Genomic DNA, 144179 nt, shown 5'->3' with positions numbered 1-144179 from the left:
CTACCTCCTGTTAGTTCCATGACACACTTGTGGCATTATAGACTCGTAGAGTCGTAGAGTGATACAGTGTGGAAACAGGCCCTTCGGCCCCACTTGCCCACACCGGCCAACATGTCCCAGCGACACTAATCCCACCTGCCCACATTTGGTCCATATCCCTCCAAACCCCTCCTATCCATGTATCGTTGTAACATTCTTTGACCTCAGGTTAAGATCACTGTGGGCCATAACCTCTATGCATCGGCATCCTTCTAGGGTGCAGCTTTTCCGGCGGCAGGGTGATGCAGCGGTAGTATTGCTGCCCTATGACACCAGAAACCCGGGTTCGATCCTGACTACAGGTGTAATCTACACAGCGTTTGTACATTCTCCCTGTCACCGTGTGGGTTCCACCCGGGTGCTCTGGTTTCTTCCCACATTCCAAAGACGTGCAGGTTTGGCTGCTGTGAATTGTTGGATGGAACTAGTGTTCAGGTGATCGCTGGTTGGCATGGACTCAGCGGACAGAAGAGCCTGTTTCCACGCTGCATCTCCAAACCAAGAGCTGAATCCTCATTGACATCTCCCTATCTACCATGCTGTGCTCTGGCATCATCAGGACACAGTGGTCCTTAAGTGGAGCATCAATTCACAAGGAAAGGCAAAAACAGTACTGATCTTCCTACAACATAGAACATGGAACAATGCAGCACAGGAACAGGCCCTTTGGCCCACAATGTGATGCCACGACCAGCTCTTATCTTCCTGCACATCATCCATATCCCTCCATTCCCAGCATATACATGTGACAATCCAAAATTCTCTGAATGCATCTACCTCTACCTCCACCCCTGCAGCTCATTCCAGCTACTTGTCACCCTGGGAGTAAAACAAGACTTGCCCCCCCACACATCTCCTTCATTTATAATTACTTGGAAAATATAGTGCTGCTGACTATCTTGGCCACTTTCATCCCAGCAGAATTGAAAGCAGTTCCACTCCTTCCATAAGCAACCTGCTTGAAAATGGAGGCTATGGATTATCCAGGCCCATGGTCCTGTTCTGCCAACTATCCTGATTCACTAATTTTAAACCGATTACAGAAATGTATAGACACAAAGTGCTGGAGTAACTCAGCGGGTCAGGCAACATCTCCAGAGACCATGGAGAGGTGACGTTTCTGGTCAGGACCCTTCTTCAGAATGGTCTATCCATGTTAAACAATGGATCTATCACCTTGGGAACACAACCAAACACAATTTTCTGTAGAATAGACAGGAAAGAAATTTGAACTCTTGAATTCCCAATCCAAACTTTTCCATCTTCCTGAAGATAGACACAAAATGCCGGAGTAACTCGGGACAGGCAGCATCTCTGGATAGAAGGAATGTGTGATGTTTCAGGTCGAGACCCTTCTGCAGACTGAAAGTCAGGGGAGAGGGAAACGAGAGATATGGAAGGATGAAAACGAGAGATCAAAGAGGACAAAGTTCAAGGAAAATGTAGGATAGATCATGAGTAATAGATCAAAGTAAAATTCAATCAGGAGGACAGTCAAACTAGACAGAGAACTGGGATGGGGTGGGATGGAGAGAGAGGGAAAACCAAGGGTTACTTGAAGTTAGAGAAGTCAATATTCATATCTCTCTCCATCCCTCCCCCATTCCTTCTATACAGAGATGCTGCCTGTCCCGCTGAGTTACTCCGGCAATTCGTGTTTATCTTCAGTGTAAACCAGCATCTGCATTCCTTCCTACACTTCTCCATCTTCCTAACCCTTTCTCTTCTTAAGAGGTTGACCACAACATTTCTGTGGACTGCCTTGGGTTACTGATAGATGTTTACACTGATGCAGATTTGTAATTGCTATTGTGGCTCATCGACAAGTTCTTTCTCCAGTAGAAAGGTAGTGCTCTTACTGCAGCTGGTAATCACCTTGCGGCTGAAGGGCCTTTTTGGGCCCAGTGAGGCTTAGGAACTTAGCCACCCACAGTCACTTACCCTATTTGGCAGTGAGACATTGAAAAGACCAGTGGCAGAGTTGGATAGGAAATCTAAAATAAAAACAGGAGATGCTAGAAATATTCAGCAGGTTGAGACCTATCTCTGGGAAAGTTTGAAGTCGAGAACCTTCTATCAGAAGCCCTGCTTCTCTTCCCGCTAACGTGGTCAGACCTGATGAATATTCCGGTATTTCTTGTTTTTTTTATGTAGGATTTCCAGCATCTGCTGATTTTTTGGGGGAATTTTGACGAATGAATTGGCAAGGTAACTTGTTCTCCAGAGACACCACCACGGATGACAAGATGGTTCTCCTGTCTGATGGTCCTCCGGTTCTCCAGAGGCTGAAGAAGGTTCCGGCTCAAAACATGGTTCATAAAATGGAGGACCACAGTCTAGGGTACTTCCGCTGTTGGACATGGGGGGGGGGCGGGGTGTGGTCGAGACGCTCCTCAAAATAAGAGAAGGGATTCCACGCCAGTGGACCACATGAGTGGCAAGGATGGGGGGTAAAATTGTGATTTGGGGAAACTGTATTGTATGTATGTATAGCCTCCGAGAATGTCGGATGGAGTTTTGTGAGGATCATTATTTGTATATATCTATTTCTAGAATAAAGTCCATTTTTTAATTAAAAAAACCCCAAAACAAAACGTAAACAGCTGGAGTAACTCAACAAGTCAGGCAGCATCTCAGGAAGGGTGACATCCTGACCCAAAACGTTGTTTGCCCATTCCCTCCACAGTAGCTGCCTGACCCTCTGGGTTCTTCCAGCATTTTCCTCTACCTCTGTACTCTTATGATCGTGCCTGTAGCGGAGGAACTGCTGGAAACTGAAGTCCACACGGATCCCTGGGGTAGATAAGGAGTCCTTTGAGCTTCTAATCCAACCTTGTAAACTAACATGGCACCTGTCAGTGACTTTACTTTAGACTTAGACGTACAGTGTGGAAGCAGGCCCTTCGGCCCACCGAGTTTGCTCTGACCCCAAATCACTCCGTACACTAGGTCCATCCTACACTGCAGATAATTTGCAATTTACAGACGTCAATTGACCTACAAACCTCAACCTGTACGCACCCGGAGAAAACCCACGCGGTCACAGGGAGAAGGTACAAACTCCGTACAGACAGCGCCCGTAGTCAGGATCGAACCTGGGTCTCCGGCCTACAAGGCAGCAACTCTACTGTTGCGCCACCCAGTGGAGCCTTTGTTATGTTAAATGCTGCTGCAATATTCACAGAACTGAGCACAGCCACCAAGTTAAACATAATCGCTCCAAACTCTGCTTGTAATCCTAGCACCCGCTGGAATCAGGCCCTTTCCTGCCCTCAACCAGAGTGTACAAACCTGTTTTACTAAAACCAGGAAATTCTAGTTGGCGAGGTAAACATTGGTGAAGAAGGAATTTCAAGTTAAAGACTTTCCGTCTTGTCAGCTTGTTTAGTAGATTCATTATTTCCTGGTCCATGCTTATCAGCCTTCTTGGGGGACCAGACTCATAAAGTTGGCATCCGAGTCCTCCATTCCTGACAGGCTGGCACCTACAGCACACAAATGCCCACCCCCAAGCTGCTAAATCTTTGTGCGTGTGTTTCACCATGTGAAAATCATTCCTATCTCCTAATCCTAAAGATCTCATTGCTGGACTTGCGTTAGGTATGGAAGATTGTTTATATAGTGTAAAATATTTGGGGTGGTGAGAATTGCAACAGCAGAGTTACAGCATAGGGTGGCGACGGGTGATGCATAGAAACATAGAAAATAGGTGCATGAGTAGGCCATTCGAGCCATTCAATATGATCATGGCTGATCATCCACAATCAGTACCTCATTCCTGCTTTTCCCCATATCCCTTGATTCCGTTGGCCCCAAGAGCGATATCTAAGTCTCTTGAATATATATTATAGGGGGATGATCGGAAGATGGGGAGATGGGAGATTGTGAGAATCCCAGCTGGAAATGGTGCCAGACTGCTTGGGGGGCACAGTGGTGCAGCTGATTGAGCAGCTGCCTCACAGAGCCAGAGACCCCGGTTCGATCCTGAACTCGGGTGTTGTCTGTGTGCAGTTTGCACGTTCTTCCTGCGATTTCTTCCGGGTGCTCCGGTTTCCTCTCACGCCCCAGAGATGTTCGGGTTTGTGGGTTAAATTGTCCTCTGCAAATTGTCCTCAGTGTGTGGGGAGTGGATGCGAAAGTGGGATAGCATAGAAACACTGTGAACGAGTGATTGATGGTTGGCATGCACTTGATGGGCCGAAGGGCCTGTGTCCCTGCTGTATCTCTAAACTAAATTAAACTAAACTGCTGACAATCACTGCATCGTTGTTAACAGTGGGGTTTTAAAAAGAAAATCCAATGAAATGTAGCAATATTACCTCAATTATGCTCATGACGTGATTCTTTCAGTTCTGAAGTCTAAATTAGGACAGGGCCCTGCTGGAAATTACAGCAAGTGGCACAAGCTGTTGAGTTCCACCCCAGGGGTTTTAGAAACTAACTGGAAGAACAGGACCTGCACCTCTCCTGAACCGGAGCCAAAATACCTGTGGCTGGAAACCCCCAACATATCCCCTACACCTTCTCTAGTCTGGCTGGACTTACAAACGTCCTCCCTTCATGTTCACCAAGAGTGCAAGCTCCTTTCAGAGGTACCATCTGTCATTAAGTGGTGGTATGAGCCATCGAACTCCAGATTAATGTGCACCTTCGCAACCGTGAAATAGCTGTGAAATACAGATGCAGGTACAGATATAAACTTGGAAACAGGCCTTTAAGCCCACCGAGTCCATGCCGACCATCAATTACCTGTGCACTTGTTCTATGTAATTCACCTGCACATCCTACACACTAGGGGCAATTTACAGAAGCCAATTAACCTGGAAGTCTTCGGAATGTGAGAGGAAACTGGAGCACCCAGAGAGAACCCCACACGGTCACAGGGAGAACGCGCAAACTCCAAACAGACAGCGGGTATAATCAGGATTGAACCCGGGTCTCTGGTGCCGTGAGGCAGCAGCTCTACCCTTGTGCCACTGTGCCACCCGTTACTTGACCATGGCCTGCTTCACATTACCTGTTGCAGGCTTTCGTGACTTCACAGGTATTTGTTTTGTCGAGAGGCTGCACTACCCCAAAGGTCAATCTTATTTCCGAGTGTTAATTTAAAGTTTCCAAATATTTCCAGGTATTATTTATATATGGATGTAATCCTTGCAATTATGATGGTTATGGCCAGCTGCAGTTAGCTCCAGGATCACCCCACTAAATATCTCTCCCCTTCTCTTCCCTCATTAAATAAAAAAATTAGCTTAGTTTAGAGATGCAGCTCTGAAATGGGCCATTTGACCCACTGAGTCCATGCCGACCAGCGATCCCCATACATTAGCACTATCCCACACAGTAGGGACAATTAACCTGTACATCGTTGGAATGTGGGAGGAAACCGGAGACCCAGAGGAAACCCACACAGGTCATGGGGAGAACGTACAAAATCCGTGCAGACAGCACCCATAGCCAGGATTGAACCCGGGTCTCTGGCGCTGTAATTATGCACTCCTTAGGTCCTTTTGTGGTTCAGTACTTTTGTTTAATACCACTGCTGTGAAGCATCATAGGATATTCTATTACATTAAACACATGCAAATTATAATTCCAGTATTGCTACTCAATTACAGGGTGATGCAGCATTACAAGGAAGAATGTGAGCAAAAGCCTAATCTCAGCTCTCCAACTGATATTTACTGTAACCACACACAATAATAAAAGTGTGCGTGGACTTTGTCCTCCACAACCTGAAGAACCTTTTTCACTCAGAATGGGGTTGGTACATGGAACACGCTGCCAGAGGAGGTAGTTGTTGTAGGTACCATAAAAAGCATTTCAAAAGAGTACATTGAAAGGAAGGGTTTAGAGGGATATGGGCCAAACAAGGGCAAATGTGACTAGTGTAGCTGGGGCACCTTGGTCAGCATAAACGAGTTGGGCCAAATGGCCTGTTCTTGCGCTGTAATGACTCTAATGACGCGTGACATGTTCTTGTATTTTAGTTATCCCCGTTCAAAAGGCTCATCCATTTTAAAGAGTTCCACATTCTACCCCTGAGCTTTAGTCTATTTAATGGCATTTTTTCCGTATGATCCTACATGGTTTCACCACGCGGTTACTCACTCTGCTACTGAGCAACCTGAACATCAAGCCATTGGGTCTATTATTAAAGAGGAAATACGTCTTCCTCTGGACAGGCTGCCAACACAGTTGCTCAGCAGGCGGAACGCCACAAAGTCTCTCGTGTGTCTGTGCTGGATCTTCTAAAATGCCCTGTTAATGAAGTCAACAGAAGAGGGGTCGCTTACCTGAGGAATTCAGCTTAAACAATAAACGGCTGGCTTCTTTCTTGGTGTTGTTTTTGTCTCTCTGTAGGCGGGAGTGTCAATGATGTAGGTAGGTGTGCCACAGGGCAAAGGCTGCAGCTTTCTCCCGAAACTGTTTGCCGTGGTAGATCTCCACAAGTTGAATGTTGGCTAATCTTTAACCAAGCATTCGAACCGAACTTTGTTTCTGCCTTTCCAGTTCACCCATTAAGGTGGCAGTGAACTGCAAGTAGTAATTACGCACTGTATGTAATCGCACTCACCAGCAGTTTGAGAAGCTCTCCACCTGATAGCTGAGAATGTTGCAGGAAACAATGCTTATATTAAAATGTGAGCGGTGTGTGAGGTTTGGTTGTGTGTGTGTCTGCAGTGTGACAAGTTCTGACCTTCTCTACCTTGCCAACAACACTTCCTGTAAGTCTACCCATTCCAGCACGGCACAGCTTCAAGGCACAACACTAAACATCGAGGAGAAACAGTTGACGTTCACCAGGTGATTGTTGGGTAAGTATGGGTGGATCTTACATCGCTTCAGAGGAATGTTACTGCGGGACATTTCTCACTATTATCCGCAGTAAAGCAGCGAAATACTGCAAATGCAAAATTAACCATGAAGGTGCCACAGAATCAAGAGTCAGTTGTGTTTATTTTTCACTTATTCATCATCGTTGAAAACATCACTTATGATTCAGGGAAATTAAATCATAAGCTTCTTGTTGCAGCTTTAGGATAATGATATACGTACAATGTTATCAGTTACTTTAAAGAAATTAGACCATGATAGTGCAAAAAGCTAATCACGTAGGGCAAACAGAGTAGTGCAAAGTCTGTTTAAGAAATAACAGCAGATGTAGGAAAAATCGAAGGTAGACAAAAATGCTGGAGAAACTCAGCAGGTGAGGCAGCATCTATGTGACTGTGTATGTGACAAAGTCTGGTCATTCAGCGTGAATATAGGGTTGTGCAGCAGAATAGTTTAAGAACCAGTCTGAAGAAGGGTTTCGGCCCGAAACGTCGCCTATTTCCTTCGCTCCATAGATGCTGCTGCACCCGCTGAGTTTCCCCAGCAATTTTGTGTACCTTCGATATTCCAGCATCTGCAGTTCCCTTTTGAACGAATAGTTTAAGAACCTTGTTGGGTGGCACAGTGGCGCAGCAGTAGAGTTGCAGCCTCACAGCGCCAGAGATCCGGGTTCGATCCTGACTATGGGTGCTGTCGGTATGAAGTTTGTACGTTCGACCTGTGGCCACATGGGTTTTCTCTGGGTGCTCCAGTTTCCTGCCACATTCCAAAGGCGTATAGGTTCATTAAATTTGTAACTTGTCCTTAATGCGTAGGATGGTGCTAGTGTATGGGGTGATCGCTGGCCAGCACGGACCCGGTGGGCTGAAGGGTCTGTTTCCTTGCTGTATCTCGAAAGTCTAAAGGAAGCTGTTCTTGAACCTGGAGGTAATACTCCTGAGGATTATACCTTCTCACTGATGGTAGCAGTGAGAAGAGAGCGTGGCCAGGCCGGTGTGGGTCTGTGATGATAGTAGCTGCCTTTTTAGACAATAGATAATAGACAATAGGTGCAGGAGTAGGCCATTTGGCCCTTCGAGCCAGCACCACCTTTCAATGTGATCATGGCTGATCATCCCCAATCAGTACCCCGTTCCTGCCTTCTCCCCATATCCCCTGACTCCGCTATCTTCAAGATGCTCTCTCTTGAAAGCATCCAGAGAACCGGCCTCCACCGCCCTCTGTGGCAGAGAGCAGCATCTCTTGAGCTGCACCTCTTGAGACACCATCTCCTGAAAATAATGTTGGGGAGATCTGTACATGGGATAGACCGGCCGTGAGTGGCCATTGGATGATTAAGGTAAACAATTTTTCATTAGTTCATAAGGCATAGGAGCAGAAGTAGGCCATTCAGCCCATCGAGTCTACTCCGCCATTCAGTCATGGCTGATCTATCTTTCCCTCTCAACCTCATTCTTCTCCCGTAACCCTATTGTTTTATTGATGGTTATTGTTAATACTACAAACAACAGTTCCACGCTCATTCCTAGTGCCAGTCCAACAAAGTATTTAATTTGATGTCACTCAGGACTTTATGGCCTGTGCTCTCCATATAAGTGCTTCCTCCTCTCTTCCTTGTGGAGAGGAACTTGAAGCAAGAGAGCCAGGTATGCTCATATTCACGGCTGCCACTGGGCATTGTCCCCATCACCCCACCTCTATATCTGTAACCATAATATACCCTACAATCCATAATCAGGAAAACTGATAACATCATCTGGGTTAAAGAGACAATGCAGTGCATTTGAAAAATTTATTTTTTGTCAGATACGTTAAATTAAGGACCCATCTGAGATTAGAGTTTATAGATACTGTGTGGAAACAGGCCTTTTGGCCCACCGAGTCCATGCCAACCACTGACCACTGATTACCGTACACTAGGTCTGTGCTTCCTGCACACTGGATGATTGAAATGTATAAAATCATGAGAGAAATAGATCGGGTAGATGCACTGAGTCCCTTGCCCAGAGTAGGTGAATCGAGGATCAGAGGACATAGGTTTAAGGTGAAGGGGAAGAGATATAACAGGAATCTGAGGGGTAACTTTTTCACCCAAAGGGTGGTGGGTGTATGGAACAAGCTGCCAGAGGAGATAGTTGAGGCAGGGACTATCCCAACATTTAAGAAACAGTCAGACACGTACATGGATAGTAGACACAAAAGCTGGAGAAACTCAACGGGTGAGGCAGCATCTATGGAGAGAAGGAATGGGGTCTGAAGAAGGGTCTTGACCCGAAACGACATCTATTCCTTCTCTCCATAGATGCTGCCTCACCCGCTGAGTTTCTCCAGCTTTTGGGTCTACCTTTGATTTTATCCAGCAACTGCAGTTCTTTCTCACACAGGTACCTGGATAGGACAGGTTTGGAGGGATATGGACAAAACGTGGGCAGGTGGGACTAGTGTAGCTGGGACATGTTGGCTGGTGTGGGCAGGTTGGGCCGAAGAGTCTGTTTCCACGCTGTATCACTCTATGACTGTGACTCTATGACTAGGGGCAATTTACAGTAGCCAATTAACCTATAGACCCACGTCTTTGAAATGTGTGAGTAAAACCCACACAGCCACAGGGAGAACATGCAAACTTTGCACAAACATCACCCTTAATCAGGATTGAACCTGGGTCTCTGGCACTGTGAGGCCGCAGCTAAACCGTTGGTAAGTGTTAAAGACTTCATGACAATATCCGAAGAGCACAGAGGTCTGGTCAACCTTCCATCATCGACGGCCACCAATGGCCTCTGCCCCATGGTAATTCGTTCGACATGGAAATTATTTTGTTATGTTCGGGTTTTATGAAGAATAGTTCTAAATTATCCGATCAACACTTTTGAACGATATTCCACTCGTGACGTGGATGGGTCAGACAGCTGGTAAAATGTTGTGATGGAGTGTGACAGGTGGCGGAAGAGATGATTTTTTAAAAAGCCTTGTGATCCTTGCACAGATTAGACGGAACAGCGAGGATTGGGTGGGTGGTGTATTTCACATCTGTGTATTGATTTTAAAAAGCTATTAGCGCCAAACCTGGAGCTATGGGTTAACTAATAAATGTATTACCATTTCAGAATGTACAATGATTTATCATGGTGGACCAAAGGAGAACACTTACCTTACACTTTCCGGAAGATTTGAAAACAAACTAAGGAACAATAGATTCATTTCTTCTATAGCAAATTAATAATAATACAAATCCTCAATAGAAGATATTTAGCATCTGGCCTCAGAGGGTGATAGAGGCCTTTCGTAGAAATTAAAGAAACACACAGCACAGAAGCAGATCCACGTTCAGGTTAAGCAGAGGTTCACTTGCACCTCCTCCAACCTCATCTACTCTATCCATTGTTCAAGATGTGAACTCTTATACATCGGCGAGACCAAACATAGACTGGGCAATCGTTTCGCTGAACACTTTTTCTGAGTCCACCTAGACCTACCTGACCCCCCGGTTGCTAAACAGTTTAATTCCCCTTCCCATTCCAACGCTGACTTTTCTGTTCTAGGCCTCCTCCATTATCAGTGTGAGGCCAAATGCAAATTGGAGGAACAGCATCTCATATTTCGCTTGGGCAGCTTACAACCCAGTGGTATGAATATTGATTTGTCCAACTTCAAGTAACCCCTACATTCCCTCTCTCTCCATCCCTCCCTCCCCCACCCAAGTCACACCAGCTTCTCGTTCTCACCCAATTGTTTTATCATTGTTACTTTTTTTGCATATCTTTCATTCATTTGTTCTATATCTCGCTACAACAGCGACTATATCTCTCCTTTTCCTTTTCCGCGACTTTCAGTCTGAAGAAGGGTCTCGACCCGAAATGTCACCCATTCCTTCTCTCCAGAGATGCTGCCTGTCCCGCTGAGTTACTCCAGCATTTTGTGTCTATCTTTGGTTTAAACCAGCATCTGCAGTTCCTTCACCCACATTCTTCATGCTGACCTAATGCCTATCAATGCTAAACCTATATGCCTGCATTAGGCCCATATTCATCTCAACCTTTCCTGCACAATTACCCCTTCATATGTCTGTTGAATGCTGTAATTGTATCTGCCTTCACCACCTTCTCTTCAGCTTGTTCCAGACTTGCTAATTCAGGCATCTCCATACTCTTCATAGCATTGCCACACTCTTCCTGTGGTGTGGTGATCAGGCTACACAGAGTATTGTAGATGTGGCTTAGCCATGTTTTATCCAAAAAAAAAGCAAAAACAAAACTGTTATACAGGAAAAACTGAGCAGGTCAGGCAGCATCTGTGGAGGGAGAAACGTTCATCTCTGCTCTGCGACAAGGCCAACAACCTGAAACATTAACTCTGACTCTTTCGCCACACATGCTGCCCGACCTACTGAGTATTTTCAAAATTTTCTTTTTTTTCTTGTTTTATACAATAATGGCCCGATTTCGTTGAAGTGTTATTTTCCACCTGGGACAATAAAAATAGGATTTTAAATGCCATCCCAATCATCTTAGTTTTATCTTTCCTGCCGCCTTAAGGGATCGGCAGTCATGCACTCCAAGGTCTCCCTGCTACTCCACACTTAGTGTCCTCATGTCCACACTTTGCATTTTTTCGCGTGCAATCTCTCCCACAATCTCACCTCTCACCCACTCAGAATTACCTAAGGCCATTCCTAACTTGATCTCAGCCTTGCCCCCATTTAACCTCTCGAACCCATTCATAAACCTCCCAGTATTTCTCTACTATCAATCTCCCAGCATGGTGGTGCAGCAGTGGAGTTGTTGCCTTACAGCACCAGAGAACAGGGTTCGATCCTGACTCCGGGTACTGATTGTATGGAGTTTGTACATTCTCCCCATGACCTATGTGGGGGTTCTCCGGGATCTCCGGTTTTCTGCCACATTCCAAAGATGTGCGGGTTTGTAGGCTAATTGGCATTGGTAAAATTGGAAATGTTCCCTAGAGTGTGTATGATATTGTTAGTGTGCGGGCATCGCTGGTCGGCATGCACTCAGTAGGCCGAAGGACCCGTTTCCATGTTGTATCTCTAAACTGAACTCACAAGAGAGGTTTTATTTTGTCTTCTCAAAATGAAATGGAAATCCAAATACTTGGAATCTTTAAACTTGAATCACTGAATCCCCACAGCCAGGCCTAACATTTGGGCTTCAGGTCTGAGATTGTTTTCTGGGCAATAAAGTCAATTTCCGCAATCTAATCAAGCCAGGGCTGATTTACAGGGTTGGGAGGAAGCTCGATATGAGCTCAAAAACAATATTCAACGTCCTGCTGACTGGAATGATTATCGACCTCTGAACTTTGCTGTCAACACAGTCATGTGACCTGGCAGGCTAGAGTGGGAAAAGATAATGATATGAAATAGTTCTCCGGCCAGACAACGTTTCCTGTCATAAAATGCATTAAACTGGAAAGCAAAGCAATTTTTTTCCTTACTCTAATATCTCCTCCTTGTTACAGGAATTCCTGTTATGGAACCCAGCCCTTCAGTGCTACTTGGCACAGGGTTAGTAAGCAGCTCTATAAGCAGCGTGAGACAACAAGACAGTGATTGACTCACTCACTCCTGTTACACCTAGGTCAGTAATTAGTTCCAAGCTTCCAAAATGGCGCCCAACACAGGCGACTATTTGCGTGCTAGCCACAGAAGCAGATCTACAATCTCACATTACAATCGCTTCACACTCTGTAAATCTGTATCTATCCACTGTAAATCCCGTATTGTCTTTCTGCTTCTGTAGCAGGGAATTCCACAGGTTAGTAACCATCGCCATCAGTGCTGTGAGGGATTAGACAAAGAAAGGAGTAGGGTCTGATGTAAAATGATGGGGAATCTATTAAGCAATCTTTCTCCTGAACGACTAATATCACAGTTCTGGATCCTAATCACAAAGCAGGCATTAACTTAACAATAGACAATAGACAATAGGTGCTGGAGTAGGCCGTTCGGCTCTTTGAGCCAGCACCGGCATTCAATATGATCATGGCTGGTCATCCACAATCAGTACCCCGTTCCTGCCTTCTCGCCATATCCCCTGACTCCGCTATCTTGAAGAGCTCCATCTAACTCTCTCTTGAAAGCATCCAGAGAATTGGCCTCCACTGCCTTCTGAGGCAGAGAATTCCACAGATTCACAACCATCTGTGTGAAAAAGTTATTCCTCATCTCCGTTCTCAATGGCTTACCCCTGAGGTATGGATTCTCCCGAAGGACTTCTTCAACCCTGAAGAAGCCCTGAGATATTAAGGCTACACATTTCTTAAACAATTAGAGCAAACCGAGGCCATTGAGGGAAGTACAAGGACATATTCTGAAAGCTCAGCCTTGTAGTTGATGGCAGGAACACGTCAGGGTTCTGAGGTGTCATGTTCATAAGTTCATGAGTTACAGGAGCAGAATTAGACTGTTTGGATCATCAAGTCTACTCAGCCATTCAATCATGGCTGATCTATCTTTCCCACTCAACCCCATTCCCCTGCCTTCTCCCCAAAACTCTTGACACCCGTACTAATCAAGAAACTGTCTATCTCCGCCTTAAAAATCTCCCGTGACTTGGCCTCCACAGCCGTCTGTGGCAATAAATCCCACAGATTCATCATCCTCGGTCTAAAGAAATTCCTCCTCATTTTCTTTCTAAAGGTTCATCCTTTTATTCTGAGGCTATGGGCTCTGGTCTCTACTCTGTCAAAAAATCCAGCACCCAGTGGCCAGAGATTTCTCTTGGGGAAATGGGTATTGGTAAACTGCGGGCATTTCAGCAAATGGTTGTACTCGACTCTTATTCATGTACCCCCAATGAAGTTGAAGCAACTGGACGTGCAGAAAGGCAACTGTTACTTTAAGGCTTATGGGAAACTAAAGTTAAATATTCCCCAGCCCTCTCACCGCTCAATTTTCTTCCCCTCTTCCCCATCAGTAACATTTTTTTAAAAGTCTGCAAAACCTATCTTTTCGTAAATGATACCAGTCTTTGCTCTGTTTTGCCTTCTATTTTTGATACTCTGCACTGCTTTAGGGCATTTATCATGTGATGTACACTGTTATTCAATGTGGTGTTATTACTGTGAATCTGGACACCAAATGCCATTCACATTCAGGCAGTGTTAGACACTACTGTTCAGCTGTAATTAAAGTGTGAATTCAAAGGGCAAAATTCTCATGTTTGGATAAACTGTTGGTCATGAAACTGAATTTCCTTTGATCTAATCAAATCGGTTTTCACAGTGAAAGCGCATTTGGGCTGCTGTTGGAGGAAGTTCTCTTTTCCAAGATTCGTTCCAGGCCCTTTTATCTTGTCCCCTTCTCTGGGAGCATAGGGAGCAGTGGGCAGAGCACACTCGTTTCCTCACAGTGAAAGCTATGCTTTCATGAAAGACATTTAAACAATCACGCTGATATCTCAAGGATCTGGCTGCTTCCTCGTGGAAGAGAGAGACTTTTCAACTGTGCAGTGGTTTGCTGCTGCCAGTTAGCTACTGATTGAAGAGGTGACTGCTTTTAGTTGGCGTTCAAAGCTCAGATGTGGGGTTGGAAGGTTATATTCATATGCCATTTCCCAGTTGCATTGTGAAAAACGTCCCATTACCTTTGTTCCCATCTGTTGTCTGGCTGAAATCTTTGAATCTTTGGGGAAACTCTTTTAATCTCACCCTTCTTGATTAAACTTGTGCCATATATTTCAGTCAATTAGTCAATCTTTCAATATTTCTTACATAGAATCATACAGCGTTGAAAAAGGCCCTTCTGCTGACCAACATGCCCCATTTAGTTCAGTTCAGTTCAGTTTAGTTTATTGTCACGTGTACTGAGGTACAGTGAAAAGCTTCTGTCGCATGCTAACCAGTCAATGGAAAGACAATACATGGTTACAATCGAGCCATGATACATGATAAGGGAATAATGTTTTGTGCAAGGTAAAGCCAGTAAAGTCCGATCAAAGATAGTCCGAGGGACACCAATGAGGTAGATAATAGTTCTGTAGTAGCATTAGACAGCAGTAGTAGATAGTATCTACACTAGTCCCACCTGCCGGCTTTTGGTCATTATCCCTCTAGGCGGGGCTTAAATGGCCGCGGGACATTCGAACGCCCAACCAGGGGCTCCAACTTGTGACTTTTGGGCCTGGAGCGGGGCCGTACATCGCCCGGCGCGGCCTAAAATGGCCGTGGAAATTACCATCGCCCGCCTGGGGCTTCAACCGGGAGAAAAACGTGCAGGGGAGAGAAAGACTTTGCCTTCCATCACAGTGAGGAGGAGATTCACTGTGATGGATGTTTGTGTAAATTGAATTGTGTGTGTGTCTTGTAGGAATTGTCTCTGTTTGTATGGCTGTGGAAACTAAGTTTCGTTTGAACCTCACTGAGGTTCAAATGACATGAAATGTAATAATAAATATTAAACCTACCCTATCCATATACCTGCCTAAATGTCTCTTAAATATAGCGATAGTACCTGCCTCAACTACCTCTCCGGCACCTCGTTCCATACACCCGCCATCCTTTGTTGTTAAAAGTTTAGCCCTCAGGTTCCTATTAAATCATCCCACCCTCACACTAAACCTATGTCCTCTGGTTCTTGATTCCCTTACTCTGAGCAAAATAATCTGTACGTTTACCTAATCTATTTCTCTCACAATTTTGGACACCTCTTTTTGATCACTCCTCATCCTCCTGCGCTACAAGGAATAAACCTCCAGCCAGCTCAACCTTGACGACAGGTTGTAGCTCAGTCCCGACATTGTCCACTTAAGCTCCTCTCTTCGTATTCCATTTCTTGAATGACTCTTTCTCACCATATCATTTGCCACCCCCTTTAAGACCCAACTTCCATTTTCCTTAAGCGATTTATGACATGAATTTTAATGTTAAGTTATAGTGTTAATCAAAGTTGTTGCTATTGAAAACAACTAGCAATTTGAACTCTGACATAAATAAGTACAAGAGATTGGGGAATTTGCACTGAAACTGCTTGCAAAATTAGTAGTTAGTTATTATTGGTGGACAACTGAAATTTTATCAGCAAGAGTTATTTTTGCAAATGTAGCACTGAACTCCGCACAGCAATAAAATTGTAACAACTCTTCAATGTTCAGTTATCATTCCACCAAGACCAGGTTGTGACAGGGCTCATTGTAGCCATGGTTAGAACAGGAATAAAAGTCCTGATTTCTTGAGAATTATTGCTCTTGACATTGAGATAGAATTTGACCTGTTTAAGTTCCTTGGTGTCACACTCAGTCTTTCTAAAATAGAATGTGTTACCAAGGAGCCTATACCAAATTAATGACATTAATTATCTCCTGTATATCGGCAAGACCAAGCGCGGGCTCGGTGATCGTTTTGCTGAACACCTCCACTCCGTCTGCCTAAATCTACCTGATCTCCCGGTTGCTCAACACTTTAACTTCTCCTCCCATTCCCTCACTGACCTTTCTGTCCTGGGCCTCCTCCATTGTCAGAGTGAGGCCTAACGCAAACTGGAGGAACAGCATCTCATATTTTGCTTGGGCAGCTTACACCCCAGCGGTATGAACATTGACTTCTCTACCTTCAAGTAGCCCTTGCTTTCCTTCTCTCTCCATCCCCTCCCAGTTCTCCCACCAGTCTTCCTGTCTCCGACTACATTTTATCTCTGTATCGCCCACTCCCCTAACATCAGTCTGAAGAAGGGTCTCGACCCAAAACGTCACCCATTTCTTCTCTCCTGAGATGGTGCCTGTCTCGCTGAGTTACTCCAGCATTTTGTGTCTATCTTCCAAATTAATGGCAATTGGGTTCAAGGAGAACACTTTCTGGAGCAAACAACAGTAGTTTCACAAGAATATTATTATTGTTAACGGATGTTAAACATTTCAGCCTTTGGGACAACCCGACCATAGACCCTGATCCTCAGCCCAACTACTTTCAGTGGCTTCATCAAAAATCCTCCCGCCAACATAAGGATCAAAATCGGATGATTGCTGATCATCACACAATATTTAGCCCCACTTAATACTCCTTAAATGAATGGAGAAATAGCACATGGAGTCAATCCAAGCAAGTGCGAGGTGTTGCACTCTGGGAGGTCTAATGTGAGGGTAAAACATATAGTTAATGGCATGATCCTCAATAGCATTGATGTACAGAAGGACCGTGGGGCCCAAGTCCACAACTCCCTGAAAGTGGTAACACAATGAGTTAGAGTGGTAAAGAAAGCATATGTTATGCTTGCCTTCATAGGTTGGGGCATTAAGTATGTGAGCCAGCATGGCATGGTGCAGCTCTATGGGACTTTGGTTAGGCCACATTTGGAATAGTGCATGCATTCTGGTCGCCCCATTACAGGAAGGATATGGAAGCTTTGGAGAGGGGGCAGAGGAGGTTTACCAGAATGTTGCCTGGACCATGGGACATTAGCTATAGGGGAAAGGTTGGACAGATTTGGATTGTTTTCACTGGAACATTGAAGGTTGCAGGGAGACCTAATAAAAAGTATGTAAAATTATGAGAGGCACAGATAGTCAAGATGGAAAAAAATCATATACCAGTGGGCAGGAAAGAGGCAACGTTTAAATGAGATGTGCGGGGCAGCTTTATTTACACAGAAGATGGTGAGCGCCTGGAACATGCTGCTGGGGTTGGTAGTTGAGGCAGATACAATAGAAGCATTTAAGAGGCTTTTGGATAGGCATATGGATATGCAGGGAGTGGAGGGATATGGATTATGCGGAGGTAGATAAGAGATGGTCAGCACATGTTCGGCACGGACATTTTGGGCTGAAGGGCCTGTCCTTGTGTTGTGCTATTATATTTTCTATGACAAATCAGTCCATATAGTATCCAATAAAACTTGTACAAATTACAGTCTTAAGCTGAAAATTACCACGTAATATTCACACCACAAAATTGCCTCTCCTGCATGTGAATGCATAGTCATCCATCATTGAAAGTTAATCGCATTATCATTACTAAATCTCTATCAAGTCAAGAGTGTTTAATTGTCCTATATACCAACAATGAACAAGGAAAATCTTACTAGCAGTAGCTTAATCAACCTATAAAAATAATATTCATAGATAACATATAATAAATTAAAAATTGATAAATCACTAACACCAGTACTAGTGCAAAAAAATTTGACGTCCTTAGTGCAATCAAAAATAGCCCATAGCTCTTGTGTAGCGTTCAAGAGCCTGATGGTTGTTGGGAAGAAGCTATTTTTGAACGTATTGCTCACCTTCTTCCGGATGGTAGGAGTGTAATGAGGGCGCGGCCAGGGTGGTGTGGGTTTAAAAAAAAAAAAAATTTTAATAAATTTTTATTAGAGGCATCTGCGTATCATAATCCAAACCAGTACAGACTTTGTTTAACGGTTACATATTAAATATCCAGGTTACCAGGGACCCAGTTACCAAAGTGGCTGGGATCCTCCTTTATCGGTTACCTATTAACATTGCCTCTAATTATTTATTTATATTTATAGATAGAAAAAAAGAAAAAAAGAAATTAGAAAAATAGGATAAACTATCAATAATACAACTTGGGAGAAAGGTCTGTAGGTCAGAGAAGATAACTATTCATCTAGTCCTGGGTTCAGGCTTCAGTCCGGCCTCCGTGCCGGTCCAATCTACCCCTTCAAGTAATCTATAAATGGAGACCATATTCTAATGAATAATTCTGGTTTGTCAATTAAGACATATCTAATTTTTTCCAAATGTAAGATCTCCGACATCTCCATAATCCACATCTTGATTGTGTGGCTTGTTGGGTTTTTCCAAAATTTTAATATCAATTTTTTCCCAATTATTATACTGTAATCAAGGAAATTTCTTTGGTAGGGGTGGTGTGGGTTTTGACAATGCTGGCAGCCTTTTCGTGGCAGCACCTCCTGCAGATCCCTTCGATGGTGGGGAGGTCTGTACTTGTGATGGACCGTTAGCAACATCCAGGGGTTAACCACAGTGCCAAATAAAAGTGACAACATGAATACATGGGGCCACAAGAACAATTAAACACTGGATATGCTGCGGCGTGATCGCTTGATTTCCGCAACCTTTCCAAAATACACAGGATAAGTGTGATTGAATACTCTCCACTTAACTGGACTCTGTCAACACTGGCAAAGCCTGAAGTAAGTTGATAAGAGTGTGGGAAAGATAATCAGAATTAATGATTTGCGCCCCATTCTCCACTTCAACCATTCAATCCACCTACGATCTGAGCCACGTAGCAAAGCTTCTTCAATGATCTCTCAACCCTACCTGAGACAATGATGAAGACAGCAGGCATAAGTAACACCACCATATGACCAGTTCCTCTCCATGTCGCTCACCCTATAGACTTAGACATTTATCATTATTTCTTCATTGTCACTGGGTTAAGTCATGGAACTCCCTAACTGGTAGAACTCTTGGAACGGCAGCATAGTGGCGCAGCGGTAGAGTTGCTGCCTTAAAGGGCCAGAGACCCACGTTCGATCCTGACCACGGATGCTGTCTGTACGGGGTTTGTACATTTTCCCCGTGACCGTATGGGTTTTCCCTGGGTGTTCCGGTTTCCTTCCACATTCAAAAGACGTACAGATTTGTAAGTTAATTTGCTTTGGTAGTAAATTGTCCCTAGTGTGTAGGATAGAGCGAGCGTAAGGGGATCTGGACTTGGCGGGCCGAAGAGCCTGTTTCCAAGCTGTACCTCTAAACTAAACTAAACTAAAGATGGCTCACCACTACAATGCAAGGGACAATTCATCGTTGATGGGCCTGAATCATGGATTCCCTAAAGAGCAACACTCTGGGAGTGTCTTCACCTGAGGACAACAGTGGGTCTAGAACAGATGATAGTTCAACACCACTTTCTCAAGACCAGTCAGAGATGGGCAATAAATATTGGCATGCCAGCAATTCATCCGTAAATGAATAAACCATATGAAGACTACATTGTCAGCTTTTAGGGAAGGTGAGAAAATTATGGTCCAACAAGTTAATCCAGCTGGTTGAGTTAAATTAAGTTAATCCAGTTCAGTCAGAGGGTGGGGAATCTGTGGAATTTATTGCCACAGATGACCGTGGAGGCGAGGTCAATGGATATTTTTAAGGCGGAGATTGACAGATTTACAATACAATACAATACAATACAATTTTATTTGTCATTTGAACCCCAAGGGGTTCAAACGAAATTTTGTTTCTGCAGTCATACACACAAAAAAGAACCAAGACACAACACAATTTACACAAACATCTATCACAGCGCAACTCCTCCTCGCTGTGATGGAAGGCAAAAACTTATCTCTCCCCTGCACTTCCCATTCCCCTCCCGATGTCAGAGTCAAAGTCAAAGTCCCCGGTGGGCGATGGCAATTGTGCCGCGGCCATTAACGCCGCGCCGGGTGATGCAAGGCCACGCTCCGGGTCTTGGTGTTGGAGCCCCCGGGCAGGCGCTGGCAAAGTCCCGCAGCCATTCCAAGCCGCGCGGGGCGGTGCTGTAGGCCCCGCTCCAGGAACTCTTCAACCCCGCAACTCGGGCGGGTGAAGTCGCCGTTGGGGAAGCCCCGAAAAGCGGTCTCCCAGCAGGGATCCGCGGGCTCCCAGTGTTCCCGTCTGCCAGACCTGCGGTAAGCCTCCGAATCCCTGGGGTCGGGTCGCAGCAGCGCGCCACCACCGCTCCTCCCGCTCCCAACTCGGCCAGCTGCACGATGGTGAGTAGGTCCGCCGGCTCCGCGACTGGAGCCCCAGGTCGTTCCTGCTGGAGGCCGCTCCACGTTGCAGCCCCAACGACAACGGAGACCCGACAGTGAAAAGGTCGGGTTCTCCGTGCAGGGGATAGATTTTTTAAAGTTTCCCCCACATATACCCACACACATACACAAAAAATAAAAAAATAAAAACTACATTCAAGCGAGACAGAAAATAACAAAATACAGACGGACTGCAGAGGCCGCGGCAACGTGAGTTGCGCCGCCAACCAACCAAGTTTAGCAGGAGTGTCAGTGGTTATGGGGCAAAGGTAGGCGAATGGGATTGAGAGAGAAAGATGGATCAGCCATGATTGAATTGCGGAGTAGACTTGATGGGCCGAATGTCTCCTAGAACTTATGAACTTATGAATCTAAAGATCCCATAAATGTTAGTACGAACCCATTGTGAGGTAGTCTGGGACATGAAGGGATTATATAAATGCCAGTTTCATTTTTAACTGATGTTAGTTTGAAATTTATGGCAACAGGGGCAATGCCCAGAGTGAAGTTTGATCCTATCTCTTATTTCTTCTGTCCTTGATGTGACTTTAACAGTCTCCAGGAAACTTGTACATGGCTTGGACCAGTTTAAACACCATCATAGATGTCTCGAAACTTCAAACAATGCCAACACTTTCAATGTAAGCTGAAACAGACCACAAAGCCAACTGCTGGTTTGGTGTGTGTTGGTTCTTCTGAAAAGTCCATTTGAGTCAGAAAGAAGTAAATGTATCTTGTGAAAGGGTTTATTGTGGGAAGGACCGAGAATACATTTTCTTCATGTACATCTCCAATATGCACAGTGATGTTAACTAATGTTTATCGACTGCATATGTCATATAAATGCACTCTTGCTCAGTTTCATTAATATTTCAAGGTTTTCAATGCTTTTTTTCCCTCTGTTTTCTGAAGCAGCAGAAATAAGTGTCCTTTTAGTTTAGGTGGCCCACTCCCCTGACATCAGTCTGAAGAAGGGTCTTGACCTGAAACGACACCCATTCCTTCTCTCCAGAGATGCTGCCTGTCCCGCTGAGTTACTCCAGCATTTTGTGTCTGTCTATCATTTTGGTTTTGATTAGTTTAGAGACACAGCATCCACGCCGACCAACGCTAGGCTATCCTGCACGCTGGGGACAATTTACAGAAGCCAATTCCCTACAAACCTGCAGGTATTTGGGATGTGGGAGAAAACCGGAGCATCCGGAGAAAACACACACGGTCACAGGAGGAATGTACAAACTCCATACATATATCACCCGTGGTCAGGTTTGAACCTGGGTCTCCAGTGTTGTAATGCAACAACTGTACTGTGCCACCATTTGTAACACACCTGATTTCTGTTACCAGGTTTCCAATGGCAAGAGAGTTATTCCTTCAAAAGTTAAACCTTTGTGAGGATCTTAATCATTGCTTTGGATTTTACTTCGGAGTCACGTGAGTGACTATGTGAAGAACCCGCTCAGTGCGCAGGCGCGGCATTACGCCAGCAGTGCAAGGCGGACGAATTCGGGAGTATGCCAGGGGTGCAGGAACATGAAGAGCTGTTGGGTGTGATGGTCCGCTTGTAGCAACCCCACGGGCTGGAGCACCGCTGGAACCAAGAATGGCGGCCAGCATCAACCATTACTGGAAAAGGTGCTCGCTGAGGTGCTGAAACAACACAGCACCAGAAAACGGTGAGGCCCTCAAAGTAAAAAGTGTCAACAGCCAAATCTGGGGGCATGTGGGTCACACATCCAGACCCAAGAACTCCGGAGGGAAACATAAGACCTGCCCTCAATCCCAAATTTGCTGGCTTGTGTAAAGCCCCAGCTGCGGAGACGGACGCGCTGCCATTTGGGAAAGATTTCAATAAAAACTGAAGGAGATGCAGGAAGCATCAAAAACCTTCGGCCTAATGAGGGCAGGCCCCGGGACGAGCAAACCAAGACCTCCGATACCCAAGTGGCAGCACCCCACGGCATCCACCAGTCGACGTCCGCAATATGGGACTGGTGAACGCTTGGGGTCCGCACATTATCCCCAAAGATCTTTCAGATCAGGGCCCGCAGCGGACCCTCTGGAAAATGCGCCTCCCCCCAACATCGCCAGCACGTCAGAACAAAATCTTCAGGAAAATGAAGAAACAGAATCGCCAATAACCATGGAGGTTATTATAATCTCCCTAGTGGCGGCGCGGCTCTGGCTGCAGCGGCTCTCCGGCAGTCCTGTTTGTTTTGTGTTTTTTGGGTTGTTTATTTTCGTTTTGGTTAGTCTAGTTTTGGTTTTTAGTTTGTGTTTTGGGGGGAGGGGGGGTTGAAACGGGGCTTGCTGTCTCTCCCTGCGGGGGAATGCGACTTTTTTGTCGTATTCCCCTTCTCTGCCTCCGTCTGCGCTGAGGCCTAATGGCGGAGCTGGCGACCTCGAGGCTCAGGAGGCAGAGCCCGCCAGGACTCGCACTGAGCTCGCTCCCGTGAGGACGGCCCGGCTCGGGGCTGGAACAGGGCTTTCGTGAGGGGCTGTGACGGCCGGCCCGAGGAAGGAACGGTGCTCCCGTCGGAGTAGCCGAGCTCGGGGAGGTACGGCGTTCCCAGCCCGAGGGAGGAGCGGCGCCCAGTCGGGGCGGCCCAGCCTGAGGGAGGAGCGGTGCCCGGTCGGGGCGGCCTGGCGCGAGGGAGGAGCGGCGCCCGGTCGGGGCGGCCCAGCCCGAGGGAGGAGCGGCGGCCTGGCGCGAGGCTGAGACGGTGGCAGTACTCACGTGAGGGCGATCCGGCTCGGGGCTGGAACGATGCTCCGGGGGCTGGGACGGCAGTTCTGGTGGCGGTGGCCTGAGACCGGGGGTTCGGCCGCGGGCCAGCGGCTGCGTCAGCAGGTCTGGTGAGCGGCAGCTTCGACTACCCCGGGCCGTTTGAGCCGCGAGGACAGGTTTTAACATCGCCCGGGGGGTATCGCCTCAGCGCAGAAGGAGAAGAGGAGGGAAGAGACTGCAGCCCTAAGACTTTTGCCTCCATCACAGTGAGGAGATGTTGGGTGGACTCACTGTGGTGGATGTTAATATGTGTTTATTGTTGTTTTTTATTGTATTGTATTATATGTATGACTGCTTAAATTTCGTTCAGACTTCGGTCTGGATGACAATAAAAGGCTATTCTATTCTATTCTATTCTATTCTAGGTAGGTGGGTCTGGTCCCTACCAGCATATAGAGAATAAGGGTGCTTTATTAACAGGGGGGAGATTACACTTGTTTAAAGAAGCATGGGGTATGGTCACGAGTGACAAGTATATACTCAACAACATTACAGGATATAAAATACAATTCATGTCAGAAAAAACGCCGCCAGTTCAACAATGGCCCCAAAGGGTATTTCTCCCTCCGTCAAAGAGAAACGTGAGGGACAAGCTGAACTGGTGAGACTTATCACAAAGGGGGTCATCGAAAAGACCAAACATGAACCTTTGGAAATTGTATCGAATATATTCACTAAAACCAAAAAAGATGGTGTCTGTCGCATCATCATTGACTTAACATCACTAAACAAATTTGTTAAGTATATACATTTCAAAATGGAGACATATGTTACTGCCAAACAACTGAATTCCAAAGGACACTTCATGGCAAGCATTTATCTTAAAGATGCTTACTATCTAGTACCCATATACAAGGATCATCGCAGATACCTAAAATTTATCTGGATGGTACAAAGCATTGCCCTATGGGCGAACTTCAGCCCAAGATTATTCACCAAAATATTGAACCCAGCCATGGCAATACTAAGAAAACAAAAACATATTGTCATGGCATATCTGGAGAATATTCTCATAGTAGGGAAAACGATGGAATTGGCTGTGGCAGCAGTATCAGCTACAAAACAGCTCCTCGAAACTCTGGGGTTCGTCCTACATCCAGATAAATCTAAGTTGAAGCCATCCACTATCATGGACTACCTGGGCTTCACAATTAACTCAGTCCATATGACTGTTACCTTGCCAAAGGCAAAAATGGTTGAATTAGCACAATCATGCAACAAATTAATGGTCAACGAGCGACCAACTATTCGACAAGTAGCAAGAGTAATTGGGGAAATGGTAGCAGCATTTCCGGCTACACAATTCGGACCTTTGCACTATCAAAAATATTTACAGAGAGCAAAGGTATGGGCAATAAAACGACATACAGGTCACTATGATCGTGTCATGAACTTACCCACTGAAGCAATATCAGAGCTACAGTGGTGGGCAGAAAACGTTTGGCATAGTTTCAGCCCTATCTTTATCACTAACCCTACTTTAGTTATTCAAACAGATGCCAGTGCTCAAGGCTGGGGAGCGACTAACTCCATATCCAGCACAAGTGGTAGATGGACTAAACTAGAGTCATCATTACTACTTACACTGGGCATTAACTATCTAGAGATGTTGGGCGCCTTTTATGGTTTAAAAGCATATGTATCTAATATGCAGCACTTGCATGTTCGGTTACAAATTGATAAATACTACGGTGATGGCTTATATTAACCATATGGGTGGCATAAAATCATTATCATGCGACAAATTGGTCAACATGATTTGGCAATGGTATGTCGAAAAACATATTTGGCTATCAGCTACTTACCTACCAGGTAAGCTAAACACCCATGCCATGAGAAAATTAAACGCCAGGGTTGCAAGTTTGAACAGACCTTACCTGGAACTGGGATTGTCCAAACAAACCATCACCACCATGTCGGCATCCCTTCGAACATCCACCAAGAGGCAGTACTTAACCAGCATCAAAAAAGGGAGAAGTACTGCCAGGAAACATGGACAACATACGCAACAGCTACAGCCACCAACATACTGGAGTTCCTGGCCATCTACACCACGATGTAGGGATCAGCTACAGTGCCATCAACACAGCGCAGAGTGCTCTTTCTGCTTATCTCAAACCAGCGGCAGGACAACAGGCGATGGGATCCCATCCACTGGTGATAAAACTGATGAAGGGCATTTACAATATCAAGCCCTAAGCCCAGGTATACCCATATTTGGGATATCAGTGTGGTCCTGACATATCTCAGGGAATGGCCACCAGCCAGATCCCCCGGCCTCGAGCAAGCTACACTAAAGACGCTTAGGTTGATGGCACTTGTATCCGCTCAGAGGGTCCAGTCACTACACCTATTGCGACTGGACAACATGATCACAGCTCCAGACCAGATCTGTCGTTATCCAGCGACTGGTCAAACAGAGCAGACCAGGAACACCTAATCCAGTCGTGGCTTACCCACCAGAACCACGGTTATGTGCCATGACCTACCTACTATCCTACATAGACACAACCAGAATATTCGAGGGAGATGAAAAGCCTTGTGGGTCAGTCACAAAAACCTTATGGTGGGGTACGAGCCAAACCATTGCGAGATGGCTCAAGCAGGTGCTAGAAACTGCTGGGATAAACACTAACATGTACAAATTGTATTCCACCAGGGCAGCATCCATGTCGACGGCTAAAGAATGGACATGCCTATACACCACATCCTGGCTACAGCAGGATGGTGGGAAGGGAAAAGACCGTTCAGAAATTTTATAATAAGCCGTTGGCAAAACCTGGTTTATTTGCAGTAAAGATTTACGAACTGCAAATATTTAATTTAAGCCCAGGGGAGCAACTTAATTCTTTGTTGTTATTGTTTAAAAAATACCATTGTGTTTTTCTACAAATAGACTCATTGGTTCATTACGATAACACTTCCTCCCTCAAGAACTTCGGCAGTGAGTGAAATGAAACTGTTACACGGTTTGAAATCACAGAGCTTTGAAATCTTCACGTAGTCACTCACGTGACTCCGAAGTAAAATAGTAAGATTAAACGAGAACTTACCAGTTTGAAGTTTGATCTGTATTTTATGAGGAGTTACCATGAGGGATTACGTGCCCTCCGCTCCCACCCTCATTATATGGATCAAACTAATAAATTGATGTCTCCTTATCTTTACTATGTTTACTTCAAAATAACTGTGTCTATCTGTGATTCCACACCGCTGCTTGGAAGTATGCCGCGCCTGCGCACTGAGCGGGTTCTTCACGTAATCCCTCATCGTAACTCCTCATAAAATACAGATCAAACTTCAAACTGGTAAGTTCTCGTTTAATCTTACTATTTTAGAACATTCACCATGACCTCAGTGAGGAGAATTCGCTTCCTCAGCTTACATCCTCAATCAATGCATTGAAATGATTCATTCCTCCCAAAATATAATTGTAACCTTAGAAATTGGATTGATTTGTGCAAAAACCATTTCGAAAATCAATTTTACTCAGGCAAACATTTCCAGGTGAAACGGGTGCTCAGTAAGACATTGGACGTCTTTGCACTATTCATTTCAAGGGGTCTGATATTTCTCAAGCACCAGAAGATGCACCCAGGGCTCCAGAGACTAAAGGGAGAGGTTGGGCAGGCTGGTATGTTATTCCTTTTGAGCATAGGAGACATAGGAGATAATTTAGTATAGGAGACTGAGGAGATAATCTTATAAAAGTGAGTGTAATCAGAGAGGGCATAGATAGGATGAATGCACATAGACCTTTTCCAGGGTTTGACAATGAAGAAGAAGAGAGCAGATTTAAGGTAAATGGGGAAAGATACAGACGGCACAGGTGGCGTAGAGCCTTACAACGGCAGAGACCAGGGTTTAATCCTAACCACGTGTGCTGTCTGTACGGAGTTTGTACGTTCTGTCCGTGACATGCGTGGGTTTTCACCGAGATCTTCGGTTTCCTCCCACACTCCAAAAGAAATACAGGTTCGTAGGTTAATTGGCTTGGTATAAATGCAAATCATCCCTAGTGTGTGTAGGATAGTTTTAGTGTGCGGAGATCATTGGTCGGTGGGGACTCGGTGGGCCGAAGGGCCTGTTTCTGCGCTGTATCTCTAAACTAAACTAAAATTTAATAGGAAGATGAGGGGTAGCTTTTAGGATGGTACGTATATGAAATGAACTACCAGAGGAAGTGGTTGAGGCAGGTGAAATAGCACTATTTAAAGACATTTTAACAGTACGTAGATTGGAAAGGTTTAGAGGGATATGGGTCAAACAGGCAAATGGAATTAGCTTAGATGTTCACTTAATTAGCTTGGCAAAGTTGGGCCAAAGGGCTTGCTTCCATGCTGTAAGGCTCTATGATAATAATCCATTTGAGCAATGCCATTTATTTCCTTACCAATGCAAATTATAGCTCGAGAATGTAATCTTCAGCTGCCAATGAATGAACATTTTGGAATCAGGAGCATTTTGTACATTGTACATTGCCGAGCAGCTTTGTACAATGTCATTTAACGGAACACACTGTTGACAATGGTAGAATTGATAGGCCAGCTACTGAGATCACTGCGGACTGCTCGAATGCCCGCAAGATATGTTAAGACTATTGGGCCCGTCCCACTTAGGCGATTTCTTTCGGCGAATGCAGGCGACTGTCACAGTCATAGCAGGTCGCCGAAAAAGTGGCGACTGGACCCCCCCTACGACAATGTCTACAACAACCTACCACCTGGTCGAAGTCAAACTACGGCAAGCTACCAACAACCAGCGACCCAAACGTCGCGACTTAGGACGTCCACCTACGACCACACCTACGACAACCTACGACCACACAGGTGACAGCATACGACAACCAAAGTCAACCTACGTCCACCTACGACAAGCTACGACAAGCAATGACCTTGTTGGCGAAAACTGAAAACAACTGAAGACAATTCAGTCGTGAGTACCTGTCGCCGTTGATGTAGGTTGATGTAGATTGTCACCAATGGAATTCACCAAAGTCAGCTACGACAAGCAACGACCCTGTTGGCAACAACCAACGTCAACTGGCGACAACCTGCATCATCCTGGCAACAACCTATGACAGCACCTACGACAGGCTACGTCAAGCCCACAGTCGCCGAAAAGTTTTGAACATTTCAAAATCCAGCAGCGATCAGAAAAACGTTACGACTCTTTACACGACTTTAGCAGACTACTCACGACCATACAGGGGTCACCTCGCGACCATATGAAAACAGCTTAGTCGCCTGTAGTCGCCGAAAAAAATCGCCTAAGTGGGACAGGGGCATAACAGTGAAACGTTGCCTTCTCCAGTACTTAGCTATTGAAATGCTCACTCTTCAGGTGTCTCAGTAATGATATTGGTGATATCTGGCAGCGACCCTTTACTGGAGGCATCGGTATGACAATCACTCGCTATGCAGGAGTATGATGAAGGGTCTCAACCCGAAACGTCACCTATTCCTTTTCTCCAGAGTTGCTGCCTGACCCGCTGAGTTACTCCAGCATTTTGTGTCTATCTTCGGTGTAAATCCAGCATCTGCAGTTCCTTCTTCCACATTCACTATGCAGGGTGATTTAGTGGCCACCTTGGTGGGGAGCATGACATGAGCATGAATGAAGACCCTCCTCCTAGTGACCCTTTCAGAGACATCCATCTTACCTGGGCCTGTCTATTGAATATCCTATTCACCAGCTCAGGTTTTCCAAGGCTGTAATCATTAAGATATACAAGTTATATATATCAAGTCTACTCCACCATACAATCATGGCTAATCTATCCTTCCCACTCTAACCCATCCCCTGCATTCTCCCCATTACCCCTGACACCCGTGCTAATCAAGAATGTTTAAATCTCTGCCGTAAAAATATCCACTGACTTGGCCTCTGCAGCCTTCTGTGGCAATGAATTCCACAGATTCACCATCCTCTGACTAAAGAAATCCCTCCTCATCTCCTTTCCAAAGATATGATATTCTTTGGATAAAACCTCCAGCCGTGCCTGTACAGTGCAGGTCAAGTTCACATTGATCCTCACTTTCTCTGTCTTGGGATCTTTGCAAAGAACCACACAGATCACACAGAACTGGATGGATTTAAGAGAGAGCTAGATAGAGGTCTAGGGGCTAGTGGAATCAAGGGATATGGGGAGAAGGCAGGCACGGGTTATTGATAGGGGACGATCAGCCATGATCACAATGAATGACGGTGCTGGCTCGAAGGGCCGAATGGCCTCCTCCTGCACCTATTTTCTATGTTTATCTCACTGCCTTTTCTCCTAATTTGCTTCAGTAAGAAGCAACCCAGGCGTCGGATTCACGAAGAAATGATTTCATCCACTTTAATTTTAATGAGCAATTGTTGACATTGTGGGTGCCGGGATTTTCCAGAGTTCCAGCTATTTTCTACCTTCACGTATCCATTTGGGTTCCCCATAATTACATAAAACCATAGTAGGTGCAGGAGTAGGCCATTCCGTCTGAGCACTGACATTCAATATGATCATGACTGATCATCCAAAATCAGTACCCCGTTCCTGCTTTATCCCCATATCCCTTGATTCCTTTAACCCTAAGAGTTAAATCTAACTCTCTCTTGAAAACATCTAGTAAATTGGCCTCCACTGCCTTCTGCTGCAGAGAATTCCACATATTCAAAACTCTCTGGGTGAAAAAGTTTTTCCTCATCTCAGTCCTAAATGGCCTATCCCTCACCATTAAACTGTGATCCCTTGTTCTGGACTCCCCCAACATCGGGAACATTTTTCCAGCATCTAGCCTGTCCAACCCTTTAAGAATTTTACATGTTTTATAAGATTGCCTCTCATCCTAAATTCCAGTGAATACAATCCCAGTCGACCCATTCTTGCATCATATGTCAGTCCCGGCATCCCGGGAATTAACCTGATGAACCTACGCTGCACTCCATCAATAGCAAGAATGTCTTTCCTCAAATTAGGAGTCCAAAACTGCACACAATACTCCAGGTGCAGTCTCACCAGTGCCCTGTACATCTACAATAGGACCTCCTTGCTCCCAAACTCAAGTCCTCTCGCAATGAAGTCCAACATGCCATTAGCTTTCTTCTCTGCCTGCTTACCCAGCACTTTCCTTCATACAAACTGTTTACTTTTAAGGAATGGAAATTGATTGTGTGAAGGAAAGATCTGTTTTCCACTCAAAAGTATACCAGCATCTGTAGTTCCTTGTGTCTCGGTATTTTCTGCAGTGTGGGTACTGCATTGTTGCTTGTTGTACATGGTGCAAACTAGCTAATCAACGACACCAAGTGCTGCCGGGGGTAGTGTGACAAGGAGACCTGGAATCTAAGGAACATGAGGTGCAATCTGAAGAATCTCAGCAGGAACCAGGATGACAAGAAGAGCTACCAAGGGGAAGATCCAGCAGATAGTGAAACTGGGCTTGCTCTTCCTCTCCCCACATCATCTTCCTCCTCCATTGTTGTCGAGTATGTATGTCTTGCTTTGCAACGGTCATGAGGTGAATGTCAAGAGGTGACATCAGAACAGATTGGTGCAGAGCAAACTGTTGGAAGGCAAGAGAGCCTGGTCCCATCTCAGGTCATTACTTTGTTGGCTGGGTATTGATTGCATGTTTGCATGCTGCACTGCCACACAAAAAATGGGTGAAATCCAATCTCCAGGAATTAGTTTTCTGAATGTTAGATGAAGATTTACTATTCACTCACAGTTTAGCTTAGTTTAGTTTTGTTTAGAGATACAGCGTGGAAACAGGCTGTGATGTAAGTCTGCAGAAGTGTTTTGACCTGAAATGTCACCTATTCCTTTTCTGCAGAAATGCTGCCTGAGTTACTCCAGCATTTTGTGTCCATCTTCGGTGGAGACAGGCCGCGAGTCCGCACCAGCCATCAATCACCCTTTCACTAGTTCTATCCTGCACACCAGGGACAATTTACAGAAGCCAATTAACCCACACACACGCATGTCTTTGAAATGTGGAAGGAAACTGGGGCACCCAGGGAAGACCCACGCGGTCACAGGGAGAACGTTGAAACTCTGGACAGACAGCACCCATGGTCAGGATCGAACCTGGGTCTCTGGTGCTGTAAGGCAGCAACTCTACCATAACGCCACTGTACCACCCCAAGGTGTGGATCCACAGGTTGTGGATGTTGCTCGCAATTAATGCCCACCATTTATTGTTTCCCCCTGATTGTCTTGAGTTGAGGAGGCTCTTGAATTTGGGCCTGTGGTTGTGTGAGAAGGAACTGCAGATGCTGATTTAAACCGAAGACAAAAGTTTGTGGTTTCATGGGCCAGACAGCAGAAGGACAGCAGATTTATTTCCGTGAAAGACATTTATGAACTGAATTGGGTTTAAAGACAATCGGATATTTCATGTTTATGGGTGGTAAGATTAGCTTTTTTGTTGAAATTCCAGATTTATTTGATGATTTTAATTTTTCATTCCCCAGCTGTAATGGTAGACTGTGAACTCATATATTTTGATCAATGCTCCAGAATTCTTCCTGTTAGTCTGTAACATAACCATTACATTACTGTGGATTGTAACAGCTGTCAAAAACCATTTGGGAAATGAGGAGCCAAAGCATTAATTGATCTGCTTTAATTAACTATTACAATGTATTTCCATTTAATGGCTTAATTATAGTTAGCAAAAAATTGTCGTATAACATTTAAGAATGTATAATTTTTATGGATGTTAATTGTATTACATTATTGTGAATAGCTTTGGGAATACTCGGTAATGACAATAGCTAATTGTAGACCCATAGGGAGAGGATTCTAAGCGAGTGAAAATTGTTGTATAACTAAGAGTCCATAATGTACTCACCTTAATAATGTTAAGACCATTAATCTTTGTAGATAAGATCAAACAACCTATTGCACATTCTCATTAATGCCTCCGTCCTGTGTGTTATAATTTCCCCTTCTCTTTACTTGCTGTTAGAGTAAGAAAAGCCACTGGTGTGAATATTGACAGGTAGCTTTGACAATAATGCATTTAGTCTGCCTGTATTATTAAAATCAGTCCTTCTGCAAATTAAGGGACTAGTGTCAGATTCCACATCATAGCCTGATATATGCAGAGTTATTTAAGAAAACTGAATCTACTGATTTATGATCACTTACTATCTTATCTTCAGTGTCAGGACAATGAGGCAAATGCTACGTTTTAGTTTTCTGCCATGTTAAATTCAATTCAACTTTAATGTCATTGCACAAATACTGAGTATGGGTACAACGAAATGCAGTTTTGCGTCAGTCCGCAGTAGTAGTGCAATATAGAAATTTAAAAAAAAGAGGATACAGAACAATAAAAAAATGAAGAATAATTAAACAATGGGGGACGGAGGGACCGGAGGAATCTATCGGCGGGACTCCGAGTTCAGCAATGCGACGGTATGATTGTAGAAGCTGTTCCTCATCCTACTGGTACGAGACCTGAGGCTCCTGTACCGCCTCCCTGATGGGAGGAGGGCAAACAGTCCATGATTGGGGTGGGAGGGGTCTTTAATGATCTTCCCAGCTCGTTTCAGACACCGTTTTCGGTGGAGGGCATCCATGGCAGGGAGCGGGGCGCCGATGATGTGCTGCGCGGTTTTCACCACCCGTTGTAGTGTCTTCCTGTCCGCAACAGTGCAGCTGCTGTACCATACCGTGAAGCAGGCGGTCAGGATGCTCTCGATGGTACACCTGTAGAAGTTGGTCAGGATCTGGGGGGACAGGTGGGCTTTCTTGAGCCTCCTCAGGAAGTAAAGGCGCTGCTGTGCCTTTTTGATCAGCTTGGAGGTGTTGAGGGACCAGGACAAATCCTCCGAGATGTGTACCCCGAGGAATTTGTAGCTGGAGACGCGCTCCACCTCAGTCCCGTTTATGTGGATGGGGGTATGTCTGCCCCCTCTGACCTTCCTGAAGTCGACAATAAGTTCCTTCATCTTCTTGGAGTTGAGGACGAGGTTATTATTGGCACACCAGGTTGTCAGGTGCTGGACCTCCTCTCGGTAGGCTGACTCATCGTTGTCACTGATCAGTCCTACCACCGTGGTGTCGTCAGCAAACTTAATGATGGCGTTGGATCCGTACTTAGGGATGCAGCCGTGGGTGAAGAGGGAGTAGAGGAGAGGGCTGAGCACACAGCCCTGTGGCACGCCGGTGTTCAGTGTTATAGTGGTGGAGTTGAGGTTGTTGACCCTAACAGACTGTGGTCTGTTGGCGAGGAAATCCAGTGTCCAGTTGCAGAGGGAGGTGGAGATGCCAAGCCCGCTGAGTTTGGTGATCAAGCTGGCGGGGATGACAGTGTTGAAAGCGGAGCTGAAATCAATGAACAGCAACCTGATGTAGGAGTTGTTGTTGTCCAGGTACATTACACCAAACTATGCTGATAAGGGAATAGAATGAAATTGGTACAGCTTCAGATGTTTATCAGTCCAGCAAGTCTATGCCAGCCACAGGTAAACCAATCCTGTCTATTAGATTCCCTTGCCTTTTCTCCACAGCAGTCTCAGTCATTCTCTCTCAATTCCTTTTTGAAAGTGCTGATTGCTCCCATGATGAGTTATGGGCCTGTCCCACTTACGTGACTTTTTCGGCGACTGCCGGCACCCGTCATAGGTCGTTGTAGGTCGGCAAAAATGTTCAACATGTTGAAAATTCAGTGGCGACTAGAAAGACGCTACGACTCTTTGGGTGACTGAGGAGACTACTCATGACCATACAGGCGACACCCTGGTGACATGACGCGGGGTGAAGCCTGTATGGTCGTGAGTAGTCACCCAAAGAGTCATACCTTGTTCTGGTCGCCGCTGGATTGTCAACATATTGAAAATTTTCGGCGACCTGCAACAACCTATGACGGGTGCCGGCAGTCGCCGAAAAAGTCGCGTAAGTGGAACAGGCCCATTAAAGATAAATCTCTAAATAAACTAGAAGATTTTCCTCAAATCCATTTTACAGCATTTGGCTAACATTTGAAACCTGTGTCCTCTAATAGTTGAATCGTCTGCTCTCTCTGGGGATAGCTTTTCTCTGTTTGACTAAATTAGTCATGAACTTGAACATCTTTCTCCTTTATTTTGTTCTGTAATGAACAACACATGGATTCTCCTACACCATGTCAAACATGACCACTGTGTCCAAAGCGTCATTATGTTTTATTTGTCACAGGTACAGTAACATTTATTTTGATATGCAGTTCAGTACAAGTATCACTATACATAAGCACTTCGATACATCTTAGATAAGCATCACAGATGCAGGACAAGTGCACAGCAGTAGTGCATTGAGACAGTATACAGAGTAACCAATTTGGTGCAATTTTCAAGTCCATGTTGTTGTAAGTGCAGGGTTCTTAGCCTGACCATGAAGGCCCGTTGTCCTGGTGGCGTAGCAGGGTCGGCCTAGCTGTTGGTATCCACCGCCGCAGCTCCACTGCTGTAGGCCACGTCCAGTCCATGTGCCTCTTGGAGCGGCGCCCGGTCCAGCCGAGCCCCAGGTTATTGCAGGGCCTCCAGCGGCCCACGCCACCTTCGAGGCACTGCACTCCCTCCCACAGCTGGTCTGCTTAATAGTCTGCTGGTCTGCAATAGCTGCACTGCCATACGTTAAATAGCTCTTACTTTTAAATGCGCATCATCCATTTGATCCAAAATTTGGTCTGCTGCTTGGTTAGTGAGGAAGAAATCATATTTTATTTCCCTCTACACTTTGAACCTTAAATGAAGGGCACTGTCAGCAGGGGTATATCATCACTCTTTAAGAGTTAAGACATACTGCTTAGTCCAGGGAGCTTTTAGAATACTTGAGATTGAATAGTTAGAAGAGTTATCAGGAGAATACTAAACTAAACATTCTTAGGTAACTAAGAGTATTAGTTATTGAGTAAGTGTAGTATTTGCAGACATAGCCGTGAAATAGCCAAGCCAATGTGATGTCTCATGACCCACTTGTTGATCCGCTCTTTAATTTCCCATCAAAAGCAGAAGAAACCAGTCTAACAAAATACCAACTATCTTCAAAGGACAGCTGTCATGCTGTTTCTTCACACCAGAAAATAATTCCAAGCGTTTTAATTGGGTTCCACTGTGAGATCATTCACTGCACACATGAGCTAATGTTTTTAAAAAGTGCTTCAAGCAATGAGGATGTTTGCTAAAACCTTATAATAACTGATTGCAGGGAACCTAAATGATCCTGAGCACCACTGCTCCCTGTTAAACACTGCACATTTTGGTGCCCAACTCAGTATTTCTTTTCAAGTATATTCCTGGGGAGGTCCTGAATGGTCATTATTCCAATACCTGTCAATACATGAAGAACAATATGTAGTAAAATGGCTTGAGAATTGTGAACTTACTGCATGTTTGCCACTTTGTTTGGAGTCTTTTCTATTTTGTTCAGCCTGGTCTCAAATAACATGAGAAAGAAGAAACCATTGATTCGCTGAAATGCGTTACTAAATAAGATAGCATGTGTGGAGCCAATCTTCATAGCATTCCGGTCACACATAACCAAAGCAGATCATTAATTATTCCATGGTGCTAGCTCACTGCCTTAGTCAAGGGAAGAGAAAGCTCCACAGTATTTATTAATTATTATAAAAGTACCCCTCTAAACCTATGTTAGATATAAAAATGCCGGAGTAACTCAGTGAGTCAGGCAGCATCTCTGGTGATTAAGAATAAGTGACGTTTCGAGTCAGATCCCTTATTCAGACTGAACCACTGTAAAACTTATACCCCAACATTTCAAACATATACTGTAACACTATTAAAATCTTTTGGAAAAGGTGCAACATTTTCATCAACTCATTGAAATTCTTGGCCATGGTCATTCAAAATGGAGAGCGATGGTCACTGAGAAACTGGAGTCTGTACAAGAAAAGCACACAGGAAGCGATGCAGAAAGAGTAGAAGAGATGTACACTACCTCCACCTATCCATCCACCTGCCTTGTTAGGTATCACCTATCCCATCTGCAGTAGATCTGACTTTGGCCTCATTGACCACCTCAAAGCTCACCAAACTCGAAAGGAAGCAAGTTATCCTCAACCCTGAGGAATTGCCATAGAAGATCTAGATAGCCCATTTTGTTTGTGTTCCAGGATTGAAGCACAATATTAATATTGTAGCATAATATTGAACACTGAATGTTTAGTTTAGTTTAGAGATACAGCACGGAAACAGGCCCTTTGGCCTACCGAGTCCGTGCCGACCAGTGATCCCCGCACACTAACACTATCCTAGTAAACCACTGATGAGGTGTTTGCGCAGTAATCAACCAGAACCAGAACCTACATACATGCGGGACAATTTACAATTTTACCGAAGACAATTGACCTACAAACCTGTACGTCTTTGGAGTGAAGAACCCCAAGCTCCCGGGGAAAACCCAAGCTGGTCACAGGAAAATATACAAACTCTTTACAGACAAGTACTAGTAGTCAGGATCGAACCCGGGTCTCTGGCGCTGCAAGCGCTGAAGGCAGCAACCGTACTGCTGCACCATCATGCCGCCCCATTGTGATTGTGATTAATGTGATCGAGTCATTGTAGTCACACTGTGCTTAATGGGCCTTTGAAAAGCAGACATTTCTGGGTGTAACTAGGCCACGCAGGATCACAAATGGTTAGACAATAGACAGCAGGAGTAGGCCATTCGGCCCTTCGAGCCAGCACCGCCATTCAATGTGATCATGGCTGATCATCCCCAATCAGTATCCCATTCCTGCCTTCTCCCCATATCCACTGACTCTGCTATTTTTAAGAGCCCTGTCTAGCTCTCTCTTGAAAGTATCCAGAGAACTGGCCTCCACCACCCTCTGAGGCAGAGAATTTCACAGACTCACAACTCTGTGTGTGAAAAAGTGTTTCCACATCTCCGTTCTAAATTGCTTACCCCTTATTCTTAAACTGTGGCCCCTAGTTCTGGACTCCCCCAACATCGGGAACATGTTTCCTGCCTCTAGCGTGTCCAAACCCTTAATAGTCTTATATGTTCCAATAAGATACCCTCTCATCCTTCTAAACTTCAGAGTATACAAGCCCAGCCACTCCATTCTCTCAGCATATGACAGTCCCGCTATCCTGGGAATTAACCTTGTAAACTTATGCTGCACTCCCTCAATAGCAAGAATGTCCTTCCTCAAATTAGGGGACCAAAACTGCACACAATACTCCAGGTGTGGTCTCACTAGGGCCCCATACAACAGCAGAAGGACCTCTTTGCTCCTATACTCAACTCCTATTGTTATGAATAATAATAATAATGGATGGGATTTATATAGCGCCTTTCTAATACTCAAGGCGCTTTACATCGCATTATTCATTCACTCCTCAGTCACACTCGGTGGTGGTAAGCTACTTTTGTAGCCACAGCTGCCCTGGGGCAGACTGACGGAAGCGTGGCTGCTAATCTGCGCCTACGGCCCCTCCGACCACCACCAATCACACACACATTCACACACATTCACACACAGGCAAAGGTGGGTGAAGTGTCTTGCCCAAGGACACAACGACAGTATGCACTCCAAGCGGGATTCGAACCGACTACCTTCCGGTTGCCAGCCGAACACTTAGCCCATTGTGCCATCTGTCGTCCCTTGAAGGCCAACAGGCCATTCGCTTTCTTCACTGCCTGCTGTACCTGCATGCTTACTTTCATTGACTGATGAACAAGGACCCCCATATCCCGTTGTACTTCCCCTTTTCCCAACTTGACACCATTTAGATAATAAGAGCCATCTGTAGTCCTGTAGTGTACATGTTACACATTGACCATTCTGCCTGACAAGTCAGCAATGGCTCCATTTGAAGAACAATCCACTCAATCCCACGCTCTTTCCTCACTAGTCAAATCTGATCTCCAAACTGTAGCTCATGGGGGAATGGGCGAGGGTAATGACTTTGAATGTCAAGGATAAATGTTGATGCATTTAGTGCTTACCTGGATCTTGTGTTCTACGGCTCATGTCGTTGTTTTCATTAGTCAGGGGGTAGTGAATCTGTGGAATTCTTTGCCGCTGAAAGATGTGGAGGCAAAGTCAGTGGATATATTTAAGGCAGAGGTAGATAGATTCTTGATTAGTACCGGTGTCAAAGGTTATGAGGAGAAGGCAGGAGAATGGGGTGTGGAGGGAGAGATAGATCAGCCATGATTGAATGGCCAAAAAGACTTAATGGGCCGAATGGCCTAATTCTACTATCACTTATGATCTTATGATCATTATCAAGATTTTTCAGTTCAAAATTCAAGCATTCTTGGGTTTGGATTGATCATATTCAAGATTGATTTGTGTTGGGTTTAATTTCATATCTCAGCACATTTCTACTCGTTGCCTCACCTCTTCTGTCCTCCTCCACTCCATTGCAAAGTTTAATGACTTCCTAGGTCCGCAAACATGGAAGGAAGTGGGCCTCTTTGAGACACCCACTTCCTTCCCAAGGATGTCAAGGCACCAGTGCAGAATCGGTGCCGTCTTCCTTCTCATCAGGCTGCATCAAAACTTCCAACATCTAGTGTTTTCCTCTTCTTTAATATGTCCAGATGTGATGGGAATTAACATGGGACAGTCTCAGATTAGTTTAGTTTAGTTTAGTTTAGTTTAGAAATACAGTGCAGAAACAGGCACTTCGGCCCACTGAGTCCACGCCTGCCCACAATAACCCCGTACACTAGCACTATCCTACACACTAGGGAGAATTTACAATCTTTACCGAAGCCAATTAACCTACAAAACTGCGCGTGTGGGAGGAAACCGGAGAACACGGGGAAACCCCACACAGGTCACGGGGAGAGCGTACAAACTCCATAGAAACAGCACCCGTAGTTGGGATCTGTCCTCAGGCCTCTGGGCCTGTAAGGCAGCAACTCTGCCGCTGCACCACCGTACCCCCCCCCCCCCCCCCCCCCCCCTCTCCCCCGACAATGCACAATATTCTTGAGATTACTCAGGCTCAATGTACCAATGAAGAAAACATTACAATTGGAATCCCCAAAGCACTCGTGTTAGATGCCCAATCATGCTCTCATGGCACTGAGATCACCGAGTGTGGTTCCCTCTCATGGGCTGACTTTAACAAATGTCCTTTAATTGATGACTGGTTCGATCAAGCGCTGGAGACCCGGGTTCGATCCCGACTACGGGTGCTGTCTGTACGGAGTTTGTACGTTCTCCCCGTGACCCGCGTGGGTTTTCTTCGAGATCTTCGGTTTCCTCCCACACTCCAAAGATGTAGAGGTTTGTAGGTTAATTTGCTTGGTAAATGTAAAAATTGTCCCTAGTGGGTGTAGGATAGTGTTAATGTGCGGGGATTGCTGGTCGGCGCGGACCCGGTGGGCCGAAGGTCCTGTTTCCGTGCTGTATCTCTAAAACTAATAATGAAAACGTTTGGAAACTAATGTTCACATGAGTGGTTCAGAGACCATGGTCCTGACTTTGGTGCCGGGATTCAATGTAATGGAAAAGGTAACAGAGAACAGTAATTGGATTCAGTATGTACCAGGCATCTGACACTGGCTGCTTGCAGGAATTGTTTTTTCCCCAGCTGCACTGTTCAATCAACAGCTCAACCTAAATGGTAAGCCTTCATACGTTCATCGACTCTTGTGACTTTTGCTCAGTGCGTACTCACATCCACATTTCCAGGCTAGAACCAAGAATGACAAATTGGTTGACATGCATAAAAAGTTAGAGCAGCGTGAATTTGTGCCTCCAGGAGGAAAGGAAATGGGTGAACAAATCTGTTTTGTTTTTGTCTCTAAATTCCCCACGGGGAATAGGAAATCGACGAATTAAAGCATTTCCAGAGCTTTTAGAGCATTTCCAGTGTGTGGCTGCAAAAGTGACCCCCCAACACAATACTCAGACTTGTTTAAATTTAGTTGTCCACATAACGTGGACATCACAGGTAATGCCAATAATTCTCCATCCCAGAGACAGATGCAAAATGGTGGAGTAACTCAGACAGCATCTCTAGAGGAAAAAGTCCACGTTCTCCATCCCATATTGTGGAAAGAACAGTGCCTTCAACATTCAACCTCTATGCTGTGTGTAATAGTGTTTTTTTGTGCAGTGGTCACTCTGCAGTGGCCTGTTCCTGTGCTGTATCTCCAAACTAAACAAAACAAAACTAAATATCTGAGATTATTATTTTTTTAATTCCAAATATAATACTTGAATTTAAAAACAAAAACATCTTAAATACAAAAACTGTTGTAGATGAGAAACAAGGTGGAACAGATTTATTTCCTGAAGTCTATTATGATATAACTGAAGAAGGTCGTATATTGTTGGAGATGTTTTTCTATAAGTCTATTTTTGACATTTTAGCCGGTTATATCCTCAGCCTTTGTGTTTACTGTGCACTGTTAGATGAATTATGGTCAACACACGCCACTCTTAGCCACTCTTAATGACTCAACCAGTGAAGAGTTGTTTTGGACCTGAGCCAAACCTTCCTATTGTTATCCAAACACATATCCCATGAAAATCTCATTTTGTTAATGACTGGTAATTGGAAAGGATTTTTAAGTAAGTAAGTTTATTGGCCATGTATTCACATACAAGGAATTTGCCTTGGTGCTCCGCCCACAAGTAACAACATGACATACAGTGACAATTATGAATGACTCAGAAAACACTAAACATTAATAATAATAAAACATTAATGATATAACACCATTGATCAAGCATGTGAACCAACAAAATACCAGACCAAAGGGAGGCTACAGATTTTTGGCTGTTGAGTAGAGCAACTACTCGTGGATAAAAACTGTTTTTATGTCTGGCTGCACGAAAATTATTCTGTCAAACTATCCATTCCCTCTTAAAACTACCAATTTTTAATTTAGTTTAGTTACAGACAGCACCCGCAGTCAGGATCGAACCTGGGTCCTGGATCGAATCTGTAAGTGTAAGGCTACCACTAGGCCACCAATGTTTCATCCTGATGTGGAATCTTGATGACAAGAATAAGATGACAGTCAAACTTTAACATGAGCTATTGACTGGTTCTGCAATATCTGCAATCTACTGTAAGCATTGCGATGTGATTCCTTAGACTTTGTTTAGAATCGAGGCTAAAAGGCAACAAACTGTTGTAGCAAAATAAACCTTGTCGACACAAGGAACTGCAGATGCTGGTTTACAGAAAAAAGACACAAAGCGTGAGAATAACACAGCAGGTCAGGCATCATCTCTGGAGAACATGGATAGGCAACATTTTGGGTCGGGACCCTTCTTTCGACCGATTGTAGTGGGGTGGAAGGAGAAAGCTGGAAGAGAGGAATAACATTTTGTTCTGGTGGCCCCCTGAAAACCTTTGTAGATGAGAAACAAGGTGGAATAAAGTTATTTCCTGAAGGACCTTTTGCTTAACAGTTATAATTAGAGGAGTTATGCAACAAATAAGTTATTTCTATTCCCTAACAAATCTACAACCGGACTACAAAGAAATTGCAAAGGCCATGATTAAATGTAAGATCAGGAAAGTAATACCCCTTCAAAAGCAGGAATATTTACATCTGTTGCCTTGATTTCATGCTCTAGTTTATGAGTATAATTGAACATTGTGCTGCTATCAGCAGTGAATATAGTCACAGTGCATTATGATGAAGGAGCATTTATTGATGAAGAAGCTGAAAATGGTTGACGACTTAGATGAAGACCATTGGTTCGGAGCATGAACTAGATGGACCAAATGGCCTGCTTTTGTACTTTCAATCTTTGCAATTGCAGGAGATAATCAAAGCCATGAGACAATGGTGGATTAATAAAGGAATACCTTTCAAAGAAAACTCATCTTTTTCATTAACTGTTCAGCTTCAGTGTTCAGATTGCATTTGATGAATGTGACATATTCATGCAACATTCCGCTCGCCAACCTCCAGTTTGCTAAGGCATTAGCATTAATTGTTCATTAGCCTGAGAATAGTTTATTTCTACCCGACAGGAAACTGTGCACTTTCCAAGCAGAAACCGGGACTCATTTCCTCTTCTGTCGCCTGAATCAGATTGAAAATCTAATAAAAAATGAGAACACACCCAGTTTCTAAACCGAGACTCCCAAATCCAACCGTGCCATTGCCCCGCTGGGAGTAGCCTGCCCATGTGCAGAGGCATCAGTTTAGATGGTCGCCTCTGGTTATCCAAGTTCCGCACGGTATCAGCAGCTCTGGAGAGAAGGAATGGGTGAAGTCCTTCTTCGTCCCGAAATGTCATCCATTCCTTCTCTCCAGAAAATCAGCCTGTCCCTCTGAGTTACTCCAGCTTTTTGTGTCTATCTTCAGTTTAAACCAGCATCTGCAGTTCCTTCCTACTCTCGATAGAAACACGACTGAATTAACAGTGTCGATCTGAATCTTGCTGTTCGTTGACAATCAGTGATATAGGCTCAAAGGCAGTTGATGCCTGACTTTGTAATCCTTTAAATGGGCAGTGTAGGTGGTCTGGGAAAGTCACAACACCGAGATTGTGGCTAAATTACTCATCAGTAATGCATAACCGATCCACAGATATGAGCTTCAAAAGCAGATGGAAAATGGTATAGCCACGTATTGGATCTTTCACTGGATTGAAAGTTCCGGCTTATTATTGTCCTTCAGGGAGACCTCACCTGGCCTACAATCAGCTCGAATCCCTTGCTGCAAAACCTGTGACACACTTGGGATTACTAAGGAAGGACAATCAAATACACCTAGTCATCATTACCCACAATTTGAGAATGAATAACAATCACAATGAGCCATGAGAAATGTTACTATTTTAATGTGACATAGAGGTCCAAGAACTTTATCTTCCTACTGAGATCATCTTCCTGTTTACCGTATTTTGCTTCCTTGTTTTCACTGTACAGAATATCTTCCTTGACTATTGGACTTCTTCGTGTAAACCTTGCTCTTGTGGCCCGAAGGGAGTTGGAAGGGAGTCCATTGTATCTGTTTTTCCTTTGTCCCAAGCTATCCGCACATTCACTCTGTTGGGGAAACGTGAGTCAGTATTCCAGGCTCCATGAACAAGTCATTCACAGAGTCACAGAGTCATACGGTGTGGAAACAGGCCCTTGGCCCAGCTTGCCCACTCCGACCAATGTGTCCCATCTACACTAGCCGCCCTTACATGGGTTTGGCCCATATCCCTCTAAACTTGTCCTATTCATGTACAGTCTAAAAGTTTCTTAAATGTTGCGATAGTCCCTGCCTCAACTAACTCCTCCAGCAGCTTGTTCCATACACCCACCACCCTTTGTGTGAAAAAGTTACCCCTCAGATTCTTGTAAAATCTTTCCCCCTTCACCTTAAAATTGTGTCCCCTGGTTCTCGATTCCCCTAGTCTGGTGACTAAATGTGTTGAAAGGAACGGCATACACCAAAGATAAACACAAAGTGCTGGAGTAACTCAGCGGGTCAGGCAGCATCTCTGGAGTAAAAATATAGCCGACGTTTTCTCAAGAGATGCTGCCTGACCCTTTGAGTTACTCCAGCACATTGTGTCTATCTCTGGTGACTAAACGGTTGGGTAAAGTACAAGCTGACCACACTGCCAGGTATTGGTGAATTAACTGCATCACCTGGAAGAGAAAGCTTGACCGTAGCTGTTAAGCAAATAACAGGATCATGGAAGTTATTTGGCATTGGACATCCGCTACTATATCTACAGATGACAATCTCAGTCACACCATTGAATATGGGGTTGCCCTGACATGCTCCGTGAACATCACAGCATTGTTTTGGGATACACTTCCATGGCATTGATTTTAATTTAATACAGTTGTCAAGTTCCTGCTTTCACGAAGTCAACATTGGAGTACTACAACTTTCCTGCATATTAATTCCCATTGTCTCTTGTATGATCCGCTGCGATCTGTGGATGCAATAAACAATAGACAATAGGTGCAGGAGTAGGCAAGCACCGCCATTCGATGTGATCATGGCTGATCATTCCCAATCAGTACCCCGTTCCTGCCTTCTCCCCATATCCCCTGACTCAGCTATCTTTAAGAACCCTATCTAGCTCTCTCTTGAAAGTATCCAGTGAACCGGCCTCCCTCCACCGCCCTCTGAGGCAGAGAATTCCACACTCACCACTCTCTGTGAGAAAAAGTGTTTCCTCGTCTCCGTTCTAAATGGCTTACCCCTTATTCTTAAACTGTGGCCCCTGGTTCTGGACTCCCCAACGTCGGGAACATGTTTCCTGCCTCTAGTGTCCAAACCCTTTTAACAATTTTATATGTTTCAATAAGATTCCCTCTCATCCTTCTAAACTCCAGAGTGTACAAGCCCAGCTGCTCCATTCTCTCAGCATATGACAGTCCCGCCATCCCGGGAATTAACCTTGTAAACCTACGCTGCACTCCCTCAATAGAAAGAATATCCTTCCTCAAATTAGGTGACGAAAACTGCACACAATACTCCAGGTGTGGTCTCACTAGGGCCCTATACAACTGCAGAAGTACCTCTTTGCTCCCATACTCGACTCCTCTTGTTATAAAGGCCAACATTCGCTTTCTTCACTGCCTGTCTTGAATGCACTACCTCCATTGAGGTTACAGTAGCCTGTTTGGGAAGAACCCCATTGAAATTCCTAGCATGAGTATCTCGGCCTGACGAGAATCCTTCCTCATGCAACATTTACGGGGAGTATAAAGACACAAGTTCATTTTCCCAGCCATTCCTACAGTTCAGAGGCCAGTCATGATGGTTCCACAATCCTGCACAGGTCAGCTGCAGATTACTCAACGTGAGACTTCCTAACCTGGTGGCTCATTTCCACAGGACACATTATATTTTCTAAATGACCCATCAGGCAAAGACGAATATTGAAGTTCAAGTCACAGTCACAGGGTTTCACAGCACGGAAACAGGCCCTTTGGCCCTATCCACCCATGCCGACCAACATGCCCCATCTCAGCTAAGTCCTATTTGCCCACCGTTGGCCCATATCTCTCTAAACCTTTCCTATCCATGTACCTTGCCAAGTGTCTTTTAAAACCTGTTATAATGCATACCTCAACCAGCTCCCCTGTAAATAGATCTTTCTATAACATTTATCTTTGTAAAATAATAAGTCTTTGGTCCATAACATTTCTGTGGTGTGGAAGTCCATTGTATAATAAATCTCTCGTATGGTCATATATTTACTAAAGTAAACTTTAAAGTAAACTTAATACAGTGTGTACCACTGGCACTATCTATGAGTAATTGTAGGGCTGACATTTGTGTACATTGAAAGCAGATATTGGAATAGAGCTTTTGTGTAGTGGGTGGTTAATGCTGACATAGAGTTACTAGCTTACCGGGACCCACTGTATAACAGGAATTAAGTGCAGATAGTGAACTACTGTGAACGTTTTGTTAAGCTGCACTACCTATTTCAAGTTGCACTATTATGGTCTGGTTATCTAGTATAACTGATTTTCCCTGTATTATTGTTTATTGTGTATTTATTAGTTGTATTGTTGCATACATGTGCCTGTGAAGCTGCAACAATTCAGATTCCCATTATTCTGGAATGCTGCGCGTGACAATTAAACATTGTTGACTCTTGTAAGAGATGTACCGTTCTATGGAGGGTTACCGGTTATCAGCTGCAAAATTAATGTTATGTCGAGGCTTCTGCTACGACTGAACTAGTTTGGGAATAAAGCATATTTTTCCCAATTTTTCTCAAATTTTCTGATTCAACACAATAGAGTTGCTGCCTTACAGCGACAGAAGCCCGGGTTTGATCTGTCCGCACTGAGATTGTACGTTCTCCCTGTGACCACGTGGGTTTTCTCTGGGTGCTCCAAAGAGGTGCAGGTTGGTAGATTAATTGGCTTCGGTAAAAAAATGGAAAAATTGCCCCCTAGTGCGTAGGATAATGTTAGTGTACGTGGTGATTGCTGGTCGACGTGGACTTGATGAGCCAAAGAGCATATAACTGCTCAGTATCTCTGAAGTCTAAAGTAAAGCCTAAACATGTTTAGCAGCTTCAGTTTGACTCTTGGCTTTATTTTTAATTCACAGCAACATAATATATTGCCTGGAAGATGGATTACAAATGAAGTGATTATGCTTAGACTTCCTAAATTACAAAGTGCATAATAATCCTGGTGTTTATCTATCCAAATCTGTTTATTCAATCTGCTAATTTGCTTTTAACAAAGCTCACTAAACAAGTGTAAAAAGCATGTCCTTGTATGATAAGGCTAGGAATATAAAACCTCTCATATTTGCATGTGAGTTTGAAACATAGAAACATAGAAAAGGATTAGGCCATTTGTATGCCAAAATCAGTACCCCATTCCTGCTTTCCCCACATATCCCTTGATTCCATTAGCCCGAAGAACTATATCTAACTCTCTCTTGAATACATTCAGTAAATTTCTGCCTCCACTGCTTTCTGTGGCAGAGAATTCCACAGATTCACAAATCTCTGGGTGAAAAGGTTTTTCCTCATCTCAGTCCTAAATGGCCTACCCCTTATTCTTAAACTGTGACCCCTGATTTTGGCCCCCCACAACATCGGGAACAATTTTCCTGCATCTAGGCTGTCCAATCCCTTAAGAATTGATATGTTTCTATAAGATCTCATCCTTCTAAATTCCAGTGAATATAAGACCAGTCGATTAGAAAGGTTTCAAAGGTCTTTTATTGTCACATGTACCAATTAAGGTACAGTGATATTCAAATTACCATACAGCCAAACTAAAAACAAAGCAACAAATCACACAACTACATAAAAGTTAAGATAAACATCCACCACAGCAGATTCCCCACATTCCTCACTGTGATGGAAGGCAATAAAGTCTAATCTTCTTCCATCTTTATTCTTTGTTCTCTTCCTTTTGTCAGATTGCAGTTACAGTAGTGGCTGGACCTCCACAAAACATTGGATTTACGGCCCGTAAAGTATAAGATGGTAACTTTTTTGCCTATGAAAAAATGTTTTAAAAAACTACTACTACCCACCCTCTCCGTGTCACAGAGTGTGGAAAGTGACCCTTCGGCCCAACTTGCCCATGCTGACCAAAATGCCCCATCTACACTAGTCCCACCTGCCCGCATTTGGCCCACATCATTGTAAATAACCGTAGATGAGATTGCAGCCAAAATGGAATGCCGATGTTGGACCCCATATTGGCCTCTGTAGCTACCTCAGAACTCACAAAGCTTCAGTGGCAGTAATTCTTTCTCAATGTGGAGAACTGATAACAGGGACAAATGCAAGCTGCTTGTCTGAGAATGTCCCAGCCACTAAAAGAGGCACCGTAATTGATTACGTTCTGATGTCTTTATCTGAATCCTATATTACAAAACCAATTATTCAATTACCATTTTACTATCTGTGTTCCCAGTCCAACAGCTACAATTAATATTGAATTACAGGCCAGTTGGCAAATAATTTTTAGATTTCACTTGAGTCACATGAATATTACATTTCATTTAAGCATAGACCACAACAAGATGAATTTATGTGGCAACTTTATCATTCAGATACATCCCAGTCATCTCACCCAATAGAGACACAAAAAAAGTGCAGATGCTGGTTTACAAAAAAAGACACAAAGTGCTGGAGTAATTCAATGGGTCGGGCAGCACCTAGGGATAACATGGATCGGTGATGCTTCAAGTCTTAAGAAAAGTCCTGACCAAAAATGTTGCCTATTCATAGTAGCCAATGATGGCTAATGCTAATCCATTCAATTAGATTAGTTTAACCACAACTAGAGGTATTGCCAACCACAATACATAGACACCTGTGCCGTATTGAGACAGAACAGACCACACAGAAGAGGAAGGAAGATAATATATTTCTAAACACAAACCACCTACCCAATGTGCAGGAAAAACAAAGCACTGAATTCTCTCTGCGTTATAAGACCAATAAGAATCTGTATTATAAATTAATCGATAACTAAGTGAGGTTATATTCAATGCATGATTATGCTATGTTTCAAGATGCGGACTTGTACATCAGCGAGACCAAACGCAGACTGGGTGATTGTTTCGCGGAACACCTTCGCTCAGCGCGCCTGAGCCTACCTGATCTCCCGGTTGCTGGACACTATAATTCTCCTTCACATTCCTACACAGACCTTTCCGTCCTAGGTCTCCTCCATTGTCAGAGTGAAGCGAAATGCAAATTGGAGGAACAGCATCTCACACTTCGCTTGGACAGCTTACAGCCCAGTGGTATGAATATTGATTTATCTCACTTCAGGAGGCCCCGGCATTCCCTCTCTCTCTCTATCCCTGCCCCACCCAGGTCGTACTAGCTTCTCATTTTCACCCTTCCCTACCAACAGCTAACAATGTTCTGTTTCCTTTATCATCGTTTTTGCACTTTTTTGCATATTTGTCATTCATTGTTCTTTATCTCTCCACATCACAATCTATATCTCTCGTTTCCCATACCCCTAACCAGTCTGAAGAAGTGTCTCAATCCAAAACGTCACCCAGTCCTTCTCTCCAGAGATGCTGCCAGTCCCGCTGAGTTACTCCAGCTGTTTTGTGTCTTTCTTCAGTTGAATGATGATGCTAGAAGTTGGTCATAACTCTTATGTCAATGACAAAATTGCAGCCTCCAAGTGACTGGATCTGCAAGATTATATCGATACTAGTTTGCCTGAGTAAAATGCAAAGTGCTGGAGTAACTCAGCAAGTCAGGCAGCATCTGTGGAGGGAATAGATAGGTGAAGTTTCATGTTGGGACTCTCCTGACACCAGATTCATTGATATTTTATATTTGTATTTAGCATTTAATATGTTCGCTAGTTGCCAAGAGGACGATGTGAAGGCACCCCCCTAACTTGAAAATTATTTGTGAAATAATGGAATTAAGCATGAATTTACAACTTAGCACCATTCTGCGAAAGTAAATAAAAGTTGGGAGATCATGTTGCAGTTGTATTAGACATTGGTGGGATGGCATTTAGAGTATTGTGTTCAGTTCCTGGCACCATGTTATAGGAAAGATATTGTCAAGCTCTAAAAGGTTCAGAAAAGATTTACAAGGATGTAGTCAGGACTAGAGGGTCTGACCTGTAGGGAGAGGTTGAGTAGGCTGGATCCTTATTCCTTGGAGAGCAGGAGGATGGGGTATGATCTTAAAGAGGTGTATAAAATTGTGAGAGGAATAAATCGGGTAGTCGCACAGAATCACTTGTTGGAGAATCGAGGACCAGAGGACTTAGGTTCAAGGTGAAGGGGAAAAGATTTAATAGGAATCTGAGGGGTAATTCTTTCACACAAAGGGTGGTGGGTGTATGGAGCAAGCTGCCAGAGGAGGTAGTTGAGGCAGGGACTATCCCAACATTTAAGAAACAGTTAGACAGGTACATGGATAGGACAGGTTTGGAGGGATATGGACCAAAGGCATGCAGTTGGGACTAGTGTAGCTGGGACATTGTTGGCTGGTGTGGGCAAGTTGGGCCGAAGGGCCTGTTTCCATACTGTATCACTCTATGACTTTAAGGCATATCATTCAACATTTGATGGGGATTGGCTGCATAATACTTTGCATGATGCTGTATAAATGATAGGCAATGATATTTTTTCATTTCTGGCCAACGCCAGATTCAGGACACAAGATACAAGAGACAAGATACATGTATTTGTCACATGTACCAATTGGTACACTGAAATGTGTTGTCACCATACAGTCATACGAATAATAAAGAGCACAGAACACGATAGACTTCAACACAGACATCCCCACACAGCGGAATCAAAATTTCCCACTGTGAGGGAAGGCTCTATAATTCAGTCATCCTCCTCCGTTGTCCTCCGTTGTTCACCCGTGGTCGGGGGGCTCCAGAACCCCTCACAGTCGCCGCTACGGGGCGGCCCGATGTTCAGTCCCTCTCGCCGGGATGATGGAACATCGACGTCGGAACAGGAGAACCACCTCAACGGCTTGGACATCCGAATCGGCAACTCTCCTACTGGAGTCCGCGGCTCCCGAAGTCCACAGGCCGCGCTGGTCGGAGATTCAACGCTGTGGCCCTCGGCAAAGGGTCCCAGCACTCCTCGATGTAGATCAGCGCCGCCCACGCTGGGAGCTCTCCAAACCCCAGCTCCACGATGTTGAAGCAGCAGGCCCAGCACTCTGTAGCTTCAAACGGCATTCCAGATAGGCATCGCCCGCTCCGCAGTGAATCCAGTGATGCGCCGCCTCCACCGGAGCTTTGGTCCGGTCCCCGGCAGGAAAGGCCGCGTTAATCCAGTTGGTAGGCCAGAGGTGGGGGGGGGGGGGGGGACGAGGACGCGACTCGGAGAATAGACGTATCCTCTGCCGGGAAGTGACTGGGAAACGGTTTCCCCCCTACCTTACCCTCCTCCCCCACATAGTAAAACTAAAGAAACCTCCAAAACACACTTTGAAAACTGACTAAAATTTTTTTAAAAGATAGAAAAACAGACAGACTGTAGGCAGAGGCTGTCATCAATGCGGCGCCCCCTAGTGGCCACACTTATCCATAACATCAGATTAGTTCAGTTTAGTTTAAGAGACACGGCGCAGAAACAGGCTCTTTGGCACACCAAGTCCGCGCTGAACAGCGATCCCTGTACATTAGTCCTATCCTATGCACTAGGGACAATTCTTACCAAAACCAATTAACGTGCAAACCTGTAGTCTTAGTTTAATTCAGTTTGTTGTCACATGTACCGAGGTACAGTGAAAAGCCTTTGTTACGTGGTAACGAGTCAGCGGGAAGACAACACATGATTATAATCGAGCCATGTACAGACACATGGTAAGGAAATAACATTCAATGCAAGATAATGCTAGTAACGTCTGATCAAAACTATTCCGAGGGCCTCCAATGAGGTAGATAATATTTCAAGACCGCTCTCTCGTTATGGTAGGATGTTTCCGTTGCCTGATAACAGCTTTGGAGTGTGGGAGGAAACCAGAGCACCCGGAGAAAACCCATGCAGAATGTAAAACTCCGTACAGACAGCATCCGTAGTCGCTATCGAACCCAGGACTCTGGCGCTGTACGGCAGCAACTCTACTGCTGCGCCACCGTGCTGCCCTATTTGCATTGGCATTCGTAGAGCTTGTATTCCCCTCTGGGATATGTACATGAAATATAAATACAATCACTTCAGTGGGCATTATGTAAAAAAGTGAGCTTCAAAAAGCAACAAAATAAGTTGTCCCAGGATTCAATGTTTCTGTTCACTCAGCACGACTGTTTCCTGTGTCACGGCATCCAGCCCTGCCAACGGACCCGATCCACAGACCCTGCCAAGTGTAGACTTCCTTCCACACGGCTACCTCCAGACCTGGCTAAAATTGATACTCAGCCCTGATTGTTTCTGTGACTATTTCCTGTGAAAATCCCTTCCTGTGCACAGAGACATGAGCTGAGAAAAGGAACATTTTCCACGGTCAGGCGCTGTCACTGATTAATCACACGCCTGGAAATGTTTTGAAAACATCGTACACACGGCCTAGGTACTGCAAGTAGTTGTTGCCTTCAACAGGTTGTGTAGACACCATTAAATTATCATAGTGTTTGTTTTCACAGCATTACGCACAAACTGTTAAAGCCTTAAAGCATATTAGCAGCAGACAGGCTGGGATTCAGTATAAGGGTGTAGAAAGGTACTGCAGATGCTGGTTTAACCGAAGATAGACACAAAGCGTAGGAGTAACAACAGGTCAGGCAGCATATCTGGAGAAAAAATATGGATGATGTTTTGGGATGGGACCCTTCTTCAGACTGGGTAGTATAAGGATTTTGACTGTCTCCTATGGGGTGGGAGATTGCAACCTTCACGTGGTCCGCCCTGTTTCGACGAATGCAATCAACCCGGCGTGCACAATCAAGTAAGATCAAATAGAACAAGTTGTCCTACAACTTTAGACTGTGCATGCCATACGCAAGAAGAAGAAGAAGAAGAAGACTGTCTCCTATGAATTAAGTAATGAGTTGCATTGGAAGAGTTTTGAGTCACAGGGGTACTTAACCTGGTCCCTCCCAATCCACCATTGAACAACAGGAGAGGGGCTGCTATGGCATTCTGTTAACTCAAATAGCAAGCATGCACAGACCACATGATACTTATGCAAACATTGGAGTTCATAGCAAAAGGATTTGAGTATAGGAGCAGGGAGGTTCTACTGCAGTTGTACAGGGTCTTGGTGAGACCACACCTGGAGTATTGCGTACAGTTTTGGTCTCCAAATCTGAGGAAGGACATTATTGCCATAGAGGGAGTGCAGAGAAGGTTCACCAGACTGATTCCTGGGATGTCAGGACTGTCTTATGAAGAAAGACTGGATAGACTTGGTTTATACTCTCTAGAATTTAGGAGATTGAGAGGGGATCTTATAGAAACTTACAAAATTCTTAAGGGGTTGGACAGGCTAGATGCAGGAAGATTGCTCCCGATGTTGGGGAAGTCCAGGACAAGGGGTCACAGCTTAAGGATAAGGGGGAAATCCTTTAAAACCGAGATGAGAAGAACTTTTTTCACACAGAGAGTGGTGAATCTCTGGAACTCCCTGCCACAGAGGGTAGTCGAGGCCAGTTCATTGGCTATATTTAAGAGGGAGTTAGATGTGGCCCTTGTGGCTAAGGGGATCAGAGGGTATGGAGAGAAGGCAGGTACGGGATACTGAGTTGGATGATCAGCCATGATCATATTGAATGGCGGTGCAGGCTCGAAGGGCCGAATGGCCTACTCCTGCACCTAATTTCTATGTTTCTATGTTAAGGTGGAAGGGGGAAAATATTAAAAATGTGTGGGGTGAGTTTTTTACCCATAGAGTGGTGGGTGCCTGGACCAGACTGCCAGAGGTGGTGGGCTGAATGGCCTAGTTCTGTTTCTAAACTTATGGATTTCATTGGTAAGTCAGTGGTGTGGAAAGTTGGTAGCTTCAAACTGCTGGGCGGTAACATCTTGAATGGTCTGAGCTGAGTACAGCACATAGACGCCATCAATGTTATTACTTTTTTTTTAGAAGTTTAATGAGATTTGGCATGTCACTGAATACGCTAAGAAACTTCTTCAGATGTGTTCAATTTTGGTCGCCAAGTTATAGGAAAGATGTTGTCAATCTGGAAAGGGTGCAGAGAAGATTGATGAGGATGTTGCCAGGACTTGAGGGCTTGAGCTATAGGCTGGGGATGAGCAGGCTTGAACTTTATTCCTTGGAGAGCAGGAGGATGAGGGGTGATCTGGTTGGCTGGTTAGCACGCAACAAAAGCATTTCACTGTACCTCACTGTGACAATAAACTAAGCTAAACTCAATTAAACTGGACAGAGGTGCACAAAATCGTACAGATGCACAAAGTCTTTTGCACAGAGCAGGGGAATCGAGAACCCGGGGTTTAAGGTGAGGGGGGAAGATTTAATAGGGACCTGAGGGGTAAAGATTTTACACAAAGGGTCGAGGATGAATGAGATGGAGGTAGTTCAGGCAGGTACTATTGTAATGCTTAAGAAACATTTAGACGGGTACATGGATCGGACAGGTTTAGAAGGATATGGGCCGTGGGCAGACATATGGGACTAGTTGGTCAGCTTGGGCAAGTCGGGCGGAAGTGCTTGTTCTCCATGCTGTATGACTCTATTACTCTATGAGATGAGTTGGATAACGTATCCTGACTGGTTCCATCATGGATTGTGAAGGCAACTCCAATAGGAAGATGCTGAAGAGAGTTCTGGACATAACCTGGACCATCACGAGCACAACCCACCCCAAAATTGCAGAATTCTATGCATCATTTATGTTTTTGTATGTTTTTCTGAGTCTGTGTGCCTGTGAAGCTGCTGTAAGCACCATTAATAAAGCACCATTGATCCATTGAAGCAAGACTTGCATTATGCCTGTACCTCATCTTCCTTGTGCATGACAATAAACAATAAACTCAACTCTGCTTAAACGCTAAACCTAAACGAGGATGGTTTGAATGATGCACATTAATTATTTTAAAGACGGAGGAGAAAAAAATCTTACTGCATTACTTTGGGCGGAGTCTTTATCAAACCACCCTACATACAAGGATGTTGCCAGCACTGGAGTGTCTGAGCTATAGGGAGAGGTTGAGTACCCTGGGACTCTATCCCTTGGAGTGCAGGAGGATGAGGGGTCATCTTTTAGAGGTGTATTAAATCATGAGGAATAGATCGGGTAGATGCACAAAGTCCCTTGCCCAGAGTAGGTGAATCCAGGATCAGAGGACATAAGTTTAAAATGAAGGGGAAAATATTTAATAAGAATCTGAGGGGTCATATTTTCACACAAAAGTATGGATGTATGGAACAAGCTGCCAGAAGACGTGATTGAGGCAGGGACTATCCGTACAGTTTAGAAACAGTTAGACAGGTACATGGATAGGACAGGTTTGGAGGGATATGGACCAAAGGCAGGCAGTTGGGACTAGTGTAGTTGGGACATGTTGTGGGCAAGTTGGTCTGAAGGCGCCTGTTTCCACACAGTATCACTCGACGACTCTATAACATTTCAATGTTACAGACATGTTAGTGACTGATCAGAACTGTTTTGAACAAAAGTCCAAATTTTCAGTTCTACTTGAATGTTATTCTGGTGCAATGTGAAATCCGGCGGGTTGTTGCTTTATCAGCTGCCTCAGTATTCAGAATGATGGCTTTCAGTGAGTTTCTGTTCGGATACATTTAAAAGCATACGTGGAAAATATACATTTAAAAAAATACATGGAAAAAGAGTGGGTTTTGACCAGGGCAACGCCCCTTCCTGATTTCGTCGGATTGAAATGGTATTTATAGACCAATAATTCTGGTTGATGCGTAATTTTCAGGCAATGTCATATTTTAGTTGACCAGTGACTCGCGGATGAGGAGTTGTTTGGCAGAGACACAGTCGCAGAGTCTGGGGGGTGGGTGGTGTTTTAGTGATATTCCGGACGGATCTGATGTGCGAAGTCTCCCGTACTCGTGAATCACTCTTCGCCGATTCATGAGCGCAAAGCGACGCTTTTCCTCTGCGCTCACTCGCTGCAGAAACTCGGCGGAGAGCAGAGAAGCGAAAGAGTGGGAGCAACAACAACAAAAATAACTCCCAAGAGAAGATGGGATTAATTCTGCCCGGTATCGACCCAAGAGGGACTCAATCGGACAAGTCCTAAAGAAAGGAACTGTTTCAAGGCGGGATTCTTGAGCGGGGAGAGAAAAAATCTCAGCAATAGTTGGCAACAAAGTCTGATATTACGCTGGGAACTCCCAGGATTTCGCCAACAACATTTGATTCCAAAAACCTGGATATACACAACGCAAATATGATTTTGTTCCGCCTCTGCTGGCTGGCACTTTCTTTTCATATAACAGGTAAAGTGCTCCAGAAATTAATAAGTAACGGTATGATTTTGTTTTTAATTGCGTTTTAGGGAAATGTACATTTATCTAATTCTTTCTTTTTAAAAGACAGACTAATTTTATATTCGCTCAGATTGGTTTAAAATAATTTGGGATATTTACAAAGATTCTAATTTCCTAACCGCAAGCGTGTCTCTTTCAAGGAGTGTTAACAAATTAAAATCTTGCAACAAGTCGCTCGCAACCCCAGGCAATACCATCTGCTCTCTGGGATCCTAGCTGTTGAAAACTGGAAAAGCAGAGTTTGAGAGAGACTTTATTTGGAAATATTTCACCCGGAGAAAAACAAAACAAAAAGAGCAGACTCTGTGTGTGTGTGTGCATGCTTTGTTTTCTTTCAAGTATAATGAATAATTAACGTATTATTAATTAATACATGAATAATGTTAATTATTTTTGTAAGATTGCCAGAACCCAGGTACCGGAGGGAAATGCTCCCTCTATAGGTGATCACTGGAGGCGGCAGGCACAGTGGGACATGTGCGCTCTCAGTACATTTTGTTGCCCACTTTCCTGCAAGGTGTTTATACTTCAGTTCAATAAAGCAAGACCACTGCACTCAGGGGGACGCTTTTGACTGCAAACTTATTTGAGCATGCCTGCTCATTTGGGCAACAAATAGTTATTTATAGCAACCGTGACCAAACTCTCCACTTAGAGAAAATACATTTGATTTCAGAATTAAGGGACATAAGTTTAGGGGTAACATGAGGGGGAACTTCTTTACTCAGAGAGTGGTAGCTGTGTGGAATGAGCTTCCTGTGGAAGTGGTGGAGGCAGGTTCGATTTTATCATTTAAAAAATAAATTGGATAGGTATATGGACGGGAAAGGAATGGAGGGTTATGGTCTGAGTGCAGGTAGATGGGACTAGGGGAGAATAAGTGTTCGGCATGGACTAGAAGGGCAGAGATGGCCTGTTTCCGTGCTGTAATTGTTATCTGGTTATCTGGTTATATGGTTAAATTAAAATCAGAGTCGAGACACAAGGAACTGCAGATGGATGCTGGTTTTCAAAACACACACACACACACACACGCACACACACACACACTAAGAGTACTGGAGTAACTCAGCATCCCTGGAGGACATGTTTGGGGATGGGACCCTTCTTCACATAGACAATAGTAGGGGGGAGAAAACTGGAAAAGAGGGGGGGGGGTCTGGGAAAGAACCTGGCAAGTGATGGGTGGATAAAAGTGAGGGGGGGGTGATAGCAGATGGGTGGGCACACACAGGAAATTAAAAGAAGAGAAAAGGATGTAAGATAAGATGAGAAGAGGAGTGAAATGTGAACCCAGTGGAAGGGATACAGGTTGGGGAAGGAAAGGGGGGGGGGGGGGTTGGTGGTGGTTGGAGGTGGGCTGGATAATGGGAGAAATGGGTGTTCATCCAGGTGGGACACAGGGAAGAAGGGGGGAAGAAAGTGGGTGTGCATTGTCTAACATTGGTGATTTCATTCTTCATTCTGTCTTCATTCCGAGTCGACTAGTTTATATTGGCACTGCGAGCCACGGCAGATACCAGCATGAGTTTCCTTTCTCTTTAATCTTCTAATATTTCTGACTACATTCATCCCCTCTGCTGTATTCATACTCTGTCCACCCCTGTACAGCAGGTAGCATCACCATCCAGGTCATTCAATCTCTCCTGGTGTCTGCCTGATCACAGACATTAACTGAAAATTAAAAGAAAGCTGCAGATGCTGGAAACATACAGCAAGTCAGGCAGCATCAGTGGCAGGAGAAACAGGACTATTAATGTTCAGGTCTGAGATCCATCACCAGACCTTACCTCCCGTTCCCTCCAAACCCCTCCATTTCTCTGCAACCTTTCCTCCATTCCATTGAGAAATAATTGACTTGGAGCATTAGCTTTCCTTCTTGCTTCGCGAATGCTGCCAGAATCCTCGAGTAGTTTTCGCATTGCTTTTGTGAAGACTATATCTTGGCTTGCTAGGACTACAATATTGATCAGGATTGATTGGGTACTATCTGACTGGTGCCCACTCAAATTTCTACATTTTTGACCAGCTTGGAAATATTTTAAAGCATTTTCTCACCTCTCAATTAAACATAGAAGTGTGGGTTGTGATTCCATTGTTGGTGAGCCCTATGCACCAGTCCAACAGTGCCTAAATCAACCAGGCTCAATATTGTGCTCTTAACAAAACAAGACAGGGTCTTCACAAAAGCAATGCCATAAGTACTGGGCACTTCTAGCAGCATTTGTGAAGAAAGATCAAGGATAATGTTGCTAATTTTTAAATGGGCTGCGATTCCACTGTTGGTTAACCTTGGCATATTAACTGTGGTGAAATGTCTGGGTGTGTCCACCATATGGAATGGCAAAAATTCCCAGAGAATGGTTCCTACTTGGGTAGATTCCTCTTGGAGTCCAGTAAGGCACCACCAACTTCCACAAATTCCAGGCAGGAGAATGAGAGGGAAAGATAGATCAGCCAAGATTGAAAAGAAGGGTCTCGACCCGAAATGTCACCCATTCCTTCCCTCCAGAGATGCTGCCTGCGCTGAGTTACTGCAGCTTTTTGTGTCTATCAGCGGAGTAGACTCGTTGGGCCGAATGGCCTAATACTGCTCCTAGACCTTATGAACTTATCTGTCTCTGTTTTTCTTTAGATGGTGAGAAACCAGATAATATTATCACACAGGGGTTTTGGAGTAAAGCAGAAAGTAAATGTGGGTTCTGCAAGTGCATAGGATGGCAAAGGAGAGGTTGGACTTTATGGTGACTTAAGACAAGAGTAAGGAAGTTTTGCTGAACAAGTCTTTGGTGAGATTGCACATCAAGTGCTGTTTATAGTTGAGATCTCCAACACTTACAGTATAAAGGTCATGCTTGTTTTGGATACATATTAGACTGATTTCTTTGAGAGGGGATTATCCTGTGGAATCAGAATCAGAAACAGATTTTATTCGCAAAGTATGTTTTGCAACATACGAGGAATTTCACTGGCCAGGTCAGTCATACAATTAAAAGCAACAGACTCAAAAACACATTTTAACATGAACATCCACCACAGTGACTCCTACACATTCCTCACTGTGATGGAAGGCGAAATAAAGTTCAAGTCTCTTCCTTTGCTCTTCCTCGGTCGGGGGCCTCGAGCCCTCCGTTAATGGGACGGTCTTGGCTCCCGTAGCCGGCGGCGTTCGGGCCCTCTGCGTCGAGGCGTTCAGCTCCTGCATCAGGGGGATGTCAGCTCTCCCACGCTGGGCGATCAAACCTCGCGTCGGAGCTGGTCGAACCTTCTGCGGCGTTGGAGCTCCCGACTAGCCTCTCCCGAGACTGCGAGCCCTTGATGTTGATTCCGGGATGGTCACGGTGGGAGTGATCCCAGGCAAGGGATCCGTTGCTATGCTAACTCCTGCGATGGGGCTCACGGCAATCCGAGGAGGCTTTCATCTCCATTGATGGAAGGCCGTAGAGCCCGGAGAATGTGATCCGAAATTTGATCACATCTCCGGGAAGGTAGGAACCTGAAAAAAAGTTTCTCCCGATGAGAAGGATCTTGGTTTCCAAGTCTACAACTCCATGAAAACGGCAACACAAGTAGTTAAAGTAGTAAAGAAGATACTTTTTTGGTACGCATACCTTGTTGGGTCATTGATTATGTTTTCTGTAGCATCAGAGGCTGAGAGAAGTGATAAAAGTTGATTAAATGATAAGAGGCATAGATAAGGTGCTGTTCTTCCAATTTGCTTTTGGCCTCACTCTGACAATGAAGGAATGTATCAGGTAGATGCCCAGAGTAGGTGAATCGAGGACCAGAGGACATAGGTTTAAGGTAAAGGGGAAAAGATTTAATAGGAATCTTAGGGGTAACCTTTTCACTCAAAGGGTGGTGGGTGTATGGAACAAGCTGCTAGAGGAGGTGGTTGAGGCAGGGACTATCCCAACATTTAAGAAACAGTTAGACAGGTACATGGATAGGACAAGTTTGTAGGGACCAAACGCGGGCAGGTGGGACTAGTGTAGCTGAGACATGTTGGTCAGTGTGGGCAAGTTGAGCCGAAGGACCTGTTTCCATACTGTATCACTCTACGACTGGGATAATGTAGACAGAATATTTTCCCCTAGGATGGAACTGTCAAATACTAAAGGGCATAGCTTTAAGATCAGAGGAGGGAATGTTTAAATGAGACGTATGAAACAAGTTTTTTACCCAGAGAGTGGTGGTCACCTAAAGCGTGCTGCCAGAGGTGGTGGGGAAAGCAGACACAATAGTGGTGTTTAAGAAGCTATTAGTAAAACACATGGATATGGATCATGTGCAGGGAGAAGGGATTATTGTATTTAGCATCATGTTCGACATAGACAACTTGGGTCGAAGCGCCTGTTCCTGTGCTGTACTGTGAAATGTTGTTGATGTGGATATGAGGAAGAGTGGGTGAATAGAGGGCAAAAATGAAGCATGTGATCTAAATGTCAGAGTAAGCAGGTACAGGGGTGGGATGTATGGGTTCGGGGCTTAAAGCAAACATCTGCTCCCATTACTTATATAACAAGATGTTAATGAAACCACACATCACATGGTTATTTGATTCCTATTTTTATAAACATTGAACCGTGTCGAAGTTTCCAAGAATGCTGAAGCATCGGCATTTCTGGCTATTTGCTGTTCTATATTGCATCAACCCCCCCCCGCCATACACTTTTCCCCAGCTACACCCGAAAGGATTTTGAGACTGTTTTTAGTACTTTGCAAGATCATAGGGGTTTGCATTATCTGATGCATATTCGGAGCCTCTATGCTGAATTATTCTACATCAATGCCTGAATACAAAAGCCCTCAAACCATTTCATTAAAAAAAAAGGTTTTATAAAACTATTCCCCCAAGCCTTTCTGTACTGTAAACCACACAATAACAAACCAATTGGATGTTATCTCAGCCCCTGAGCATTTTTTACCCAGTCAGTCACTCACTCAAGTTGGCACTTTAATAATTTCTCAATAATGCTGTGCTAATTTTAAACCACTGGTATTGTAAAAAGATCAATTGTGCTACAGATACCAGTGCAACGTTCATGAAATTTGATGAGACTAAAGTCAGAGTGCCTTTCGAGTAGGAAGGAACTGTATATGCTGGTTTAAACCGAAGATAGACACAAAAGGCTGGAGCAACTTAGTGGGACAGGCAGCATCTCTGAAGAGAAGGAATGGGTGACGTTTCGGGTCGGAGACCCTTCTTCATACTGAAAGTCACGGGTGCAATGAAGGTTCATTCAATCAGTTTCTTAGACCAATAGACTCCACGAGAAAGGACTGCTTAGAATGGGTGCTCAAAGTTCAGAATAAGACACACTTTTATTGAAATGTACACATTTTAATAGGAATCACGAGGAACTGCAGATGCTGGAATCTTAACAAAACACAATGTGCTGGTGGAACTCAGCAGATCAGCATTTGGGGAGGGATAACTCAGGAAACATTTCAGTTTTTTAATTTAGCCTAAAGATACACACTGAGTCCACTCCAACCCCTGACTACCCATCTCCCCCCCCCCCCCCCTATGTTATCCCACTTTATTATTCACTCCTTACACATTAAGAATGTGGACACTGGAGAAAAAAAAGGGTTAAAAAAAGGAAATTAACCCACATGTCTTTGGGATGCGGGAGGAAACTAGAGCACCCAGAAGAAATCCATGTGATCACAGGGAGAACATACAAACTGGTCAGGATTGAACCTGGGCCACTCGCACTGTGAAGTAACCGGTCTAATATTTGCACTATTGCAATGCCACGTCAGGAAACCTCCTTCCCTCACCAACAGCTCACCAAATGTGAAACCGACAGTCAGTTTGCAGGTAACTTAGTGCAAGCCTCTGTTTGTTTCCCTTCAAGGGAGAGACGCTTGACTTTGCTCACCAGCACTAAATGCACAAAGGGAGTGGAGGCCACAACTTGTCCATACTTCTCTCACTTCAGTTTCAATTAAATCAATGCAGCCAATTGCATGGAGATAAGTTCATAAGCGATAGGAGCAGAATTAGGCCATTCGGCCCATCAAGTCTACTCCACCATTCCATCATGACTGATCTATCTTTCTCTCTGAACCCCATTCTCCTCCTCATAACCCCTGACACCCGTACTGTGGTAGCCATTAACTCAGTATATTATAATCATAATTATCTGCCCGTAATTATGTGGGTGGGATTTTTTACGTAGTCTGGGGCGTGATCCATGGCTAGGGTTCTGGCAGACTCCCAAGTAGTTAGTTTAGTTTGATGAAGATCGTGGGAGAGACATAGTGTTCGACCATGCACGAGCATGACCACGAGTGTGGCTTGAAATGTACTTATATAAGTAGAAGCTTTTATGCATTATCTTAGTTTGTAATACTACAATAAAAAAACTATTCATCAAGAGACTGTTTTTGGAAGACGGCAATGAATGTTTCGTGGTGGGCTTGTGGGTGTGTATAGATTACCTTCTGATCCACGATCATCATTTAAAGTGACTATTGAGGCCTAAACCCATGAAAAGTTGTAAAAACTGTCACTATACGTACCAACCAAGAATCTGTCTTTCTCTGCCATAAAAATATCCATTGACTTGAGAGTAGAGTTTCTATTTCATAGAATTGGAGGAAGTAAAGAGAGCACAAAAGCAAATGACAATAACAAAATAACTCAAGTAAGCGCACAGTCTCTTGACCGGAATAGGGGAATTGAGAACCAGAGGACATCGGTCTACGGTGAGGGCGGAACCTGAGGGATAACCTATTTACACAAAGGGTGGTGGGTGTATGGTACGAGCTGCCAGAGGAGGTAGTTGAGGCAGGTACTAGCGCTACGTTTAAGAAACATTTAGACAGGTACATGGATAGGATAGGTTTACAGGGATGTGGGTCAAACGCAGGCAGGCGGGACTAGTATAAATGGGACATATTGGTCGGTGTGGGCAAGTTTCCACACTGTATGACCCATGATCACATTGAATGGCGGTGCTGGCTTGAAGGGCCGAATGGCCTACTCCTGCACCTATTGTCTATTGTCTATAACAACTAGAGAGCAGTCCTGCGCTACAATCTACCTCATTTGTAGTCCCTCGATCTATCTTTAATTGGAATTGTTTCAAGGATTTGGAAAGAGGACACAAAGATGTGTATTGCATTGCCAATATTGAATACTTACTTGACTTTATCTCGCACTAAACGTTATTCCCTTTATCATGTATCTGTACACTGTGGATGGCTCGATTGTAATCATGTATTGTCTGTCTGCTGACTGGTAAGCATGCAACAAAAGCTTTTCACTCTACCTCGGCACACATTTGAGATTAAACTCGACTCGACTCCATGACTCTAAAGTAGGAGCAGGAGTCGGCCAATGTCGCCCCCCCCCCCCCCCCCCCCCCGAGCTGCCCTGACCTTCAACATGATCGTGGCTGATTTACGCCCACCTAAGCTCTTAAACATGTCAGGCAACATCTGTGGAAAGCGAAAGAGAGGTTGTCAACTCTGCTTCATAGGTGCTGCCTGGCCCTCTGAGCGTTTCCCGCATTGTCCTGTTATTGCTTCAGACTTCCAGCATCTGCAGCTTTATCTTTGACTTTTGAAGAGGAGAGGGAAATGGGTTGAGGATGAAAGGTGTCTGGCTTTCCCCATCATCCTTTGCAGGAGGGGAGGGAAGGAATGGTGGAGGATTAAGAGGAGACATGAGTGGCAGCAGAGCAAGAGGGAAAGGCAGCCTGAGTGGGTCATTTATACCGGGGGAATTATGATTAGCATTAGGAAGGAAGAGGTAGTAAGGAAGGAAAGGAATAAAAGGAAGGTGGAGGGTTAGTCAGTTCGAAGGGACAGAGAGGAGCCTGACTTGTGGCAAGATAACTTGGAAGAAGATCTCCTCACCTCATGCTTTCCCCATGCTGTAAGAATAGAGATATGATTTTGCATTGTTTTAATTTAGAACAAATGTTGGCAAAATTGACTCAAGTGTTTAGATCCAATCCTTGATTCACAGTGACACTGAGATAACAGTGAAGCACATTGAAACTATAGACAATAGGACAGGATGTATTCTGCAAAACTATGTGTGTTCAGCAATCTCTTTAGAGACCTGAGGGTCATAGACTTTTCAACAAATGTAAACAGAGCACGGTTCCTTTCAGAATGGCACAAGTGGGAATATAAAGTAAACATTGTGTAGGAAGGAACTGCAGATGCTGGTTTAAACCGAAGAAAGACACAAAAAGATGGAGTTACTCAGCGGGACAGGCAGCATCTCTGGAGAGAAGGAATGGGGGACGCTTCGGGTCGAGACACTTCTTCAGACTAATCTGGTTGAAGAAGGGTCTCGACCCGAAACATCACCCATTCCTTCTCTCCAGAGATGCTGCCTGTCCGCTGAGTTACTCCAGCATTTTGTGTCTATCTAAAGTAAACATTGGTTAGGAAGCCATGTTACTTTCAAGGAGATATATAATGACTAGTGTGTCCGATCATTTGAACGTTCCTTGTTCGCAGAAGGTTCTTTCAGTTTTTGTATATATATAGCCTAAAGTTTAGTTTAGTTTAGAGATTAGATTAGATTAGACTTTATTAATCCCCTTATTCAGGGGAAATTCAGATATCCTTGCAGCACACTAATAAAAATACAACATAGCATTCAAGAAGTTCAACACCAAAACACAAAAACATCCCCTCACAGTGGTTCCCACTGTGGGGGAAGGCACAAAGTCCAGTCTATCCTACACACACTAGGGACAATTTACAGTTTTTCCGAAGCCAATTAACCTAAAAACCTGCACGTCTTGCGAGTGTGGGAGGAAACAGGAGCTCCCGGAAAAAACTTACGCAGATCACGGGGGAAAGGTACAAACTCCGTACAGACAGCACCCGTAGTGCCAGACAGCACCCGTAGTCGAACCCGGGTGTCTGACACTGTAATGCAGCAACACTACCACTGCGCCAATGTGCTGCCCCAGAAAAAGATGAATGTCTTTGCATAATCAAATATCTAAGTGCGTTTGTCAGAAAACGGTAATCAATCTCACACTTTTGCAAATTTGTAATTTTGGGAATAATTGAAAATGCACACCACCTGATTCAGGGATAGTCTCTCCACAGCTGTTATCAGGCAACTGAATCATCCTACCACAACCAGAGAGCAGTGCTGAACTACTATCTGCCTCTTCGATGATCCTCAGACTATTGTTAATTGGATTTTTCTGGTTTTACCTTCGACTAAACGTTATTCCCTTATTCATGTACCTATAAATGGATCGATTGTAATCATGTCTTGTCTTTCTGCTGACTGTTTAGCATGCAACAAAAGCTTTTCACTGTACCTCTGTGCACGTGACAATAAACTAAACTGAAACTGAAACTGAACTGAAGTATTAAATCTCAGTGTTAAGTTATGCTCCTGTCCCACTTAGGAAACCTGAACGGAAACCTGAACGGAAACCTCTGGAGACTTTGTGCCCCACCCAAGGTTTCCATGCGGTTCCCGGAGGTTTTTGTCAGTCTCCCTACCTGCTTCCACTACCTGCAACCTCCGGCAACCACCTGCAACTTCCGGGAACCGCACGGAAACCTTGGGTGGGGCGCAAAGTCTCCAGAGGTTTCCGTTCGGGTTTCCTAAGTGGGACAGGGGCATTAAGCTTTCTTTGTTAAAGAACCTATGTAAGTGTTGTTGGAACTGAAATGCATAATTGACATCTACAGTTCAATATTTATTCAATATGTTCAAGAACCTTGGGGAAACCATAATTAGTTTAGTGATACAACATGGAAACAGGCCCTTCACCCCACCAAGTCCACGGCTACCATCGATCACCCATTCACATTAGTTCTATATTGACCCACTTTCTCATCGATTCCCGACACACCAGGGGCAATTCACAGACACCAATTGACCTACAAATCTGCATGTCTTTGGGATGTGGGAGAAAACCAGAGCACCCGGGGGAAACCCACATGGTCACAAGTAGAATGTGCAAACTCCGCACAGACACGAGGTCAGGATTGAACCTGGATATCTGACACTGTGAAGCAGCGGCTCTATCAACTGCGCCACAGTACCGCACCCAAAATTAATTAAACGATTATGACAAACTCAAAATCTTACGAATTTTAAAACTAAAACTTACTCGGTTTGAACTGAGGCAAATTATCACAGTTAAATTATTGGATTTGCAAAAGAAGTTGAAAAGGCAGATGTTACATTTGCTGGGAGTAAAACTGATGGTGACATTCAAGTCTAGCAACTTTTTAATATTCATTTCGGGATATAGGCATTGTTTAGTTTAATTTAGAGATACAGTATATACAGCAAGTATAAATCCCACCCACATAATTACGGGCACATAATTATGATTATAATATACTGAGTTAAACTTAATGGCTACTATAGTACGAGTGTCAGGGGTTATGAGGAGAAGACAAGAGAATGGGGTTAAGAGGGAAAGATAGATCAGTCATGATGGAACCTTTGCATGGATAAGGTCGGTTGAAGGCTCTGTGACTGAGGGATTTTTTGCTGTACTTTTTCAGATTCTGAAATTTATACTTTATTCTTTCTGTTTTTTTTTCTTCATTTAGGAGCAATTTTGGACATCTACCTAATCACTAACCTCAGTTCGAACAATGAGTTTTACCTTTCTTGCGTGTCTGCCGAGCGGCATTCGGATGGGTTGGTGCTTAAAATGGAAAAGGATAGCTCGATAATTAAAGTGACAAAAAACAATTTCAATTATATCAAAGACCCAGAGAAGCACAACGGGATACGGGGAGTCGGCCCCTGTAAGCATTGGGAACAGACTGGCATCTACTACTGTGAAGGCAAACAACAGATGGAGAAAACCCATGTTGTGACAATTATTAACAGCAATAAAGGTAAGTCTTCCAACAATCGGTGTGACAAAAATGTAGGCCATTTTAGACTTGTTGTTGGAGCTAATATACTATCTAACTGTATTATATTCTGTCTCCAAACTTCACTTCAGAGTGCAACATAACCATATTGCACAGAAAAAGATACAGCACAGTAATAGGTTCATTCATAAGACTTGGGAATGGAATTTGGCCATTCAGCCCATCAAGTCTGTTTCATCATTCCATCATGGCTGATCAATTTTCCCCTCTCAACCCCATTCTACTGCCTTCTCCTCGTGACCTTTGACACGATCAAGAACCTACCAATCATGCAATTAGTCCGCTAGCATGTCCTTAGGGTCTGGGATGAAACTTGAGTATCCATTAGAAGCCTTTGCAATCATTTGTGTAAACTCCACACAGACAGCACCCAAGATCAGGATTGATCATGTTCACCGCAGTTGTAATAGAAAACATAGAAACACAGACAAAATAGGTGCAGGAGTAGGCCATTCGGCCCTTCGAGCCAGCACCGTTATTCAATATGATCATGACTGATCATCTAAAATCAGTACCCTGTTCCTGCTTTTTCCCCATATCCCTTGATTCCTTTAGCCCTAAAAGCTAAATCTAACTCTCTCTTGAAAACAACCCGTGAATTAGCCTCCACTGCCTTCTGTGGCAGAGAATTCCACAGATTCACAACTCTCTGGGTGAAATCTCATCTCATTCCTAAATGGCCTGCCCATCAGGCAGCAGTACTAATTGATGTACCACCATACCGCACTGTTATACGTATTATTTTCTGATTTAGTTCAACAACTTCATTGGAACCAAAGTTCATAAGTAAATAGAGGACAAAAGATAAATTTCCATTACTAATCACGTTTGGTCAATCACTAACTGGTGTTACAAACAACGCCTATGTTTGCCAATCCCATTATTTCTAATGAGATACAAGAGACTGCAGATGCGAGAAAGTTGAGCAAAACACAAAGTGCTGGAGGAATTCAGCAGGTCAGGCGGCATCTGTGGAGGGAAAGGGCAAACCCTTGTCTTCAGACAGAAGAAGGGTCCCAAACCAAAATGACACCCATTCTTTTTCTCCAGAGATGCTGCCTGACCCGCTGAGTTACTCCAGCGCTTTGAGTCTATCTTTGGTATAAACCAGCATCTGTAGTCCTTTGGTGCTATACTGTATTCTTTATTCACTCACATCCAATGGACTTGTCAGCATTGAATTACTCCTGCTGGGATATCAAATACAATTTCCTTGCCTGACCACATCTTTATGCCTTCTTGTTCATTCTTGACCCCAATGTTTCCTGATTTGCTTCTACTTATACAACTCCTCGATTTTAAATTCCTTATCTTTGTTTTCAAATCCCTCCCAACCTTTATTATTGCTTTCAGCCCCGTAGCCATCCAAGATATCTTCACTTCTCCCATTGCAGCCTCCTGATCTTTCCCAGATTCCAGCAATAACAGCCTTACCTTCAATCATCAGGGGCCCTAAACGCTGCAATCCTCTTCCTGGTCTCTCTGCTAACATATCTCCCTCCTCCTTTAAAACTGTCTTAGAAACCGGTCGGTCACGGTGGTGCAGTGGTAGAGTTGCTGCCTTACAGCGAATGCAGCGCCGGAGACCCGAGTTCGATCCCGACTATGGGTGCTGTCTGTACGGCGTTTGTACGTTCTCCCCGTGACCTGCGTGGGTTTTCTCCGAGATCTTCGGTTTCCTCCCACACTCCAAAGACGTACAGGTTTGTAGGTTAATTGGCTTGGCAAATGTAAAAAATGTCCCTGGTGGGTGTAGGATGGTGTTAATGTGCGGGGATCGCTGGTCGGCGTGGACCCTGTGGGCTGAAGGGTCCACGCTGCGTTTCCACGCTGTATCTCTGTATCTCTAAACAATACTTCTTCACCAAACTTTTATCATCCGCATTGACATTTCAGTACGTAATTGTGTCGATTTCGATAATGCTCCAGTGGAATTGCTTGGTAGGTTGTGCAGTGCTCAAAAACAGTTACGTGAAATGGAAATTGTCATTCTGTACACGTTCCACTCATTGAACCCGTATTAAAGTTATTCTGTTCCCAATTTTCCAGCCGATTTCTACCCGAACAGACTCACAACCACCGTGAGCAAGGGGGAAACTGCTTTCCTTCAAGTGCAGAAGCAGAATGTATTGAACGAGGATGTGATGTTGAAGTGTAACGGTGAGTGATCTTGTACCTCTTCCCTGGCTTCATTGTCAGCTTCACAACGGTACCCTGTAGAAAGGTTTGGCAGTGCTGTATCTCTAAACTAAACTAAACGTGACTTCACTTAACCCGTGCTTTCCCTCTCTGTCCATCCCTTCCCCTTCCCAGTTCTCCGACCAGTCTTACAGTCTCCGACTACATTTTATCTCTGTTTGCTTTGTTGCTACATTCTCCCAACTAACAATGATCTACTCCACATTTTCCTTGATCCACATTCCCTTTGTCCTGTTTTCACACCTCACACATCCTTATCTATACACTTCCTTTTCTATGTACCGCCCTGACATCTGTCTGAAGAAAGGGCTGCACCTGACATGTCACACATTCCTTCTCTCCAGTGATCCTGCCTGTCCCGATGAGTTACTCCAGCTTTTTATGTCTCTCTTCAATTTAAACAAGGATCTGCAGTTCCTTCCTACACATTAAACTAAACTAAAATTTAGAGGTGCTCAGCTTAATGTACCCATGAGCGGCGCATTATGTGTGAGTGACTGGAAGGTGATTCGTTTTAGTTTTAATTTTTAGAGATACAGCACAGAAACAGGCCCTTCGGCCCACCAAGTCCATGCCAACCAGCGGTCACCATGTACACTAACACTATCCTACACACACCCGGGGCACTTTACAATGATACCAAGCCAATTATCCCACAAACCTGTACGTCTTTGGAGTGTGGAAAGTAACCGGAGCTCCTGGAGAAAACCCACGCAGGTCATGGGGAGAACGTACAAACTCCGTACAGACAGAGCCCGTAGTCAGGATAGAAACTGGGTCTCTGGTGCTGAGAGGCAGCAACTCTATCGCTGCGCCACCGTGCCACCGTGCCTCCCCATTAGTGTAGTAGTGAAGGGTGAGAGTAAACAATGTTGAGAGACACGTGGAAAGTGTTGCACGCTAGGGAATAGGGATGAGTGGACAAATTTAGATCATTCGTTTACAAATCTCTCATGCTAAAATTAAAAGGGACCAGCTATTTTGACCAACTCCCTGCATCCCATTGTCCCTGCATCAATTACCAGGGTGGTAGAGGGAACGCTACAGGAATTGTAGACATTTATCTTCAACCTCTGGAACATCGGATGTTGAGGGGAGACTTAGAGTCATTGAGTGATACAGTGTGGAAACAGGCCCTTCGGCCCAACTTGCCCACACCGGCCAACATGTCCCAGCTACACTAGTCCCACCTGCCTGCACTTGGTCCATATCCCTCCAAACCTGTCCTATCCATGGTACACAAAAATGCTGGAGAAACTCAGCGGGTGCAGCAGCATCTATGGAGCGAAGGAGATAGGCAATGTTTCAGGCCAAAACTCTTCTTCAGACTGATAGGGGGTGGGGGGGAGAAGAAAGGAAAAAGGAGGAGGAGGAGCCCGAGGGCTGAGGTAGGAAGGGGAGGAGACAGCAAGGGTTAACAGAATTGTGAGAATTCAATGTTCATGCCACCATGATGCAGACTCCCCAGGCGGAATATGAGGTGCTGTTCCTCCAATTTCCTGTGTTGCTCACTCTGGCCGTGGAGGAGGCCCAGGATAGAGAGGTCGGATACGGAATGGGAGGAGGAGTTGAAGTGCTGAGCCACCGGGAGGTCAGGTTGGTTAGTGAGGACCAAGCGGAGGTGTTCGACGAAACGATCGCCACGCCTACGCTTGGTCTCACCGATATAAATCAGCTGACATCTAGAGTAGCGGATGCAATAGATGAGGTTGGAGGAGGTGCAGGTAAACCTCTGTCGCACTTGGAACGAGTGCTTGGGTCCTTGAATGGAGTCGAGGGGGGAGGTAAAGCGACAGGTGTAGCATCTCTTGCGGTTGCAAGGGAAAGTGCCCGGGGAAGGGGTGGAGCAGGAGGGAAGGGAAGAATTGACAAGGGAGTTGAGGAGGGAGCGGTCTTTGCGGAAGGCAGACAGGGGGAGAGATGGGAAGATGTGGCGAGTGGTGGGGTCACGTTGGAGGTGGCGAAACTGACGGAGGACTATTTATGTGCCGGCTAGTGGGGTGAGGACCAGGGGGACTCTGCCCTTTTGTGAGTGAGGGGATGGGGAGAGAGAGAGCAGTGTTCCTATCCATGTCCCTGTTTCTTAAACGTTGGGATTGTCCCAGCCTCAACTACCTCATCTGGCCGCTTGTTCCATACATCCACCTTTTTTTTGTGTAAAAAAAGTTACCCCTCAGATTCCTATTAAATCTTTTCCCCCTCACCTTGAACCTATGTCCTCTGGTCCTCAATACCCCTTCGCTGGGCAAGAGACTCTGTGCATCTCCCCGATCTATTCCTCGCATGATTTTGTACACCTATGTAAGATCACCCCTCATCCCCCTGCGCTCCAAGGAATAGAGACCCAGCCTACTCAACTTGATAGAAGTATATAAAATTATGCGAGGCATAGACAGCCTAGACATTTTTCCCTGGGTGTAAATGTCCAACATCCAACAGCATAGCTATAAGGTAAGAGGGAGAAAGTTTAACGGAGATTTGCAGGGCAAGTTATTTTTACACATAGTTGTGAGAGCCGTGAACGCATTGCCATGTTGCCGGTAGAGGCAGATACGATAGTGGCCTTTAGGAGGTTTTTAGCTGGGTGCATGGAAGTGCAAGGAATAGAGGGATATGTATCATGTACAGGCAGATGAGATCAGTTTAACTTGGCACCAACGTTGGACCAAGGGCCAGTTTCTGCGCTGTTCTGTCCTACATTCTCTAACCTATTGCTGAAGCTGCGTACATTTGTCTTTCCCATTCTGTCCCTTGTTCCCTGCTGCCTTTTTCTCTGTGTGATTTTTGACAGAATGCCTCACTGGTGTACAATATCTTTTATTCTTAGGTAGCTACATCAGTACAATCCACACAAATGAAATAAAAAATGGAACTGTGCCCTTGGAGTTTGAGAATGTCAGTCCATCGGTCACCTGTGTTTACAGCACGACAGTTCTCAGTGGGAATCTTCTGAATGGGGCCTTCTTCAGGCTTATCGTCCGAGGTAAGATACTCCTTGAGTCTAGCAAATGGCTGCTGTATATCTGGCCTGGGAGCATCATGGTAACGGCACGGATGATCAAGAAGCCTGAGTTCAAATCTTACTGAGGTAGTTGAGCGAATTCTGGGCCTGAACACGCCGGAGTTTGGAAGGATGAGGGGATGTAGCATTGAAACGTACTGAATAATGAAAGGCCTAGATAGAGTGAACGTGGAAAGGATGCGTACAGTAACGGGAGAGTCTAGAACCAGAGGGCACAGACTCAGAATAAAAGTACGTTCCTTTAAAATGGAGATGAGGAGGAATTTCTTCAGCCAGAGGGTGGTGAATCTGTGGAATTCATTGCCACAGACAGCTGTGGAGGCCAAGACATTTGGTATTTTTACAGCGAAGATTGGTAGGTTCTTAATTAGGACTTGAGTCAAAGGGAGAAGGTTTAAGAACGAAAATAGATTAGCCATGATCAAAAGGTGGAGTAGACTCGATGGGTCGAATGGCCTAATTCTGCTCCTATGGTCTAATTCAATTTGGTTAATTAAATACGTCCTGGAATGTATCATGGAAGTTCAGGTGCTTAAAAACTTACATTAAAGAAAATTGCTATCTACATAAATAAAAACTAAGACAGACACCAGGAACTGCAGATGCTAGAATCGTGAGTAAAACACAAAGTGGTGGAGTTACTCAGCAGGTCAGCCAGTATCTGTGGAAGGAATGGACAAACAACATTTCGGGTCGGGTTGTCCAGGCCCGTCCAGGCCCTCCAGAGATGCTGCCTGTCTCGTTGAATCACTCCAGCATTTTATGTTTTACTATAAATTAATAACTAATTGTTTGAAAATTCTGGCTTTGATTGAATAGAATAAAATCTGATTTCCTCACGGCTTATATTTGCAAAAATAAATTAATTATATTAATACCAGTACAGTATTCACACTCAATTAACAGTCTCCAGGTTAAGTAGTACAGAAACCCAACATGCCACCACTGATCTCACAGCAATAGCAGCTGAACATTTCTTCACACTTTCACCAAGAGAGGGTGCTAGAGTCTGAACAAAGAGGCAGGGTATGAATTGAGTGACTGATCATACACTTAATTCTGCTCACACATGACAAATGCCCTCATTACTAAAACAACTATCCTGGCATCCTCAAATTATATTGCTGCACTAAAACATTAAGTTACAGGGTGGATAAATATCATCAATTGTAATAATTTCTCTTTTGATCTCAGGTACCCCCGGTGGTGCCTAGTTTGTTATGAATAATTTAGTCAAAATTACCATAACTGCTGCTAACATTTGCAGTTTTTAGTGAAAACTCACATCTTGAGATTATGCAGCTTTTGAGCTGGTGTCGAAAGAGACAATGTTCATTGGGGCAGAATTAGGCAATTTGATCGGTCTACTCAATCATGGCTGATCTATCTTTCCCTCTCATTCCCATTCACCTGCCTTCTCCCCATAATCCCTGACACCCGTACTAATGTGGGGAAGTGGGGCATGCCCATTTTTGTATGCATGCCTTTGAGGAAATTTTTTAAATTATATTCATTCTTTTGGGTGTAAGGCCGCTAATATGAGGAGTTTTATTTAAAGAGCACGGACTGCTGTTACTATTGATTAGTTATGAAACTGACCACTGTGTCATAATATAATTATGTATCCTATAATTCTGCAATTTACTTAAAAGCTATTTTCAGTCAGCAATAATCGAGTTGTTCACAGGTGCTGGAGCGGTTATGAGAAGTTCTTGGAACGATTCAATGAGTTCTTTAAAATAACCCGCACTCCACAGGAACCATCATTGCTATAGCTACCTTTTCAAGCCTTGTACAAGGCGCTGAAGAATATAATAATAGGACTGGGAGGAATTAACGTGGAATTTGGAAAGGGAAATCAAGTTTGACTGGTCTGAAATATTGTAACTAGCAGCACAGAGAAGATCACGAAGATTAAGTGTCGGCACTTAATTAACATTCATAAAACAAATTGAGCAGACCAGTAATCAATCTGATTAACCTTTGTTAATTCCCTCACTTATAAGTATTTCCTTCCTTAGAGTGATCAGCACTGTGCAAAGTGTTTAACGTGAAATGTAAAGAGCAATGAAAATATATTTTGTGTCCGATTTCATGGAGAAAACACACAGAAAGCTTACCAGATTGGAAATGCAGGTTGAGAGAGAATGAGGAATACAAAGTTGCCGACAGAAGTAAAAATGTAGGAAATGTAAGAATTAATGGGACAGAACGCTGCTAAATCCCCAGACTTGGTGATCTCCATCCTTGGTTTTGAGGAGGTGGCTAGAGAGATAATGGATACACTGGTTATCATCTTTCAAAATTAGTTTTACTTTAGAATGGTTCCTATAAATTGAAAGGCAGCCAATGTGGGAAGGATGGGAGGAAACGAGAAGTTATAGACCAGTTAGCCTGACATCAGCAGTAGGGACAAGGCTGAAATTCATTATTCAGGAAGTGGTAGTTGGGCTGTAGACTTTAGATTTTAGACTTTAGAGATACAGCACGGTAACAGGCCCTTCGGCCCACCAAGTCTGCTCCTACCAACGATCACCCCATACACTAGCACTATTCTACACACTAGGGACACTTTGCAATTTTACCAAGGCCAGCTAACCTACAGGCCTGTACGTCTTTGGAGTGTGGGAGGAAACCGGAGCACCTGGAGAAATCCCACGAGGTCGCAGGGAGAAGGTACAAACTCCGTACAGACAGCACCCGTTGTCAGGATCGAACCCGGGTCTCTGGTGCTGTAAGGCAACAACTCTACTGCTGCGCCACTGAGCTGGCTTGGAGAAAATAATAATAAAATGGCTGGGGAGAGTTAACATAGATTTGTGAAAAGGAAATCAATTTTTGACTAATGTGGACAATCACACTGGTAGCACAGATAAAAAATGAACCAATTCCCATGATGTTTTTGGACCTTCAGAAAGACTTTGATAATGTAACACATAAGAGATGGCAAAGGAGCGTGGAGCATTATTCATAAAATAAGCAAGTGGATTGAGGATTCATTTATCAGAACGAAAAACAAAGAGTAGAGATAAATAGGTCATTGTTAGATTGTGAATAATGAGGCAAGTCTTGGATTGTGGCTGGAGTTCCAAATGTTCACTAGTCTAATCAGTGTTTTGGATGAGAGGAATCAAGTGTCACATATCCAAGTTTGCTGATGATAGAGAACTCTGCTAATGTGGGCAGTATGAAGGATAAAGAGAAGCTTTTATTGACAGACTAATGGACGGAGAATTCAGTTGCTTACTCCTGCTATTATGTTCATATGACATTTCTTAAAACTTGTGCCTTTGATCTAATTTTAGGTTGTCTACCCTGACATCTGCTAATGTGGGTCATCGTCAATTTTGCATAATTATTCTCTTATAGTGCATTGTGGGATGTTTTGCTACATTATGGGCAGAAGATAAATGGAAGTTGCCACAGCTATTTAAATTTCATTTGTGTCTACAATTTTTATCATAAAAACAGACATAGAAAATAGTTGCCATTCGGCCTTTCGAGCCAGCACCATCTTTCAATATGATCATGGCTGATCATCCACAATCAGTACTCCGTTCCTGCTTTCTCCCCATATCCCTTCATCCCTTTAGCCCTAAGAGCTAAATCTAACTCTCTCTTGAAAACATCCAGTGAATTGGTCTCCACTGCCTTCCACAGATTCACAACTCTCTGGGTGAAAACGTTTCTCCTCATCTCAGTCTTAAATGGCCTACCCCTTATTCTTAAACTGTGACCCCTGGTTCTGGACTCTCCCAACGTCAGGATTTTTTTTTCCTGCATCTAGCCATAATTATCAATATGTAATTCCTGCCTCTCAGTTTTGAAGACATGTTAATAAGGTGATACATATTTACTTTTCAGTCTGAAGAAGGGTCTTGACCCAAAACGTCACCCATTCCTTCTATCCAGAGATACTGCCTGTCCCGCTTATTTCCTCCAACATTTTGTGTCTATCTTTGATTTAAACGAGCATCTGCAGTTCTTTCCTACACATACATATTTATTTATTTGATTGATGGTTTTCTGGATCATGAGTTGTTCTATCCAGCCCATAAATGCAACAATTAGATACAAAGCAAAAATATTGCACCCACTGTGATTCTGACGTATTTCCAGGATGAATAGCTGGACAATGATACATGAGCTGTGATTGTCTTAGTGGTCATTGGATATTGCTTTAATCTTGTTCTAACGCTTTTGTTTTGTTTTACAGCGTGTCCTGATAAAAAATGGGGTGCATCTTGTGACAAAACCTGTCCTGAGTGCCTGAATGGGGGGATCTGTCACGAAGGTACTGGGGAATGTATCTGTGGTCCAGGATACACAGGAGAGAACTGTGAACTGGGTAAGGGGAAACAAGTGTTGAACATTGATCAGAACATGATTCCATAAATCAGGCATCCATGTAGAATTGATTTGCTGAATTTTTATATTGAAGGTGTGCATCCTTACTTTAATAAAATCAATGTATGCTGACTTCAGGTCAGTTCAAAGATAGACACAAAATGCTGGAGTAACACAGCGGGACAGGCAGCACCTCTGGATGAGAAGGAATGGGTGATGTTTTGGGTCGTGACCCTTCTTCAGACTCAAGAAGAAGGGTCTCGACCCGAAACGTCACCCACTCCTTCTCTCCAGAGATGCTGCCTGTCCCGCTGAGTTACTCCAGCATTTTGTGTCTATGTTCGATTTATAGCAGCATCTGCAGTTCCTTCCTACACATTCAGTTCAGTTCAGTTTATTGTCACGTGCACCGAGGTACAGTGAAAAGCTTTTGTTGCGTGCTAACCAGTCAGCAGAAAGACAAGACATGATTGCAATTGAGCCATACACTTACAGTGTATTACAGTACATTTACAGTACAGGACAAGGGAATAATGTTTAGTGCCAGGTAAAGCCAGCAAAGTCCGATCAAAGATAGTCTGAAGGTCACCAAAGCCTTAACTGGCCTATTTGCCTTATTCTAAGCCTCAGACACTGACACCACAGAGTAATAAAGCCATCTAAAGCAGTATGATTCAGTCAAATTCATTCACAGGTCATGGGTGAGGCAGTAGACACCCTGTAGCAGCCACAGGTGCTAATTTCAGTAACACTGACCTACACACTGAACATGCATTATCTGACAAGTATCAATCACCATTCAAGAAAAATGGTGGTTTGTTAAGGAAGAAAGAAAACTTTAATAGAAAAGGAACTACCGACAGTACACAGTCAACTCACTGAGGATAAGGAAATAACAGATGGGCTACATTGGCATAGTTTCAAAGGATGATCCTGACATAGTGTGTATTCGGATGATGCCGGTGATGATCAATGGAAGGCCAGATATTCAGATTCAGATTCAGATTCGGCTTGGTTCGGAAATTTGAGCGCCCTGGAGAGGAAAAGACTACAAAAAGTCGTAAACACTGCCCAGTCCATCATCGGCTCTGACCTTCCTTCCATCGAGGGGATTTATCGCAGTCGCTGCCTCAAAAAGGCTGGCAGTATCATCAAAGACCCTCACCATCCTGGCCACACACTCATCTCCCTGCTACCTTCAGGTAGAAGGTACAGGAGCCTGAAGACTGCAACAACCAGGTTCAGGAATAGCTACTTCCCCTCAGCCGTCAGGCTATTAAACCTGGCTCGGACAAAACTCTGATTATTAGCAACCACTTTCTGTTATTTGCACTACCAGTTTATTTATTCATGTGTGTATATATTTATATCATGGTATATGGACACATTTATCTGTTTTGTAGTAAATGCCTACTATTTTCTGTGTGCTTAAGCAAAGCAAGAATTTCATTGTCCTATACAGGGACACATGACAATAAACTCACTTGAACTTGAACTTGAGATTCAACTTTAATTGTCATTGTCAGTGTACAGTACAGAGACAACGAAATGCAGTTAGCATCTCCCTGGAAGAGCGACATAGAATATGATTTCAATAAATAAATCTATTTACATGCATACAGTCATAGTGTTTTTCCTGTGGGAGGAGTGTCCGGGGAGGGGGGTGACTGGCAATCACCGAGGTACAGTGTTGAGTAGTGTGACAGCCGCAGGGAAGAAGCTGTTCCTGGACCTGCTGGTCCAGCAACGGAGAGACCTGTAGCGCCTCCCGGATGGTAGGAGGGTAAACAGTCCATGGTTGGGGTGAGAGCATTCCTTGGCGATGCTGAGCGCCCTTCGCAGACAACGCTTGCTTTGGACAGACTCAATGGAGGGGAGCGAGGAACCTGTGATGCATTGGGCAATTTTCACCACCCTCTGCTTTCCGGTCGGAGACAGAGCAGTTGCCATACCACACTGTGATACAGTTGGTAAGGATGCTCTCGATGGTGCAGCGGTAGAAGTTCACCAGAATCTGAGGAGACAGATGGACCTTCTTCAGTCTCCTCAGGAAGAAGAGACGCTGGTGAGCCTTCTTGACCAGAGTTGAGGTATTGTGGGTCCAAGAGAGGTCATCGGAGATGTTGACCCCCAGGAACCTGAAGCTGGAAACACGTTCCACCTCCGTCCCGTTGATGTGGATGGGGGTGTGCGTGCCGCCCCTAGACCTTCTGAAGTCTATGAGGATAAGGAAATCAAACTGTAGGCAAGAATACCCAAGTGTGCACTGTTGAAACTTGAAGGAGTGAATGCTGAGGGTGTAGATTCCGGTCTAAAACTTACCCCCTTAGTCTGGTTCAGTCAAACACCGAATACGAGCACTGGAAATCCACCTCTCCTTTATTGTACACAATACCAATACAATACCTATACCAATATCAATACCGCGGGGCCCATCCTTGGCTCTACTTATTCGAGCCCAACAGCCTCGCGCAAATAGAACAAACCCCAGAAGCTCGGTACACCCCAATGTGCTCCCCACCCTTTTATACCCTTACAGACCCTTGGCGTGAAAATATATGGGGGGAGGGGGGGGGGTACAACCCTTACAAGCCAATAACCAATATGGGCTGCAAAGTACATTGAATGATAGTTCCCTAACCCAATCATACATAGCATAGTTTCAACACAAAGCACTTAGGGGGAAACACTTCTGTTAAGTAAAGAAACACTATCACGAGGTAAAGAAACATCTTTGGTGGGGCCCCTCTCTTGTACCAATCACAATTCGCAGCAGGAAGACTCTGCAACATAAGTGTAACCCAACATTTCCCCAACCAATCCCAAGCATGCTTTTGCAACAGGTGTGGGGTGGGGGGTTTAGAGATGATGCAGTAAGGTTTGACTGAGCTGGGAGCGTCTATGGTGGAGTTAAGGGAGTGGCTGCAGAAGTATTGTGGTCCATGTTACAGAAGCTTATCTTGGCCATAATCATTTTCTGAATCTTAACGGCTCACCATTTTGTTTTCAGTCTGCGAAGAAGGAAAATTTGGTCGCAATTGCCAAGAAGAGTGTAAATCGCAGAGTTCCTGCAGTGGTTACAGGTTCTGTCTGCCCGATCCCTATGGCTGCTCTTGTGCTGCAGGTTGGCAAGGGAGGAAATGCAATGAAGGTAAGTGCAGAAAACAACATTCATGTTAAAGAAGTGCCTTGAAGCTTCTTAAGCTGTGGAAGGATTCAGGATGTGTTAAGTTAAAAGTATCTGTGGAATTCATTGCCACGGAAGGCTGTGGAGGCTAAGTCAATGGATATTTTTAAGGCGGAGATTGACAGATTCTTGATAGTAAGGTTGTCAGGGGGTTATGGGGAGAAGGCAGGAGATTGAGAGGAAAGATAGATCAGCCATGATTGAATGGCAGATAGACTTGATGGACCAAATAGCCTAATTCTGCTCCTAGAACTTAAGAATTTAAAGAAAATTAGGGAGGTGAGGTTTTGGAATTGTATGGCATTGTAACAAACAAAATAGCGTGCTCTATTGTGGAAACAAAGAACTGCAGATGCTGCTTTATACCAAAGAAAGACACAAAGTGCTGAAGTAACTCAGCAAGTTAGAAGGCATCTCTACAGAAAAGGGATAGGTGACAAATCGGGTTGGGATTATTCCCAGACTACCTGAGGTCTGAAGACGGGTACCAACCCAAAATATCACCTATCCTTTTTCTGTAGAGATGATTCTGACCGGCTGAGTTACTCCAGCACTTTGTGTCTATCAGCGTGTATTTATTGTTTTTTGACATTATTAATCTAATGCATTGCTGACCAGTATCCCTTGTTTTCCCTGTCACAAACACAAGGACGTTAAATTGTCCAAGATGTTGGTGAGGTCGCACTTGGAGAATTGTATTCAGTTTTGGTCAACCTGCTGCAGGGAAGAAGTCATTAAGCTGGAAAGAATGCAGAGAATTAGGAGCACATTGCTGGGACTCAAGGGTCTGAGCCAAAGGGGTAGGACTTTATTCCTTGGAGTGTGGGATGATCTCATGGAAGGTGCAGAAAATCATGAAGGCAATAGATAAGGTGAATCCACACTTTTTCCCAAGATAGGGAAAGCAAGAATAGAGGTTTCAAGCAAGAGGGGAAACGTTTGATAGGAATCCGAGGGCAAACACACACAGCGGGGGGTGGGGGGTTTATGGATCAAGCTACCAGAGGGAGTAGTTGAGACAGGTACAACAACAAGGTTTCGAAAGGTACAAGGATATGACATTTTTTCACACAGAGGGTTGTGAATCTGTGGAATTCTCTGCCTCAGAAAGCAGTGGAGGCCAATTCTCTGGATGCTTTCAAGAGAGAGTTAGATAGAGCTCTTAAAGTTAGTGGAGTCAGGGGATATGGGGAGAAGGCAGGAACAGGGGTACTGATTGTGGATAATCAGCCACGATCACAGTGAATGGCCGTGCAGGCTCGAGGGCTGAATGGCCTACTCCTGCACCTATTGTATTTTGTCTGTTGTCTATTGAAAGGTTTAGAGGGATATGGGCCAAACATGAGTTAATAGGACATGCTTAAAAGGGACTTCTTGGTCGGCGTAATCAAGTTGGGTGAATGGGCTTTGTTTCGGGCTGTATGACACAATGATTCTATGACTCTAGTCCTAACCTTATTTTGTCCTGTTAACATCAAAATGAGGCAGGATTTTGAGCTGCCACACCCCATCCCTATGCTGACCAGGTGAAGGATACGGGCAGTAAGGGGCACAGCAAACAGTGCTATGAAAACCAGGCTTTCCCAGCCTCTGGGGCATCTGACAAACCAAACAATGGGGGGGAGATGGAGAGGGGGGGCATATGGGGACAGAAGGCCAGTGATACTTTATCTTGCCTCATTGGTAAGATACTCCTCTTACCGTCTTGTTCCTCGGTACACAAAAATGCTGGAGAATCTCAGTGGGTGCAGCAGCATCTATGGAGCGAAGGAAATAGGCAACGTTTCCGCCCGAAACCCTTCTTGTTCTGAGAGCAGGCAAAGCATTCACTTGGCACTCCGATTACGATTTCCCTGACATTTGAACCCGAGGATCTGGCTGTTCCACCAGGTCAAATGTCAAGAAAGTTTCCTCTCTCAAAATACAATCTTGTCGCTGCAAAACCCGGTGTGGAAACACAAATTTATTGAGTAAATTGGAAAACTACGGTACAAACGCCAATATCCTGCAAAAACGAATCAGTAAGTTATATTGTCCAAATCTTCTGGAAATGATCCGTGCCGGCAGATGAAAGGGTCGTGATTGAAGGCCAAACATTAGTTCAGTGGGATTTTGGTAGGAATAATGGCGACACATCCTATCAGGAACACGGCCTTCTGCTGCCCGGCATCCCAGCCAACTCTTGTCTGAGGATTAACTGTCAAGCGGTTGGCACCCTCAATGCGTATTCTTGCCAAAACTGTCTGCTGAGTCTAGTTTAAAAGGCAATTTCCTCAGCCTCAGTGAAGATGCTACAACTGTTAATCTGCTTTTCAGGTTAGAAGTCAAACTGAAGTTACATCTGTTCCCTCAGGTGGATAGGAAAGATCGGATCACAATTTTGAAGAAGCCCAGTGGTGTCCTGGCCAATATTTCTCCCTCAATCAGCATTATTTGAATACACGATCTGGACAGTATCACATTGTTGGTTGTGGAAGGCGGCCACGGGCAAATTGGCTGATGCATTTCCCAATGTTATAACAGAGACTCAAGATCAGAGCACTTAATTGGCTGTGAAGCGTTAGTGATGTCCTGAGGGAGATATAATATGCTGCCATGCCATTTTCACCTTCCAGAGGAGAGAGAGTGAGGAGGTCTTACCAGTATTATCACTGCGCTTAAAAGAGAAATTTTAACTGTATAACAATGGTAGGATTTCCTTCAATGTAAGTACAGATCTCCACTGGCCATTGGAATGGAAAAACCCAAAAGTTAATCATTTGACACAGGATTGTGTTTGTACTGTAATCACCACCTCTGATCCAAATTTAAAGAGAACAGACAAAATAAATAACTCAGCAAATTTGCTAAAATCTTGAATCTTAGATTCAATTAATTATTGCAAAAAATCTGCACAACTGGTTTCAGCAATAAGGAATTGATTGACTAAAACAAAATGTAGAATTAAAGAACTGTTGTTTGGTGTCCGGGGCGATCGCAGTGGGCTGAAGGGCTTGTCTCCGCACTGTATTTCAAAACAAAATAAAATTGTGGAGGAGAATTGGACTGGATGCAATGATTTTGGGCAGCAGAGATCTGTCTTAGCGTGCCAGAGAAACCAGGTTTGATCCTGACTATGGGTGCTGTCTGAACGGAGCTTGCACGTTCTCCCCATGACCACGTGGGTTTTCTCCAGGTGCTCCGGTTTCCTCCCACATTCCAAAGATGTACAGGTTTGTAGGTTAATTGGCTTTGGTAAAAATTGTAAATTGTCCCCAGTGTGTAAGATGCTGCTTGAATACAGGGATCGTTGTCAGGGAGGACTCAGTGGGCCGAAGGGCCAGTTTCCGCACTGTATCTCTAAACTAAACTAAACTGCAGATGTTGGTTTATACCAGATATTCACAAAGTGCTGCAGTACAATGGTACAATGGTGCTTTATTGTCACATGTGCAAAGTGCAAATGCACAATGAAATTATTGTCTTACAAACAGTCCAGTAGAGTATTGCCATGCCATCCACAATTAGAACAATCCCCGAACAGAAATAGTCTACTGAGCCCGCATGCAAAAGGTACCATGTTCTGGCGCCATTTTTCTAAGTCCAGTCATCATTCCAGTTGTTATGAGCGGTGCCTGATTCAGGCTAGATTCAGGCTCCAGCCATCGCCTGCCTTGGTCAACCAGCAACCAACTTCCTCTCCTCACTCTTTCATCTTTGTGCCTCAGTAACAAAGCGGGTCAGGCAGCATCTCTGGAGAAAAAGATAGGTGAAGTTTTGGGTCAGGACCCTTCTTCAGAGTCTGAAGTTGGGCCCTGACCCGAAACATCACCTATCGCTTTTCTCCAGAAATGCTGCCTGTCCCACTGAGTTAATCCAGCACTTTGTGTCTTTCTTTACTTGAGTAAATAGTTCTCAATGGCCTTGTACAAGCTGATTGCTTCATCCAAGAATCTTCTCTAAATGATCACTGGATGTGATGTGCGTCTGGCTCCTCTGCTCTGGTCGTTTGTGCTCTATCGCTGGTTCAGAGGTGAGCCCAACTGAAGGCCAGGAGGTCAGATATATTTCCAGGCCATTTCTGGCTTTAATATTGCAGTGCGCAGGTGCAGAAACAAGCTGAAACACGGGCAGAGTCATCAACAAAAGGCATACGCAGCAATCCCATTGATACCTGGGGAACTGTACTCAATGCATGGGGAAGTAATCTTTAGTGACCAAGAAATTGTGATTGAAGGCCGCAAATTAGTCTATTGCTCGATCTAATTAAATGATGTTCTCAGTTTGTAGCCCTGGCACCTATGGACCTGAATGTTGGCTGATATGCCACTGTCAAAATGGAAGAAGTTGTAATCGATTCCATGGGTGTAAGTGCCCTGCAGGATGGCATGGCCTGAACTGCGAGAAATCAGGTACCAGTCATTGTGTGAATATGCATGTACAGAAATGTGTATGCACATCTGTACCTGACTTTTATTGTATATCTGTATACATGTGTGTTTCCAGGGATGTGTATTTGTTGTGTGTGTGTGTGTGTGTTTGTGCAGGCATAGATATATGCATGTGTGTTTGTTGGTATTTATATGTGTTCTCATTTTCTTCTGATGGTTGGCCGTTTGTTCCAAGGAGTACCTTCTTCCACAACATGGGTTTCCCTTTGCTTCAGTTTGAGGTTCTCACCGCACATAAAAGCAGACAAAAGCTTTCCACTGTACCTCTCTGTACACGTGACAATGTCAAACCAAGCCAAAACTAAAACTAAACATGCAATATTAATATGAGAATTAAATAATCCTAATTCACCCATCAGTGCTCACCATTCCATAATTGACTTGATAATATTGAAATAAATTCTTGTCAATGGGATGAAATCTTTCTGAAAATATATATATATTTAAATATATAAATATATATTTAAATATATAAATAAATATGTATGCCTGGCAGTGTTTGGGTTTGGTTAACAAAGCTCTTGACCAAGAATTTTGTAGAGGACATAAACAGCGAGGAAGTTTAACAAGAATTTCTTCTGGAATTTTTTGAGGATGGAACTAGGAAAATGGATAAGTAGTGTACCTGGACTTTCAGAAAGCCTTTGATAAAGTCCCACATAGGAGATTAGTGGGCAAAATTAGAGCACGTGGTATTTGGGGTAGGGTACTGACTTGAATAGAAAATTGGTTGGCTATGGGAACTAGAAAATGAGTAGAGAAGATTGATAAGGATGTTGGCAGGACTTGGACTGTGTTGTAGTTAGTTAGGCTAGGATTTTATTCCTTGTAGTGTAGGAAACATAGGGTTTACCTTATAGAGGTGCATAAAATCATGATAGGGGTTCTGTGGATAGGGTGAATGCACACAGGCTTTTATTCATGGTTGTAAAATCAAGAATTGGAGGGTATAGTTCAAGGTGAAGGAAAAGATTTCATTGGAACTTGAGTGGCCAGAGGGGCAGGTACAAGAATGAAGTTTACAAGACATTTGGACAAATACTTGGGAGGAATGGATTAGGGGGATATGGGTCAAATGCGGGCAAATGGGACTAGCTTAGATGAGCATCTTGACTGCCTTGGATGAGTTAGGCCAAAGAGTTTATCTCCATGCTGGATTTCACTATGCCTCTAAATGCTGGACTCTTTGACAGTGACGATCTCCATAATATTACTTTGTGTACTTGGGAGGATTTTAACGACTTATTAACTAAGATTGGTATTTATTGACGAATATTTGGTAATAACCAGCTGATTTCTTTCCCTTAAGATCACATGCCTAAGATAGTGGACACTTTTACCGAAGTTGAATTGAACCTAAAGTCAAGCCCGGTAATGAGATGTTCTGCCACAGCCATACCTTTGCCTGTCAATGGGGAAATTCACATCCGTAAATCAACCAGTGCGATACTAAAGGTGAGTGTTCTCACAAGCACGTCCTGGATTTGCATATGATGCAATCATGATATAGGATTCAAAGTATATGCCAAGAGATTGCCACTGCGTTTTGTGTGAATAGAATCGACAATGTAATGATGTGTAGAGAGGAACTGCAAATGCTGGTATATACTGAAGATAGATACAAAATGCTGGAGTAACTCAGCGTCTCTGAAGTAGGGTCTCGACCCGAAACGTCATCCATTCCTTCTCTCCAGAGATGCTGCCTGACCCGCTGAGTTACTCTAGCAGTTTGTGTCCACCTTCGATTTAAACCCGCATCTGCAGTTCTTCCCTACACAACCAAAGTAAAAGACAAGTGCGTTCTTTTAGTGATACAGAATCATAAAATGATGGCCATTTAGCCCATTGTGCTTGTGCCAGGTCTTAAGTTCAATTGTCACACTCAATCCCTTTCATAGTTCCTTTCCCCCCGAAACCTCTTTGTACATTCGAACTCCTTAATAGCCAAAAATTGGTTTCTCTCTGTTCTAAATAAAGTGAGACCTAGCCTCCTTCACGTTCTTAGGTAGAGTATTTCCTCTTTGGTTGTCAATATTTCTTCTCATCCCTGTGCTGAGAGGTGAAGCCCATATTCTGAGGCTGTGTCCCAAAATTCTAGACCCCGAACCGGGGAAATAGTCAGCCATGTATGTGCCCAACCAAACAAAGCATTCTTATTTCAATGAAATCGCCTCTCATTCTACAACAGAGTGTAGAGCCAGTCTGTTTCATTTCTCCTCAGAGGATAGTGTGTTCTTCGCAGAAATCAATCTGGTGAACCTTTGTTATGTTTCCTCTGTATCAAATATGTCCATCCTTGGATAGGATGTGGACACAATATCCCAGGTATGGTCTCCCATGGGTCCTGTATAGTTGCAATCAGAAATGAATTGCCTTTCAGAGTGGGTGAAGAAGGCAGGATAATGTACACACAGGAGCACACTCTGGTGGCTTTGTATTGAACTTTCCTGAAACAAAGGAACCGATCCAGCTCAGGGGCAAACGGCTTGTTAGATTCTCTGTTGGATGAACCCCGCCTCACATCTGCTGTTCATGTCCGTCTGTCACATTTAGCTGCTACTGTCAAGTAAAGCATTTTACATTTGGGTTTTGAATAAATGCAAGAGAGTTCTCCCTGGTGTTCTGGCCAATATCAACCCCCCCATTCAATATCACTAATAAAGGATGTTGGAAGGAACTGCAGATGCTGGTTTAAATCGAAGATAGACACAAAAAGCTGGAGTAACTCAGTGGGTCAGGCAGCCTCTCTGGAGACCAGGAACAATCAGGGTCAGACACAACTGATCTCAGGCAGGGTGGTGCCCTGGTGGGCCCATTGTTGGCTGGGGAAGGTGTGAACTGAGCAGGGATACAATGTGGAGAACTGGGGGAGGAATGTGTCAAGGGGAGAGGGAGAGGGGATGGGAGTGTAGGAGGAAGTTACTTAAAATTAGAGAATTCAACATTCATACTGCTGGTTTGTAAGCTACTCACTTGAAATATGAGGTGTTGTGTCTGGGGAAGGATCCCGACCCGAAATGTCATCTGTCCCATTACCCCCCCCACCCCCCCCACAGATACTGCCTGACCTGTTGAGTTCTTCCAGCATTTTGTTTAACACATTGAGTTAGGTTGTGAACATGTGTTTCTTTACTTCATGATACATTTCTTCAAAATAAGGAAAGGGAGAAGGTTCAAATTGCTCCTTGCCTACAGAATGTTATGAATTTGAAGATTTATTCGCATTGCACACGAAAGATCTCCATTGGTATTTTGTACAAAAGGCATTAATTATTGAAGAAAGGTCTGAAGAAGGGTCTCGACCCGACACGTCATCCATTCCTTCTCTCCAGAGTTGCTGACTGACCCGCTGAGTTACTCCAGCTTTTTGTGTCTATCTTCGGAGTAAACCAGCATCAGCAAATTCCTTCCAACACAAGGATTAATTACTGTTTGGAAGTCTGTTATTTTGAACACAGATATCTTTGTATCAAATGTCAGAAATGAATTGAAATGGGTTTTTTTTTCATCTCAGGCAATGAAATCCATCATGCAAGGGAACTTAACCACTTCAGAATTCAAATTACCGCAGGTTAGTCCACAGGATGAAGGCATTTGGGAATGTGGAGTCAACACATCTACTGGCACTGAATCTAGGAGATTCAAAGTCATTGTAAAAGGTAAGTTCCAAAAGCTTCAAACTTTGGGACTCGATCTTCAGCTTTTAGCTGTTGTGCAGAGCCTTTTTAAATCTGATAAAATGTTATAAAACTGTTGCTGCAAATCCTTGCCAATCCCACTGAACCTCTAGCCTATAACCACCCTTTTCCATTTTGTCTATCTCTTTGAAAGGTTAAGTATCACATAATATTTAATTTCTATCCTTAATCATTTTACAAACAATTGCTATTTGATGGTACCTATGTTGTTCTAGATGTACCATTAATTCTTCAACCTTGTGTACATTTGGAAAAAGAACATTAATTTTTATATCCTTTTCCCTACTCTGAAACAAAGTGGAAGCATACTCTTATGTTTGTATGTTATCCATTTTGCTACTTTGAACTATCATCGTATACTCTCTCTTTGACTCTCTAAATGTACCCTCACCTCGGAACTTGCCCCTCAATGAGAAAGATCTTGTGCAATAGGCACATAGACCTATGTGTCGGAGGTTTTGTATGTGGCATTGAGTGGAATGAACTTAAACATATCCCACCTAAATCTTAATGGGGTTTAAGACAATTCTTCATCAACCACCATCTTCATTCCCTGATGACCACGCTTTTCCCAATGTATTTTCATGGATTAGCTGCATTTTACATTTTGCTCAGAGAAGAGGAATCGAGAACCAGAGAGCATAGGTTTAAGGTGAAGGGGGAAAGATTTTATAGGAATCTGAAGAGTAACTTTTTCACAATAAGGTTGGTGGGTGCAAAGAAAGAGCTGCCGGAGGAAGTAGTTGAGGCAGGGGCAATCGCAACGTTTAAGAAGCAATTAGACAGGTATATGGATAGGGCAGGTTTGGAGGGAAATGGGCAAAACGCAGGTAGGTGATGGGTCGATGGAACATGTTAGATGATGTAGGCAAGTTGGGTCGAAGGGCCTGTTTCCGCACTGTATGACTCTATGAACCTATGTTGCAATGGATCATCTGTTTGTCTATTTCTTATTTTACAAACAAGTAATAATTGTTTTTTTCCAGTGCCTCCAATGCCAGTGAATATTCCAAGTGTCCTAGAAAAGAAAAGCAGGCAGCTAAAAGTGAATCCAAACAGTGAGAACTTCACTGGAGATGGACCGGTGAAATCTGTTAAACTTCTCTACAAACCCAATGATAGTGGTGCACAGTGGTCAACGATAGTAGGTGAGTCATTTGAAATGAGTCAGTGTTGACTGAATACTCTCAGGGATGGCTTAAAATGAGCAAAATGTAAATCTTGGCATTTTGATCGTCTTACCAATTGGTAAAGACTGATATGAAACCAAACTAATGGGGACAGGAAGTCCTAAAATGGGCGGCACATTGGTGCAGCGGTAGAGTTGCTGCCTTAGCTCCAGAGATCAAGGTTCAATTCTGACTACAGGTCCTGTCTGTACAGAGTTTGTATGTTCTCCCCCTGACCGCTAGGGCTCTCTATGGGTGCTCTGGTTTCCTCCCACACACCAAAGATGTACAGCTTTGTTGGTTAATTGGCTTCTGTAAATTGTAAATTGTCCCTTGTGTGTAGGATAGTGCTAGTGTATAAAGTGATCGTTGGTTGGCATGGACACGGTGGGCCGAAGGGCCTGTTTTCATGCTGCATCTCGAAAGTCTAAAGTCTTGGCATTAGAAGAGAAACAGGTGACTTGACTGCCCTCCAGTGGACATGCTGAGGAACCAGAGAAGACCATTAATTCTGAAACAAGTCCAACTTTCAATGAGATTAAATTAACCTTATTACCTTACCCAATTAAGATTAATGACTGAAATCGGGAGATGGTGTCTTACGAATCTGATTTTTTTTTTTGAAGAAGTAACCAAAAAGGTTGACATGGGCAAAGTCGTAAGACATTGTCTACATAGTCTTCAGCAAGGCATTTGATAAGGTTCCGCATGGTAAGCTGCTCTAGATGGTTATATCGCAAGGGATCCAGGGAGAGCTAGCTGAGTGGATAGAGATTGGTTTCATGGAATCAAGGATAGGGTGAAGGCTGAAGGTTGTTTTTTGGATTAGAGGCCTGTGACTTGTGGTGTGCCTCAGGGATCGATGCTAGGCCCATTGCCTTTTGCAGTTCATATCAATGATTTGGACGAGAATGTGGAAGGCATGATAAGGAAGTTTGCAGATGACAGTACAGTGTGTGGTATCGTAGATAATGAAAACGGTTATCAAAAATTGCAGCAGGTGCTTGATAAGTTGGGCAAGTGGGCTGAGAAATGGTTAATGGAGAATAATGTAGATCGTGTGAGGTGTTGCACTTTGTGAAGTAAAACCAGGTTCTGACCTTCACAGTTAATAGCAGGGCCCTGGGGAGTGTTGTAGAGCAGAGAGATCTAGGTATACAGGTTCATAGATCATTGAAAGTTGTAGGTAGAAATGGTAGTCAAGAAGGCTTTCGGTACATTGATCTTCATCAGTCGAGGTATTGAGTATTAGAAGTTAGGATGTAATGCTACAGTTTAGTTTTAGTTTAGAGATACAGCGCCCACTGAGTCCGCACCAACCAGCCATCCCCGCACATTAACACAAGCCGACACTCACTAGGGACAATTTACACTTATACCAAGTTACTAACCCAAACCAATTAACCTACAAACCTGTACGTCTTTGGAATGTGGGAGAAAACCTAAGATCTTGGAGGAAACCATCAGGGTCATGGGGAGAATGTACAAACTCCATAATCAGAATCAAACCTGGGTCTCCAGCACAGCAAGCGCTGCAAGGCTACAACTCTACCGCTGCGCCACTGTGCTGCCCAATATGTTGTACAACATGTTGTGAGGCCGCAGTTGACGTATTATGTTCAGTTTTGGAATCAACTCTCTAAGCACCAGGGGAGATTTATAGAGATCAATTTATCTTTAAACACACATCTTGGGGATGTGGGAGGAAACCAGAGCACCCAGAGGAAAGCCACATGGTCCCAGGGAGGGTCAAACTCCGCACGGACGGACAAACTCCACTGAGGTCAGGGTCGAACCCTGTTCTCTTGAGATGTGAGGCAACAACTCCACTTTCTGCGCCACTGTGCCACCCTTGCTATTTCCAGATAGGGAATTGCCTTTCGAGAACCCGGCCATGTCATAATTGGGGCTGTGAACATCCAGCCTATTCAGAGTGCATTAATCAGCAGTAATGATAGCATGCTGTTTGGTGATGAGTGGCTGTGAATGAAAAGCCTGGGACTGCAATGGACACTGCATTGGAATTAAGTATTGGTGAAGTGTGACCACCAAGGTGGCAGTTCTCATCGATCCTCTCCAAAGGATGCAGTTACAGGTAAAGGATGCAGTTACAGGTGAAGGGTGCAGTTACAGGTAAAGGATGCAGTTACAGGTAAAGGGTGCAGTTACAGGTAAAGGGTGCAGTTACAGGTAAAGGGTGCAGTTACAGGTAAAGGGTGCAGTTACAGGTAAATGGTGCAGTTACAGGTAAAGGATGCAGTTACAGGTAAATGGTGCAGTTACAGGTAAAGGATGCAGTTACAGGTAAAGGGTGCAGTTACAGGTAAAGGGTGCAGTTACAGGTAAAGGGTGCAGTTACAGGTAAAGGGTGCAGTTACAGGTAAAGGGTGCAGTTACAGGTAAATGATGCAGTTACAGGTAAATGATGCAGTTACAGGTAAATGGTGCAGTTACAGGTAAAGGATGCAGTTACAGGTAAAGGGTGCAGTTACAGGTAAAGGGTGCAGTTACAGGTAAAGGATGCAGTTACAGGTAAAGGATGCAGTTACAGGTAAAGGATGCAGTTACAGGTAAAGGGTGCAGTTACAGGTAAATGATGCAGTTACAGGTAAATGGTGCAGTTACAGGTAAAGGGTGCAGTTACAGGTAAAGGATGCAGTTACAGGTAAATGGTGCAGTTACAGGTAAAGGACGTAGTTACAGGTAAATGATGCAGTTACAGGTAAAGGGTGCAGTTACAGGTAAAGGATGCAGTTACAGGTAAATGATGCAGTTACAGGTACAGGGTGCAGTTACAGGTACAGGGTGCAGTTACAGGTAAAGGATGCAGTTACAGGTAAATGATGCAGTTACAGGTAAATGATGCAGTTACAAAAGGATGTTTTACAGCTAAATCCGGTAAATGGCATCTCGACTAAAACTGACAACTGTTTTATTTCAGTTGATAACAACGAGCCGATCACACTAATGAACCTGAAGCCTTTGACACGTTACCTGGTTCGAGTCCAGCTGACTCGCCCCGGAGTGGGAGGAGAGGGACCTCCAGGTCCTGATGCCATTTTGGAAACAGATTGCCCAGGTAAATGCAGGCAGAATTTTTATTTGAATGGAATTTGTCGCAAATGAATCTCCAAAAAAAAAATGAATGGTCTCCTTTCACACACAGCCACATACTGTATCTGGTGGGTTTTCAATTTAGGGAATGCTGTGTTTCCAATCTGGTGAAATTATACATGTACTTACTTTCCATAGAGATGCTCTTGCTTATTGGAAATCTGGCTTTGCTGACTATGTATATAACAGGAACTGATCAAATGGGAGCAAGATAGAGCCACAAGGCCTCAAGTCTACACTACCATTCAATAAGATCACCACTACTCTGATCTTGGCTTCAGCACCACTTTGCAACCCAATCTCATTTATCCTTGACTCACCAAAATATTTTCTTCAATCTATCTTAGATTTATAGAGTCGTACAGCATGGAAACAAGCTCTTTGGCCCAACTTGTCCATGCCGACAAGGTACCAGTCCGAGCTAGTCCCATTTGTCTGCGTTTGACCCATATTCTTCCAAACCTTTCCTATCCATGTACTGTGGCTGTCCAAATGTCTATTGCACATTGTATCCATCTTTACAACTTCCTCTGTTGGCTCATTCCATATACTGTGGACAACCCTGCCCCCCAAGTCCCCTTAACTTAACATCTTTCTCATTTCACCTTAAACAGATGCTCTAACGTTTTAGACTCCCCTACCCTGGGAAAAGGACTATGTGTGATTGTATATAGCTCGATGAGGTCACTCTTTGGCCTCATTCATTCCTGGGAAACCAATTCCAGTTTTTTACATCTCTCCTTGTAAGTCCAGTCCCAGCAACATCCATGCCGACCTCATCTACACCCCCTCCAACTTAATCACATCCTCCCTACGGCATTGCAACCGAGAACTGCACATATTGCAATAAGTGCAGTCTCATTATGGCTTGAATATATTTCACAGTAGCCTTCATGGATGTCTGGGGTAGGGAATTCCAACCCAGACTTTTCTCCCCCTGAGAGACAAGGATTCCACCTCACTCTGACCTAAATGGGTGACTCCCCTACCCACGTAGAAACTATGACTCCTAGTTAGAGTCATAGAGTGATACAGTGTGGAAACAGGCCCTTCGACCCAACTTTCCCAATCCGGCCAACAATGTCCCAGCAACACTAGTCTCACCTGCCTGCCCTTGGTCCAAATCCCTCCAAATCTGTCCTATCCGTCCCTGTCTAACTGTTTCTTAAATGTTGGGATAGTCCCAGCCTCAACTCCTCATCTGACAGCTTGTTCCATACACCCACCACCCTTTGTGTGAAAAAGTTACCCCCCAGATTCCTATAAAATCTGTTCCCCTTCATCTTGAACCTATGTCCTCTGGAGTTCTCCCCCCCCCCCCCCCAGAATCTTGTACATTTTAACATCAAAACTCCCCTGTGCACAGTGCATCAAAATTAATTATTATTTCCTTCTTCAGAACCCACCATGGTGCCAAAGATTGATCGGGTCTTGACCAAGAAGAGGGACACCATCTCCATCAGCTGGAATATTTCCAAAGATCACGAGAATGGAAGTGGGTTCATCGTCCAAGTCATTGACCTTGAGAATTCGGTGAAGAAAGTGATCAGAGTGGAGCCATTCTCCGTGCGATCCACAGACATTAGAGACCTGGAGCCTGGCCATACATACGAGATGTATGTCACAGCATTCCACTGTGGAAGCCTTGGAACCCCATCTGACCCAGTCAAAATGCAAGTGGATGCAGGTAACTTGGAATAATCTATTTTTTCCTCAGCACTGTAAACTGAAAAAAAAAATTGTTTGTATTTCTGGCTACTTTTGACCAAATTTTTATATTTTTAATTTTATTTTAATTCTTTATTTCGAACGGAATAAAAGAATAAAAAGCAAGTGTGAAACCGCATACAAAAACCAAAAAAAAAACCCAACAATAACCCCACTCTCACCATCGACGGCACCACTGTCTCCCCATCTCCCCAGGCCCGCAACCTTGGCGTGATCTTTGATTCCACCCTCTCCCTTGAGCCTCACATCCGCCATGTCATTAAAACCTCCTTCTTTCATCTCCGCAACATCGCCAAACAGACTCTCTCTCACACCGCCCGCTGCTGAAAGACTCATCCATGCCTTCATCTCCTCCCGACTGGACTATTGCAACTCACTTCTCCTTGGCATCAGCTCCACCTACATCAACCGACTCCAACTGGTCCAGAACGCAGCCGCCCGACTCATCACCCATACCAAATCCTGGCATCACATCACTCCAGTCCTCAAACAACTTCACTGGCTTCCCATCTCCCACCGGATCACCTACAAAATCCTGATCCTCACCTACAAAGCCCTCCACCATCTGGCCCCCCCCCATATCTCATTGACCTCCTCTCCCCCTACCAACCCTCACGGTCCCTCAGATCCACATCAGCCGGTCTCCTCTCCATCCACAAGTCCAACCTCCGCAGTTTTGGGGACAGAGCCTTCTCCAGGGCAGCTTCCAGGCTCTGGAACTCCCTCCCCCAACTGATCCGCAATTCCGTGTCCCTCACCATCTTCCAGTCCCGCCTCAAGACCCATCTCTTCACCTCTGCCTATCCTTAGCCCCACGTCCCCGTCCCTTTTCATCTGTGCATTAATTGCCTCATACTGTGTTTTGTATTGAATTCTGTCTTTACTTTGTGTACTAGTCATGTCTCTACTATTTATTTCATTCCCCTTACATGTTTTTCCTCTACATGCTCAATTTTTTTAAGGTGTCCTTGAGACTCTTGAAAGGCGCCCATAAATAAAATTTATTATTATTATTATTATTATTATTATAAAGTGTCATAAACAATATTTATAAATAAATGAAATCATATGTGGCCGAAAAGGAGCAGGAAGAAGCCAAAGCTTATTAATTCCCACCCCATATTCAACTGCTTATAACAAATGAGATTCTTTTAGGGAAATTGAAAGCAGAACAATGGGAAAAAGAGAATTAAGTCTTAGAATCTCTTACCACAAGAAAGATGGGCAGTAAAGGACAGTTAGTAGATGATTTAATTGGATTTTCTGCTTATTGTGTTATTTCATTACTGTGAGGACCCTTAATATTTGCGGAGATAGATTTCTTGCTATTGAGGGAGTGCACGGGGTCTTCTTCTTCTTGCGAATGAAACATAAACCAAAGGAATAGTAAGATCTCAAGCTGGGTGTTGAGCAGCCAGTTTGTTGTCTCTGCGTCAATGTCTGCCAGGCCCTAAGCTCCATTTGGCGGGTGGTGGAGCGGGCACCCAGAGATGACATGGTTGGTTGTCTGTTGCTCTGCTCTGCATTCGCAAGCTGGGCTCTGGCGGAGCCCCCATCTCCACATGCTGGCATTGAAACGCCCAACTCCAGTACGAAATCTGTTGAGCTTCATCCAAGCTCCTCTGGGGAGGTCATCTTTTATCTGGTGAAGAGATGTAGCTGTGTAATGGAAATGAGGTTAATTCCCGGGATGGCGGGACTGTCATATGTTGATAGAATGGAGTGACTGGGCTTGTATACTCTGGAATTTGGAAGGATGAGAGGGAATCTTATTGAAACATATAGGATTATTAAGGGATTGGATACGTAAGAGGCAGGAAATATGTTCCCGATGTTGGGGGAGTCCAGAACCAGGGGCCACAGTTTAAGAATAAGGGGCAGGCCATTTAGAACCGAGATGAGGAAAAACTTTTTCACACAGAGAATTGTGAATCTGTGGAATTCTTTGCCTCAGAAGGCAGTGGAGGCCAATTCTCTGGATGCTTTTAAGAGAGAGCTAGACAGAACTCTTAAAGATAGTGGAGTCAAGGGATATGATGAGAAGGCAGAAACGGGCTACTGATTGGGGATGATCAGCCATGATCACATTGAATAGCGTTGCTGGCTCGAAGGACCAAATGGCCTACTCCTGCACCTATTGTCTATTGTCTATAATGTACAGAAAGGAACTGCCGATGCCGGTTTACACCAAAGATAGGCATAAACTGCTGGAGTAAATCAATGGGTCAGGCAGCATCTCTGGAGAAAAGGAATAGACAACGACAGCACCCGTAGTCAGGATCGAACCCTGGTCCCTGGCGCTACAAGGCAGCAACTCTACCACTGTGCCACCCTAAACTCTGTCGAAATTTATTAGGCTATTTGGTGACATGTCAAATCTCTTTAAACTTCCAAGGAAGTGAAGACACTGGCAAACCATCTTGGTGATTACATCTATGAACTGACCTGATGGTGGTCAGTTCAAGATGTTAACACACAGTTAACATCTGCTAACTATCTCCACCACTAACCCACAACTGAAAATTGATCTCCCTGGCTCCCCTTTCCGAAGTCAATGATCAGTTTGTTGGTTTTGTTGAGGTTGAGCGAGAAGTTGCTGATGTTTCACCACCCAGGAACTTTATCCCACTCTGGGCATTGATATATCGGCTGTTATCTCGACACGCACTCCCAGATAGAAACTGCACAGATCCCGTTTTAGCCAAATAATCCGCGTGCTAAAATCAATGAAGCTACTTTTAGCTTATTTTTATCCAATTTGGCTGACGTTTTCTGGCTGAGGATGTCCCAGTGGATTATAGTACCTCAGTACGAGTTCAATGTTCTGAAAGAGACTGATCATTTTCCAGACAAATATGGCGGCATCGAACTACAGAAGCATAACTGCTATTTGGTCATTTATTTGTCTGAAATGATCAATTACTGGTGAATAATGTCACTTGCGTACTACAGGACATTCCTGCAAGAAGCTACACTAGGGCCCACATTTATCCCGCATAGGTTGGTACAGTGGTAGAATTGCTGCCTTACATTCTATAAATTGAGTGTGTTTATACCCAGAGTGTCACGTGAAAAATTGAGATTGTCAATTAGGACAGCCTTGTACTAGCTTCTGTGTGCATTGATATATAACTATGTACCATTTTCATGATGTTTTCTCCTGAGAAGGTAGACTGCAAAGGCTTAGACTGGTTTCACTTTGGTGGACTGCACACCATAGATCATGTCATGTCAAAATTGCTTTAAATGGCATCAATGACTCAAGAAACAGGCAGGCACACAAAATGCATAGTAGAACAGCATAATCATGTTGTACTCTGGTAGTTAAGTAAAGAATGCTAGATGCGTTCTGCACTGGTCAGAGATCCCTTTGTGATTTACGTGGACCTTTGCCATCCGAGTTGGTATAAGAACTAAAGTAAAAAGATCTTGTACGCAGCTTGGAATATTGAACCAATGGAATGGCACAGTCGTGGTTTATTTTTTCAATTCAATTCAATTCAATTCAACTTTAATGTCATTGCACAAATACTGAGTATGGGTACAACGAAATGCAGTTTTGCGTCTGTCCGTAGTAGTGCAATATAGAAATTTAAAAAAAAAGAGGATACAGAATAATCAAAGATACAGAATAATTAAACAATGGGGACGGAGGGACCGGAGGAATCTATCGGCGGGACTCCGAGTTCAGCAATGCGACGGTATAATTGTAGAAGCTGTTCCTCATCCTACTGGTACGAGACCTGAGGCTCCTGTACCGCCTGTAACGGCACGGCGGCTCAGCAGTAGAGTCACTGCCTTACAGCACCAGAGACCTGGGTTCAATCCTGACTACGGGTGCTGTCTGTACGGAGTTTGCACATTCTTCCCGTGACCGTGTGTGTTTTCGACGGGTGCTCTGGTTTCCTCCCACATTCTAAAGACCTTCAGGTGTGTACGTTAATTGGCATCGGTAAAGATTGTAAAGTGTCTCTTGTGTGTAGGATAGCGCTAATGTATAGGGATCGCTGGTCAGCGCGGACTTGGTGGGCCGAAGGGCCCGTTTCCATGCTGTATCTCTAAACTAAACTAAACAACCGCAGGAAATGCTACACTTGTTGCTTTACCTCCACCCTTGTCTCCATCCAAGGACCTAAGCAGTCTTTCCAGGTGCAGCAGAGGTTCACCTGCACCTCCTCAAACCTCATCTATTGCATCCGCTGCTCTAGGTGTCAGCTGTTCTACATCGGGAGATCAAGCGTAGGGTTGGCGATCGCTTCGCCCAACACCTCCGCTCGGTTCGCAATAACCAACCTGATCTCCCGGTGGCTCAGTACTTCAACTCCCCCTCCCATTCCGAATCTGACCTTTCTGGCCTGGGCCACCTCCATGGCCAGAGTGATGCCCACCGTAAATTGGAGGAGCAGCACCTCCTATTTCGCTTGGCTAGTTTACACCCCAGCGGTATGAACATTGACTTCTCCAATTTCAGGTAGTCCTTGCTTTCTCCTTCTTTCCCCTCCCCTTCCCAGCTCTCCCACAGCCTACTGTATCCGCCTCTTCCTTTCTCCTTCCTTCTCCCCTCCACCCCACATCAGTCTGAAGAAGGGTCTCGACCCGAAACGTCGCCTATTTCCTTCGTTCCATACATGCTGCCTCACCCGCTGAGTTTCTCCAGCATTTCTGTCTACCTTAAACAAAACTCTGTTCTGTTATATATGAGTGTGCTGCTGGTGTCTGGTTTGACCACCAGTGCCGTGTGATTGAAAATGTTGGTTCTGCCTGTGCAGGTCCTCCATCTCCCAGAGAGTTTCAGGCCATACCCCTGTCCCTGACCAGCATAACCTTGAAGTGGCAGCCACCTCTCAACACAAAGGAAATAATCAAGTACACCATCGAGTACCAGCAGATGGAGCCACCCAGCGAGCCTCGGTGGATTGATGCAGCAGTTGGAAATCAAACCATCCAAGATCTGAGTCCCAGCACACTGTATCAATTCCGTGTCCGCGCCCAGTCCAAAATTGCTGGTGAATGGAGTGCACCCATCAAATCCTGGACCTTCAGCGACTGTAAGTGAGACTTCTTACCTTTTGGCTGTTTCACCACATTCACTTTTTGTTTTTTATCCTCTGGCTGTGGCCAATTTTCACATTCCCTGAAATAGAATTCGCATTATGAGTTTTATACATTCACATTATAAATTTTAATTCAATGCAATCTGACCTCGATGGCCATTTTAGGTGAGCATAGACACCAGTCACAAAGGAAACATTTCAAGAATGGAATGTTGGCCTTCATAACAAGAGGATTTCAGTATAGGAGTAAAGAGGTTCTTCTGCATCTGGAGTATTGTGTACAGTTTTGGTCTCCTAATTTGAGGAAGGACATCCTTGTGATTGAGGCAGTGCAGCGTAGATTCACGAGATTGATCCCTGGGATGGCGGGACTGTCATATGAGGAAACATTGAAAAAACTAGGCTTGTATTCACTGGAGTTTAGGACGAGGGGAAATTTTATAGAAACATATAAAATTATAAAAGGACTGGACAAGCTAGATGCAGGAAAAATGGACTCAATGTTGGGCGAGTCCAGAACCAGGGGCCACAGTCTTACAATAAAAGGAAGGCCATGTAGGTGAGAGAAATCTTTTTCACCCAGAGAGTTGTGAATTTGTGGAATTCCCTGCCACAGAGGGCAGTGGAGGCCAAGTCACTGGATGGATTTAAGAGAGAGTTAGATAGAACTCTGGGGGCTAGTGGAGTCAATGGATATGGGGAGAAGGCAGGCACGGGTTATTGATTGGGGCCAATCAGCCACGATCACAATGAATGGCGGTGCTGGCTCAACGGGCCGAATGGCCTCCTCCTGCACCTATTTTCAATGTTTAATTTCATGGTAGGTGTTATTTCAAGAACTAGATAGGTTGGGATTGAGGCATGTTTTTAATTTCATCTCAGTGGGGTCTCTCTAATAAGGAATTGTGTGAGAGTGCATTAATGTTTCTTCTGAGGAGGAAAAGGAATTCCATTCCACCACCATCAACTGCTCACACCCCTCCTGGACTTTCCCTACCTCATGATTGGAAGCCAATTCCAGCTTGGTAGAATATCCGCATGAGACAATAAAACTTAAAAAAATTACCTTGAACTTTTATTAAAATAATTAGCATGATACGAATCTTTCATAGTCTCAGAATGTTCCAATTTCTTGATGGCCATTTTTGGAACTGTAGACACCTCCCATGAAGGGTACATCTGTACACATATTCTCCCGAGGGAGGTAGTTGAGGCAGGTTCTATCACACCATTTCAGGGACATTTGGACAAGTATATGGATAGGAAAGGTTTGGAGGGCTTTGGGCCAAATGCAGGCTGGTGGGACTTGGAGCATCTTGGTCGGCATTGGCAAGTTGGGCTGAAGGGCCTGTTTCCATGCTGCTTAAAAACCCAAACTTACAAGGATATTAAGATTATCTTTTTTTTACTATTGTTATTTTAGGGATAAATATTAATCATAATTTGCATGTTTTTGTTTGAATTAGTGTTGTTCACTCACCTGAGAAGGCAGACCATCAGAACCCATTGTATATACCAAATCTAAAAGGCAACACCTCAGACCAAGTAGCATTCCCTTAGAAATACGCTGAATGGCAGCACAGAATTTTTGCTTTGATACATGGAAAGTGATTTGGATCCATAATCCAGTGATACAGTGGCAAGAGAGCTAATCCATAACTACCTGTAACAAATTCCAAAGATGTGCAGATCTTGCAGGTTAATTGGCTTCTGTAAATTGCCCCCAGTGTGTAGGGTAGAACTAGTGTATGGGTCATTGGTCAGTGTGGACTCGGTGGTTCGAATGGCCTGTTTCCACATTGTATCTCTAAACTAAACTAAACTAAACTGCAGTGGTTCACCATCACCTTCCTCAGAACAATTAGAGGTGCACAACAAATGCTGGACATCCCAGCGAAGGACATATCCCATTAATACATTTAAGATCACAATTACTGGCCAGCAATATCCTTGGAGTCGAGGGAGACCCGCAGGAGTCCTCAGTAACTATTCTTTTTGTTTTGAAATCCAGCAATTCCTCCAGCACCTTATGATGTTAAGGTATCAAACATTACCGACACATCTGCAGTGATCTCCTGGGTGGTCCTTCCAAAACATGCCATCTCCTCTGTGATCATAAAGTGTAAGGTCTATGGGGCCACGACATTTCCTGAAGTGACAACCTTCAATTTGGCGGAGACGCCAACCTCGGAGCACGTCTTGCATGGGTTGCAGCCCGAGACTCCCTACCTAGTCGAGGTTGTAGCCTTAAACAATAAGGGTGAAAGCCACCCAAACCCAATGAAAGAGCTTCGCACTGCAGCAACTCCACCAGGTAAGAGCTTTAAAGGCACTTAGATTCATATAGACATTTATCTGTACAGCTTCATATTTGTGTTCAGAGTAAGGAACATTTGCAACAAGCCATCACACCAAGAATTCCCACATGTCAAACAAAGCCTTAAATTAAGTGCGCTCATACATTGGTGTTGGACTTTGGTTTGGTGGTTTCCTCATTAATTCACGATTTATGGGCGGGACACAATGACGCAGCGGTGGTGATGCTGCTTTATGGCGCCTGAGACTTGGGTTCGACCCTGACCACGGGTGCTGTCCGTACAAAGTTTATGCGTTGTCCCGTAATTGGGTTTTCTCTGGGTGCTCAGGTTTCCGCCCACATTCCAAAGATGTACAGGTTTGTAGGCTAATTGGCTTTGGTAAAAATTGTAAATTGTCCCTAGTGCTAGTGCACGAGAATCACAGCTCGGCGTGAACTCGGTGGGCTGAAGGGCCTGTTTCCGTGCTGCATCTCCAAACTATACTAAGCTAAGCTAAACTAAACTAAATTGCTGAATCCATTGAGGGCTAAGAATGAGATAATTGCAAGTTAACTGAAAAGATGACTGTTTCCTCACATTGGACTTTTCCTTTTCCTCAGCTACATCCAGTGTGTTTCAAGTAGTGGGGAATTTGGAACAGTCCCCTGGAAGTGACCAGCAGCTGTTGATGGCCATTGTGGCCTCAGTGTCCGCCACCTGTATGACCATCCTCTTGGCACTCCTGGGCCTCTTCTGCATTCGTAAGACCCTCTTCCAGCGACGTCGAACCTTCACATACCAATCCGGATCAGTAAGTACTCAGTCGGCCAGTTTACAGAATGCAATGCAGAAACTGATCAAGGTTACTCCAAACAAGCAACCTCAATCTACGGGCAGCACAGTGGCGCAGTGGTTGAGTTGCTGCCTTACAGTGCCAGTCAGAGACCCGTGTTCAATCCTGACTCCGAGTGTTGTCCGTACAGAGTTTGCATGTTCTCTCTGTGACCGCTTACCTTTTCTACGGGTGCTCCGGTTTTCTCCCACATCCCAAAGACATGCAAGTTTGCAGGTTAATTGGCTTTTGTAAATTGTTCTTTGTGTGTAGGATAGTGATAGTGTATGGGGTGATCGTTGATCAGCGTGGACTCGATGGCAGTAGGGCCTGTTTCCACGCTTTATCTCTAAAGTAAACTAAAGTAAACTAAACTACAACCAGTAAGGAAAAGGGCATAAAGAATATGGGGACATACCCTCAAGTTCCATGACTGACTGGAAGTACATCACTTATGGCTCGTCACTCTAAATCCTGGAACTCCCTATCCAACAATCTTGTGGGAACACTTTTGCCAGAGTGTTGGCACAGTGATACAATGCTACAGTAGTGTTTAAGAAGGAACTGCAGATGCTGGAAAAATCGAAGGTAGACAAAAATGCTGGAGAAACTCAGCGGGTGAGGCAGCATCTATGGAGCTGAAACGTCACCTTTTCCTTTGCTCCATAGATGCTGCCTCACCCGCTGAGTTTCTCCAGCAATGGTACAGTAGTTATGCTTTTGTCTTTGAGCACCAAGGACCTGTGTTGGATGTGTAGGAAGGAACTGCAGATGCTGGTTGAAACCAAAGATAGACACAAAAAAGCTGGAGTAACTCAGCGGGAGAGGCAGCATCTCTGGAGAGAAGGAATGGGTGACGTTTGGGGTCGAGATCCTGCTTCAAACTAGAAACATGGAAAATAGGTACACGAGTAGGCCATTCGGCCCTTCGAGCCAGCACCGCCATTCAATATGATCATGGCTGATTATCCAATATCAGTACCCCGTTGCGGCTTTTTCCGCATATCCCTTGATTCCTTTAGCCCTAAGAGCTAAATCTAACTCTCTCTTGAAAACAACCAGTCAATTGGCCTCCACTGTCTCCGGTAGCAGAGAATTTCACAGAATCACAACTCTCTGGGTCAAAATGTTTTTCCTCATCTCAGTTGTCACTAGTCAGGGGAAAGGGAAACAAGAGATATAGACGATGATGTAGAGAACTTACAGCCCAGTGGTATGAATATTGATTTCTCTAACTTCAAATAACCCCGGCATTCCCTCTCTCACCATCCCTCCCGCACCCAAGTCGCACCAGCTTCTCGTTTTCACCAAACAAACAGCTAACAATGGCCTGTTTCCTTTATCATTGTTACTTTTTTGCATATCTTTCATTCATTGTTCTTTATCTCTCTACATCATCGTCTATATCTCTCGTTTCCCTTTCCCCTGATTCAGTCTGAAGATGGGACTCGACCTGAAACGTCACCCATTCCTCCTCTCCAGAGATGCTGCCTGGTCCGCTGAGTTAATCCAGATTTTTGTGATCTATCTTTGAATTTTAATTGCTGTTCTTGTACCTATCCCAACCAATTCCTCTGGCAGTTCTCTATAATGCCCATCACCTTCTGTGTGAACAAGTTGACGTCATGTTTCTATTAAATCTTTCCCCTCTCTGCTTAAACTTATGCCCTCTAGTTCTTGATTCTTCTATTCTGGGGAAAAGAGTGCACGTTTACTCTATCCTATCCATGATTTTATACCTGTTTAGTATCACCCCTCAGCCTCCTGTGCTCCAAGAAAAAAAGTCCTAGCCTGCCCAACCTCTTATAGCTCTAGCCCTCGAGCCTGGCAGCATCCTCTTAATTCTTCTCTGCACTCTTTCCAGCTTAACGGCATCTTTCCTATAGTAAGGTGTCCAAAACTGAGCACAATACTCCATGTGCGCCTAACCAACACCTTATATCTTTGTAACATAACATCACAACTTCTATACTCAATCCCCAGACTGATGAGAATCAGCGTGCTAAAATACTTTTCACTTGCCTTTCATCCAGTGATGGTGCTTGTCCCTCTGAGTTACTCCAGCTTTTTGTGTCTATCTTCGACCTGTGTTGGATCATGAACTTGGCCTCTGAAAAGGAATCAAAGGGGTGTCAGATAAGGAGAGAAGAGCAGTGAAATGTAAAGCCTCAGGGAGGGATATTGGTGGAAGTGGACAGGGAGGGGTAATACATAAGATTAGAAATTTAACTAGCTTCCCTTTGGAATTCTTTCACACATATAGGATAATGTCCTTATGTAGAAACGAGGAACTGCAGATGCTAGTTAACACTGAAAGGACAAAACTTGCTGGGGTAACTCATCAGGTCAGGCAGCAGGTCTGAAGAACGCGGATAGGTGATGTTTCAGTTCAGGATCCTTCTTCAGATATCCTTGATTGTGTTAGCATAAATCCAGGGCAGAAGTCAAGCTCCATAAATCAGGTCTCATGGCATTACAATCTATTACTAGGTATTACTATGACATTATGGTAGTACTAGGGCTGCACGGTGGCGCAGCGGTAGAGTCGCTGCCTTACAGCGCTTGCAGTGCCGGAGACCCGGGTTCGATCCTGACTACGGGTGCTGTCTGTATGGAGTTCGTACGTTCTCCCCATGACCGCTTGGGTTTTCTCCGAGTTCGGTTTCCTCCCACACTCCAAAGGCGTATAGGTATGTAGGTAAATTGGCTTGGTAAATGTAAAAATTGTCCCTAGTGTGTGTAGGATAGTGTTAATATGTGGGGATCGCTGGCCGGCGAGGACCCAGTGGGCCGAAGGGCCTGTTTCCACGCTATATCTCTAAACTAAACTAAAGTAAATCTGCTGTGAGCAGGGGAGCCCATAAAAGCAGTGCTTAGCTAACCAATTGTTTTTCTTTGTTGTGAGGGTGAGGAGACAGTTCTTCAGTTTAACTCCGGGACGCTGACACTGACACGAAGGCCGAAACCGCAGAGCGAGCCTCTCACCTACCCCATCCTGGAATGGGACAACATCAAATTCGAGGATGTCATCGGAGAAGGAAACTTTGGACAAGTTATCAAAGCGCTAATTAAAAAGGATGGACTAAAGATGAACGCTGCAATCAAGATGTTAAAAGGTGGCTTTTAAAAGAAGATGTTTAGAGGGATATGGGTCAAACATGGGCAAATGGGATTAATTTAGATGCTCAGCGTGGATGGGTTGGGATGTGATTGTTCTGTACGACTCTATGACTCCATTTAATTAATGTTAGAAATGAGCTCATCCGGTCTTGAGTTTCTCCTCTGTTGGCTTTTGTTGGTGCAGTCTCCCAAAGTTGTATTCAACCTGCTAAAAAAAAACAGGTGTGGAATTTTAAATTAGCATTGAACACCACTGGAAAATAGCTTTTCTTTTGTGAGTGTATGTTGAGTCACTTAACATTTAGCATGGATATCGGTTTATTATTGTCACATGGACCGAGATCGAGTGTAAACATTTGTTTTGGGTTCTATCCAGGCAAATTATATTATTATTTAATAAGATTTACACTTAAACTATATGTGAGTGCAGCAGGGAGTGCAAAAAGAGCAAGGAAGTAGAGTGCAGTATATAGGATTACAATTGAATTTGAAAGTGTAGATAAAGAAAGTGCAAAGGCTGCAATGAGTAGGGGGATGTACGGGAGATGTACGGGAGATGGGGAAGACGCACCTAGCTTATGAGGTGTTCCGTTCAATTGTCTGATAACTGGGAAGGAACTGTTCTTGAACCTGGTGGTTTGTGCTTTCAAGCTTTTGTATCTGTGGCCCAACACAAGTAGGAAGAAGAGGAAATGGCCGACATGTTTCTGGTTCTTGATTATGTTGGCAGCTTTCCCGAGGCAGTGCGAAATGTAGATGGAGTTGATTAAGGTGGAGTGGGGGGGAGGCTGTTTGTATGATGGGCTGGGCTATATCCACAGCTCTCTGTGATTTTTTGTGGTCTTGGGCTGAGCGGCTACCAACCCACATTGTGATGTATTCCAATAGATTGCTTTCCATGGTGGTGGTGGTAGCCCATCGTAAACGGCGATAGCATGGTTGTGCAGTCTCATGTCTTGTGGGATCGATCATTAAACACATGCCAAATTTCCTTAGACCTGAGGAAGAGAAGGAGTTGATATGCTTTTCTGTCTGTGGAATCAACGTGGGTGGATCAGGGTAAATTGGTGGTGACATATACACCTAGGAAGCTGAAGCCCTGGACCATCTCCTTCAGCACCTTTGATGCAGGTGGAGATATATGCTCCACTGCTTCCTGCAGTCAATGACCCGCTCCTTTGTTTACTGACATTGAGGGGAAGTTTGGCTTGACACCTTAGATAGACTCAAAACGCTGGAGTAACTCAACGGGTCAGGAGAATATAGCATCTCTGGAGAAAAGGAATAGGTGACGTTTCGGGTCGAGACCCTTCCTCAGACCATGTTACGAATCTCACTCCTATATTTCCGTCTCATCATTGTTTAAGATCCAGCCCATTATGATTGTGTCATCTGCAAACATGTCAATAGAGTTATAACAGAATTTGGTTGCTTGTAAATGGTGAAGTGGCTCGAAGGGCAGAATGGCCTACTCCTGCACCTATTGTCTATTGTCCTTTGTCCATTGAACTGAATTTGATTTTAAAAGCTTTTTTTTTTTAACATTAATTCATTTTCAACAGTTCTGGTCAAACTGGAACCCAAGTTAGCACTCTTAAGCTTATCACTAAATATAATTTAAGGCATTTAATGTACAGCATTGATGTACAGATGATACGGGGAGAATAGGCTACAGGAACAATTAATTTGGGAATGGAATTGATGGGTATGCTCTGTGAGCCAGCATTGACCCGATGAACCAAATCGCCTCCTTCGATGCTGTAAGGATGTATGGAAATTGCTGAAAGCTTGGTGACGTTATTCCAATACTCATCTCCGTATTATGTACGTAAATAAACTTGAATAATTTTCCCTTCTTGAAGGTAAAATGGTCAGACTAACAACAACAGACTGCAAGTGCTTTTGAACAGTCCTTGTTATTTCTTGGTTACTGAATGGTGAAAGATTTATTTGGAGTCCTTTCCTCGATGAATGTGCACCTGGACATTTTATTAGTGACTGTGTTTCAAGCAATGTGGCTTTGACCACACCGGCCAGCAGTTACTATTGGATGACATGTTAAAAACGTACGTAACGCCATTGTGTTGTAATTCACGCAGAATTCGCCTCAGAGAATGATCACAGGGACTTTGCGGGAGAGTTGGAGGTTTTGTGTAAACTTGGACATCATCCCAACATCATTAATCTGCTCGGAGCCTGTGAGAACCGAGGTAGGAACTGAAATCCACCATAATTGCGCAGGAAGTTTAAAAAAAAATGAGAATATAGGACAACACTATAAAGGGTCTGGCTAATCTTTCAAACTCTTTGCAATTTCAAATAAGCAATCAAAATAGGATTCCAGAAGAAAATGCTGCAGTATTTGACATAAAAACAGAAAATACTGTAAATCCATCAGACAATAGCAATGGAGAGAGAAACAGAGTTAATATTTCAGGTCAATATTTTGATGATAGGTCATTGTCACCTGAAATATTAACTCTCTCCATCCGAGGAGATTCTCACTGTAGTCTATTTGCTGATGAAATGCACAACTCCAGATTGTGTGTCTCATAAGATTTTCAGACTTACTTGTATTCGGCAACTGTGTACAGGTGCTCCATGGTTTATGGAAAGCCTGACTTACGGAAATCCAATTTTATGTAACTCTCCCAGCAATTTTTAAAGAACTCTAGAGTTTAGATGAGGAGGATTTTATTAAATCCAGAGGGTGGTGCATCTGTGGAATTCATTGCTACAGATGGCTATGGAGACCAAGTCATTGGGCATTTTTAAAGTGGAGATTGTTAGGTTCTTGATTAGTTAGGGCGTCACAGGTATTAGGGAGTGGGAAGGAGAATGGGGCTGAAATAGGTGTGAGTCCAGTTGGGGCGCAGAGGAGAGTGGGGGATGGGAGGGGGTATATAAGGGAAGAGTGTGTACAGGGGTTAATGGTCAGGACAAAGGATGGGGATGGGGTAAAGAGGGGATCAACATTTTTGCAAAAGTCAAGAGAAAGATTATCTTAAAGCATGTACTTACCAATTATATGATATCTAGAATTATCAGGTTCAGGAATCATTATTTAACTGCATCTGTTGTGTGACCAGGTTACCTGTACATTGCCATTGAATATGCCCCTTACGGAAACCTGTTGGACTTTTTACGAAAGAGCAGAGTTCTGGAAACGGATCCAGTGTTCGCACGAGAGCACGGAACTGCATCAACACTGACCTCTCAGCAGCTTCTCCAGTTTGCATCTGATGTTACAAAAGGAATGCAGTATCTCAGCGAGAAGCAGGTGAGCACTGGATATTGGATAGGATACAGGGGGTAAATTTGGGCACGGTAACACCACTTTTTTTTGTACAACATGGGGGCCACCTAGAGGGAAAAATGATGTTTGGTGCACACTTGCACACATCTGTTGTGAATCATGAATTACACCGAGCACCAGCCAGCGAGCACATGCAGTTATTTATACATGGAAACAGGCCCTTTGGCCAACTAAGTCCACACCGACCCATTCACACTAGTTCTATTTTATCCCACTTTTGTATCCACTCCCTACACACTGGAGGCAAATTAAGTACTCATTTGGTAAGAGATCTTCTATATGCAGCTCTATGTTCTAACTTCTGCTTTCTTTTGACCCACATGGCCAGTCTCATGTGAATGATCACATTCCCATCCAAACCCAAGGTCCTTGTTTGCTTTTGACCATATGACATAGGAGCAGAATTAGGACATTCAGCCCATCGAGTCTGCTCTGCCACTCGGATCGTGGCTGATCTATTTTTTCCTCATTACACTTTTCCCTATTACACTTACACATTAATGCAGAGAAACTGTGCAGACTGACAGTCTGAGGAAGGATCCTGACCCAAAATGTCGCCTCTCCATTCCCTCTACAGATGCTGCCTGACCCACTGAGTTCCTTTGTGTTTTGCTCATGCAATCAAAAGAGATAATTAGTACAGAGGCCCTAATGACCTTCAAACCTCACTTCCTGTGTCAGAATTTAATTTAGTTTAGTTTCGAGATACAGCACGGAAACAGGCCCTTCGGCCCACCGAGTCCGCACCGACCAGCGATCCCCGCACATTAACACTACACATACTAGGCACAATTTACAATTATACCAATTAATCTATTAACCTGTACGTCTCTTGAATGTGGGAGGAGACCAAAGATCTCGGAGGTCAAGGCGATAACATACAAACTCCGTACAGATAGCACCCGTAGTCGGGATCGAACCCGGGTCTCTGGAGTTGCTATCGCTATAAGGCAGCAACTCTACCGCTGTGCCACCGTGCCAGATTACCACATTTCACAGCTTTAATTCACTATGGTTTGTGCTTTGAAGCCAGAATATTGCTTTTGATTTCAGGTCTGATGTGAGTCTTTTTCTCAGTTCATTCACAGGGATCTTGCAGCCAGGAATGTACTGGTGGGAGAAAACCTTGTGGCTAAAATCGCAGACTTTGGGCTGTCCCGAGGGGAAGAGGTGTATGTGAAAAAGACCATGGTAAGATTAAGTAAAGTATTTTTATTTCCACCCTCATTAAAACCTATAATTCAACTACCTTTAACTGAGAGGATTCCTGGACCTGTGCATATTCTCCAGGCTAACACTTCAGTGATCTTCTGAAGAGTGTTGCATTAAAACAAATGGCACCCTCTTCTTGTAGAGATGATTTATGTTTGTTCCTGTCTATCGAGTGATAATGCTGTTGATTAAGTTAAGATAGACACAAAATGCTGGAGTAACTCAGCGGGACAGGCACCATCTCTGGAGAGAAGGAATGGGTGACGTTTCGGTCTGAAGAAGGGTCTCGACCCGAAACGCTACCCATTCCTTCTCTCCAGAGATGCTGCCTGTCCCGCTGAGTAACTCCAGCATTTTGTGTCTATCTTCAGTTTAAACCAGCATCTGCAGTTCCTTCCTACACACTTGATCAATAAGGTTAATGGCACTCTAGAAATGAGTGCCATTAACCAACTCTCAACCAACACAAAGACACTAACTGGTAATACATTTCTCCTATTTTTGAGCTATAGTTTAGTTTAGAGATACGGCTTGGAAACAAGCCTTTTGGCCCACCGAGATCACACCGACTATCGATCACCTGTTCACACTGGTTCTATGTATTCCCACTTTTGCATCCACTCCCTACACACTCAGGGCAATTTACAGAGGATAAACAACCCACAAAACCAACACGTTTTGGGATGTGTAGGAAACTGGAGCTCCTGGAGGAAAGGCACGTGTGCATCGGGAAAACATGCAAACTCCACACAAACAACACTTGAGGTCGGGAGCAAACCGGTGATGTGTTCAAATTGGCAGCAGAACACTCGTTCACTAATTTCACTATCTCGTACTTTGTGAAAACTGATGTAAACGTCTGCTTCATGTATAATTGTGAAGGAGCTAAAAAAGTTGGAGGGGGGAGTTAAAAATTGACAAAAATAAAATGAAGCCTGTGTTAGATCGGCCACGATCCTATCAAGTGGCAGGATAGGTGTGAGGGGCCAGTTGGTCTATTCCTGCTCCAATTTCCTTCTGTTCCTTTGGCCACGAGGAGTACATGTTGTACACCAACACTAATTACATGTAAGTAGTTGGCTGATAAGATTAGGTTTTACAGAATTGTTCATAATGTCTGTATTTTTAAGTTTGTTTATATTTCACTAAACTTTACTTGCAGCGATAACATTGTAAAACCTAACAGAATAAATAGGGTTTTTAAATTTTAAATGATCTTTTTCTATCATTGAGTTAAAGGCCATAAGTGATAGGAGCAGAATTAGGCCATTTGACCCACCAAGTCTACTCCGCCATTCAATCATGGCTGATCTATCTCTCCCTCCTAACCCATTCTCCCACCTTCTCCCTATAACCCCTGACACCCGTACTAATCAAGAATCTATCTATCTCTGCCTTAAAAATATCCATTGACTTGACCTCCACAGTGGCCAATAATTCCACTAATTCACCACCTAATTCACACTAAAGAAATTCCTCCTCATCTCCTTCCTAAAGGAAAGAGGAAGCTCAGTGATAAAACTAAATACATTTTAAACCCAAGAAAGAAAAGTATATTCCAAAAGTTGAACTAGCAAAATTAATTCAGTTTAGAGACACAGCGCGGAAACAGGCCCTTCGCCCCACCGAGTCCGTGCCGGCTAGCAATCGCCGCACACTGACACTATCCTCCACACACACAAGGGACAATTTTTCTCATTGTATTTTCGGACTAGACCTGTACTTTCTCCATTCAACCTGTGATTGCCTTTACCTTTCTCCTTCTGCACATTGTTTAGGGGCGACTCCCAGTGCGCTGGATGGCCATTGAGTCTTTGAACTACAGTGTCTATACAACAAAAAGCGACGTGTGAGTAATCGATGATTAGGACATGTTTCTCTGCTTACTCTAGTAGATCATTCATTAATGTGCCCATGCAACTGGTAATGTCATAGTGGGAAGACAAGGCGTGACCATACTCCATTAGACTTATGGCAATGTATAGCTTGCACACACATATGGAAGAAATGTTGCAATCTTGTAGGGGAAGTTAACACTTCCCATTTTTGTATACCGCAAGATTCATTTTTACATTAACCCACATAGGAAGGAAAATCAGAGTGTACGATGGACAACTTATCAAATGCCTTTTAAATTGTAAAATTCATGCAACATTGCTGTTACATATTTATTGATTGTGAAGGCAAGGTCCCTCAAATACTCCTAAAGGGTGAACCATTATCTTTTTAACATTTTTTTTTGTTATATTTCAATTCTCAAAGTTACGTATTATTTTATATTTTCACAAGCAATTCCGTTTATTATTTCAACACAATGATTATCAAAACCAATCCTTGGCCTAAAACTATTCTTCCTTAGAGTATCTCTTCACTACTGTGTCAGTCAGTGAATTGCATTGTGTCAGCCAGTGAGTTGAAAAACAATCGACGATATACAGTGGGATTCAGTAGAAAGAGTGCATCACAGCACAGGGTCCACAAAGACTCCACAAGCTCCATCAAACAGAGCATATGACCAAAGTGTCTCCCACAAATAGAAAGATTTTCTCCGGGAAAGTGTACTAAACAGATAAAATGTCCAATGCAGATAACATTCTTAACATTAATTCACAAAAAGCAATGATGTCTCCAGGTGTACTTGACAGGAAAGACACCATGTACTAGAGTAACTCAACAGGTCAGATAGCATTTCTGGAGAACATGGATAGGTGACGCTTCGGGTCAGGACCCTTCTTCAGACAGACTGTAGTAGGTCGGAGAAACCTGGAAGAGAGGTGGGGGCAGGGCAATGCCTGGCAAGTGATAGATGGATACAGGTGAGGGGAGGCTGGTGGGGGTGGAGGGGGGGGGGGGGGGAGAGCTTGATTGGCAAATGGACAAAGGCCAAAGATGAAAAGACAAAACATGTGAGACATGGAGGTAGAAGAGAAGAGGCATGAAGTGGGAAGCCAGTGAAGGAGTAGAGGCGGAAGGAGATGGAGGGGGGCGGATACTGGAATGGGTATGCATCCAGGTGGGGCAGAAGTAACTTAGTTGCTTCTGAGTGGGGGCCCACTGAGTTTCTCCAGCATTTTCTGTTTTACTCAAGATTGCAGCAGTTGCAGACAGTTCATTGTGTCCCTAAAGGGCCTGTCCCACTTGGCCGTCATTTGCACGCCATTTACGTGACCTCCAAAAATGTGGTAGTCGCGTTGTGGGTAGCGTGTGGGTAGCGCGGGACGGGCGCATGGAGAGGCGTGGAGGAGTGTGGAGGTGCACGCAGTATCGCGCGGCGCTCCAGGATTTCGTGCTGCACAAAATCCTCGCTCGCCACCTGCGTGACGCACGCGGACGCATTAGCATCGCAAGCTGATGCATTGGCGTCGCATGCTGGTGTCCTGACGTCTCACGTGTATCGCGTGGTGACGCATGGTTACGTCATCGTGCGTAACCATGCGCGTCGGGGGCCGCAGGGTATTCTAATGACGTCACGCGCACCATGGCATGATGACGCGTGATTTATGCGCGACGTCGACCTATTTTATATATGACGCGAGGAGGCGCAAATGACGGCCAAGTGGGACAGGCCCTTAAGTTTTTACACTTTTAAGATGAAAGGAAACCGTAGGTGATTCCGTACTATTCCAATAGCTACAATCACATTGTTTACTTCAAAATGTTGAGTCTGACAAATAGTTCCAGTGAGTTACACATTTATACTGGGAGTTGCTGGACATCTCCTGGTTCAAGATTTTCTCTCTGTATGCCATTTTATCCTGGACCTTTTTTCCATGAGTATATGGAGCGATCAGTTCCCCTCACATTTATCTTGAGTTTCACGTTTCAGTACAACGCACTCATAAAGGTTTGACACACCTTGGTGGTTAAGTGCTGACAGCGCAGTGTACTGCTCAATCCTGTGGAGCAGCTTCTGGTTTTTCGGGGAAATGTGTGTCTGCTCACCGACGCTCTCAGTTGGAACCATGCGATTAAAATTAACTTTCCTCAGGAAACAGCTTGTGTTCATTCAACCAAGTTGCTGTGAGGTTCAGCTACTCAAAAATAAACGCTTCCTGCATTTCTGTTGCTTCATTTTCAGATTTTATTTTGGTTTGGAGGGAACGTTGAAGTCATGTGAGACGTGTTGCGCGGAGATGTAAAGTGACAACGTTTCAGAAGCAATTTGAAGATTCATAGCTCATTAACTGCTCAAGCAAAGGCTGAATGCAAGAGATTTGAGAAAGATGGGCAAAGGGATGGCACATAGAATCATAGTCATAAAGTGATACAGTGTGGAAACAGGCCCTTCAGCCCAACTTGCCCACACCGGCCAACATGTCCCAGCTACACTAGTCCCACCTGTCCGCACTTGGTCCATATCCCTCCATACGTGTCCCATCCATGTGCCTGTCCAACTGTTTCTTCAACGTTGGGATAGTCCCAGCCTCAACTACCTCTTCTGGCAGCGTGTTCCATAAATCTTATGTTGAAAGCAAATGGAGGAGTCCCCAACACAGGAGCGCACTCAGACTGTGGGAGGGTCCCAACTGGAAACCGGCACCTATCCTTGTTCTCCAGTGATGCTGTTACTCCGGCACTTTGTGTCCTTTTATGTGAACTATTTTAGTTTAGTTTAGTTGATTGTGACATGTACCAAAAAGCAGTGTTACGTGCTGTCCAGTTAGTAGAAAGATTATTCTACAGGAGCGATAATGTTGCCATGGTACCACCCATTACCTGGTGCCATACCCAAGTGTCGCAAGCCATTTGAATGGTGGTAACACTGCTTTTCAAATCTCCAAGCATATTTCATGAGAGAAAACTATTAAACAAGGTATAAAATATTCATTTTTTGCCACCTTTAGATATGGAACTATCAGACCACTCTCCCAGGTAGTCCATGCATGATTAATACAGGGAACCATCAAATTATGACTCCCTTTTGTCAATCTTTAGTTATTGCTTAAAGACATCACTAGCCAGTGAGTATCAGATTAGCCAACCCTGTTATAAGTGTTGATTTTTTTTAAATGGACTTATGGAATTACATACTATTGGGACGACAGATGGCACAATGGGCTAAGTGTTCGGCTGGCAACCGGAAGGTAGCCGGTTCGAATCCCACTTGGAGTGCATACTGTCGTTGTGTCCTTGGGCAAGACACTTCACCCACCTTTGCCTGTGTGTGAATGTGTGTGAGTGATTGGTGGTGGTCGGAGGGGCCGTAGGCGCAGATTGGCAGCCACGCTTCCGTCAGTCTGCCCCAGGGCAGCTGTGGCTACAGAAGTAGCTTACCACCACCGAGTGTGGCTGAGGAGTGAATGAATAATGCGATGTAAAGCGCCTTGAGTATTAGAAAGGCGCTATATAAATCCCATCCATTATTATTATTATTATTATACTCTGTACATAGACAGGTCCCGATTACTGCTTGCGTTCTAGGATTACTGTTACAAATTATATTTTATGTCAATCAAGTTGCAAATGGTTTACATGTGAATTTTATCTGTTTCTTAGTTGGTCGTTTGGAGTGTTGTTGTGGGAGATTGTCAGCCTCGGTAAGTAACAGCAGCACTGATATTCTGTAGTCTACTGAAGGTTTGTTTTTTGTTCATTTGTGATTGTTCCTCCAAAATCCCATCTTTTCCAGCACCTCAGTCTATTCTAATCCCTTCATAAACACTGCATTTCATTGTCTCTGTACTGTACACTGCACAGTGACAATAAAGTTTGAATCTGAATCTGAATAGCATTAGCTGATTTTTAAAGGATCAGTGCAGATGAAACTCTTATTTAAACTGATTACGTTTACATCTTGCCATGATGGAAATTGAACTCGTGTTTTCTGGGTCACTGCCTCCACTCATTGGTATAAGTCTAGAAACACCTGATCTTGTCTGAGATATTCTAACTCAGTTATTCGGTGGAAACCTACCTGGGAATATTGATGAGCAGCACAAACCCGAGGATTAGTTGTCACCAGGTCACTTGCCCAAGAATCATGCATGAAGCAAGGCATGGAACATAGAACAGTACAGCAAAGGAACCTTGAGCCCATCATTTCTGTGCCAAACATGATGCTATAATCAACTAATCTCATCCCCTGCACATGATCCAGATGTGGCAAAATCAAACGTGTCCCAATGGTCATAATGGCTTTGGAAATTAGTTGAAACGTAACAATCACTCTGGGAAAGTCTTCTCTCTTCTTCTTTTCAAACTTGGCGATGGTCTGTATTATGGACCTCAATCTTCCACTTAGCTTTCTTAATGTTACAAAGGACAACACTGTTTATTTTTCCGTCTTCCATTAATGGGCGAGGGAAGACACAGAGTGCAAGAGTATCTCAGCGGATTAGGCAGCATCTCAGGAGAAGATTGAGGCGGGGATCTTATAGAAACTTACAAAATTCTTAAGGTGTTGGACAGGCTAGATGCAGGAAGATTATTCCTGATGTTGGGGAAGTCCAGAACAAGGGGTCACAGTTTAAGGATAAGGGGGAAGTATTTTAGGACCGAGATGAGAAAATCATTTTTTACACAGAATGGTGAATCTGTGGAACTCTCTGCCACAGAAGGTAGTTGAGGCCAGTTCATTGGCTATATTTAAGAGGGAGTTATATGTGGCCCTTGTGGCTAAAGGGATCAGGGGGTATGGAGAGAAGGCAGGTACAGGATACTGAGTTGGATGATCAGCCATGATCATATTGAATGGCGGTGCAGGCTCGAAGGGTCGAATGGCCTACTCCTGCACCTATTTTCTATGTTTCTAACATGGATAGACAACGTTTTGGGTCAGGCAATACCCAAAATCTTTCCTATCCATGTTCTCTTGAGATGCTGCCTGACCCGTTGAGTTACTCCAGCACTCTCTGTCTTCGATTGTAAACAAGCGTCTGCAGTTCCTTGTTTCTTCATTTCCGTTAATTGACGTCCGATTGTTTTTAGGTGGAACGCCGTATTGTGGAATGACGTGTGCCGAGCTTTATGAGAAGTTGCCTCAGGGCTTCCGAATGGAGAAACCCCTCAACTGTGACGATGAAGTGTAAGTAATTACCTGCAGATCCCCTCATGTGGAAGGCTGACTTGGAGAGGGACTGGGTGCCCTACTCCCTGTACTGGCCCAGCCAGTGGAAACTGCAATCATATTGTGGAGTCGTTCTCTAAGATCTTTTGCCAATCTAGCTTCTTAATCTCTGTTTTTAACCTTGTTGTGCATTTAATTCCATGTGCAGAAGGACTCTCATTCTAAAATATATGTTACCGTTAAAGGTAATTCATCGACTGATAGTCATCTGTGAGAATTTCTAGTTTAATCTCTGTGATTGTGCACGTGTACTTGTGCATGTATATTTACCGAAAGGCATGACAGGAAGATGCCAACATACTACTCAGCCATCCAATCCCAATTATAGAGTGTTTGAATCGTAGAGTCAAACAGCAAGGAAACAGGTCCTTCGGCCCAAATCAGCCAGGCCAACCAAGATTCACTATCTAAACTAGTCCCATTTGCCCACGTTTCATCCATATCCCTCGAAACCTTTACTATCCATGTACCTGTCCAAGTGTCTTTTAAATGCTGTGATAGTAACTGCCTCAACTACTTCCACAGGCAGCTTGTTCCATATACCCACCACCTTCAGTGTGAAAAAGTTGCTCCTCAGGTTCGTATTAAATCTTGCTCCTGTCGCCATCAACATATGTCCTTTTCTTTTTGATTCCCCTGCCACTGGGTAAAAGACCCTGTGCACCTCTATACACCTCTACAGGATAACCCCTCGACTACATCCTGCACTCCAAGGAATAAAACTCCAAGTAATAAATTATGTGGAAATGACATTCAACATCACTGATGATCAACAACTAATATTGCGGATTGTGCCCAGTCAGATGTGCTCATTTTTGGGAGGATTTTTCATTTTTGACAGAGCACTTTGTTGCTTTTTGTGAGAACGAATTCTTCCTCACTTTCGTAAAACACAAAATCTGTTGACTTAGACTGCTTTCTCACCTTGTTTTTTTAATAGAAACCCCCTATCAAATCGCAACACAACGTTTCCGACTTCACACATTTTTGTAGAGAGCTGAAAGTTAAATAAACAGGAAAATCCTGCATTCCTGTCGCTGTAGTTAGCATGAGAAAAACGCAAGCATTTTTTTTTTAATGTTGTTCAAAGGTCATTCGTTAAAGTCATCTCTCTTTACCTGAAACCCCTTAGCTATGAATTCATGAGACAGTGCTGGAGGGATCGGCCCTATGAACGACCAACGTTTACGCAGATATCAGTGCAACTGAACCGCATGCTGGAAGCAAGAAAGGTAATTCACCCGACGTGAAACTGAACGGAAAGTTGTTGGGATTATTAGCAAAGCATCAGTAGCTCAAAGGATCAGAGTCAAAAAGGTGTTTGTGGGACCAGAATAAATCTAATTAAACATTTCTTCACGAGCGTTTGGATTATCCATGAATATAACCGGACAGTTTTAGTTTAAAATAGTTCCTTCATTACAGGTATTATTTATCCAGTTTCTTTTGTCTTTAATGATTTTTGGTGAATATTTAAAATATTTTTCAAAATGTGGCAAGTACAGAAATCATATGCTTTCCCTCAATACAGACTAAATGAATTGCAAGTGTCAGGCACTAAAGCCCTGAAATGTCACGAGGATTGAATCCCGTGTGTGTGTGTGTGCGCGTGCGTGCGTGCGTGCGTGTGTGTGTGTGTGTGCGCGTGTGTGTGTGCGCGTGTGTGTGCGCGTGTGTGCGCGTGTGTGCGTGCGTGTGTGTGTGTGCGTGTGTGCGTGTGTGTGTGTGTGTGCGTGCGTGTGTGTGTGTGTGTGCGCGTGTCACAGCATCACATCAGCCATCTTGTCCAGAAGCTCTGAGGTTCATGGGATTTTACCTGCTCAACATAAGATTGGGGGATGGATAGTTCCTTTCCTGCCAGCCAGCCATTTTCTAAGAAATGGGGGTAGCAACTGAAGGGTCTGTTTTAGTGGGAACTCACCATATCCGAGCGTAGGGCCAGAACTGTCAGATAGACACAAAATGCTGGAGTAACTCAGCGGGATAGGCAGCATCTCTGGATAGAAGGAACGGGTGATGTTTTGGGCCAAGACCCTTCTTCAGATTGGGTCAGGGGAGAGGTACAGAGATAAGGAAGTGTAAGGTGTGAACAGGAGACAACGTAGATGTTGATCAAGGAAAATGTAGAATTGTTAGCGAGGAGAAGGTAACAACAAAGCAAACACAGACACAGAATGGTCAAGTTTACTTTGCATTGCACTGTTATTGATGAGAACATATCTCAACCATTTGGAGACGAATCGAATGCAGATTCGAAACTGAAACTTCTCCATCATACTACTCTCTCCCGACATGCCCACACCGCATCCTCACTCACAAAGATTATATAGTTATGCATAGATGCTTTGCAAAAAAAAAGGGTTTAGTCTGCACTGAGTATTTTATTGCTTACCTGATAACTTAGAATGGTGCTGAGTGGCTAGGGTGTTGGATTGAAGATAGCCAGAAAATGCTGGAGTAACTCAACGGGACAGACAGCATCTCTGGAGAGGGGAATGGGTGACGTTTTAGGTCGAGTCCCTTCTTCAGACTGAATGTCACCACCTTCAGATCGAAACGCCCCCCATTCTTTCTCTCCAGAGATGCTGCATGTCCCGCTGAGTGGCTCCAGCATTTTGCATCTTATCAGCATAAACCAGCATCTGCAGTGTTTTGTAAACCAGCATTCGCAGTACCTCCTTACACAGGGTGTTGAATTGTACTGACCAAGAAATCCATGATAGGGGCTAACTAGACTCATCTTAACTGGGGAGGTGGCAGGAACACACATTTCAGTTGCCTTAAGGATAATTGGGGAAGAGGAAAGCACCTGTGGCTGTCAAGTGAAGACACGTTCATTGGTGGACAGTGATGCATTACTTTGCCAAATACCCATTTCATCCAATGTTACTTGGGCTCCAACACAATCACTAACAATTAAGCAATGCTTGAAAACGGATGGGTAAGATAACTGATGAGAGAGAGAGGAAAAACCCCTTTAATGATTATTTCAATTTGTTAATTTCTCCGTAGGCTTACGTGAACACGGCTTTGTTTGAAAACTTCACATATGCTGGAATCGATGCCACAGCAGAAGAAGTTTGACGCTGGGCTTGCCCACGTTTATGTAGTTCCTGCTAATGACTCATCAGTCCTGTAGCCAAGGGATCAGGTTCCAGTGACTGCACTACCTGTCCCAAGATGCTGACTGCTTGCACTAGGAGCCAACAAGCCAGAATAACCCATGAAACAAGCAGCACTGGACCTGTGCATTATCCCATGGCTGCGTGGAATACTGTGTCTAAACTCTGGGGGTGGAATATGGATCTTCCCACCATCTCGAGAGTATGATCATTTGCCCAGTTGCACTTGGAAATCAGCAGTGGAAATAGTAATGTTTATATCCCTTGACAGCAGGACGATTCTCGAGACCCAAACTCCTTGCAATAAGGTCTGAGTTAAATGAACCAGTGGCGACGGAATCAGTCAATTGGAACATGTACAACTGGAGCAATGCTTCCATCACACTTGGTTTGTGTACTGACATGTATATACACACAAAGCATACACTGAGTATTTCTTACTGCATAAACCCCCTACTGCATTGCCCATAGCTTGGTGCCCACGTACGTGTACATTGTGTGTTTGTGTGCCTGCATTAGAAACTATTTCAGTCAGCAGCTGTTGCAGTGGACGATTCTGGATCAGACTTCTTGGGTACGTGTGTGAAAGCGGGTTGTTTGATTCAACAGCAAACTTGAAAGCAGACACTTGGCTGAGAACAGCTGGAACCTAACCAGTGACACAGGGCCAATGATTGTGGGTGTGCATGGTCCCTTCTGCCACTGAATGTCCCGAAGATTGCAGGAAGCATGTTCTGTGGTTCATTGAAGTCCATGCCATCAAGAATCTCTGTATCCTGGTCTCTCCAAGGCATGCTGACCCTTGGATCTGGCATAAATATTACTTATAGCTGATATAACTCTTTGTAAAGTTCGGACACTGCTTCCACTGTCTGCATCTCCGTTTAATGTAAACAATGTTTTTTTTTCTTGATGTTCAATAAATCCATGAATGCAATCATCTGAAATGATCTGCATGGAACAAGTATCATCTGCCTAACTTGACTTTGATTCCGACCCATTTTAGCTCGCGTGTAGGAAGGAACGGCAGATGCTGGTTTACACCGAAGGTGGACACAAAATGCTGGAGTAGCTCAGCGGGACAGGTAGCATCTCTGGAGAGGAATGGGTGACGTTTCGGGTCGAGACCCTTCTTCAGTCTGCCTGTCCTCCTGAGTTGCTCCAGCATTTTGTGTCTATCTACCATTTAATCTCACTTTCATTTCAGGCACTAATTTCCAGACATGGGCAATCATTGCTGCAAAATTGCAACAATGCCATTTTTTTCTTGCACCTCTAACGTGTCTCGTTGTACTGAAATCTGTGACAAAAAATGTGCAATTAGGACAATGACCTCAAAAAATATCAGTGACGATACAAAATAACAGTCCCATGCTACTCTGACTCTGTCTGTGTGTATGTGCGTCTCTCTCTCTCTCTGTATCTGTCTCTCTCTGTATCTGTCTCTCTCTCTCTCTCTGTCTCTGTCTCTCTCTCTGTCTCTCTCTCTGTCTCTCTCTCTGTCTCTCTCTCTGTCTCTCTCTCTGTCTCTCTCTCTGTCTCTCTCTGTCTCTCTCTGTCTCTCTCTGTATCTCCCTCTCTCTGTATCTGCCTCTCTCTGTATCTGCCTCTCTCTCTGTATCTGCCTCTCTCTCTGTATCTGCCTCTCTCTCTGTATCTGTCTCTCTCTCTCTGTCTCTCTCTGTCTCGCAGTCCTTCTCTCTGTCAGTCTCTCAGTCTCTCTCTGTCTCGCAGTCTCTCTCAGTCTCTCTCTCTCAGTCTCTGTCTCTCGTTCTCTCTGTCTCTCTCTGTCTCTCTGTCTCTCTCTCTCTCTCTGTCTCTCTGTCTCTCTGTCTCTCTGTCTCTCTGTCTCTCTGTCTCTCTGTCTCTCTGTCTCTCAGTCTCTGTCTCTCTGTCTCTCTCTGTCTCTTTCTCTCTCTCTTTCTACTCTCTCTCTGTCTCTCTCTCAGTCTCTCTCTCTGTCTCTCTCACTCTCTCTCTGTCTCTCTCTCTCTGTCTCCCCCTCAAGCTGTCCCCCACTGGTGAAGATGTGCTCTAATGGTGGAAGCATGCACTTATGTAATAACGTTTATCTCTCAGAACAACAGGTGGCTATGTGTCATACTAGCTATCCTCCTAGGCACCATAATGGCATGAGTTTTGTGTCCTATCAGACACCGGGCTAGTCTCAGATGTCTCTTGGAAGGCAAGGCTTATCTTAGTGGCCTCGCAGGTATCCTCGTGATTTTCTGATCTCTTCGAGTTAGCCTAAGCATTCTCCCAAAACATCTACTTGTTTTCCTAAGCAGGGTTTGAAATGTGGTGCGCTGCTAATTTGTCTGACAACTCCATTTTAGCTGACATAGTCTGTTTAACCCTGACATTAAAGTATATAAATCCCATTATATACTCCCATAATGAACCCTTCCACTTTCAGCAATTTATGCAGGTATACACCAAGGACCCTGTACACTCTTTAGGTCTGAATGGTTTAGTTTGAACTATTTCTCAAGCCTATCCTTCTACCAGGCAGTTGTGACAAATATGGGTGAACCAGGATTCAGTGTATGTCGGACCAGTCCCCTCAGTGAGAGTCAGTGTACCGGATGCATTCCCCAGGGGCATTTAGTACGTGTGGGACTGGTCTTGCAGCATGGGTCAGTATATTTGTCACGCCACTTTGTTGTGACTTCGGAACTTCAGACAGTGCGGCTAAACCCCATCCATAACCCATATTTGCTTTGAAGTTTGAAAACAATCTCTGTGAGTCTGCGCCTCATCAACCTGAGCACAAAAGGGACTCCAACCTTAAAGTGGTCGATGGTGAAGTCCAGTTCCTCATGCTGCCCTGGTGCGCTCAATTTTCTATGTAGGATTTTTTTTGGTGGGGTTCATCTCTAATGAGGTGCAACAGGCAGTAAGAAACATAGAAACATAGAAAATAGGTGCCGGAGTAGGCCATTCGGCCCTTTGAGCCAGCACCGCCATTCAATATGATCATGGCTGATCATCCAAAATCAGTACCCCGTTCCTGCCTTCTCCCCATATCCCTTGATTCAGTTAGCTTCGGAGAAGTACACTGCAGAGATGAGCTAAACAGTATGGTTTCTTTCTCTGGGACCTGAAGCAACTAACACATAATAATTAGTTTAGTTTAATATCACATGTATTGAGGTACAGTGAAAAGCTTTTGTTGCGCGCTAACCAGTCAGCAGAAAGATTGACGTGATTACAATTGAGCCATCCACAGTGTACACAAACACTCAGCAGGTCGGGCAACATTGGTAAATACAGGCGGGACATTAATGATTCACGTTGATAATCTTCCATGAGAAATGCACCATATGCAATATTGGTTCATCTAACTTTAATAATGAAAACATGTGCCCAATTGTTTGCTCTGTTGTTGACACTCAGTAAGGAAACTTCCATCAGTTTCTACAGAGGAAGCCACAATAACAAATCTAGCTTTGTACAATGTAGTTTTCATTATTTCAATTTTTTGTTCATTTACAAAGTATCATCAAGGACATATTTGACAAGAATTGAGAAAAGTTGGATGTAAAGGAACGAGAACAGGAAATGTTGAATATATTCAGATCAGATAAGGTCAAACAAGGAGAAAGCAAAGAAAACATTTTCAATCAATAAAACCTTCATCAGAAATGGAAAAACGTGAAAACGGTTGCAGAGAGAGGGGGGGCAGAGAGAACAAAGGGAGTATCTTTGACAGAAATTTGTTTTTTTAGACTTGTATCCAAATATGAGGTTTGAGGAAGATTGTCTAGGTGGTACGATGCTTTCACAGCTATCTGATTAATAAATGAATAAATGAATGAGGACAGTTATTAGAGACAGAAGCGTAAAATAGTATCATTTCATTAACTATATTGTATGCAGTACCACTGGTCCTTTAAGGAAGGATGTTGAAGCATTTGTAAAAAAGTTTCACTAGATTAATATCAGGAATGGATGTTTTTTCTGAGTGGAGGTTAGACAAGCCAACAGTACAAGATAAAGTCCAGTAATGTCCAATTAAAGATAGTCCAAGGGTCTCCAGTAAGATCGCAAGCAGAGAATGTCAGACACATTCAGTCGGTCGGGCAGAGTCTGACCCTGAGGGTCGTTACAGGGTAAATATGGAGAGGAATATTTTGCTGGTGTAGAATTTAGAGTGGGTCAATATTTTAAAATAAAGTGTTGTTCATTTTAGACAGACATTTGTTTTTGGAACTCCCTTCCTCAAAGGAGAGTGACTTTGAATATTGTTAATGCCCAGGTACAGGTTTTTTTTTTAAAAAATAAGCAAAGGATGGGGGCGGGGATGGTGAAAAGGTGCCATGAGCAGTTTAGTTTAGTTCAGTTAAAGATACAGCGTGGACACAGGCTCTTCGGCCCACCGAGTCCGCACCGACCAGCGATCACCGCACATTAACACCATCCTACACACACTAGGGACAATATACACTTATACCAAGCCAATTAACCTAGAAACATGTACGTCTTTGGAGTGTGGGAGGAAACCGAAGATTTTGAAGAAAACCCATGCTGGTCACGGCAAGAACGTACAAACTCCGTCGGTCGGGATCGAACCCGGATCTCTGGCGCTGCAAGCATTGTAAGGCAGCAACTCTACTGCTGCACCACCATGCCACCCTTAAATAGAAGGGATATGAGTAGATGGGACTATGGAGTTGAGTTTAGAATCTGATGGGCCACAATCGTATTCAATGTTAGGACAAGCACAAGGGGCTGAGTGGTTAGTTTGGACATTTGTATATTTGTATGCAAATAATATTCATGGCTCATAACCATCAAGTAACATTCATGTCACACTAGTGGTGGACAAAGACCATCTTCAGCAAGAGAGTCCAGTCAGCTATTTGTAATGACATTATTATCACACAGTCCCTCACAACCGATATCCAGGAGGGTGTGTCATCATCGACCAGAAATTCTCCTACACTAGCCACATAAATGTAATACCAACACAAGCAGCTCAGAGACTGGGCATCCTTGGATGAGCAGCTCATCCCTTGATGTACCAAAGCCTATCTACCATCTGTTAGGCACAAGTCAGTATTGCGATGGAATAATTACCACTTGCCTGGGCAAATGCAGCTTCAACTCTCGAATAGCTCAACATCTCAGCGGGTGGCACAGTGGCGCAGCTTGTAAAACCGCTGCCTCACGGTGCCAGAGACCCGGGTTCAGTCCTGACCTCGTGTGCTGTCTGTGCTGCTCTTGTTTGCACATTCTCCCTGTGACCGCGTAGATTTCCCTCCTTCCTGCCAGGGACCCCCATAGACCTTTCGGGTTAGGCAGAGGTTCACTTGCACCTCCTCCAACCTTATCTACTGTATCCGTTGTTCAAGATGTGGACTCTTATACATCGGCACGGCCAAACGCAGACTGGACGATCATTTCACGGAACGCCTTCGCTCAGCCCGCGTGGACCAACCTGATTTCCCAGTTGCTGGACACTTTCATTCTCCTTCCCATTCCTACACAGACCTTTCTGTCCTCAGTCTCCATTGTCAGAGTGAGGCTAAACGCAAATTTGAGGAACAGCATCTCATATTTCGCTTAGGTGGCCTACAGCCCAGTGGAATTAATATTGATTTCTCTCACTACAGGTAACGCTGGCGTTCCCTCTCTCTCTATCTATCCCTCCCCCACCCAAGTTGCATTATCTTCTCATTTTCACCCGACAAACAGCTTACAATGGCCTGTTTCGCTTAAGAATTTTATATGTTTCTATAATGGGAACTAGTCACCATGCAGTGTTAAAGGACAGAATGAGCTGTAAGATATGGAGAGAGTTGCACTGCTTAACTACGTTCCTCCCCCTCCTTCACCGTTGAATTGTCAACACAAAGTTGTGGTTCTGTTATGAGATTAATGGTCTGTTTCCTGGCAGTTTCCTTCCTCCAGTTGAGGCCTTTTTCACAAACCCGTCATCTTAGCCGAGTGGTAGATAAGCCTCAGCCCAATGCTTTATTTTAAAGGGGCAGGCCGTTCAGAGTTCCAAGTAACTCCAGGGGTAGTTTTGAGAATTATATTTCCGTAAATTATCATGGTAATTTTTATCTTCATGGACATTATGGGTGAGTATCCCTGAACCTCAATGAAAGCATCAATAGTAGGCTGGTCCAGAAGGCTAAGCTACAAGGTGAGCTCGCTAAATAGATACAATGGATACAAACATTTCTTGGTGACAGGAGGGAGATTGTAGTTTAGTTTAGTTTAGAGATACAGCTGGGACACAGGCCGTTTGGCCAACCGAGTCCCCACCGACCAGCAATCCCCGCACATTAACACTATCCTACACACAATAGGGACAATTTACACTTATACCAAGCCTATTAACCTACAAACTTGTACGTCGTTGGAGTGTGGGAGGAAACCGAAGATCTCGGAGAAAACTAATGCGGTCACGGGGAGATAGGCACAAAATGCTGGTGTAACTCAGCGGGACAGGCAGCATCTCTGGAGTGAAGGAATGGGTGACGTTTCGGGTTGCGGGGTACAGACAGCATCCGTCGTCGTGATCAAACCCGTGTCTCCGGCACGGCAAGCGCTGTAGGGCATCAACTCTACCGCTGCGCCACCGTGCCGCCCAGGGAGAGGGGGAAGAAGGCTTTTCATATTTGGTGTCAGTGACCAGAGGTGCACCACACACGTTTTAGTGTGGGACCTTTATTGCCCGTCATACACATTAAAAGCTTGGATGTGAGTGTAGGAGATATGCTTAGTTGACTTGTTGATGACCCGAAGGTTGGTGGCATTATGGAAAGCAACGGTTGTCTAAGACTACAGTACGATATATTTAGAACAGATGGAAAGCTGGATAAGAGGTAGGTGGATGAAATTTAATCCTGGCAAGTGCAAAGCGGTGCACATTGGGAAGTTAAATAGGGTAGGGCATGTACAGTCAATAGTAGTTCGTACAGTAAATGGTGTTAATGAACAGGGGTTCAAGTCAACAGTTCTCGGAAAGTGGCAACACAGGTGGATAGTGTAAAGAAAAAGCCATGTGTCACCCTTGCCTTCATGGGTTGGGGCATAGCGTATAAATGTTGGGAGGTACTTGAAAATTTACAGAACACTAGTTAGGCCACATTTGAAGAATTTGATGCTGCTTTGGTCACTACACTATAGACGGATGTACTTCTGCTTTAAAGTGCATAGAGATTAACTAGGTTGTTGCCTGTATTGGAGGACTTTAGTTTTAGAAATAGTTGAAAGGTTAGATTTGTTTTCCCTGGAGTGAAGAAGCTTCAGGGTTGATCTGGTAGAGGTATATAAGAGGATAGATGGTCAGAATCTTTCTCCCATGATAACAAGAGGGCATAAGGTTAGGGTGGGTGAAAAATATTCAAAGGGGATTTGAGTGGGAAGTATTTTACATGGAGAATGATTGATATCTGGAATTCACTATCAAATGAGGGGGTGGAAGGAATATCTATATTACTAAAAGTCTGATCTTGACCGCTTTTGGCCCACTGTGCTGCGATTTCCGAGAGAACGCCGCCACCTAGGGCCGTCATTTTTAGCCACCTCGCTCAGAGCCCACGTCTGCCTTCCTGGACCAGAGGATTTTTCCCATCGATGAAAAATGAGAGACATATTAATGTTTTTATAAAATTCACCATTCTCTCTGCTGCCGCTGCTGGAGGGAGGGGGTGGGACTATAAAACCAGGAAGTGGTGTGCCTCACTCAGTCTCTGCAAGATGGAGGTCACGTCTCTCTGAGCTCTGAATAACACTGAACACATGTCTACTCAACTGTGAGTGCCCTTAATGTGGTTTGAAAATGAAAATATGGTTGGTTTGAAGTAAAAAGGCACTGCCTGCAAATGGTTGTTTGGGGGGTTTGGGTTGAAGTAAAAAGGCACTCTCTCTCTCTCCCCTCCTCTCTCTCCCCTCATCTCTCTCCCCACGTCTCCCCCCCTCTCTCTCCCTCCCCCCTCTCCCCCCCCCCCCTCTCCCCCTCCCCTCTCCCCCCCCCCCCCCCCCCCCCCCCCCCCCTCTCCCTCTCTCCCCTCCCTCTCCCCTCTCTCTCCCCTCTCTCTCTCCCCCTCTCTCTCCCCTCTTCCTTCTCTCCCCCTCCTCCCCTCCATTCCCTCCCGCACCCTCCCTCCCCTAACCCCCCCTCCCCTCCACACCCCCCTACCCCTTTCCCTCCCCCCTCCATGCTCCCCACCTCTCCCCCCTCCCCTCACCTCACCCCCTCTCAGCACCCCTTCTCTCTCTCCCTCACTCAGCACCCCCTCTCTCCCCCTCCCCCCTCTCTCTCCTCCCCCTTCTACACCCCCCCCTTCCCCCCCTCTCTCCCCCTCCCCCCCCTCTCTCGCCCTCTCTCCCCCTCCTCCCCTCCATCCCCTCCCCCACCCTCCCTCCCCTAAACCCCCTCCCCTCCACTCCTTCTTTCCTCCACCCTCCCCCCCCTCCCTGCTCCCCACCTCCCCTCACCCCCCTCTCAGCACCCCCTCTCTCTCCCCCTCACTCTCACCCCCTCTCTACTCCCGTCCCCTCTCTCCTCCCCTCCCTCTATCCCCTCCTCCCCCACCTTTCCCCCCTCACCCACCCTCCCTCTTCTCCTCCCCTCCACCCCCTTCTACCTCGTGCCCCCTCTCTGTCTCTGCCCCTTCTCTCTCTGCCCTCACTTTCTACCCCAGCCCCCCCCCCCCCCCCCCCCCTCTCTAGATGTGACTGCAAGTTGGGGGCTATGCGTCAGTAGATAGGGTGGTTATGGGGTAAAATGAGCAAATTAATAATATTAATATAATATCAAGGGGGGGTAATTAGCGTGTGTGCGGGGGGATAGTTAGTGTGTGTGACCATGCATGCCGCCTCCACCCCTCCCCCACAACCGTACATTGATGGAACAGACCCAACGGGTCTGCACTTGGTCCATTATAATATAGAAACATAGAAAATAGGTGCAGGAGAAGGACATTCGGCCCTTCGACCCTTCATATTGATCATTCAATATGATCACGGCTGTACATCCGAAATCAGTACCCCTGTTCCTGCTTTTCCCCCATATCCCTGGATTCCATTAATTGCGATATCTATATAATTGTTATATCTATAAAATCTACATAATTGTGATATCTATAAAACATTTATACAAATGCTTAAACAGGCAAGGCGTAGAAGAATACAGACCTAATGTAGGAAAATAGGATTACAGGAAATGGGCAAAAAGGCTAGTATGAACATTGTGGGCCAAAGTTCCCACTCCTGTACTGTACTGCCTTGTGACTCTGCAGAATATGTTAACACCAGAATGCTGCAGTAACTCAACGGGACAGGCAGTGCCTCTGGAGAGTAGGAATGGGTGACGTTTTGGGTCGAGACCCTTCCTTAGAATGTGAACACCAAGTCTGCATGGACCATCAACAATCTATTTACTCTAATCGCACATTAACCACATTTTATTTTACACTTCTCACATTCTTATTAAATTCTCCCAGATTCTACCAATCATCTACGTACTGGGGATAATTTTCCACAGGCAATTAACTTATCAACTTGCATGTGCTTGGGTGTGGGAGGAGACACACACGATTAATGGAAGGCATGCAATCTCCATCTCCTGGATTTAATCCAGGTCTCTGAGGCTGTGAGGGAGTATCTCTGTGTGCCACAAGATGTGCCACTGAGTCATCCTGAATCAATTGTGTTAAATCCATGTTGTTTCTCCCTTCAACGGACTACTGGATAACAGCACCACCTACTGCAGCTTTAAGCAGAAGCTCCCTGGCTCCAAGTCTTGTATTCTCCTTCTACACAGAGGAAATTCTTACAATTGACCTCAGCAACTTTTTTCTGCTTGCTCTAAAAATAATTTGGCATGTGTATCTCTGCCTGCAATGGCAACTGCTCTGCTCTAGACCACCTGGACCTGTAGAGTGTAGTGAACATAGCCCAGTCCATTAAAAGGCTTATCTGTTCCTCTCATCCAGTCCATCATCACAGTGCCTTGCATCAAGAAGGCTTCAAGTATCACCAAGGATGCTTGCTACCTTGGTCATTCCCTTTTCTCTCTTTTATCTTTTTAGTTTAGTTCGGAGATACAGCGCAGAAACAGGCCCTTCGGCCCACCGAGTCCACGCCGACCAGTGATCCCCGCATATTAACACTATCCTACACACATTAAGGACAATGTTTACATTAACCAAGCCAATTTACCTACATACCTGTACGTCTTTGGAATGTGGGAGGAAACCCAAAGATCACGAAGAAAACCCATGTGGCCAGGGGGAGAACGTACAAACTCCATACAGACAGCACCCGTAGATCAAACCCGGGTCTCTGGTGCTGCAAGCGCTGTAAGTCAGCAACGCTACCGATGCGCCACCGTGCGGCCCTGGGGGAAGGTATAGGAGCTTGAAAGGGCGACCAGGTTTAAGAACAGCTTCTTCCCCACTGTTATCAGACTCCTGCACTAGTCCCCTCTTTCACATCCCTAATCCCAGAAGTGCTGACACATACTCTTACCCTTCACCCTACCACATTTATTTATTCCATGATTGTACTTTTTGCACTAAATTTGTCGTTTTTCACCCGTTGTTGCATTTATGGTTGAAATCACCATTACTGTATGTATACTGTTTACCGTATGAACCTCCTGCGATAAGAACTTTCATTGCACACTAATGTAAATGATAATAGACTCATTGGAATCTGAATCTGAACATATAGCTGATTATGTTTAAGGGGCTTGGTTTTATTTTGCAATCCACATTGACAACTGTTAACTTGAACTGTTCAGGCTGTGGTTGGTAACCTAGTTTTCTTCTCAGACAGTCATTTAGGGTTCAGGATAATTTTGCTTTTCCTCCAGCTCTGTGGGTTATGGCATGTCTGATTAGGCCAATGTGGGATGAGCAGACTCTGCCAGAGGTGTGCAAGAGATGTTTGGGTAACATTCGAGCTGTTGTACTCCTCTACTGTGCATACTTGGTTTTTGCATGTTATTGAAAAAATGACACAAGACTCTTCCTGGATAGTTTCCGTCCAGTTTGAGCAGTCAGGGACAGGGATTCAGTTCAGTTCAGTTTAGTTTAGTTTATTGTCACGTGTCCCAAGGTACAGTGAAAAGCTTTTGTTGCATGCTAACCAGCCAGCGGAAAGACAATACATGATTACCATTGAGCCATTGGCAATGTACAGATACAGGATAAGAGAATAACGTTTAGTGCAAGGTAAAGAGGTAAAGCCAGTAAAATCCAATCAAAGATAGTCCGAGGGTTGCCGAAGAGATAGATAGAGGTTCAGGCCTGCTCTCAGTTTACAGTAGGATGGTTCAATTGCATGATAACAACTGAGAAGAGACTGTCCCTGAATCTGGTGGTGTGTTTTTTCACACTTCCATACATTTTTCCCTGATGGGAGAGGGGAGAAGAGGGAATGGCCAGGGTGCGACGCGTCCTTGATTATGTTGCTGGCCTCGCCAAGGCAGCAGGAGGTGTAAAGGGATTCCCATGAGCCGGTAGGATGTTACAGTTTCTGAAGGAGGCTTTGACAAGGGTCTTGAATTATTTTCTCCTGTCCACTTCTATCTCCTGCCGTGACAGAGCTCAGAGTGGGGAGCTTGCTTTGTATCTTTATTTCGGGGCAACAGATGGCACAATGGGCTAAGTGTTCGGCTGGCGACCGGAAGGTAGCCGGTTCGAATCCCGCTTGGAGTGCATACTGTTGTTGTGTCCTTGGGCAAGGCACTTCACCCACCTTTGCCTGTGTGTGAATGTGTGTGAATGTGTGTGAATGTGTGTGAATGTGTGTGAGTGATTGGTGGTGGTCGGAGGGGCCGTAGGCGCAGATTGGCAGCCACGCTTCCGTCAGTCTGCCCCAGGGCAGCTGTGGCTACAGAAGTAGCTCACCACCACCGAGTGTGACTGAGGAGTGAATGAATAATACGATGTAAAGCGCCTTGAGTATTAGAAAGGCGCTATATAAATCCCATCCATTATTATTATTATCTTCCGTTTGAACCAGCATCTGCAGTTCCTTCCTGCACATTTTGTCTGCTCCACTGCAAAATCTCGTCAAGGTATGCCCACTTTGAAAATGTTCTCCTCCTCTCTCCGACGATAGTTCTGCACGCTGCTATCTCTCCACATCATCGTCTATATCTCTTGTTTCCCTTTCCCGTGACTTTCAGTCTGAAGAAGGGTCTCGACCCGAAACGTCACCCATTCCTTCTCTCCAGAGGTGCTGCTTGTCCCGCTGAGTTACTTCAGATTTTTGTGTCTATCTTTAGGAATCTGGTGTCGGCTGGGCATCGGTGTACAAGATGCAACCTGCCCAGTAGAGCCAGATGAGTGTAAATACAGTCGAATCGTAGTCTGTGTAGCTTCCCAGTCCAGTTCTTTCTTGCACACTCCTGCAATTCTGCTGCCAGCATCAATCCTCTCCCTCATAACACTGATGTTTACGAAACACAGAACATTCAGCTCTCTTCACCCAGCCACACCAAATCACCAATTCCTGGGTAATAATTATCATAGTTGAAGCTGCCCACCAACTTGCAGCTGAATTGAAACAGGGGTGGTCATAAAGTCATAAGGAATAGGAGTAGAATTAGGCCATTCAACCAATCTACTCCACCATTCAATCATGCCTGATCTATCTCTCCGTCCTCACCCCATTCTCCTGCCTTCTCCCCATAACCCGTCACACCTGTACTCATCAAGAATCTATCTATCTCTGCCTTAAAAAATATCCACTGACTTGGCCTCTCCAGCCTTCTGTGGCAAAGAATTCCACAGATTCACCACCCTCTGACTAAAGAAATTCCTCCTCATCTCCTCCCTAAAAGAACGTCCATTAAATTCTGAGGCTATGACCTCTGGTCCTAGACTCTCCCACTAATGTCCCCATTGGCCTAACAACAGCAGGCTCCCTCAATCGGCAAAGGGTTTCTATGATTCCCAGAGCTGATGACGGCAACGTAAGGCATATGTCATCAAGGTCTTAATGTTGTGGTTTGAAATGTTTACCTTTGCTATTTACATCTCCAGGCACACCTTAGTTAGAAACTAGACAGCTAAGTATTGGGATAACAGACTACACAGATCACATAATTTGGCCTGGTGAGTGTATACATGAACATATATAAGCGTTGATATTTACCAAGGAGCATTCTCTCGAAGACCTTCCCTATGTTCACGGCATTTATAAAATATGAAGTGCAGGATCAGGTTATATGTTATATTTTCATTCAACGCTGTAGACGAACCCTTCAGTCCTCAGTCAACCCTGTCAGTCCATCTCCCTACTAATTTTCCAGTTTTCTTTAATTTTCTTTTACATGCCAAATGACATCGCCCCCCCCCCCCCCCCCCCCCCCCCCCCCCAATTTTCCTGTCACACGCGTAAATGAGTAATTTACAGAAATAAATAAACCTACTAAACAGCACAATTTTGTGAATGTGGGAGGAAACCAGAGCACTCAGGGTAAATCCATGCAGCCTTAGCAGAAAACATACAAACTCCACTTTGGTGGTCAGGCATGATCCTCGGCTGCTGGTATAAAGAAGTGGTAGTGGCACTACCTGCTGACGAATTGCAGCGTCCTTTCAGATATAGTGTTCCTACTCTAAAGTATAAGGATTATTTCTTGGCCCTGCACTGTCCCTGGTAGAGGAATGGGTTTTGAGCTGTTCATGGCTGAGTGATCATCTCTTGTTCCGCCCGATGAATCTGTGGAATGGGTCTTAATGAAGGTCTGGACCCACCCTGCACTGCAAACCCGCCTAGAAGTTTGTTAATTTCCTGAGGATGTGTCTGTTCTTAGTTCATCTTGTGAACTCCTTCTGTGCTGAGTCAGTCAAACACCAACAGTGGAGATTCAGGAATGGCTTTTGAATTGTGAAAGAAATGGGTCGCTGTACAATAAGGCTACTGTTTGTGGCGTGTACACACTTAGGTAGCTTTGCCTTTATCTCAGGTGTGGAGAATTGGACATTTCTGCAGGAAGGTAAGCTGATTGATAACTTGTTAAATGTTTGAATGCATATTAGGCATCTGCAAAGGATTTGCATCTTGGCAACAAACCACTATAAAGTTCTGCCATAAAGTTTCCGTTCAAACCACAAGAAAGAACTAAATTTGTTACTAGTCAGTTTCGTTCCACTGTAAATCTTTTAAAACTATTAATGTTTCTCACATACGTTATTTGCAGTGAAAACATCTGAAAAAAATACTTTAAACCATAAAATAGTTTTTAGACTGATATCCAAACTGACAACAAAGACATTTAAAAAGATACATTTTATATAGAGTTTATAATACTATAATATCTATTCTTAACAAAATAGTTTGATGCTTCAAGGTGCACCAGTGCCAAATAAGACTCTTTTTGTCTTTAAAATGAGCAAATAAACCAAGTTCCTTGTCCATTGGACTAATTAGATCCTGAGACATGACAAATTGCAGGTGAATTATTCACAGTATCCTGGTCAACATTTAAACTTTAATCAAGATCAATTAAACAAATAGATTATCTGGTTTTTAACACATTCCACACTGGGATTTGCTGTTTATAAAATATATGTCAGCATATTTTCTAAATTATAACATTGAAACTGTTTAAATTGGTAGTAAAATGAATTTGGATATCCTAAGGTCAGGACAAACACAATAGGTATAACTCTTAACTAACATGTTAACTAACAAATGTTTACTTTAAATCATGTCAAACTGTACAGGCCAATAATTGATTAATTGATTAATTGATACTTTATTATCACATGTGACGTGTCACAGTGTAATTCTTTGTTTCGCATGCCATACACAAGGTATGCAAAGAGTCGCCACGTATAGGGTGCCGACACGGTTATAAAGTGTTCAATGTAGTCCCAATGGTCCCTCTTCATTTTCAAGGTGCCACCCACCCCCCCCCTTCCCCTCAAACCCAGTCCCCTTTGTTCTCAGCGGCATAATAATTGTAACATCTTATGTCCAATAGTATTTTTATTTTAAATGATTCTGAATATGCTTCAATTACTAATGGTCTCTTTTAATTTACACAAGGTTGGTTCCCTTTGCAGGGAGACAAGATTTAAAAACCTTAAATAATGTGGATAAGATAAATCCAGAACTTTTACCATACAGGTAGAACCAAATAACCATATAACAATTGCAGCACGGAAACAGGCCATCTCGGCCCTTCTAGTCCGTGCCTTTTATCAGAAATTGAACTTGATAAGCCAGAAATTGAACCATTGAACTTTTATCAGAAATATTGCATCGAAGGACATAAATAGAATGTATGAACATTGTTTACAATAATCCATTAATTTGAGAATCGGAAATAGTCTTTAATGAAACTTCTTCAGAACATTAATTTTCTCAAGTTGGTGCCTCGTGGCGTTTTGTTACAAGTAAAACAAATAAGCTATGCTATTCAAATGCAAACACAGCCCATTGTGTTCCCAGAGTTTTTCCTAATGAGGAAGAGTGTTGACTTTTCTACAATGTCGGCCAATCTTCTATCAAATTTACGGCAACAATGAAGAGATGAAGAGAATGTTGGTGGGTTAGGTGCCCTAAGTATGCACCTCACTACATCTGGGATGAATAATTGGGAATAGAGGGAGAATTGGTTACAGTGCAAATATGGCAAGAATTAAGGGAATTGAGAACTATAGGACATAGGTTTATGGTGAGGGGTAACTTTTTTTACACAAAGGGTGGTGGGTGTATGGAACGAGCTGCCAGAGGAGTTAGTAGAGGCAGGCACTATTGAAACCTTTAAGAAGAATTTAGACAGTTACATGAATAGGATAGGTTTGGAGGGATATGGGCCAAACACAGGATGGTGAGACTAGTGTGGATATGGCATGTTGGTCGGCGTGGGCAGGTTGAGCCGAAGGGGCTGTTTCCATGCTGTATGACTTTATGAATGAGATCGCCCTGTAAACCAGTATAGATTCAATGACTGAATCATGCAGAAATTCAGTGAAAAAAAATCAGCTGGGTTATAAAACTTGCAACTAATCTGATCCGAAGTTAAACACAAAGTGCTGGAGTAACTCACCAGGTCAGACAACCATCTGTGGAGGTATCTTGGTCAGCATGGACAAGTTGGGCTGAAAGGCCTGGGCTTCGTGCTGTATGACTCTATGAATCTATGTTTATGATGTTATCTCAACCCTTCAGATTTCCAAAAGGCAAATTAAGCTAAGTCTGCCCCATAATGTCCCAGAGGTAGTGAGTCCCAATTAGTTGCCCTTTTCCTATCTCTGACAGCAGATAAGGTCTGGCACGGTGGCGCAGTGTTAGAGTTGCTGCCTTGCAGCGCCAGAGACCCGGGTTCAATCCTGACTATGGATGCTGTCCGTACGGGGATTGTACATTTTCCCCATGACCACACAGGTTTTCTCCAGATGCTCCAGTTTCCTCTCACACTCCAAAGACGTACAGGTTTGTAGGTTAATTAGGTTATGGAAAACTGTAAATTGTCCTTAGAGTGTGTAGGATAGTGTTAGTGTACGAGGATCGCTGGTCGGCAGGGACCCGGCAGTCGAAGGGCCTGTTTCTGCGCTGTATCTCTAAACTAAACTAAAAGCATTGTTCCCATGTATTAGCCTGCTGACGTAACATTGTTATTTATTTTAGATTGTATTGTATTGTATTGTATTCAATTTATTGTCATTATCTCATATTAGAGACAACAAAATGATATTGTTCTTTTAGATAATACTAGACTAAGTGTGACCCGTTGGGTCCTGTCCCCTCAACGCGCGGTTGCAGGGGGGGTGGGCGGCCTGCAGCGTCATACACACACTAACCACCCCCTCACACACACACACTAACCACCCCCCACCCACAGACACTAACCACCCCCCACACACACACACTAACCACCCCCCACACACACACACTAACCACCCCCATTGATATTATATTAATATTATTAATTCGCTCCTTTTACCCCATCCCTTGCCCTATCCACTCACGCATAGCCCCTAACTTGGCGCGGCTATAGAGGGAGAAGGAGGGGGTAGAGAGAGCGGGGGCAGAGGCAGACAGAGAGCAGAGGCAGAGGGCAGAAGCAGAGGGCAGAGGACAGAGGGCAGAGGACAGAGGGCAGAGGGCAAAGGCAGAGGAGCAGAGTGCAGGGACAGAGGGCAGGGGCAGAGGCAGACAGAGAGCAGAGGCAGAGGGTAGAAGCAGAGGGCAGAGGGAAAAGGCAGAGGAGCAGAGGGCAGGGACAGAACAGGGGCGGAAGGCAGGGGCAGAGGGCAGAGGCTGAGGGCAGAGGACAGAGGCAGTGGGTAGAGGCAGAGGAGCCCAGCAGCCGAGCGAGCTAGACGAGTCTTTTGAATAACCGGGAGGGGGGGGGGGGGGTGACGTCACTCGCAGCGCGTGGAAGAAGGGCGCACGGAGAAGACCTATTGTGACGTGCTCAGCGAAAGGCAGTGGTTTTTTAATTCAAAGTTCTGTCAGATTTTTGAACATTTTCAGTAATAACTTGAGAAATAAAGCCTGAAATTATCAGATAAGGTGATTTTGGACTCCACTGGAAAAATCTCTACCAGAATATGTAAACATTTTACTGCGAAGATGTGATTACACACAAACACATAAATACACATCCAAGATCAGAGTTTTATAATTATAGAGATATGTGACAATATGAATGCATAATCTGTTTTATTGGTTACCCACAGGCACTTCATCACCTCTGTCACAAGATGAAGAATTGAAATGTTTTACTCGGATGTTAGATGATCTGACCTGTTTCTGGGATGACAACGAGGAAACAAATGACACTTACACGTTCTACTTTAGCACTGAGTATATCATTACATTTATACGTAACTGTGCATTGTGTTGCCAGGGATATCACTGTGTGATGTTGCTGAGTGAATCATAGATTACATTAAGGGCACAGCTGACTAGTCCTTTCGTGGTCAGCACAGTGACGCAGCTGGTAGAGCTGCTGCCTCACAGCACCAGAGACCCTGCTTCACTTCTAACCTCGGGTGCTGTCTGTGTGGAGTTTGCATGTTCTCCCTATGACCGTGCCGGTTTCATCCAGGTGCTCCAGTTTACACACACATCCCAAAAAAAAGTATGGATTTGTAGGTTACTTGGCTGCTGTAAATTTCACCATGTGTGTGCATGAGAGAGTGGGATAACGTAGAACTTTGTGTGACCGAGTGATCGGTGGTCGGCATGGACCCGGTGGGCTGAAGGGCCCGTTTCTATGCTTTATCACTAAACCAAATTAGATTTGCCTGCTCCATTTGGCAGCCGGCACAGTTAAGGGCCTGTCCCACATCCACGACCTAATTCACGACCTCTGTCGAGTTTGCCCTGGACTCATACTCACAGCGTGGTCGTCACGAGGTCGTAGGAGGTCGTAGGTAGGTCGTGGCAGGCTGTGGTGCTAGTCGTATGTACTCGTGGCATCAAGTAGGTTGGGGCGTTTTTTCTACCATGATGAAAAATGTCCACGAGAAAAAAACGTTGTGAATTAGGTCGTGAAAGTGGGACAGGCCCTTTACAGTAGGGATCACACCACTGTATTTAGCTCTTTAATTGTAACATTATCTGTATTGATGATCGGTGGAATCTTACTGATCAGATTTTGCTGGTTGATTATCCCTCAGCTTTGTGTTCGGTGTAATTGCAAAACTTCAGAGAAAATATCCAGCTTTAACCATGTTTTGCACATAACAGGATAATTAAGAACTGGTGCAGCAACCTTTCTTTAGAAACCTATCAGTCGTATCTTTGAATGCAAAGGTATAAAAAATGTGATAGACCTGAAATAGAAAATCCTGACATGAAACACAAAAATCCACCAAATTACCGTGATATATGCAGGGGTACGAGGTGTATTTTGACAGAACATCGCATAGGGCAATTTGGATTTTGTTTCATAGTTTAAAATGATAACATGTCAAATGAAGATAAGATTATTGTCATATACATGTATAGTGAGGTACAGGTATACTGAAAATCTTGCTTGCAGCAGCATCACAGGCTATAGATTCAGACAACACACAAAAACACACATTATACAAGACAGTGCAAAAAAAAGACTGCAAAAACAAGACATTAATGCAAAATAACAATCAGAAAAACGGTAGATCATTGAATCAGAGCAGATGATTCAGTGGAATTAGGCAAGGTATAGAATAGTGATATGATATCACCTGTTTTAAACTATTTCACAACCACAATAATAGTGATCCCAAATGAGTTCGTTTTCTTGCAAGCGTAAGGGAGCGTTGTCTGTAATGTTTATATTCTCAAACTTGTCAAACATATGTATCATTGAATGAATACAGTTGGTCTCTCTTTGAGATGGGAGTGAGATTTTACTTCTGTAATCTGATAAAGTTCCCCCAAATGTCACTCTGATTATGTTTTTTTTTACAGACAAAGAATGCAGCAGCAATGTCACACAACCTCGTACAGGGTCCTCCAGAGTACAATGCGACATGTTTGTGCTATCCCGGTAGAGGATATTGTGCTCTTTCAGCCACTTAACATTGAAGTAATTGAATCATTTTCCAATGTATCGAAAATCAGTCAATATGTATCTATTGAATCAGTAGGTGAGTGACAGTTTATCCCATACTAATTTTTCACCCACAGCCGATAGTTTGCATCTGAACTGAGAGCAGTGAATTGTCTTACCAATATATTGTCAATGGCACAAATCGTAAACTTAAAAAATTATGCTTATTTTCTCTTTCCCAAGTTTACGATCTCTTTAGTCTCATAAAATTAGCCAAATGAATAGTCAATAGTCAATAGCGCTTTATTTGTCGCAGAAACTGTACAGTGAAATTATGTTTGCATATATTACACATGCGGTTGCCGACAGTATTGGCGCCATTATCCAAAGTCCAAAGTCCAATCGGCCCACGCGCTCAGAGAACTGGAGCAGTTTCCGCAAACCTAGTGTCCGTCTCCTCGCCGAGGCCAGCTTTCCTTATGTCCCGGGGGCACCTGTAGGTGCTGGAGGCATTAGTCAGGTTCACCCCGCTAACGTTCCTTGCCCCTCGCATCCAACTTCTCCAGCTCCCTCCCGGTTACGCCGTCCATGGAGCCTCGGGGCGAGGTCCCACCAACCGCGAGCTTTCGGGGGGAGGGGGTTCCTAGTCCCGCAGGAGACCATAACGGGCAAACTGGGCCTACCAGGAGGGTCCTCCGAGGTTTGTCCATGGAGGGAGAGTCGGGCCTACGTCCCGGCCCGTTGCTTCAATGTGAGTCCGAAGATGGGTCCTGGTCCAAAACGTCCCCTATTCATGTCTTCTAGAGATGCCGGCTGGCCCATTGAGTTAGTCCAGCACTTTGTATCTTATTTTGTTTAGCCAAACACGGACTTCCTTATCAGCCTTCCATAACATCGCTTTTCTTGGGAAAATTGTGTTAGGTTGAGTAACTTCCAATTGCTTCAGAAATCTTCTTTATTCTCTGCTTCCAGTTCTCCTGGATCCACCTTCCAACATCTCAGTTCATTTAAATGGCAATCCACACGAACTCCGCATTGGCTGGGTCCCACCAAGAAATCCCGACATCAATGAATTTCTAATATATGAGATTAGCTACTGGAAGGACAAATCCAGCCCTGCTTCAGCAAAGGTGAGGTAGATTTTACAATAAGGAGGACATTCACTCATTACGGTGTGCAACGTGGCATCTGAAACAAAAGCCACGGCAGTGTTGGCAATCATGCCAAACAATTGTTCCTGCAGCTAGCTGTGAATTCCGCGTAGCTTAGTTAACATATATTTAACACATACTAAAAAAACAACAAAGAAGGAAGGGATGAGACAGACTGTTGGCGAGGCAGCCATTGCTGGAGCTACCCGGTGGACTACCCAACCCGAAACGTCACCCTTTACTTCTCCCCAGAGATGCTGCCTGTCCTGCTGAGTTACTCCAGCTTTTTGTGTCATCTTGGTTCTATTTCTCAGTCGAAAAATGAATAGTCTTATTTGTCATCACTGCTTGAAGCACCCAACTCTTTAATCAAGAAAAGATTAAAGTATTATAAACTCTTGATAACATTGATCTTTGTAAATGTCTTTGTTGTGTGTATGTGTGTGCGTGCATGAGTGTGCATGTTCAACGGTGTACACATGTTCAGGGATTGTACAGTGTTTATGAGTGTATGTGCTGTAAGTACGTATGCATGTGTGTGTGTTTAAGTGTGTATGGCGGAGAGGGTAGGTTATGGTGTATACAGCGGGGCAGATCAGTTTTAGTCTTGTATTGGTCTAAGACGGAGCTTAGAGTAAAGGCTAAGCAAAATATGATATATTTGAAAATACAAGCACCTTGTGTTGTATGAGTGTTTGATTTATGTGTTTTTGAAAATCCACAAGTTCCTTTAACACCAAAGCCTGACTTACGTGTTGGTATATTCGGTATAACATGCTCAAATTTACTGCTGACATAGTCATATGAATGTTTAATATACGCATTTTTAAATTGCAAGCCACTTTTCAAGCACTTAACACCCGCATAAAACGCAAGGTGCCTATACATAGATTTTAAAATGCACCATTTAATTTCATGAAGCATTGGAGAATTCATAATAGTTCATCAAGGTTTTGGTGATTTCAACCAACTCCCTTAAACCATTGCAACATCCCACAACAATGGTACTAGTGTTGTAAAACCTGATTCTTCTCCTCCTCCTCCATCCCCTTAACAGACGGCACAGTGGTGCAGCAGTAGAGTTGCTGCCTTACACCCCAGGTTCAATCCTGACTACAGGTGCAGTCTGTAAAAAGTTTGTACATCGTGTGGGCTATCTTTTGGTGCTCCAGTTTCCTCCGACATTCCAACGACGTGAAGGTTTGCAGGTTAATTGGTTTCCGTTAATTGCCCCAAATGTGCAAGGATGCGGAACAGGGATAACCAAACTAGTGTATGGGCCATTGTTGGTCAGCGTGGACTTGGTGGACCGATGGGCCTGTTTCCACGCTGTATCTCCAAACTAAACTAAACTGAACAGTCTGAAGAAGGGTTTCAGCCCGAAATGTTGCCTATTTCCTTCGCTCCATAGATGCTGCTGCACCCGCTGAGTTTCTCCAGCAATTTTGTCTACCCTAAACTAAACTGAACCTTTGTCCTGTGATGGAGCAGAGCTTGATCCAAGTGGGTTGGGTTTAAAGTCAAGTTATCACTTCCCCGGTGCCCATTTAATAACAATTACATTTCTTCTTTCAGAGTGTGACTGTCGGTATCAAACAGCATCATGATCTTCGAGATCTAAAGGCTGGAATTAGGTACATGGTACGCCTACGCACCAAACCTGATGGCATTTCATTTGATGGCTTCTGGAGTGCTTGGTCCGATACAGCATCAGCTGTAACTCCCTTTTCCTCAGGTGATTTTAAACCGAATCACTTTCAGCCGTTAACTCATTGTTATAACTCCAAACACAGCTTTAAAACTGACGAACAGACTTGCTCATGAAAAGCTACAGTATTTCCAAGAGGGAACACTCACATATTGTATGACTAAAATAATTGCCATTATGGCTTCCTATTAGCTATTAGCCTTCAGTGTAAAATGTAAATTATTTCAAGTGTGACTTGTGTAACTTGTGAAAGAGTAACAAATGCTTTTTCCGTACATCGTGCTATCTGTCTGGCTGGTGACTGGGAGCTTCTTTTCTCATTGCATACCAGATGAGATAAATCTTCGCTGTTCAAGCCCTGACCTCCAATTTATAACCTGCCAGTGGAAAGTGAACAAAACGGAGGCCGGCACTCAGTATCGTCTCTACTATCAAACAAGGTAATTGTGATGATCAAATGCGAAACATTGATGGTCTTGTTGGGGGATGGAGGAGAGGGTTGTGGAATTGGGGAGGCAGGGGGGTATAGGATTTGAAGGGTTGTTGGGTGCAAGGTAGAAGATTTGTTCGAGTAAAAAAATTATAACCCAATAGGACCACGAACGATCCAAACCCAACACAAGCCCAAGTGTTTGTAATTTTTTCGTTACCTAACGTCACCTGAATCATTTGCAGAAGAGCAAAAAAAATTGTTATGTGGCACAAAGATTGTATGGATCATGAGTCATAGAGTCATACAGCATGGAAACAGGCCCTTACATCCAACTTGCCCATGATGACCATGATGTGCCATCTATACTAATCCCACCTGACCACGTTTGGCCCATATCACTCTAAACCTCTCCTGTCTATGTACCTGTCCAAATGGCTTTTAAACATTGTTACAGTACATTATAATATCATTATATGAATAAAGGACAAATGCCATCCTACAAAGCCAACCATCCCAAACTGGATAAAACTATTGAGCTAGCCCAACATGTCATAACCTGACCATATAACCTAACCTTCGAGGGACGACAGATGGCACAATGGGCTAAGTGTTCGGCTGGCGACCGGAAGGTGGCCGGTTCGAATCCCGCTTGGAGTGCATACTGTCGTTGTGTCCTTGGGCAAGACACTTCACCCACCTTTGCCTGTGTGTGAATGTGTGTGATTGTGTGTGAGTGATTGGTGGTGGTCGGAGGGGCCGTAGGCGCAGAATGGCAGCCACGCTTCCGTCAGTCTGCCCCAGGGCAGCTGTGGCTACAGAAGTAGCTTACCACCACCGAGTGTGACTGAGGAGTGAATGAATAATGCGATGTAAAGCGCCTTGAGTATTAGAAAGGCGCTATATAAATCCCATCCATTATTATTATTATTATTATTATAACCTGTCATATCCTGATACACAAACCCAGGGTTGAGCTATTAGGCACCAGCTGGAATGCTGGAACATGTTTACCTTCTTCTTGGCCACCATTCGATAAGATCATGACTGATCTTTAGACCTTAGACTGTAGAGATACAGCGTGGAAACAGGCCCTTCGGCCCACCAGATCTGCACCAACCAGTAATCACCCCTACATTCTGGGGACAATTTACAATTTTACTTACAAACCTGTACATCTTTGGAGTGTGGGAGGAAATATGGGAGCACCCAGAAAAAAACCCATGCAGTTACAAGGAGAATGTACAAACCTCCAGCTGGCTTTCTCAGTCATTTCAAAAGGGACTTTAAGGAATTAGAATATCCAGTTAAAATCTTCACCATTTGAACTGCAGGCCACAACATGTATGGGGCTGCACTTTAGGTCACCAATGTGGAAAATGTGGCAAATGTTCAAGTGATCAGTCACACCGTGGTCAGTAAAGAACACCATGTCTTCGTCTCAACTATAGGACGTTCTCTTTATAGTCACCAGCAGGTGGGCTTGCAGGGTATGAATACATATTTTATGCTCAGACACTAAGCTCACATACATCCAAATTGGAGAAGAGCAGAAGGGCGGCACGGTGGCAGAAGGGCGAAACCAAGATCTTTGGTTTCCCCCCACACTCCAAAGACATACCGTATGTAGACGTATGTAGGTTAATTGGCTTGGTGTATGTGTAAATTGTCCCTAGTGTGTGTAAATTGTCCCTAGTGTGTGTAGGAGAGTGTTGATGTGCAGGGATCGCTGGTCGGCACGGACCTGGTGGGCTGAAGGGCCTGTTTCCACGCTGTATCTCTAAAACTAAGAACTAAAAAAAGCACAATGGCAACCAAAAGGACGACCATTATATATCAGAATGACATGAAAAAGAG

General features: G+C 44.2%; 3 protein-coding genes across 5 annotated transcripts in view; 2 read left to right on the top strand and 1 right to left on the bottom strand.

Moving 5' to 3' along the window:
* c10h1orf210 (chromosome 10 C1orf210 homolog) overlaps positions 1-6715 on the bottom strand; it is a 22761-nt gene extending 16046 nt beyond the window's left edge. The window contains exon 1 of the mRNA XM_033028859.1: positions 6336-6715. The gene's annotated coding sequence lies outside the window, so the exon portion shown is untranslated. The remainder of the gene's footprint in view (positions 1-6335) is intronic.
* Positions 6716-55183: 48468 nt separating this feature from the next.
* On the top strand, positions 55184-120525 carry tie1 (tyrosine kinase with immunoglobulin like and EGF like domains 1). Of its 2 annotated transcripts, XM_033028857.1 has the most exons (24): positions 55184-55699; positions 66317-66610; positions 68699-68809; positions 71676-71831; positions 76087-76218; positions 79228-79368; positions 83667-83795; positions 85144-85289; positions 87349-87493; positions 88519-88680; positions 91643-91780; positions 93215-93502; positions 98313-98591; positions 100609-100911; positions 101515-101705; positions 104632-104842; positions 106946-107056; positions 107936-108126; positions 109240-109353; positions 111153-111223; positions 114871-114911; positions 116302-116398; positions 117573-117672; positions 119453-120525. In XM_033028857.1, the coding sequence occupies exons 1-24, from the start codon at positions 55651-55653 to the stop codon at positions 119522-119524; spliced, it is 3672 nt and encodes a 1223-aa protein (XP_032884748.1). In that variant the 5' UTR covers positions 55184-55650; the 3' UTR covers positions 119525-120525. The 2 variants fall into 2 exon arrangements, with proteins under 2 accessions (XP_032884748.1, XP_032884749.1); XM_033028858.1 differs by lacking the exon at positions 100609-100911.
* A 12766-nt stretch (positions 120526-133291) lies between these two features.
* The window catches only part of mpl (MPL proto-oncogene, thrombopoietin receptor), a 22355-nt gene continuing 11467 nt past the window's right edge, over positions 133292-144179 (top strand). The window contains exons 1-6 of one of the 2 annotated variants that reach the window (XM_033028856.1): positions 133292-133534; positions 137232-137358; positions 138952-139130; positions 140006-140163; positions 141760-141919; positions 142224-142332. In XM_033028856.1, the coding sequence (XP_032884747.1) occupies positions 133435-133534; positions 137232-137358; positions 138952-139130; positions 140006-140163; positions 141760-141919; positions 142224-142332 (833 nt within the window). In that variant the 5' untranslated portion in view covers positions 133292-133434. The remainder of the gene's footprint in view (positions 133535-137231; positions 137359-138951; positions 139131-140005; positions 140164-141759; positions 141920-142223; positions 142333-144179) is intronic. The other variant, XM_033028855.1, reaches the window with a different exon arrangement.

This window comes from Amblyraja radiata, chromosome 10 (genome assembly GCF_010909765.2).
Source record: "Amblyraja radiata isolate CabotCenter1 chromosome 10, sAmbRad1.1.pri, whole genome shotgun sequence".
NCBI classification, from domain to species: domain Eukaryota; kingdom Metazoa; phylum Chordata; class Chondrichthyes; order Rajiformes; family Rajidae; genus Amblyraja; species Amblyraja radiata.
This window is presented reverse-complemented; position numbering and strand designations above follow the sequence as displayed.

What these genes read in the sequence shown, in the direction of transcription:
- tie1 (XM_033028857.1), top strand. Translation starts at nt 55,651, where the DNA reads ATGATTTTGTTCCGCCTCTGCTGGCTGGCACTTTCTTTTCATATAACA. An exon ending in CAAAATGCAAGTGGATGCAG is followed by an intron (nt 93,503 to 98,312) that starts GTAACTTGGAAT and finishes CTGCCTGTGCAG; the next exon opens with GTCCTCCATCTCCCAGAGAG. An exon ending in GTGGGAGATTGTCAGCCTCG is followed by an intron (nt 114,912 to 116,301) that starts GTAAGTAACAGC and finishes GATTGTTTTTAG; the next exon opens with GTGGAACGCCGTATTGTGGA.